General features: G+C 37.1%; 1 non-coding gene across 1 annotated transcript; it reads left to right on the top strand.

Annotated features, from left to right (window-relative positions):
- Window positions 1-122,912: 122,912 nt before the first annotated feature.
- Window positions 122,913-123,018, top strand: LOC131149976 (small nucleolar RNA R71). Its single transcript, XR_009135364.1, has one exon. It is a non-coding gene; the product is annotated as a small nucleolar RNA R71 (small nucleolar RNA).
- The last annotated feature ends 21,161 nt before the right edge of the window (window positions 123,019-144,179 follow it).

The raw sequence follows: 144,179 nt of genomic DNA, 5'->3' as shown, positions 1-144,179 counted from the left end.
TTGGAATTAGGAATTTAATTTCAAGGTCCGAGTGAGAGTCGCAGGTATTTTTCGGAGTCCCTGTTGGCGTAGTTCAAGAAACCAGGTAAGGGGAAAAATATATATTAAATCATAATTTTTATGAATTTAATGGAAAAATAAATTGTGTTATATGTACGTGTATATGTTTCGATATAGGTAAAATGCCAACTGTTTAAATTATATTTTTTCCAAGTTTAGGGTTGTTTATTAGATATGTATATGCGAAAATGAACTGATGAAAGTGGGAAATATTTTGAGGATAATTAAGTAAGAAATGAAAGGTATTTTTAGTATACAAACATTAAATGTTGGTTGGCTTATTTTACAGGCAATGTATGAATTTTACTGTTAAATTGTGTGGCATGAGATTCTGTGCAAATATATGTTAAATGTATGAGATGCAGGCTAAGTAAGTAAAGCAATGAAAATAAAATATGATATGGATAATGTTGCCTGTGTATGTTAAATGCAACTATGTAAATGTAAGACAGCTAAAAGAGAGCTATGTTAGCAGATCTAGTACACTTCTGTGTAGACTAACTGATGACAGCTAAAAGGAGCTATGTTAGCAGATTTAGCACGTTTCTACGTAGATTAACTGATGATGGCTAAAGACCAGCTGTAGTACGAAGTAATGAAATGAAATGTTATGCAATGAAATGACTGATGAAATGACAATGTAATGAAATGACAAAGGCAAATGATGTAAATGGGAAAAAGTCACTTAAAGTGAAACGAAATGCAAAGTTAAGTTATGAACAGGAATGAATGTGCATGAATGTATAATGACATAACAGAATAATGTATTATGATATTAGAAGTACGTATGTACGTAGAACATGTTACGATTGGGTGAGGCATACCTTTCGCCTGAGGGCTTGCTGAGTGAGGCGAGTGCACTAGTAGCTACAGATGTGGCAGTAGCCACATAACGTACTAGGGGAGAGGGAACCTACTTGTATAGGCAGAGAATTCCCTATCCTTAGGGCCTTTTCCGATAAACTATTGTTGAATGCGTGAGTACGAGATTAATTTATCACTTGAGGGCTTACTGAGTAAGGTGAGTGCCCTGGTATGCTTAAATTGTGACCTTCGGGTTGCCAAATGTATCAGAGCAGAGGGTTGCTACTTGTATGGGCGGGTAATCACCCCTATCCTCGGGAAATCTCGTAGGTTAAACATTTGCATGTGTTTGATTAGGATCAAAGAATGATTTTGGAAATTATGTTAAGGATTTTCAAATGTTAAATATTATGTTATATATAAACTCATGTTGGCCACACACTGCTTTAATATATGGTTTCTTCCCTTACTGAGATGTGTCTCACCCGAATATAAATTTATCTTTTTTTCAGGATTTCATCGAGATCGAGCTTAGAGAGCTCGAGGTTCTATAACATTATTGGGAAATAGTAAAAGAAAATGGTATATTTCTATGTTAATTATGAGATGCAAAAATTTATGTTTTACGTCCTTATATTTTAAGTCTATAGAGAAAAGAAAGTTCGTGAACCTACTGAATTATTTTGGGAGTTATGTAGATTTTTGGAAATGCAGGTGTTGGATGATTTATTATGGTTCATAGTTAGAATTAGTAAACTCTGGTATAATGTTATATGGAGATTATGATCATGTTTTCCGCTGCGTATGTTATGGAATATGATTTATGAGGATATGATCAGGTATAATGCGCCGGACCCGGGTTTAAGGGTTCGGGGCTTTACACAAACCTCTCTTGGTATTTTCTCGTCGACGAGACATGTCATCTCGTCGACGTGGCCTACTACCTCCTTCTCTTCTTGTTTCCATTTTCCACCCTCTTAATCATTATTTAAATACTATTATTCTTCGGGTCATTACATTTTCCCCTCCTTAAAAAATTTCGTCCTCAAAATTTACTATTCCTGTAATTTATCGTCCTTTATTAGGCAAAATGGTCTACTTATTTTATTACTTGCCCTCACTTATGGCGGAGGAATACCGTGGTTACATTTCAAGTCCTGGGAGAATACATATACCGAAAGAAAATTCGCCCAAAACTAAAATACCACTTACTAATTAAAGAATTACATGTACCTACAAAGGAAATATTACATATTTACTCATATTTCTTAATCACATTTGATCTTCTTGGAATAGTTGTGGGTATTTTTGTCTGATTTGCTCCTCGAGTTCCCAAGAAGCCTCTTCTACTGCGTGATTCCTCCATAGAACTTTTACCAGAAGAATCTTTTTATTACGTAGTTCCTGTTCCTTTCAGTCCAAAATCTGCACTGGTACCTTCTTATAGACTAGCGAATCACTGAGCTCTAACTCACCATAGTTGATAATATGAGAAGGATTTGAGATGTATTTCCTCAACATAGATACATGGAATATGTCGTGCATCCTGGATAGTGTAGGTGGAAAAGCTAGCCTGTAGGCCATCTGTTCCACTTTCTTTAAAATCTCAAACGAACCGATGAATCTAGGGCTAAGTTTACCCTTCTTTACAAATCTCATAACTCCTTTCAGTGGAGCTATCTTTAGAAACACATGATCACCAGCGTCGAATTCCAAATTCCTGTGGCAATTATCAGCATAACTTTTTTGTTCGCTCTAAGCTGCATAGATTCTTTCCTTGATAAGACGAACTTTATCGTATGCCTGTTGTACCAACTCTGACCCCACAACTCGCCGCTCACTCATCTCATCCCAATACAAAGGAGATCGACAACTCCTACCTTACAGTGCTTCAAATGGTGCCATGCCAATACTGGACTGATAGCTGTTATTATACGCAAACTCCACCAGTGGCATGAACTGAGTCCAGCTACCCCCAAAATCTAATACACATGCATAGAGCATATCTTCTAGTATCTGTATCGTCCTCTCAGTTTGTCTGTTTGAATGAGGATAGAATGCCACGCCAAACAATAACTGAGACCCCAAAGCCTCCTACAAGCCCTTCCAAAATCGTGACGTGAATCGCGGGTCTCGATCTGACATAATAGATACAGGCACTCCATGAGAACGAACTATCTCTTGAATGTAAACCTCCGCTAAATGGATGAGGGAATAGCTAATCTTGATAAGGAGAAAATGTGCAGTTTTAGTCAACTGATCTACTACCACCCAAATCACATTCTAGCCATTCGATGTCGACGGCAGCTCTGAGACAAAATCTATAGATATATGATCCCACTTCCACTCTGGGATAAATAACGGCTACAACTGACCCGCCGGCCTCTGGTGCTCAGTTTTTACTTGCTGACATATCAAGCATTGGGCTACATACTCAGCAATCTCTCTTTTCATACTACTCCACCAGTAAAACTCTTGCAAATCCCTATACATTTTCGTACTATCAGGATGAACCATATACAAAGATCTGTGAACCTCATCTAAAATATTCTTCCTGATGTCAGCATCAGTAGGAACACATAATCTGGAACGGAATCACAAAGCTCCGTAATCTGAAATGCAGAATTCTTCCCGCTGACAACTTTGCACTCTGTCCATCACCTCTGCTAATTCTGGATCTTCCTTCTGAGTAGCTTTAATTCTTTCCTGCAGAGTAGGCTGTACCACTAGACTGGCGATATATACTTGTGGGTCACTCTCAACCAACTCGATCTGAGTCTCTCCAGATCCATCATGATCGGATGCTGGATCTCCATAATCCTCAATGCTGATTCCCCATATTTCCTACTCAGTGCATCAGCTACCACATTTGCTTTCCCTGGGCTGATAGTACAATCAAAATATTTAATTAAATCTAACCACCTTCTCTGTCTTATATTTAATTTCTTCTGGGTAAAGAAACACTTTAAACTCTTATGGTCGGAGAAAATCTCGCACTGCTCACTGTACAAATAATGCCTCCAAATTTTCAATGCGTGTACCACTGTAGCCAATTCAAGATCGTGGATAGGGTAGTTCTTTTCATATTCTTTCAACTGTCTGGATGCATATGCCACTACACTGTCATGCTGCATCAGTACACAGCCAAGTCCCTTCAAGGATGCATTACTATAGATAGTATAACCCTCACTCCCAGACGGAATGATCAATACAGGCGCTGTGACTACCCTCTACTTCAGTTCCTAAAAACTCTGCTTACAGCTGTCGTCCCATTCAAATCTGGCATTCTTCCTAGTCAGTCATGTCAGAGGCCCTGATAAAGCTGAGAACCCCTCAATGAAATGATGGTAATATCCAGCTAACCCCAAGAAACTCCTGATCTCCTGGACGTTCCTCAGTCTAGCCCAACTCACTACCACCTCAATCTTACTAGATCTACAGAAATTTCGTCTCCTGAAATAACATGCCCCAAAAACACAACTTTCTCGAGCCAAAATTCACATTTACTGAAATTTGCATATAACTTCTTCTCCCTAAGCATCTGCAAGACCTGCCTCAAATGTATCTTGTGCTCCTCGTAGCTCCTCGAATAGACCAGTACATCATCAATAAAAACAACCACAAACTGATCTAAATATGGATGAAAAATCCTATTCATCAAATCCATAAATATCGTAGGAGTATTCATCAGACCAAATGGCATAACAAGAAACTCATAATGCCCATATCTGGTCCTAAAATCTATCTTTGATACATCCTCTGCTCTCACCTTTACCTGATGGTAACCTGATCTGAGGTCAATTTTAGAATATACTCGTGTACCTTGGAGTTGATCAAATAAGTCATCGATACAGGGTAGAGGATACTTGTTCTTGATGGTCACTTTATAATCTCCCTGTAGTCTATGCACATCCTCATAGACCTGTCCTTTTTCTTCACGAATAGTACTAGAGCTCCCCACGGAGATACACTAGGTCGTATGAAGCCCTTATCAAGCAAATCCTGCAACTGATCTTTCAGTTCTGCCAATTCTGTTGGTGCCATTCGGTACGGTGCTTTAGAGATCGGCGCTGTACCTGGAAGTAGATCAATGGGAAAATCTACCTCCCGATCAGGTAGAAAACCTGGTAATTCATCTGGAAACACATTAGCAAACTCCTTTACCACTGGCATACTAGTGAGCTTCACTTCATTCCCTGTTGCTTCCTTTACGAAGGCCACGAACCCCTGACAACCACTCAAGAGTAGTTGCCTCGCCTGAATAGCTGAGATCATCTGAAGTGAAGATTGCACTCGTGACCCTGTAAATTTGAATTCTGGTTTCCCTAGAGGTCTGAATATCACTTCTCTTGCACGACAGTCTATAATAGTAGAATTAGCTGCTAGCCAATCCATGCCGAAAATGATGTCAAACCTGTGCATATCCACCACCACCAAATCAGTTGATAAAATTCTCCCCTGAACATCAACTGGACAACCATGGAGCATCCTACTACATCTCACTGTTGACTCGGTTGGTGTAGCCACTAATAACTCGACATCTAGTGATTGTGTTTCAACCCTACATTATTTAACACACCCCAAAGACACAAACGAGTGTGTGACAACATAATCAAAAAGTGCAATAACTTTAAATGAAAAAATATTAATCGTACTTGTCACCACGTCGCTAGCTGTCTCAGCATCACCCTGCGTGAAAGAAAAAACCCTGGCTAGGGCCATATTCCTATGCTAGCCTCCATGTGGCGCCTGATAGCCTCCATAAGCATGTCTAGGAGCAGGAGCAGGAGCTGCACCAATCTGAGCCTGGAAATCCCGCATCACATGCCCTAGCTTCCCACACTGGTAACAAACACCCCATCCAACACGACACTCCCCCAGGTTTCTTTTCCCGCAAGACAGGCAAGCTGGAAATGACTGTACACCCTGAAAATCATAATTCACGGTCTCTTGCCTCCGGTCTCTATAGTAGCCACATCCAAACCCCTGCTAGGAACCAAAAGGTGTGGACCTCTTCTTCTGTATCTGCTCCTCGGCCTCCATCTGATCACCAATTTCTGCTATAGTGGCTCGGTCAACCAGCTCGGCGAAGTCCTGCAACTTTAGTATCGATACCTACTTGTATATTTCTCTCCTCAGGCCTCTTTCAAACTATCGTACCTTCTTCACCTCATCTGAAATGATGTACAGGGCAAAGCGAGATAGCTCAATGAACCTCGCCGCGTACTGCTGCACTGATAGCCGTCCCTACTTCAGATTCAGGAACTCCTCAATCTTGGCCTCCCTGGACGAGGCAGGAAAATACCTGTCGAAGAATATTTCTTTAAACTGCTCCCACCTAATCTCTACATGTACAGTCCTCTGCTACTTTAATAATCTCACCGCCGACCACCATCTCTCGTGTAAAAACCCCAAAAAAAAAAAAAAAAAATTTAATTAACTAATTAATTAATCGGATTTAAAGGAAAAAGAAAAAAAATTAATTTAAATTAATTTTTTTATTAATAAAATATATTATTATTATTATTATTAATTAAACTTATTATTATTATTATTATTATTATTATCACATTACCTGAAGCTTGAAGCTTCAGGTAAGTTCTCAGAACTGTGCAGGCCCCCCTCCCCCCCCTCCCAACATCATCATCTTCTTCTTTCTTTTCTTTTCTTTTCTTTATCCTTTTTCTCTGCAACTTTTGTAATCTCCCTCTCTCCTTACGTTCTCTCTCCCTCTCTCCTCGATTACATGATGGATTTTCGCTTGATTGAAAATCCGAAGATACTACTGGACTCCATTCACTGTTGCTGTCATTTCTACCGAAGCGAATCAGTGGTAGGAGCGGCGTAAGCATATTCCATCGGGTAAGCCATTTTCTCCTTTTTCTTTAATTTCTTGCAAACTATAAGCCCAATTGATGAACAGACACCACCACAAGAATCTAGGGGTGATTCTCTACAAGTCTAGTGGGACGGAATTCTCATGGGGGTGTTGGGCCAAAATCCCAAATTTGGGGTGCGGCGGTTATCAAGGGGCTTATTTTAATTAATTAGCATTAATTTAAAAATGCTAAAATATTAAGTATTTAGGACTGAAGTATGATTTCTAGAATTTAGGGCCCGGGTGAGCGCCGCGGGTGTAATTTTGGGACCCACAGGCAAAATTTGGAAAAATTAAGTGGGGATGTTAAATAATAGTTTAAATATTAATTTGAGGTATATGGAGCCTAGGTAAGGCTAGATGAATATTATTTTGGAGAAATAGATTAATTAATGTGAGGAAAATATAAATTGCAGGAGTTAAATTTCGGGCGCCAAGGGCGTGAAATTTTGGGTCCTAACGAATTTCTCAATAGTCAGGTAAGGGAATAAACTAAAGCAGTAATTTTCCATACAAATTGTTATTGATTATGAGAAAATTTATTTTCAGAAAAGTATATGTTATATTGTGTATTACGAAGGAAATGTGCGATTGGGAAAATACTGCTATGATGATTAAAATGTATATGTATGTATGAGATGTAAGGAATTCACGATTTTAGAATATGAAGTATGACTTTTAACAGCATATGTGTGGCATGAATATTATTTTATGTGAAATGTATTATGATGTGAAAGATTTTATGAACAAATCATGATTTCAGGTATTATGAAAATATGAGTTATGTTGTGATGGTTTTGACGATTATATGATAAATGATGTATTTTCAGAATATATATACCTGAAACAATTTTGGCGCGAGGCCATATATTTATGTTATCGGCACGAGGCCGTATTTATGTTATTGGCGCGAGACCATGTATTTATGTTATCGGCACGAGGCCGTATTTATGTTATCGGCAGGAGGCCGTATTTATGTTATTGGCACGAGGCCACGTATTTATGTTTTCTGCACGAGGCTGTAATTACCATATTTTCAGCACGAGGCTGTAATGATGTTATATGTATGATCATGTATTATATGTTATCACTACTAGGATGTTAGTTTAGTTTAGTTCAGGGGCTCGGTACCGTAGCTATATGTATAGATCAGATATCTACGTTAGATTAGTGCTAACCATCCCACGAGGGGATGGGGGATGGATAGTTCATGTGGCTTTCAGTAGAGTGTGGACGTCCACCTGGCAGTCTGGACCAGGGTGTGGTGGGCTCATCGTACTTACAAACATATTTGATTCGGCAGTGGTCGGCTAGCCATTGTCGGGTCCCGCCTTCAGGCTGCACAACCCGTCATGGGGGGTAATACATGACACCAGCTAGCTATTCATCGTGAGTTTATTTTCAGTACTACAGTTATAACAGATGATTTTATGTATGTTATGATTTATTATCAGATGTGAAAATATATGTTTACCCAGTACGATATGATGATGTTTATAGAATTATGAAATGTACTGTATACGTATAAATGCATTAAATATTCATATTGCCACACAGCTGTATTTAGTTTATTTTCCCTTACTGAGAAGTGTCTCACCACCGAACATTAAATGATTTCAGGAAATCCAGTGAAATCGGCGGGCTAGAGCCACCATTGAGTGATTGGAGCTTCCTTACTAGAAGGGTAAGCATTGAACTAGGATCGGGAGTTTTTGTTATTTAATCCTGGTGTTATTTTGACTTTTGGAGGTTGTATATCATAACGGTATTTTGATGTTATAGAAAGCTCTAGTATTATGATTTATGATTGGATGTTTGAGATTTTATGTTTACTGCTGCTAGGTTTTCCGCTGTGTTTGACAGGTGTCCCCGCTATCCATGGGTTCGGGTTGACCATTTTATTTATTATGTGATATTTTATGTTAACAAATTGAGGGACGTTACATCTCGGCCTTTCTAGTCAGTTTATATGTGGCAAATAGTACCCTCTGCTCCTCCGAACACTGCAGTACTGCAAACATTTTCTCTATCTCCTGCACCCAGTTTTCAGCAACTGTTGAATGAAAGTCGGAGGAATCATCTTAATAAATTTCTCGATCGAGCTACCATAGCCTACAGACAGACCACCCTGCTCCCTCGAACTTCTGGCAATCTCAGCCATGACTTGCTGTGCTACGCTGCATAAGACTGCATCAGAATCACCACTCGCAGCGCCTGAGGGTCCAACACCCTCATTCCCACTAGCATGGGCACTACTACCACCAGGGTCCATCTTGAAAAACAATAAACTTAACTTAAAACCCCCTTCACTATACATATCATCCAACTCATATAATATATTCTCCTAATTAATTCGTCACTCTTGATCTTAATTCAAGGTTCAATCCTGCAACCTAGATACCTAACCCGACAATAGTTTACCATGACTTTCCTAAAATCGTCACCCCAGGAAAATCACACAAACCACCACGGAAGTCCTACAACTAGACTACAAAACCAGACCTCAAATCCCCTTATCCTATATTCTGGTATTATTACTGCTGCACTCTAGAGTCTACAGAACCTAGTATCCTAGGCTTTGATACCAACTTGTAGCGTCCTGCTTAACTTATCACATAATAAACATAAATAATAATAACATCAACCCGAACCCATGGGTAGCGGGGATGGCCTGACATAAACAACAGAAACCTAAGAAGAAGTAAAAATAATTTACATCCATCAAATCATTAATTACATAATACTAGAGTCTACTACATTCCCAAAATACAGTATTTGAATACAATCTCCAAAACATCAAAATAGACCTAGGATCTTACAACAAAAATCTCCTGATCCTAGATCAAAGCTTACCCTTCTAGCAGGGAAGCTCAACTCACTTAACGGTGGCCACGACCCGCCGATCTCTCAGGGTCTCATAAAAAATTAATTAAGTTTGGGGGTGAGACACATCTCAGTAAGGGAAAATAAACTAAATGTAGCTATATGGCAACATGAATACATAATGCAATTATACATATACAATACATTTCATATATCTGTAAACATTCGTCATAACATACTGAATCATCATATACTTTCATATTTTTCTAGTAATTCATATCATTCATAAATTGTCTGTTATATCTAATAATACTGAGAACATACCCATGATGAATAGCTAGCTGATGTCATGTATTACCCCACATGACGGGTTATGCAGCTCGAAGGCGGGACTTGACAATGGCTGGCCGACCACTCTTGAGTCAAAAAATGTCTGTAAGTACGATGGGCCCGCCACACCCTCGTCCGAATTGCTAGGTAGACGTCTACACTCTACACTGAAAGCCACATCGACTATCCATCTCCCTCCCCCTCATGGGGTTGTTAATACGAATCTGATCATAGATGTCTGATCTATGAGTTGTGGTACCGTGCTCTTGAACTGAACTAAACTAACATCCGGGTTCAGATAACATATAATACATGATAATATAGCATCTTTCATAATTTCATAAATATGGCTTCATTTCCTAAATACGGCCTCGCGTCAAATATTTCATAAATACGATCTCGAGCTGAACATTTCATAAATACTTCCTCATGCTGAACATTTCATAAATATGGCCTTGCTCTGAACATTTCATAACTACGGCCTCATGCCGAAATCATACGTAAGACACGACCTTGTGCCAAATATCTCATACATATCATTTTGAAAATAAATCAATTATCATGTATTTTCAAAACTATAATGTACTGCATTATTTCATAATTCTTGAAAACATGCTTTACTCATAAAATCTTCCATATCATAATAATTTTTATGAAAAATAACATTCATGCCACACAAAGCTGGGTGAATCATACATTTCGTTCTAAAATCATAATTCCCGTACAACAACAGTATTTTCCCAAATATGCATTTACTCCAATAAATGTAGCGTCTTGCTTAACTTATCACATAATAAACATAAATAATAATAACATCAACCTGAACCTGTGGGTAGCAGGGATGGCCTGACATAAACAACGGAAACCTAAGTAGCAGTAAAAATAATTTACATCTATCAAACCATTAATTACATAATACCAGAGTCTACTACATTCCCAAAATATAGTATTTGAATACAATCTTCAAAACATCAAAATAGATCTAGGATCTTACAACAAAATTCTTCTGATCCTAGATCAAAGCTTACTCTTCTAGCAGGGAAGCTCAACTCACTCAACGGCGGCCACGACCCGCCAGTTTCTCAGGGTCTCATGAAAAATTAATTAAGTTTGGGGGTGAGACACAACTCTGTAAGGGAAAATAAAGTAAATGCAACAGTGTGGCAACATGAATATATAATGCAGTTATACATATACAATACATTTCATAAATTTGTAAACATTCTTCATAACATACTGAATCATCATATACTTTCATATTTTTCTAGTAACTCATATCATTCATAAATTGTTTGTTATATCTGATAATACTGAAAACATACCGAGGATGAATAGCTAGCTGATGTCATGTATTACCCCCCATGACGGGTTGTGCAGCTCGAAGGAGGGACCTGACAATGGTTGGCTGACCACTACCGAGTCAAAAAATATCTGTAAGTACGATGGGCCCGTCACACCCTAGTCCGAATTGTCAGGTGGATGTCTACACTCTACACTGAAAGCCACATCGACTATCCATCTCCCACCTCCTCGTGGGGTGGTTAGCACTAATCTGATCATAGATATCTGATCTATAAGCTACGGTACCGTGCTCTTGAACTGAACTAAACTAAAATCCGAGTTCTAATAACATATAATACATGATAATATAGCATCTTTCATAATTTCATAAATACGGCCTTGCGTCGAAATCATTTCATAAATACGACCTCGCGATGAACATTTCATAAATACGGCCTCACGCCAAACATTTCATAAATACGACCTAGCACCAAACATTTCATAAATACGACCTCACGCTGAATATTTCATAAATACGGCCTCGTGCGGAAATCATATGTAAAACACGACCTTGCGCTAAATATCTTATACATATCATTTTGAAAATAAATCAATTATCATGTATTTTCAAAATTATAATGTACTGCATTATTTCATAATTTCTGCAAACATACTTTACTCGTAAAATCTTCCATATTATAATACTTTTTATGGAAAATAACATTCATGCCACACAAAGCTGGGTAAATCATACATTTCGTTTGAAAATCATAATTCCCATAAAACAGCAGTATTTTCCCAAATATGCATTTACTCCATAATATTCAAATATTGTACATATTTTTGAGAAAATCAATTTGCTTATAAATAATAGTAATTTGTGTGAAAAATAACTGTTTTAGTTTATTCCCTTACCTGACTACTGAGAAAGCTTCTAAAATATCTTGGTTTAACACCCATAGGGTTTCCTGATCAAAGCCCTCAAAACGACAACCCCCAGAACTAAACATTCGTATTTCTTCATAAATAATCTTTTTTATAACTACGGAAAGACCAAATTTGGCATAAAAAGCCTTACCTCAACTTAGGGACGAATTTCAACTCAGCTCCACTGATGATTTGCTCCAGCAGATATGGAGAGAACTTCTCCAGGAGCGTCGTAGTGACTTCAGATCGTCGAACATGCAAAAACCTGGGCCGAAATCGAAGAGAGAAGGAGAGGGAGTTGAAGGGAGGAGAGATAGGGAGTTTCTGCGCTGAATTTCATAAAAAATCTAAGTTTTTCACTATTTATAGGATTGGATTCGTCAACAAGCCACGTCATCTCGTCGATGAGTCCTTTAATAATTTCATTGACGAAACCCACTCCTTATCGACGAAATTTAGACTGCCCAAAACCTTTCTCGATATTTCCTCATCGACGAGGCATGTCACCTCGTCGACGAGCCCAATTACAATTTCATCGACGAACACGAAGCATTCGTTGACGTAGCCTACTACCTCCTTCTCTTCTTATTTCCATTTTCCACCCTCTTAATCATTATTTAAATACTATTATTCTTCGGGTCATTACACAACCAATTCTAACCCAAGTAACCCTAAAACCTCAATCTAAAGCTTAAAAATCAACCCACCTAGAACCCTAACCTAACTTAAGCTTGGTCCATAGCTAAATCTAAGATGTGCCCTTGACTTAACCCCAAACCTAACCTTAACCCTAGTCAATTCCAACTTGGTTCCCTTATTTGGCACATGAGAAAACATCAAAAAAATCAAAGAAATAGTAGAAAAGGAAGAGTAAAGATAAGAGATGGTTCACCTTTAGAATTCAATTTGAGCTCAGGATCTAGGGTAATTTGGTAGAGGGCTCAAAGCTCACTGCCTTGTTTTGAATCGAGACTTGCAAAAAAGGGAAACCAGGGAGGGGTTAATAAGAGAGAGAAAGAAATATTGAAAGGCAGAGTGAGTTTGAGAGAATTTTAGAGAGTGAAATTAGAAGAAGAATGAAGGTTAAAGAGATCCCCAAAAAGAGAGAAGAATGATATTGAGAAAGATCTAAAGAGACGTCAAGAGTGAGATTGAGATAAGAAAGAGATAGATAAGAGAGAGTGAATATTACCTTGTGGACCACAAGAGGTGACAGAGGCCACTAGAAGCCATGGCTGCCATGGTAGGCTTCGATGAGTGAGTGAGAAAGCGAAGAGGGTGTGAGTGAAAAAGAGATTAAAGAGCTTGAGAGAGTTCAAGAATAAGAAAGAAAAGAAGGAAAAGAAAGGAATAATATATATATATATATAAGTTAATTATAAAAAAAATAAAAAAATTTGTAGTGGGTCACATGTCACCCATCAGGTGGAGACACATGGCACGTCTTGGTCTGCGCATTCTGGGTGACGCCACCTAGTGATGTCGTGCGATCCATGCCATCTCTTTTGCGTTTTTTGTGGATGGCGCAATGATCCCCTTTATTTTTTCTATGCCAGTGGCATGGTACCACATGGTGGATGGCATTATTATGATGTCACTGCTATATGTCACTTCCATGTTTTCCTATTAAAAAAAGCTCCGTCCAATCAAACATCGACACATGTCACCATAATTGGGTGACACGTGGCAATCCAAGATAGTTTCCTACTTCTCTTCTCCTCTAAACCGGGTCAACCAGTTTGACCCTATTTGTCTCCTTGAGCTGCTGCCTTTTTAAATTAAAAACAATTTTGAAATTCATTTTATTTCTTTTTTATTTAAAAAAATAGGAAAAAAAATAAAAAAATAACCAAAAAATCAGAAAAATAAAGAAAAATTCTTGGAGTTTTTTTGACTCAAGGGGCAAAAAAAAAATTTAAAATCACAAAAATAATTTTGAGAAAATTCCTTGAAAATATAAAAAAAATTGTAAAAAAATCTTTAAAAATAGGGGAAAATTCTGGACAATTCTAGAACCATTTTTGGTCATATTTCAATGACATGTCTGCTGACATGGCAGGTGGGGCCCAATGCTAACGTGAAAGGTGGGGACCATTTTTGACGTGGCAGTGGAGTCTAGTTGCTGATGTCATAGATGACTGGGTCCCGGCTACTGACGTGGCGCTGATTGTGTGCCATGTGTCTGATGATGTGGCTCTGACACAACGTTGATGCGACTGCTAACGCGGTTTGCTGACGTGGACATACTGGCGTCACAATAACGTTGGTTCTACAATAGGTGCGTGAAAGCATGTGGGGGCGTGTCTCGTGGGGCATGAAGGCGTTGCACACTTCTCAGAGCGTATGTGGGCATGTATAAACATGTGAGGACCTCCGTTTGAGTTCAGGTTACACCGTTGGCTTCGTCTTATTGAGAGCAACACGATGCTGGGCTTAACACTTAGTTTTGAGATACAGGGCAGAGGCTCCAATCTGGCGATTTTGCTCCGATATGGCTCTGACACCAATTGTAAGGGATCTAGCTAGGAACAATAATCACACACAAGAAAAATAAATATGCAAAATAAGAACACCAGATTTACGTGATTCGGTGATAGATTTGGTGCAACCCCAGGAAGGGGGTGAATTGGGTATTTAAAATTTAACGCCTAGGTTAACTGGTTTTGTCAACAGAACAATCCAACCTAGGGTCAATCTACACAATCAATAAATAAACATACACATGCAATAAAGGTCAAGTGCAGAAATGTAAAGAACAAGCATGATATGTTATAGGGGTTCGGCCAATGTACCTACGTCCCCGCCTTGGCCACACCAACACAAGGATTACCACTATAATGCTCACTTAAACGGATGGAGTGGCACCTAATACAACCAAGTCAATTCAAGGGGCTGACCTCAACGGACATGCCTTAATAAGATGATGCACCTAGCTTTCCTAACCGGGTCTAATTCAATCCTGGACTATTCCAAAGGGCTAGTCTCTCTCTTCAGGCCCGTGCCTGGAATACAACCAATGTGTATAAAATGTATACACGAAAATTCGCTTCTAGACAAGCAGATGTGTGCACCGATGCATCTTAATCAATAATGCAAGTATGAATGATATGTAAATATGTTCAGTACTCTAAGGTGTGCTAAATACTCAACCACGTATAGGTTTTCAGTTCAGATCTAAAGTGTATATTCACGCAATATTTGAAACACACTATGTGATAATACAATATCAGATTAGGGTTTCAAAATATGCTAAGTATGTTCAAACAAACAACTCAATTAATGTATTCTAATATTCAAGGCACAATGGAGTTGTTTGAAGTACTAGCTTTTTGAAAAGGATTTTGAACACAAAATCTAGGTTTAGGTAACTTGCAACAACAATGCAAGACCCACAACCCTTAAAGTCTTTCCACACTAGATTTATCAAATGAAATTGGTGGAAGAACTTTAATGCTAAACTCTATCAGAAAATCGATCAAACAATAATGTAAATGAGAGTTCTAGAAATTGTGAATAAGCATATTAGCCTTAGAAAATACTCACAATGCTTTGGAGAAATCAAGAATGAAGAGTATGTGAGTGTTTGGAAGTAGTATTTGGCTAATATAGGGTTTTGAAAGTTGAGAGAATTTTTTTCCTAATCAAGTTTGCTAATCCTTGCTAATTAAGACAAATGAATGAGTATATATAGGCAAGGAGGAATTTTTTACCATTGGGGACATAGTGGGTATAATTAAAGTTGTTTAAAAGACCATTAAGAATATTAACCCTTTTTACCCCATTTTAAAATTTGGTAAAATGTATTTTAACCCGCAAGGTTTGGGTGCTCGTCTAGAGGTTCGGGTGCCCAAACAGACATAGTAAAAAATTCATCTTTTAGAGGTTCGGGTGTCTAAAGGGTCGGTCAGCTGAAGCAAAGTCGGTAGCAATTTGTTCAATAGTTCGGGTGCCCGGCTCGCAGTTCGGTTAACTGAACTAGGCAATTCAGTCGCCTGATTCCTCTTTTGAACGTAAACGGTCGGTCGCCCAAGTATTTGAAAAGTGCTCTGACAAGCTTTCGGGTGCCCGAGGAAGATACGTTCAAGAATAGGTTTGGGTGCCCGAAGACCAAGTCAACATGTTGACTTGTTCGGTCGCCCGAGCCGCTTTACACGACATAGGTTCAGTCACCCGAACCCTCTCATCTTTTCCCATTAAGTTCATTTTAGCCTTATATTCATTCCTCTGATTATGATAAGTGATGTAGGGGACACTTGTTCTTAGTGTAGGTACCTAAGGTCCAACTATGGTCGTTTTGAGCATACCTACCTACGATGCATGATGCAAATTATAACAAGCCATACAAGTGCATAGTTCATAATAAATTACTTCCTAAAATGAAGAAATAGACAAATGAATACAAAATACAACAGATAGATCTTCATTCTTTGACATGAACACTGCACGCCATCATAATATGTCTTTTAGTCTTGAAGCGCGGACAAGGTGAACCTGTATGCAATTCTCAATACAACCATTAGTACCAAGAGTATTTGTCATAATCAAAATTGCGTGTGACCTATAAGGTCAACAATCTCCCCATTTTTTATGATGACAAATACTTTATGCAAAAGTGAGTTTAGCCAAGAAAGGCCCCCCCTGACTTTATGCATAAAGATAATGAAAGTAACGAGTAATAAAAGATTAAGCAAAATTAAGCACAATTTTACCCCACTTTTGCCTCTTCTCCCCTTTTTAGCAACAACAAAAAGGGTTAAGCAATATGTCACGAAGGCAAAGTACGTCATTTTGATATGGAAGGTATATTGGGGGAAGAAAAAATTCGGCAGCATGCCGTTTGAAAATAGAGCATTCCCAATCATAACCCGCTACGTAAGTGACCTGTTTGGAGTTTCTATGCACAATATGTATCAAATTTCATTTAAGTAATCCAAATAGAATGTGCATTAAGGAAGTAAAAGTAGCATTCAGCATATTGATAATCTTAATGTTCTATACTCTCCCAATGGATGATTATGCAAGGATGAAAATTAAATTTTCATTTGACTTTCACTCATCCTTTAAAAAAATATTTTCACGTTAATTTTATCGTATTCATCTTTTGTTTTCCAAAACAAGCATGTATTTCCACAAGGCATAGTATAATGAAAGCATGTCATCGCGATACCAAGTGTTATATTTACGTGATAGTGAGGCTACCATTTATTAACATACCAATTGATAAGAATGCTAATTTTTGTAAAGGCATGTTGTTTTGAAATGAGCATGATATCTAATAAAGATTTTGTCAAAACATGCACATTGATATCACCTAGTTAATGTATTTGCCAAATGATGTATAGAATGAAAGAACAATACATTTCTATTTCTTAGGGCCTAATGATATTAATGTCAAGTGACCCCCTCTAAGAGTATGCATTTTCTTTATAAATCAACTTAAGTGAAATTCAAATGTTATTTTAGAAACACAGCTCAAGTTTTAAGAGGTTTAGCATTTGGAAAATGATATAGAGTTGTGTGCAATAATTAAAGAAAAATCCGACAACATTTAGTTTGAAAATATGATCAATCCATAAGAACTTGCCAATATCTAAGCACTTCAAATATATATACGCACAACTAGCTCCAAATAATTTAAAATTTCAAAGAAAATGAGCTAAGCGTAAATATTTAGACTTTAAGATTAAACTGCATTTGCATACAAAGTATTCAAAGATTGTTTCAACTGTTTGAGCAAATGTCTACAGAAAATTTGGCAGCATGTCGACTGTAAACAGGACATTTCCCAAAATCAACCTGCACAAAAATGATTCTCAAATAAGCAGTATCTCAAGAGTTTTAAGGCATTCGAGAACATATAATCTACCAGCAGGCAATTCTCATCAACTGCATTCGCCATGTAGGAGGCCTTCTACACTAAGCATGCATTTCAACAGAATAGTCATCCAAGCACAAATACATGCAAATCAAAGTATTGCAGAGATATATATATATATAAAATCATAAACAAAAGCACAATAACTATATCATACTATCTGTGTGTGTGTGTGTGGTGAGTGTGATCGTCAAAAGAAAAGTATAAAAGCTTTTTTAAAGTTACAGCCAAATAAGAGTGTATCTGAATAAAATAAAAGGTGAATCAAATAAAGATTTGAAGTATGATGCAATGGATCCTCACGAAGCACGCCTAGGTCTCCCCGTCGTCATGATCATTATCCTCCTCCTTACCGCTCAACTCCATCTGGTCATCCTCCCTAATTTCCTCATCATTCAACTTTCTCAAATTCTCACCGAGGATGTGAAAGTTAGCCCGCACCTCGGATTGGAACTCGGTGAACTTGCTGTAAAGGGAGTCAAGTCTGTCACTAGAGAAAGATTTCTGTTTAGTCATGGAGACTTAGAACTCTTGAAACGAGGCAGAGAGATCGGTAATGGCTACAATAATCTCGGTGTTGTACGACACATGGGGTAGCTCTTGTGGGATCTCCTGAGCTCCTGGGTCTCTCTCATATGTAGTGGGCTGATTACGCGTCAAAACTGCGTAATTGAGCACTTTGATCCGGTCTTTACGGCTTATATTTTTAATTAAGTGTCTAAATTTATCCAATATTTTAATAAAGTACCAAAATTATCATTCTTGAGTTTTATTGTGTAATTTATGAATTTTTGGTAATATTTTATCGGAGGAAAATTCCCGGGAGCCAAAACCGACACATGTTTGTATTTCATGCATAACTTTTTCGTCTGAGCTCCAATCGAGACGATTCAAATTTTAAGAGAAAGAAAAAAGGATTATATACAACTTTTTTGTTTTGAGTTTTGGGAGAAACGAGCTCTAGAAGGGTCAAATTTGGAATTGAACAGAGAATGAAAAAAATGAAAAAGAAAAAAAAGAAAGAATATATATTAAATGGGCTTTGATATGACTCGGTCATGCAGCCAGGTCGGGTGAACCAGACGGGTCAGGCAATTGGATCTTAGGGCTTTACCCTTCTCCCCTTTTTATTCTCCTTTTGTTTCCCTTTCTCTTCCTTGTTGGGCGCTGCCCCAGCCGAGGCCTTCTTCTCCTTCTTCTCCTATTTTCTTCTCTTCTTCTTCTTCTTCTTCTTCTTCTCTTCTCTTTACTTTGATTTATTCTCGTCTTCTCACTCTCTCTCTGTTTCTATTTGTTTTCTTTTTCTTTCCCTAAGCTTTGAAGACCCGAGACACAATCCTCCCTTCTCTTTCAGTCCTCTGCTTCTTCCTTCAGTCTTGCATTCCAGCCAGCCCTCTGCAATCCGAGCATACCAATACCAGCAGAGAATCGAGAGTCCACACAGCACAATAGCAGAGCAGCAACCTTCTGCACCCGAGAACTCCCAGAACAGAGCAAAGCACAATAGCAGTTCCCGAGCACTCCAACCAGCAGCTCTGCAACTCCATTCTCGACAACAATTTCAGCCAAGAACCACAACCCTTCCAGCAGACCCGAGAAGCCACCAATACAGAGCCATGTGCCACCAAATACCAGCTCTTCTGCAGCACATACTAGCCTCTGCACAGCTCCACCCGAGGAGAACTTCCCTAGCACAGCCACTCCGAGTCCACAGTAGTTGCCAGCCCCCATGGCTCTCTCTCTCTCTCTCTCTCTCTCTCTCTCTTCCTTCCTTTTCTCTTTATTTACTCTTGTTTTTAATTAGTTATTGTTAAATTTTAGTAAAATTTCTATTCATGTTTTGAAGTTTTTAATCCTTGGATGACTAGTATTAAATTCTATTTACTTTCTTTCTCTTCTCAATTGATATTAGCATTAGATTTATTTTTATTTTTTTATTTGCAAAGTTACCATCTTTAATTAGCGTGTGTCCAAATGTTTCTTTGAGTAGATTAGGGTTTCCATTGTTTGCTCCTTAGTTCCATGCATGTTAGTTTTAGGGTTTCACTTTGCTTGTTATTTTAATTAGTTTGAATGAACCTCCACAATCTTGAAAATCCCTGAATTTGAACCGAGTTCAGTACCGTTTTGTTTTTGATTGGACGAACATAAAATCTGAGACTAAACGCATTCCCTGAGGAGATGATCTAGCCTTTGGGCTTAATATTACACGACAGAATTCCTATACTTGGGATAGCTCTTGAGTCGCTCATTTTTCGAGTGAGTCAAGTTTTTGGCGCCATTGCCGGGGAATGTCAGTCTTAGTCTCAAATTTGTGTTTTTCCCATCATTTTTATTAGTTTTATAAAAAAATAAAAAAAAAAACACAAAACAAAAACAAAAAAAAATTGAGTTTTGCAAAATGGCTGTACCTGCACCGCGCACGATAATGGACTTTTTCTAGCTTGAATATGCCAGATTCTTCCACTGTTTTGCCTTATGACGAGTTTAATTTCATGATGTAGCACGGGAAGACGTCTTTGCTACCCAAGTTTTACGGGACGGAATCTGAATGCTCATATCAGCACCTAGTAGAGTTTGAGTTAACCTGCAACATGTTTTTCTCTCATGCTAGAACTGATGAATCTATTAGGCTGAATTTATTTCTTGCTACTTTGTAAGATAGGGCACTGATCTAGTTTCATTCCTTGAGACCTCACTCTATCACTAATTGGGTTGATATGGAGCGTGAATTCCTGCATGCATTTTGTCCCTCACAGAAAACTCAATTTTTGCAGGAACAAATTCTTAATTTTGTGCAGCGGGATGACGAGACATTTCGGGATTGCTGGGAACGATTCAAGGATCTGCTAAGTACTTGCCCACATCATGGGTTTGACTCATGGAGGTTGGTTGATTGTTTTTATACTGCTCTTACCCTTGATTGCAAAAACTTTGTCCATACCATGTCTATTGAAGAGCCCGTCTGCGAGGATCCAGATCAGGTATTATCATTCTTTGATTACTTAGCTGACAATGTCTCATAGTGCAATACACGATACAATCAGGCACCCATGATTGCACACCCTATCTACACAATCGGTGGTGGAGATGTATACGAGCCACCAAACTGCCCAAACAACCCTCCGCCTCAATATCAGCCACAACAGATCCCTCTGAGCTGTACGCCGTTAGACCTTTTTGAGGATAGCATAACACAGATGACGAACATGCTCCAGCAGTTCATGCAAACTCAAGTCGATCATAATAATGAATTGCAGGATACCATTAATGCGATAAGCACGAAGTTGGACATCTTTGAAAACAAAGAATTGCTTGTGGAACCTTAGCTTAGTCCTTAAGAATACCAACAGCCACACCACCAAATATATGATGTTTCTCTTGAGATAGCAAAGACCGCCACTACTTTGAGAAACGAGAAAGAAGTCCCCCAACCCGAGATGCTCATCGCCCAGCAACCAGTTGTCCTAGAACTGGAAGTTACGGCTGAAATAGATGAATTCAAAGAAAAATAAGAGGAATGGGCCCAAAAGCAGAGCAGTTAGTTGATGAGAAGACTGATACTCATACGGAGTACCAACTTGTGGTATCTCACTCTCAAAGCCTAGAAACCGTGGAACCGTCATTCTCTCCCGAATCAAATGTTAAAGTGCTCAATGTGGAGGCAGACTCTTGCATTGGTGAGATGATTTGTACACCCGATAAAGAGGGTGACCAGTCTAGTGAGCATATAATTTTCAAAAAACCAGGTAAAACCTTTAATGTTAATGCTTTTGAAGAATTGCGGGTAATTATTTCGATCACTTTCTCTCAACCGTTAGTTCGTAAAGAAGCAAATTTCCTAGACACGATGTTAAATAAAGACCTTTTCCTGTCAACACATGAGGGTCGATCTACACACATATTGTTTGGTATTTTAACACGTATTGATTTATTCGAGGCTAATTTTCGTGCAGGTATGAAGACTGATCGAATGTGGCAGCTCAAATTTGGATAACCGTCGGTGCAATTTATAGACTTGCAGCCACCAGACGAAATTCCTCCTGAGCCTCCGCTAGACAATTGTGATGTTTTTTTTTCCCCTTATTTTCCTTTTATTTTATCTTATTTTATTTTTAGTTAGTTTTCAAGTCCATTTTCTCGTAGCTCGATTTTTTTTTCCATTCTTTCGCTACTCAGGTACGCCTTACCTTTCCCGTGCACAATCTTTTCTATTTCCCCTATGCTTTCACATTGAGGACAATGTTCCACTTTAGTTAGGAGGGAAGAGCATTCGCATGTGACACTGTGCACGTACACGTACACGTATTGAGTTTTATATAGGTTTTATATTATAAAAAAAAATAAAAATAAAAAAATCAAAAAGAAAGAGAGAAAGAAAGAGGAGCACTGAAGGATTACATTGCATTATGCCATGCTTAACACTGACTCATACCTTCCACATACTTGCGTATAACTTAAGAATGACACACTTGAGTCAATCATGCGTAGTTTCTCTTTATATGACTTTATGACTCTATGAAGAATTGATTGGTAGTACATTCGTGTTAATTTGGCTATATAATTTCTTGTATTTACACGGCATCTCACGAGGTTGAATAAACACATTCACGTGATTCATTGCACTTAGGGTTTCCTGTGAGCACTAAAAGAACACCCGTGACGACTATGACACCTTGTGAGATATCCTTGAGCTATTTATCGTCCTTTTGAGCATTAATATCAAATCAGAGTTCACAGAACTCAATTCTCTTTTTCTGGATGATCCCTTGTACACTAGAATTTTTTTTTTTATTTGCTAGCCTAGAGGTGACACCTAGTGGGGAGATAGAAACCTAGGTCGTGTAGCCTACTCAAAATGTGAAGGCTGAGCCACCCCTAGAGATAGACTTAATTGATGGACCCCTATTCGAGCTCAATTCCCATTGATGGTATGAAGATTACAAAAGAAGTGTTATGATTGTCCTAATTGATCAAGAAAAGATAGAGAATGAATAATGAGCAAAAAAAAAAAAAAGAACAAGAAATAAGCATGCACATGAAATGAAATGTCAATGTTGGCCCAAATACACGACACATGTTTTCCACATATGAAGATGCTTCAACCGGTTAATGCCTCAGATATATTCACGATAAGTTTGTGAATAAGTTGATCTAGGGTGGTCTCGGTTGGATGTGGTGAGTAGGTGAGAAGATGTTAGGGTGAAGGACCCGGCACTTCATAGATAGGCTAGATCCTTTCCAGACTAGTCCACTCCATATATTTAGCGTTTGTTCCTTTTAATATGTGGGATGTTTGATTGCGACACTCCTCCTCACATATGACGAGTGAGCCCATCTTCTTTGAGTGTTTTTGAGGGTATACCAGTTAGGCCGAGTCAAAACGATCGTTCTGTAGGTGTCCACTGGTATCCCAAGTGTACTGAGTCACACACATCACACACACCTCGAGAGTTTACCTGTTTGTACTCGAACTTATATGACTGCATTAACTCTGAATGTTCCACTGATTAACTTCATGTGAGTATACTGCTCTTAAATGACATATAAACGACGAAACTTGTATGCGTGACGTGCTTTGGAGTTGTGTGTACTGAATATGAACAAGCTTGTGCGACATTCAGTTATGTTATTGTATGTGAAACGATATGGTGGTGTTGCATGTGCATTAATTTCATGTTCACTGGAGTTCGTAGTTTAGGCACTACCCTGAAATTCATTCATGTCATTTGCTAGAGAATAGCAAGATGTTAGTTGGGGGGGTGTGATTACGCGTCAAAACTGCGTAATTGGGCACTTTGATCCGATCTCTATGGCTTATATTTTTAATTAAGTGTCTAAATTTGTCCAATATTTTAATAAAGTGCCAAAATTATCATTATTGAGTTTTATTGTGCAATTTATGAATTTTTGGTAATATTTTATAGCAGGAAAATTCCCGAGAACCAAAACTGACACATGTTCGTATTTCATGCATAAATTTTCCGTCTAAACTCCGATCGAGATGATTCAAATTTCTGGAGAAATAGAAAAGGATTATCTACAACTTTTGTGTTTTAAGTTTTGGGAGAAATGAGCTATAGAAGGCACAAATTTGGTAGTAAATAGAGAACGGAAAAAAAAGAAAAAGAAAAAAAGAAAGAATGTATATTAAATGGGCTTTGATTTGACCCGGCCATGCAGCCGGGTCAGGTCAACCAGACGGGTCAGGTGATTGGATCTTAGGGCTTTACCCTTCTCCCCTTTTTATTCTCCTTTTTTTTCCCTTTCTTTTCCCTGTTGGGCGCTGCCCCAGCCGAGGCCTTCTTCTCCTTCTTCTCCTATTTTCTTCTCTTCTTCCTCTTCCTCTTCCTCTTCCTCTTCCTCCTCTTCTTCTTCTTCTTCTTCTTCTTCTCTTCTCTTTACTTTGATTTATTCTCATCTTCTCACTCTCTCTCTGTTTCTATTTGTTTTCTTTTTCTTTCCCTAAGCTCTGCAGACCCGAGACTCAATCCTCCCTTCTCTTTCAATCCTCTGCTTCTTCCTTCAGTTTTGCATTCCAACTAGCCCTCTATAATCTGAGCATACCAATACCAGTAGAGAACCGACAGTCCACACAGCACAATAGCAAAGCAGCAACCTTCTGCACCCGAGAACTCCCAGAACAGAGCAGAGCACAGCAGCAGTTCCCGAGCACTCCAACCAGCAGCTCTGCAACTCCATTCTCGGCAACAATTCCAGCCGAGAACCACAGCCCTTCCAGTAGACCCGAGAAGCAACCAATACACAGCCATGTGCCACCAGATACGAACTCTTTTGCAGCACGTACCAGCCTCTGCATAGCTCCACCCAAGGAGAACTTCCGTAGCACAGCCACTCTAAGTCCACAGTAGCTGATAGCCCTTATGGCTCTCTCTCTCTCTCTCTCTCTCTCTCTCTCTCTCTCTCTCTCTCTCTCTCTCTCTCTCTTCCTTCCTTTTCTCTTTATTTACTCTTGTTTTTAATTAGTTATTATTAAATTTTAGTAAAATTTCTATTTATGTTTTGAAGTTTTGAATCCTTGGATGATTAGTATTAAATTCTATTTACTTTCTTTCTCTTCTCAATTGATATTAGCATTAGATTTATTTTTATTTTTTTATTTGCAAAGTTACCATCTTTAATTAGCACGTGTCCCAATGTTTCTTTGAGTAGATTAGGGTTTCCATTGTTTGCTCCTTAGTTCCATACATGTTAGTTTTAGGGTATCACTTTACTTGTTATTTTAATTAGTTTGAATGAACCTCCATAATCTTGAAAATCCTTAAATATGAACCGAGTTCAGTACCATTTTTTTTTTCGATTGGACGAATGTAAAATCTAAGATTAAACGCATTCTCTGAGGAGACGATCTAGCCTTTGGGCTTAATATTACTCGACAAAACTCCTATACTTGGGATAGCTCTCGAGCTGCTCATTTTTCGAGTGAGTCATGGGCAACCACATGTTGCCGGTGAGCTCGTAACCCATCAACTTTAGAGTGGTGGAGTTTAAGATGTCGGAGGGCCTGAATTTCTTGATGGTGGCATGTGGTGACCTATTGATCATTTCCTTAACAAATATCCTAGTCAAGATGCCACCGTAAAGTAGAATGATCCTCTTTCCAACGATTTTTATGAACATCCACTGTAGGATCAATCTAGGAAGGTCTAACTTTTTTCTAGTGAAGAGAAACCACTTCACAAAGCAATCCAAATAGGATACATGGTCCCTCGATCCTAACTTAGGCAAGATGTTATAAGAAATTAGGTGGTGTACCACCTTTGCCTCTAGAGTCAAGGATCTGTAGCTAGGAGTATGGATCAAATCAACTACTGGATTCGTCATAACTAAATTGACGAAGGTACTTATCGTGAAGTCCTGCTCGCCTATCCAGGTGGAGGAAGAATTGGGGTAGATAAAGTCACCACGCTGGATCTCAAAATTCTCTGCCAGGTGGGCATTGTCAAAATGGAGATCCATCTCGAGCACTCTGGAGTAGTAGCCCTGACCATCTTGTACAAGATTGGCATAGAAGAGCCGGATGAGTAGTAGGTACATCCCCTTGGGCTAAAAGGCGATGAACTCATACCATCCTTGATATCGAAACATGTCTAGAACATTGTTGAAATGGGTTTGCATGAATTCGATATCAAGGATTTTTTCCTAGAATGGGGTATTTGAGGCGAAAGATTCTCTCATACTTGATTCATCGATCGGGTGTGGGAAACCACTGTTCCAGTGGAACACCTGCGGAGACACATTTCTGATCTCTAGCAATGGAAACAAATCTCAAGGAAAACTAGGCTAGATGTGGGAAAAACTAAGAAAGATCTCAAAAGTTGTGGGAAGAAATGAATAGATTTTCGTGAAGAACCATATATATCAGTGCGGTTCGGGCGCTTCAACAAAAGTTTGGTCGCCTGAACAACTTAAAATACGAGCACCCGCTGAGTCTATTCGGTAACCCGAACACTGGTTCGGTCGGCTGAATATTAGGCGCCATTTTGTGAAATCGAGGGTTGGGTGCCTGAATTGAGAATGAACTGAATGGATTTGTTGCCCGAAATCCGCGTTTGGTAGCTCGAATATAAGTTCGGTGACCCGAAGAGGTTTGGCAGCCTGAACTTTTTTGAACATGAAAGTTCAGCCGCCCGAATAGTGGTCAATGGCCTGGTCAAAATACAAGTTCGGTCGGCCGAAGTGCAATTGCACTGTTTGGTCCGGTCGCCCAAGCTTGGTCAACTTGTTTTGTTTTGACCAATTTTTCAAAGTTAGAGTCCCTATGGTTTATCTACAAGACTTAAGGCATTTGAAAAGGGCTTCAGGATGAGTTCGGGATTATTTGTTGTTTCCTAGACCTAAGACTTGTGCAGTGAACAAAGTGTGCTTAACTTAAGATATTCATGATTAAGCTTGAGTTAGGCAGTATGAAATTTAAATACAAGGCAAACAAAACATGTCCATTTGGAAGTGGATTTTTATTTAATTAGCCAATGAATTTATATTTTAACCAATGAATATATGCATTTAGTTCAGATTGGTTATGTACTTGAATTCACAGATTGGCTTAATTCTTCAAAATGATTAGTATGTAAGATTTTGAATAGTGAGTATACTAAGATTTTACATTTTCAGCCCCAAGCCACTTCCTAACCCCTTAGAGAATGTTACCCCCTATAGCTAATCCTAACTCCTAAGGAAGAATTGTGTGATCAAGTAATTCCCGTTTGAGCAAATTCTTTCTTCAATTTCAAGGGGTTTTCTTTCTTAGCAACCCATATCATTTTTCTTCCTTTTATTTTTGATGGGTTAAGAGATGGTGATTCCTTAATTTGCCATACTTGTTTGGGTTTCACACCTTTTCTTTTAAATGGGCAGTCAAACTTTGTGTGCCCTTTCTTTTTACATAAGATGCATGTGGTGTGAGTGCATGGACTAGATGAGGTACTAGCATAATATTTTGATTCTTTTACGAAGTACCAAATGTATAGGTTCTTTCTTTTCTAATTTTCAATTCTATTATAATCTATACCTTCTTTATCTAAGGTCATCTTTTATGCACCTAGCAATTTATCAAATTTTTCCTTGCCTTTAGTGAACGTGAAGATGATCTTAGATTGGTCTTCTATTTTCTTCTTTAGATCTTGAATTTTTGAGTTTTCCAAATCTTTGCAAGCATTTTGAAGTTTCAAAATTTCTTTAGACATATTGCTTGCTTTACTTTTAAGATCTGCAATCAAGTGGGTCTTTTCATCATCATTAGAAGCTTTTGATTTTAAGACAGTAAATTCCTTTTCTAATGATTTATTCTTGCTTTCTAGTCTTTTAATTTTCAAATTATCTTCGCTTTCAACAAGAACTTTTGATTCACATTCTTTCTCACATGCCTCACACTTGTTTTTCAAAGTAGTATATCTTTTATTGGATTTAACAAGTGACTTAGGAATTCTAATATATTCAATTTGTAGTTCTTCATAAGTAGACATGCACTCACTATCACTACTATTATATGATTCATAATCAGATACAACATTCAAATCAGCACATGAATCATGTTCATATTCATCTACTAAGACAGAAGGAACTGAGATAACCTCATCATTGGTTAAAGCTACATAACATTGGTTACCTTCCTTGAGATCAATGGAGCCTGAGTCGCATGGAGAAATGACATCCTTTTGCTTGGACGCACCATATCTCCACTCAAGTTCGTCCCAAATCTACTTAACACTACTACAAGCCATAACCTCACATAAAACATTAGAGTCTAAAGCATGCATTAAGGTTTTCATGGCATCAAAATTAACCTGTACTAAGTTCTTATCATGATCATTCATTTCACACTCAGATTTAGGAACACTAGTACAGCCAATGAATTTAACAGACACATTATCACCCCGATCAATGACATTCCAAAATTTCCAATTTAAAGCTTTAACATATACAATCATTCTAAATTTCCATATAACAAAATCATTACCACAAAATACAGGTGGGTGTGTGACCAATCTTCCCTCACATAAAGGGGATGCATTAAAACGAGCCATCATGATCTTTTAACTAAACGACATCTAAGTTTAGGTTACGAGGCTCTGATACCAATTGATAGATTTGGTGCAATCCCAAGAGGGGGTGAATTGGGTATTTAATATTTAACGCCTAGGTTAACTGGTTTTGTCAACAGAACAATCCAACCTAAGGTCAGTCTACACAATCAACAAATAAACATACACGTGCAATAAAGGTAAAGTGCAGAAATGTAAAGAATAAGCACGATATGCTATTAGGGTTCGGCCAACTATGCCTACGTCCCCGCCTTGGCCACACCAGCACAAGGATTACCACTATAATGCTCACTTAAACGGGTGGAGCGGCACCTAATACAACCTGGTCAATTCAAGGGGCCGACCTCAACTGACACGCCTTAACAAGATAGCACACCTAACTTTCCTAGCCAGGTCTAAGCCAATCCAGGACTATTCCATAAGGCTAGTCTCCCTCTTCAGGCCCGTGCTTTGAATACAATCAATGTGTATAAAATGTGTACATGGAAATTCGCTTCTAGACAAGTAGATGTGTGCACCAATACAGCTTAATCAATAATGCAAGCACGAATGATATGTAAATATGCTCAGTGCTCTAAGGTGTGCTAAACACTCAACAACGTATCGGTTTTCAGTTCAGATCTAGAGTGTATATACACGCAATATTTGAAACACACTATGTGAATAATACAATATCAGATTGCGGTTTCAAAAAATGCTAAGTAAGTTCAAACAAACAAGCTCAATTAATGCATTCTAATATTCAAGGCACAATGGAGTTGTTTGAAGTATTAGCTTTTTGAAAAGGGTTTTGCAAACAAAATCTAGGTTTAGGTAACTTGCAACAACAATGCAAGACCCACAACCCTCAAAGTCTTTCCACACTAGATTTATCAAATGAAATCGGTGGAAGAACTTTAATGCTAAACTCTCTCAGAAAATCAATCAAACAATAATGTAAATGAGAGTTATAAAAATTGTGATTAAGCAGACTAGCCTTAGAAAATACTCACAATACTTTGGAGATGTCAAGAATGAAGAGTATGTGAGTGTTTGAAAGTAGTATTTGGCTAATATAGGGTTTTGAAAGTTGAGAGAATTTTTTCCCTAATCAAGTTTGCTAATCCTTGCTAATTAAGACAAATGAATGAGTATATATATAGGGAAGGAGGAATTTTTGATAGTTGGGGACATAGTGGGTATAATTAAATTTGTTTAAAAGACCATTAAAAATATTAACCCTTTTTACCCTATTTATAAATTCAGTAAAAAATATTTTAACCCGCGAGCTTCGGGTGCCCGGCCAGAGGTTTGGGTACCCGAACAGACACAGTCAAAAATTCATCTTTTAGAGATTCGGGTGCCTGAAGGGTGAGTCGGTCGGCTGAAGCAAAGTCAGTAGCAATTTGTTCGATAGTTCGGGTGCTCGGCTTATAGTTCAGTTGACCGAACTAGGCAATTCGGTGCTCGACCCCTTTTTTGAACGTAAACGGTCGGTTGCTCGAGTTGTTGAAAAGTTCTCTGACAAGCTTTCGAGTGCCTGAGGAAGATACGTTCAAAAGCAGGTTCAGGTGCCCGAAGACAAAGTCAAAGTGTTGATTTGTTCGATCGCCCGAGCCGCTTTACACGGCATAGGTTTGGTCGCCCAAACCCTCTCATCTTTTGCCATTAAGTTCATTTTAGCCTTATTTTGATTCCTTTGATTATGATAAGTGATGTAGGGGGCTTGTGTTCTTAGTGTAGGTACCTAAGGTCCAATTATGGTCGTTTTGAGCATACCTACCTACCATGCATGATGCAAATTATTAGAAGCCATACATGTGTATAGTTCATAATAAATTACATCTCAAAATGAAGAAATAGACAAATAAATACAAAATACAACACCATAGATCTTCATTCTTTGACATGAACACCGCACGCCATCATGATATGTCTTTTAGTCCTGAAGCGCGGACAAGGTGAACCTACATGCAATTCTTAGTACAACCATTAGTACCAAGAGTATTTATCATAATCAAAACTGGGTGTAACCTATAAGGTCAATAATCGGTCTAATCTGACCTAAGTCCATGAAGAACACCAAATTTACTATAATCTGGGAGAAAAACAAGAGAAGGAGACACCACTCAACTCAACTCTTTCACACCTTTCTCTCTCTCACCTTCAGCACTTAACTCTCACACTCTCTCACTCTCACGCTCACGCTAACAACAATTCACGTAGACACTTCTCATTATATAGATACATGAGATGGATAGTAAAGGAAAGGATTTATTAGGTTTAAATGGGATGGATTAAATGGACCGGCATTCTCATTCTAGCGTATCAAAGCTGGCTCCTCCACAGGTCATTCTCATCTGCAGTTCATCCTCATCAAGGCTTATCAAGTCTCATCGTTTAATTCTCTGGGCGTTTCCATTTATGCTTAACAATATGTGTATTATTTTGAAAACATTAAGATATTGTTTGATAAAAAATCAAGCAAATTTTGAAACGATAGTGATTGAGATAGGGAGAAAGTAAATTGAATTAAGTGGACTTATTATGCTTTCCTTGTTAGAGGTGCAGGGTTAGTAAACCTTTTCCAAAAGGGGTATCCCTTGAAATAAGGAGTGGGAAAGAGTCATAGAAATATAGAAACTATAGAAGGAGGGAGGAAATAAGGAGGTGAAAAATACTTGAATTAGAAAAGATGAGAAGATATAGAAGGAATATATTAAAGGGAGAGGAAAGTAAGGTTGTGTGTGTGTGTGTGTGTGTGTGTGTGAGAGAGAGAGAGAGAGAGAGAGAGAGAGAGAGAGATAAAAGGCACTAGGGCTTGTTTTAGCACTAGACTATTCTATTGACATGTTGAATTTTAGGTCAAGTACAACTAGAAATAAAAACATACTTTGTAACAACCCAAAAATTACACAATTTTTTTTTCATATATAAATTACTATGATACCTCTGTAACACCTGCTATAACATCTTAGGCCCTAAATGGGCACTGAGGTATCCCTGTACATAAATTGACACACCTATGCAGCGGAAAATGTAAATTCATATACCCATATTTACAATACCAAAATTCAGTATTTTCAAATTATACATATATATTTACACATCACCCCAATATCATCTACTCAAAAATACAATCCCCTACATACACTTACTGTAACGTCCTGCTAATAAAATAAAATATTTTTCCCTAGTTTTAAATCCAATCATTAACCAAAACAACGGAAGGCTAATCATATAAAATAAATCCATACATAATACAATACCAGAGTGTCAAATCATCCCACAATATACAAACATCACTGTTCTCTCGAAACTACCCTTACTGATACCAAGGGTTTACAAAACATGCCACCCAAAAATAATACTCACTCTCAAAAAGGGCAGTACAACAACCTCTCTACTTGCGAGCCTACTCTGCTCGCCTAACTAGTTCACTTGCAAAACAATTCAACACTAGGATGAGCCAACGCTCAGTAAGACGAAACATGCTATTGCTAGTGTGTGGCCACTGAGCTATAGTTTGGTAGAAATAATCTGATTCAAGAATAGTTTGAATAATTAAATCAGAAAATGCTGATATTATATTGACCTTATTAGTCACACTCGATTTTGATTTTGACAAATAATTTTTGTATCTAATGGGTGTTTGAGGTTTTGTGCAGGAACTAGGATTGTTAAGATCAAGATGGGCACAAAGCAAGTAAAGTTCGAAGACCGATTATCAATCTTAATGGTAATATAACTCATTTGTGAAGATTGGTCTATAATAGTAAGTAGGGCTTTGTTTTGTAACAAGCTCACACACATCACATGGATGATTTATTCCGTAAGCTCAAACAAATCGTAAATGAGAAATGACCTTAGAAAGACCTTAAGGTTTTTCCCTCGATCGACTGAAGGTCAACCGACACCGGACTTTTTTGGTGTCTATATTTTGGACATAAATGATCCTAGGACACACACATTTGCACATATGTTTGTTAGACACTTGAATAGAGTGATTGGTTGTTAAAATAGGACCGAAATGCACACTTGGTGCACTTTCGGTTGACCGGCGAACACAGTTCATTTTGGCCTGGTCGACCGAACCGGACCTGGGTCAACAGTTGACCAAGATCCTGGTCGACCGAACCAGGTAGTTCAAAAAGCCCCGATCGACCGAAACCTCTTTGGGTCAACATTTGACCAAGGTCTTGGTTGACCAAACCGTTGAAGTTCAAAACTCCTAGTCGACTGAAACCTCCTGGGGTCAAATATTTGACTATCTGGTCGACCGAGGGTCCTCTGGAAAAATCCCAACGGTCTGGTCAACCGAACCAGCCGATTGACTGAACCTCAAAGATTTGAAAAATCATCTTCTCTTGGTCGACCGACCATTTAGTTCAAAGTCCTCCTGGTCGGCCGAACCATATGAGACCTGGTCGACCGAAACATTTCTGGTTGACCGAACCTCTCAGGTTGCCCTGATTTTTACCGTAGTTAAATTATTTTTAAACAGGGTTAAAATATTTGAAATATCATTAAACTTTTCTAATAATACCCAATAGGTCCCTAACGGTTATATTTTCTCTCATGTCTATATATATGAGATCATTTGTGAAAATTATCATGGATTAACTACTTTGATTAGGGGAGAATTCTCTGAAAACCCAAAAGCCTATACTACTCATTTTTTAGCCTCATTCACTCATGTTTACCTTCTATTAGTGCCTACATCATTTGTAAGTGGATTAAGTGTTTGTTTCCATAGGTTTGCTCTCCTTGTCTTGGTTGGTTAATACGATTTTATTGAGAGCAAAACCTAAGTACTCTTAGGGGACTTTGTTAATAAGTCTCTCCTAAGAAGGCTTTCATTTGATCTTCTGAGGTTGTATATTCATTACAATATCTTGAGAAGATCGTATAGTATTTTAGTTGTAAAATTCTTTCATAATTACTTTCAAATATTTACTGTGCTTTATACTGAAAAATACATTTGAAGAGATATTTGTTTGTGTGATAGTGATCTTTGTTGCAATATTCACTCACTCATATATTATTTGCTGAAAACAAAGATTGCACATCTTTTGCAAACCAAGCATATACATCATTTGATACTTACATGCTTGAGACACCTTGCTGAATGAAATACTTGCAACTTGACATCTTTGTGTGAACTTATTGGCTGAATATATTGTGAAACAAAGATTTCTTGTTTGACACTCTCACGTACGCATTACACTGATAGAAAATATCCTTGAGAGTTGAACTATCTAGACCACACTGAGCTTACATATTGAATCATATTGTGGTGTATGTTATTACGCGTATTTGGGTACATATCTGCTTTACACGAAAGTACAATCATTGTAACATTTGATTGTAATACACATTTGTTGTATTTCCAGGAACGGGCCTGAAGAGGGAGACTAGCCTTGGAATAGTCCCGGATTGGCTTAGACCCGGTTAGGAAAGCTAGGTGCGCCATCTTATTAAGGCGTGTAGGTTGAGGTCAGCCCCGCTAATTGACCTTGTTAAGGTTGAAGTCAGCCCTATGCTAATTGACCTGATTGTAATCGGTGCCGCTCCACCCTTAAGTGAGCTATTAGTGGAATCCTCAAGCTTGCGAGCTAGAGGCGGGGACGTAGGCACAGTTGGCTGAACCCCGATAACATATCGTGTGCCTTGTTTATATTTCTGCATTTTATATTTACCGCACATGTATGTTATGGTGTGAATGATGTGTTTGATTTAATTTCCATATCATTGTTATCTACGCATTCAAAAATTGCACAAACAAACCCTAGGTCATGTATATATCGCCATTGGATAGATTTACCTAGGAGAAAAAGTTTAAATTTCCAATTCACCCCCCCTTTTGGGAATACAAAAATTCATACATATTACATAACGTATAATAAAACCATTAACTACACAACTTAAAATGTCAATCTGTATGAAATTACTTTTCATATTAATACTACTATTCCTGAAAGTCTGATAGTACTCATAATATCTGACAAATTTCCCTAGATGGCTGTATGTCATGATTTAACCCCTCATGACAATGTTGTGCGGCCCGAAGGCGGGACCTATCCTGACTGGCCGACTAGGGTAAGTCAACTGAACTTCAACAGTCTAATCGGCCCTCTCAATCCATATCTGATAGATAGCTTGTCCCGACGTGGGCATAATCGACCTCATACCACTTACTATCTGAGTAAAGTGGTTGCACTCTAAACTGAACATCTGTAGCTACGGTACCATGCTCTACTGTCTAATTTATTAGGGTCTAATACTATATAAGTAACTGATATCTGTAATATACTGTTTATACTGTGGTTTCTAAAATAACCATAACTTCATAGAATTTATTTGAAATTCTATATAAACTGACTGAAAATCTTATTTCTGTATAACTGATTAGCTGTCCAAATATCTGTATATCGGGACATTATGGTATTGATAAACATGTTATTATGAAATTACTAAAAATGCATATTTTTGAGTATACTATACACCGAAAAAATCGTCATTCTATAAACATGCAAATATCATGGTATTTATGTTAATAACTATAAACATGGTATTCACAAATTCTATAAATATAGTACTGTTATGTTATTAACTCAAGCCACACAAATAAATATTAATATTATGAGGTTTTTTGGAAACTGTAAATATATATATATATATATATAAAATCTGAATAATAATTTGATAAAAACATATAGTTCGTACTGAAATCATAAAAGGGTTTCCTAGAATAACATATTTCCTTTACTTGACTACTGAAAAGCCCCTATTGAATATTTATCCTACACCCACAGGGTTTCATACTCAACTCCCTGAAAATAACATTCACCAGAACAAAATATCATTATTTCTCTATCTACTTCATTTCCGAAAATTGCTGGAAAGCCTAATTTCGAATAAAAGACCTTACCTTGACCTGGGAAGAAATTCGACTTGATCCCACCAACCATCCACCCTAACCGACTTGAAGAGAACTGTGCTAGGAGCATTGTGGTGGCCTCAGATCATCGATCCGACGACCAACAGGGATGAAATCGAAGAGAGATGGTAGAAGAATTGTAGGAGAGAGAGAGAGAGAGAGAGAGAGAGAGAGAGAGAGAGAGAGAGAGAGAGAGAGAGAGAGAGAGAGGAAGATTTTCGTTGAAGTTCTACGATTAAACCTAGTTCAGAGCTATTTATACTGCAGCCTTCGTCGACGAGCCACGTCATCTCGTCGACAAGGTCCAGAAGGAGGTTCGTCAACGAATACCATCTCCTCGTCAACAAAATTCAAAATTCAAAAAATGGCCGCTATGTATTTTCCCGTCGACAAAATGCTACCTCGTTGATGAGGTCTTTATGTACCCTCGTCGACGAATCCCCTATGTTCGTCGTCGAGGCCCTAGGAAAATTCTTAGATTATTACATTCCAAAATGCAATGTCGTCGATGAAAGCTTCCCTTTCTCTCCCTCTTTATTATTTAAATATCATTATTCTTTGGGTCATTACATTCTTCCCTCCTTGTAAAATTTCGTCCTCGAAATTTATTATTCATATGGTTCCTCCTTCTTAGAAGGCAAAACGGTCTACTTATTTTATTTCCTGCCCTCACTTATGGCGGAGGAATACCGTGGTTACATGGGTAGTTTTGGGAGATTACAATTATGAAAGATAATTCCCCCAAAACCAAAATACTACCTATACTGTACATTACATTACAATTCCACTGTTAAAAAAAATAAAATTACTACTACCCTAATCTATACATCCCTACTATGTTCACTAAATAAGTGGGGATATTTTTGTATGATTTCATCTTCAAGAGCCCATGAAGCTTCCTCTATCGCGTGATTCATCCATAAGACTTTCACTATTGGTATTCTTTTGCTACGCAATACCTGCTCTTCTCTCTTTAGGATCTACAATGGAGCTTCTTCATATGCTAGATCACTACTGAGTTCCAATTTTGCATAGCTAATGATATGGGAAGGATTTGAGACGTATTTCCTTAACATAGAGACATGAAATACGTTGTGAATCCTGAATAAAGATAGTGGTACAGCTAACCGATAAGCCACTGACCCAATCCTCTCAAGTATCTCAAAGGGGCCAATGAACCTAGGGCTTAACTTACCCTTCTTCCCAAATCTCATGATCCCCTTCAATGGTGCTATTTTTAGAAATACATGATCACCCACTTTAAATTCTAGTTCCTGGCAGCGAGTATCCACGTCGCTTTTTTGCCAACTTTGTGCTGCATTAATTATATCTCGAATGAGTCAAACTTTATCGCACGCCTGCTGAACCATCTCTAGACCCAAAACTCGCCTCTCGCCGACTTTATCCCAGAAAAGAGGAGATCGGCATCTTCTACCATATAACGCCTCGTATGGTGTCATGCTGATGCTAGCCTGATAACTGTTATTATAAGCAAATTCAACTAGCGGCAAAAATTGAGTCCAGCTACCCCCAAAATCCTGTACATGCGCTCGCAACATATCCTCAAGTATCTGAATTGTTTTCTCTGTCTGAGGATAAAAAACGGTGTTGAATGCTAGCTGAGTCCCCAATGCCTCCTGCAAGCTCCTCCAGAATCGCGATGTAAAACGTGGATCACGGTCCGAGACTATGGATACCGGCACTCCATAGGGTCAAACAATCTCCTGAATGTAAATCTCTGCTAATTTTCTAATAGGGTAGCTAATTTTAATAGGCAGAAAATAAGCTATCTTCGTTAGCCTATCAACAATCACCTAAATGGAATTCTGACCATATGGCACCGATGGTAACTTAGTAACGAAATTCATGGATACGTGATCTTACTTCCATTCGGGAATGAAAAGTGGCTGCAACTGACCAGCCAGCCTCTGGTGCTCAGTTTTAACCTGCTGGCATGTCAAACACTGCTACACAAATTCTGCTATTTCCCTCTTTATGCCACTCCACCAGAAATATTCCCGCAGATCCCTATACATTTTCGTACTGCCAGATGAACAATGTATAGAGATCCGTGTGCCTCTTCTAGAATCATTCTCTTAATGTTATCATCCATAGGCACGCAAAATCTGGTGAGAAATCTGAGAGCTCCATCATAAAAAAAATGCTAAATTCCTCTCCCTGACCATCCTAAACTCTAGCTAGCACCTCCACTAATTCAGGATTCTTTCTCTGAGCAGCTTTAATTCTTTCATACAATGCATGCTGTACAACCAGACCGGTAATAAACGCCTGAGGATCATCTTCAACTAACTCCAGACCAAGCCTTTCCAAGTCCATTTGAATCGGGTGCAGAATTGCTACTGCTAACTGTGCTGTATCCTCTGATTTATGGCTCAAAGCATCAGTCACCACATTTGCTTTACCTGGGTGGTAACTGATGGTACAATCGTAATCCTTGATGAGTTCTAACCACCTTCTCTAGCGCATATTCAACTCTTTCTGTGTGAAGTAATACTTTAGACTTTTGTGATTAGAAAATATCTCACACCTCTCACCATATAAGTAATGTCTCCAAATCTTCAATGCATGTACAATCGTAGCCAATTCCAGATCGTGAGTAGGGTAGTTCTTTTCATATTCTTTCAACTGTCTAAACACATACGCTACCACCCTACCATGCTACATTAGTACACAACTGAGCCCTTTCAAAGATGCGTCACTGTAAAAAACATAACCATCACCTCCAGATGGAATCGTCAAGACTGGTGCAGTGACGAACCACTGCTTTAATTCCTGGAAACTCTGCTCGCATTCTTCATCCCACACAAATCTGGCATTTTTCCTAGTCAAATGCGTGAGAGGTCCTGACAAGGCTTAAAATCCCTCCACAAATCGATGGTAATAACCTGCCAGTCCCAAGAAACTCTTGACTTCTTGCACATTCCTCGGCCTGACCCAATTCACCACCACGTCAATCTTGTTGGGATATACTGAAATATCATCTCTTGAGATCACATGGCCCAAAAATGCAACCTTCTAAAACCAGAACTCACACTTACTAAAATTGCCGTAAAGTTTTTCTTCTCTAAGTGTTTGCAGTACTTGCCTCAAATGCACCTCATGATCCTCAAAATTTTTTGAGTACACTAGTATATCATCAATAACAACCACTACAAATTGATCTAGATACTAGTGAAAAACTCTATTCATTAAGTCCATGAACACAATTGGGCATTTATCAGACCAAAAGGCATAACAAGAAATTCATAGTGTCCATACCTAGTCCTGAAGGCTGTTTTAGCAACATCCTTTGCTTTTACTCTCACTTGATGATACCCTGATCTGAGGTTGATCTCGGAATATACCCGTGTACCCTGGAGCTAATCAAAAAAATTATCTATATAGGGTAAAGGATATTTATTCTTGATAGTAACCTTGTTGATTTCTCTATAATCAATACACATCCTCAAAGAGCCATCTTTCTTCTTTACAAACAACACCGGAGCTCCCTGTGGCGATACACTGGGTTGTATAAACACCTTGTTCAACAAGTCCTGCAACTGTTCGTTTAATTCTCCCAATTCATCTGAGGCCATATGGTAGGGAACCTTAGAGATAGGTGCTATCCCTGGAGGTAAATCTATAGGAAAATCCACCTCGCACACAGGAGGTAATCCAGGTAACTCTTCTGGAAAGACATCCAAGAATTCTCATACTACTGGGGTACTGACAAACTTCGATTCATTTTTTGACACTTCCTTTACAAATGCCACAAACCTTTGACCTCCATTCAGGAGTAATCTGCTTGCCTGCATGGCTGACACCAACTGTGGTGGAGCACGTACCCGTGAACCAACAAATTTGAATTCCTTCTGACCAAAGGGTCTGGAATTTTCTTCCTTCTGAGAACAATCAATACTGGCATGATTAGCAGCCAAGCACTCCATACCCAGTATTACGTCAAACCCATAGATATCAATTACAATCAAATCAGCTGGTAACACTCTCCCCTGAATTTCTATTGAATGACTTCTAAGTACCCTTTGACATCTCATCACTGGCCCTGATGGTGTAGCTACTGACAATGCTATATCTAATGACTGAGTTTCACTTCCAGATAATTTAACGTAAGATGTAGAGACAAAGGAATGAGTGGCACTTGAGTCAAATAGAAAAATAACTGGATATGATAAAACAGTAAATGTACCTGTCACCACATCTATGGTAGCCTCAACATCACTCGACGTCAGAGTGTAAACTCGCAACTGGGGCTACATTCCTCTGCTGGCCTCTATGAGGCGCCTGATATCCTCCCCGATAGGGTCTGGAAGCTGGAACTTGGTCCTGCGGCCCTTGGCATGCACGTGCCATATGGCCGGGTCTCCTATAACGATAACATACACCTCTCCCTGCCAGAAACTCCCCCGAATGATGTCTTCTGTATGTCTGACACACTATAAAGGTCTGCATACCCTGGTATTCCCAAGGTTCTGCCATCTGCCTTTGATCTCCTCTATCACGGCATCCCCTCTATGAACCCCTACTAGAACCAGCCTAAAAACCCTGAGGCACAAGCCTTTTCTTTTAACTGTGAGCTGCTAAACCTCTCTGAATACCACTCTTAATGATCGCAACTCTGTCTACAACCTCCGTAAATTCCTGAGCTCTGAAGCCAATCACATGCTCAAACAAGTTCTGCCTCAATCCCTCCTCAAACTTTCTGGCCTTTTTCTATTCATTTGGTGCTAGATGTGGAGTAAAACGTGACAACTCAATAAAACGAGCTGTGTACTGGGAAATGGTCATCTGCCCCTGTACCAGATGCATAAACTCTGCTACCTTCGCACTCTAAACGACAAAAGGAAAATATCGCTCGAAGAACAGCTCCTTGAATTGGTCCCATGTCATTGGTAGTATCGGCCTCTGCTCCTCTATCAGTCACACTGACCTCCACCAGCGCTTTACCTCCCCTATTAGTTTAAATGCCGCAAATACCACTTTCTGTTCATCTATACAAGGAAGCACAACCAACGTCTCTTCAATATCCTGAACCCAATTTTTAGCTACAATTGGATTATCTCCTCCAGCAAAAGATGGGGGCTTCATCCGCGTAAACTACTCTATCGGACAGCCACGCTACCCATAGCTCCTGGCCATCTCAACCATCACCTGCTAGGTGACGCTACGCAGAACAACATCAGTATCGACACCTCCCATACTGGAAGGTCCTACTCCATCCTTCCTAGCCTTCGTACCACTACTTTCTGGATCCATCCTGAAAAACAAGAACACACTTAAGAACCTTATCTTCTGCACTGACCCTATCTATTTATGTTTATAATTAACTACTCCCCCCATTCTTAACTCAAAATCTAGTTCTGCCACCTAGACACATGAACCGACGATAGTTTACTACGATTTTCCTTGAAATCGCCACCCCAGGAAAAACACAGAAACCACCACAAAAAATCTTGTACCTAGACCATAGAACAAACTTCAAATCACTTCCTACACTCTGGTATTGCTTCCTCTGTATTCTAAAGTCTACATAACCTAGCAACCTAGGCTCTAATACCAAATTGCAACGTCCTGCTAATAAAATAAATCTTTTTCCCTAGTTTTAAATCCAATCATTAACCTAAACAGCGGAAGGCTAATCATATAAAATAAATCCACACATAATACAATACCAGAGTGTCAAATCATCCGACAATATACAAACATTACCGTTCTCTCAAAACTACCCTTATTGATACCAAGGGTTTACAAAACATGCCACCCAAAAATAATACTCACTCTCAAAAAGGGCAGTACAACAACCCCTCTACCTGCGAGCCTGCTCCACTCGCCTAACTGGTTCACTTGAAAAACAATTCAACACTTGGATGAGCCAACGCTCAGTAAGACGAAACATGAAATTACTAGTATGTGGCCACTGAGCTATAGTTTGGTGGAAATAATCTGATTCAAGAATAGTATGATTAATTAAATCTGAAAATGTTGATATTACATAACGTATAATAATACCATTAACTACATAACTTAACATGCCAATCTATATGAAATTACTTTTCATATTAATACTACTATTCCTGAAAGTCTGATAGTACTTATAATATCTGAGAAATTTCCCTGGATGGCTGTACGTCATGATTTAACCCCTCATGGCAGGGTTGTGCAGCCCGAAAGCAAGACCTATCCTAGCTGGCCGACCAGGGTAAGTCAACTGAACTCTGATAGTTTGATCGGTCCCCTCAATCCATATCTGATGGAGAGCCTGGCCCGACGTGGGCACGATCTATAGCGTCCCCCTTTCGAGCGTTGTCACTTAACCTTGTGGGCCTTGCGCCCGTGGCAACAACGGGTACCTATGAGAGCACTCATTGAGATTGAGGCATTACGTATCGCCGTCCCTCAATTCAGCAAGCCCCCTGGTGAAGAGTCTTATTTCGCCACAATCATTCATAAGCGAGAGTTCTCAGGGATCGGGGTAACTAGCCCTTTCCTCTGATACCAAACTGTAACGACCTGCTTAATAAACTGGGTTTTTTTTTTTTTTTTTTTTTTATACTATGATAATCTACATGCTCTGATACCATACTGGGGTAAACCCAATCATTAACCTAAGTAGCGAGAAGCCGAAATCAAATAAACATAACCATATGTAAATGTATATACAATACTAGAGTACTAACATGTTTCCCAAAATATACACATATATTTGTTCCTGAAAATACCCTCAACTATGCTGGGATATACAAAAATCCTCCACAATACTCACTTCACTGACAGGGCACTACTGAAGCCCCTCTATCTGCGAGTCTAGTCTACTCGCCTACCTAGATCACCTAAAAAATGATTCAACACTGAGATGAGCCAACACTCAGTAAGACGAAATATGCTATTACTAGTGTGTGGCAAATGAGCTACACAATTATGAAAATCTGTTTTCATATAATCATATCTAACTGAATATGTAAATACAGTACAAGTGATAAAATCCACCACCTTTTCCATGTTGTTTAACATAACAATATTATAGGTTACTATTTAAAATACTTCTAGTGTACATAAGTATGTTCCCTGTTTTTGTAAATTTGTATATATGTAATAGCAACTAAAAACTTTCCCTGTGGATAACTGTGTGTCATGATTTAACCCCTTATGACAAGGTTGTGCAGCCCGGATCTACACTGGCTGGTCGATCAGGGTAAATCACTATACTCCATTGTTCTGATCTGCCCACCTCAACGCATATCTGATGGGGAGCCTGTCCACGTCAAGGGCCTAGGTGATCAACCTTCTACCACGTATTATCTAAATAGGTGGTTGCACTCATAACATAAATATCTGTAGCAACGGTACCGTGCTCTGTAACTGCATAGTCCAACAGAGTCTGATATTGTATAATATATCTCTATATACCACTATCTAATTTACCATGATTCTAAAATAACTGTAATAACCATGATGCAGCATAAACTGTAACTATAATTCATACGTCATAATACTGAGGACTGTATAATCATAACACTGATAACTGCATAATCATAGTATTGGAATTCGTATAATCATGGTACTAAAATTCATATAATCATGGTACTGAAATTCGTATAATCATGGTACTAGAATTCGTATAATCATGGTACTAGAATTCGTATAATCATGGTACTAAAATTTATAAAATCATGGTACTAGAATTCGTAAAACATATCTCCGTACTATATTCATATTCTCAAGTCACACCATACTTTAATACATAATTTTCATTATTTAATAAACTGTATAATATTTCAGAAATTTCCTAGCATAGCATATTTCCCTTACCTGACTACTGAAAAGCCCCTATGGTTTACTAGCCTAACACCCGCAGAGCCTCCTACATAACACCCTGAAAACAACATTTTTCAAAACAGAATATTAGTATTTCTTTGCCTACATCATTTCCTATAACTTTCATAAGACCAAAAATAGACTAAAATGCCTTACCCTAAATTTGGGATGAAATCCAACTTTATTTCACCAACGATCCGCCTCAGCAGACTTGCAGAGAACTTTGCCAGGAGCGTCGTGGTGGCTTCAGATCGTCAATCCAGCGGCCGGCAGGGCCAAAATCAAAGAGAGAAGGGAGAGAGTCCATAGGAGAGAGAGAGGAGAGAGAAAGAAGCCTGAAAATGTGATAAAAATACGATTTTTCACTACTTATAGGGCCAGATTCTTTGACGAGACACGTCACCTCGTCAATGAGTCGTTCAGTAAATTTGTTAACGAACCTCATCCTTTGTTGACGAAATTCATAGTAGCCCAAATTCGTTGCTCGGTATTTTCTTGTTGAAGAAACGGGACCTCATCGATGAGATCCTGAAGACATCCGTTGACGAAATCCTACATTCGTCGACAAAGCCTACTGTTTCTTGCTGTTTCTTTTTCCATTTCTCTCCCTCATTATCATTTAAATGCTATTATTCTCCGGGTCACCACACGATCGACCTCATACCACTTACTGTTTGAGTAAAGTTGTTGCACTCTGAACTGAATATCTGTAGCTACGGTACTGTGCTTTGCTTTCTGATCCATTAGGGTCTGATACTATACAGGTAACTGATATTTGTAATATACTATTTTTACTGTGGTTTCAAAAATAACCATAACCACATAGAATTTATCTGAAATTCTAAATAAACTAATTGAAAATCTTATTTTTGTATAACTAAACTGCTGTCTGAATATCTGTATATCATGGCATTATGTACTGATAAACATGTTATTCTGAAATTACTGAAAATGCATATTTCTGAGTATTATACACTGAAAAACTCATCATTCTATAAACATGCAAATATCATGGTATTTATATTAATAACTATAAACATGGTATTCATAAATTTTATAAATATAGTACTGTTATGTTATCAACTCAGGCCATACAAAAAAATATTAATATTATCAGGTTTTTTGGAAACTGTAAATATATATATATATATATATATATATATATATATAATTTGATAAAAACATACAGTTCGTACTGAAATCGTTAAAGGGTTTCCTAGCATAGCATATTTCTTTAACTTGACTACCAGAAAACTCCTACTGAATATCTATCCTACACCCGCAAGGTTTCCACTCAACTCCCTGAAAACAACATTCACCAGAACAAAACATCATTATTTCTCTGTCTATTTCATTTCTTACAACTGTTGGAAAGCCTAATTTCAAATAAAAGATCTTACCCTGAACCTGAGAAGAAATTCGACTTGATCCCACCAATGATCCACCCTAGCAGACTTGAAGAGAATTGTGCCAGGAGCATCGTGGTGGCCTCAGATCATCGATCTGGCGACTAACAGGGCCGAAATAGAAGAGAAATGGAAGAAGAGAGAGAGAGAGAGAGAGAGAGAGAGAGAGAGAGAGAGAGAGAGAGAGAGAGAGAGGAAGATTTTCGTTGAAGTTTTGTGATTAAACTCAATTTAGAGCTATTTATATTGCAGCCTTCGTCGACGAGCCACGTCATCTCGTCAACGAGGTCCAAAAGGAGGTTCGTTGACAAATGCCATCTCCTTGTCGACGAAATTAAGAATTCAAAAAATGGTGGTTCATTATTTTCTCGCCGACGAAATGCTACCTCGTCAACGAGGTCCTCATGTACCCTCGTCAACGAATACTCTGTATTTGTCGATAAGGCCCTACAAAATTTTTTTGGTTATTACATTCCAAAATGCAACATCATCGACGAACGTGAAACGTTTGTCGACTAAGTCGGTTGCCTCCTTCTGTTACTGTTTCCATTTCTATCCCTCTTTATTATTTAAATATCATTATTTTTTGGATCGTTACACTTACCTTATAAATAGGACAGTACAAAAGATCTCTCTATCTATGAGCCTGATTTACTCATCTAATTGGATCACCTGAAAAATGTTAAATCACTGGGATGAGACAACGTTTAGTAAAAGGAGATATGTTATTATTAGTATGTGGCAATTGAGCTACAAAAATACTATACTGATAAATATCTGAAACTGGAACAACTGGTAAAACATCATGTAGTTCACATCTATCATAGTTTAAAATATATCTGTAATATGTGAGTTTTTTACTTATTCGTACTTCTAGTATCATAATATATCCACTGCAATTCTGTAATTCTGTATACGTAAAAATAACTATGTTCATATCCTGGAAAACTACACGTCATGATTTAACCCCTCATGACAGGGTTGTGCGGCCCATAAGCGCAACTTAGTATTGGTTGGCCCACCAGATAAGTCAATTGTACTCTACCAATCCTCAGCCCAGTCAATCTGCAACCACTCCTAGGCACGGTAGTTGGTAACTACCTCGTCAAACTGGCCACCTCAACCCAGTCTTATGGGGAGTCTGCAGTCCCTCCAAGCATGGTTAACGGAAATCATCCACACGCTATCTAAGATGTGTGGTTGCACTTTGATTTATACTAGTAATGGTATTGTACTCTGCTAACTGAACATAACTTGATTCATTAGTGTCTGATACTGTATATACTATTTCTATAGATATCCTATTGTTTTCATCATGATTCCAAAATAACCGTAACACTGTAAATCTGATATGAAAATACTATAATATCTGAACTGAAATAACTATAATACTTGAGCTGTAATTAATACTATAATATCTGAACTGAAATAATTGTAATACTTGAGTTGTAATTAATACTATAATATCTGAATTGAAATAATTGTAATACTGAACTATAATTTCTAACTGAATAAACTGAATTATTTGAGTGTTATGGTTTTGAAATTCTGGAAATCATGGTATTTTGTTAATACTATAAAATATATCTGTCTGTATATATATATATATATACTGCAAGTCATACTTCTGTAAAATCTATTAAAGCATACTCCGATACATATTTACTTTAAATCATAACATTTTGAAAACTATTTATCTTTTGTACTATACTAATATTTACTCATGCCACACAATAACCAAATAATACTAGTGCTCTAAAATCTATATAATTTATACTCTATAAACAATTTCTATAATTTACTAATAAAATTCTTGAATTTATTAGCATAGCCTATTTCCTTTACCTAACTAACTGGGAGGCTTGCCTCCAATTCCACTCTCACGCCCTCAATGTACTATCCTCAAAATCCTGAAATAATACATATATACCAATTCCTCAGTAAATCACTGAATTCCCCAGAAGATCATCTCACTCATATTTCCTGAACCTGCATATCCGTAATTTTTTAAACTATAATTTACCTAAGCTCTTGGAAAATATCTGCTAGGGTCCTCAACCCATGCTTGCAGGGTCCCAAAAATACCTTAACCCTAAAAACATAACATCCTAATTTTACTCCACAATACACCAGTGTACTCTCATATAATACAAAATTTGGACTCAAATAAGCCTGCTAATACTGAAAATACCTAAATAATCCACTTACCATGACTTTGGGATGGTGTCCAAGTTGCCCTAATTGACAATTTGTTCCGGCAGACTTGTAGAGAATCTCTCAATGATCAACGTGGTAACTTCTGATCGTCGAAACGGGGTGAGAATCGTAGAGAGAAGGAGAGAGAATCGAGTTAGAGAGAGAAAGAAAAGAGGGAAAATGAATTTCTCTCACTGAAGCCCGAATTCCATGACACCTGATCAACGAGATCAAGAAGGAGGTTCATCGACGAACACATGACTCTTGACGACGAAATTTAGGTTTTGAAATCAGCGCCTCGGTAAATTCTTGTTGATGAGACACGCGTTTACGTTGACAAGCTCAAGAAGATTGTTCATTAACGAAACCCTACTGAGTCCCCCTTAAAATTTCCTTTTCTTCCTCCTTTCTTTATTATTTAATTTCTATAATTAGCCGGGTTACTACATACTTATACTCTCCAAGTCAAACTTGGGGTTACAAGAATTCCTTTGATAATAGCCCTTTAATCATAGAGGCTATAAAATTTCATTTTATAACATAAATTATTATTATCAAAAGTTGAAATTTGCATCTTATTGTAGTAATACTAATAATATTAGACAATTTATAAAGAGTTTGGTTATTCTTACCTAAGAAAATATTATTTACTATTTGTAATATATACAATATGTACTACGTGCAACGCACGTGCCCATAAAAAGTATTAGGAATATTTACAAAATTAAAAAGAATGGATATGGTTAATTTGTATTCAATTATTCATTTTTTGTTTGGTTTTATACAAACAATGTTATTATATATTTTTCATACACCATATTCTTAAATGTAATATTATATAATATATGTTATTTAATATGTAGTCCTTTTGTGCCATTTTTATATTATTTTTTTATTTTATTCTTGTACATGTATTGCACATACTTTGTAGTCAAAGAAAATTGAACTCCTAAAATTTTTTAAAATATTTTTACTTTAATTTATAAACATAATTATGATATATATAATATTAGTTTATATGAAATAAACTTTATATTATAAATTAATTAAATATAACTTAAGATTACCCCTTATAAGTGTGCACAAAATATGACATATTACTATATTACTAATTAGGATGTGCGCACGCGTGTGTGTATATTTTTATGCCTTGTGGCTTCTAACCCTCCAAGTGAAATCTTCTCCTAAACACCTCTTTTAAATATGGGATACAATTCAACTAATTGCATGCTAGAATTTTAGTAAAACATCTCATTATTATTACTTCTTGGAAGCAACTTACAAAAATAGTGAGCATTATTAAATAAAATTAAAATTAAAACAATAATTGTTTCTCTTTCTTTTGTTTAGGATTAAAACTTTTCTTTGTTCTCTACGGGCAAAGGTTATTACTTTTATGTTGTAGGTTTATGGTCAAATCTTAGAAAAAATAGAAAGGGGTATATGTTTCAATTGACCAAACAAAAAAAAAAAAAAACAAGAATTGAAACAACCTCCCATCATCTAATGAGGCACTGCCATGAACTTAGAATTGAAAGAAAAGAAAAGAAAAAGATAGAAACTTGAAATATTTAAACTAACAAAGCCTAATATTTTTGTCATATTATTGCTATTAGTAGGGTAGTATTTTTTTTATTAATAATTTCTTCCCTAAATGACAAGACATTTGCCAAAAAATTAATTATTTGTTACCATCCCACATTTAATGTGTACTAGAGAATCTTGAGCTTTTTATAAGACAGATTCATGAGGTTAGTGACCCAAAGTGGATGATGCCTTATTGGAATTGGGTCTAAAACCATTACGTTTAGTATCAAGGTCATCCCGAGAGTACTATTATATGAGACCCTTCCTAAGCTGCACAAGAGCACTCTGACAAGGACCTTAAAGATTAGATCGGAGAGAATTACATCGTCCCATATTGGATATATACTAGGAAAATTATGGGCTTATAAGCATGGTTTCGATTACAACTATGTGAAGTGGCTTTTATACTGCAAACTCATGAGATTAATAGAATAAAATATACAATATCTCATCAAAGTTGGGTCCAAGACTATTTTTCCTAAATGATAATATAACCATTAAACAAATTGACAACTTTAGTTTCATTTTGGTGTAGAGCTAGTTTTATGTTATTTAAATGGAAAAAGAAAAAGAAAAAGGATAGGTCCTTCTATGATAGGCATCTACCATGGATACATATGATAAATGGTGTTTTAGGTCATTAAATTCAAAATCTAACTTGAAAGGGGGGCTTTAGGAAGTAAACTCAAAATTCTCTTAGTTATATTTTAGGGTTTGAGTTTTGCAGGTTAGACTTTTCTTTTGAGATATATCTTGATATTTAATTAAGTGAAGGATAGAAGGGTGGACATACTATCCCGATGAATTAGTCGAGTGTCCAAATGAACTTTGGCAGTATTAAAAAAAAAAAAAAGTCTCCGCCAACTACATAATGAGGCTCTCCCCGACGCATCTAATTAGCCAGAGATAAATATTTCCACTAATCTATACAAGTACAACAGTTTGCTTTAATATACAACAAAAGTGGGATTTCAATATTAGCCATTCCATGCATGAAGAGTGAGGATCTTCAGTTAAGAAACCAAAAAGATTTCTTGCATTAAAACAGTCCATTATGTTATATATAGCACATAGAGAGAGAGAGAGAGAGAGAGAGAGAGAGAGAGAGAGAGGAAATGAAAGTTGAAACATATTACAATATAGCTAGCTAGCTGCAATGCCCTTCAAATTTCTTGTAGTACAAACTGCATGGACCTCATAGATTTGATCTTTGTTATTTTTCAAGAATTGAAAATTAATAAGCATCCCCCCAGAAAGTGTTGAACAAAAAAGTGCAGAAGACACTGAAAAACCCAATAATGTATCCAAGACATATGCTCAAATATAACCAAAATCTATCATCTCCATCCTCCTTACCATATTGAATGCCCTTGTGTTCATTGGTGACATCAGGAACTTGACAGGGGTTAGGAAGTGGTGGCCCACACAACTCTGGATTACCCTCATATGCTGAAGTCCCAAAGCTTTGAAGTTGAGCACCTGCTGGTATCAGTCCTTGAAGATTATTGTATGAAACATTAAAGTGAGACAAGAAATTGAGGTTGGCCAGTGATTGTGGGATTTTTCCAGAAAGATGGTTTCCGGATAAGTACAATATTTCCAAGTTTCGAAGATTGGATATTTGATCTGGGATTTTTCCATAGAGGCTGTTCTGTGCAAGATCCAAAAGACCCAAAACTTTTAGTTGCCCAATCTCAGCTGGGATTCTCCCACTAATTCTATTTTTATGTAAAATTATTGCTCTTGGGAGATTGGAGAGTTTGTTGTATTGTCTACTGCGGGTATTGTTTGCAGTGGCACTATCGTTGTTTGCAATAAAGAATATTGGAATTTCTAGACTCGTACGATCTACTCGAGTTACATTAGATGTTAATGCTGGCAAGCTGCAAAGTTCCTTAGGAAATTCTCCAGTAAGGAAATTGTGGGACAAATCCAACAAGAAAAGGTTGGGCAAATTCCCTAACCATCCAGGAATGGAGCCCGTTAGTTGATTCATAGAGAGATATAAGCCTCTACCTTCTTCAGTTTCCCTATCCACTTGGGTATTTGACCGACAAGTAGGCAATCCGTTAGGCTTAGAAATCTGAGATTTTCAAAACAATTAGTACACGAGTCTACTGCGTCATCGCCGTCCGGTATTGATTCACCCAGGAAATTCTTCGTGAGGAGGAGGACACTGAGATTCTTGCAACCCATAAGGATTCTTATCGCCCCGGAGGGTTGCTGAACCTATTATCAGAAAGTGAAAGGAATGAGATAGATTGTAGAGTAAGCATATCTGGTGAAATTTGTCCTTCTATTTTGTTGCGAGCTAGTTTGATTGCATCCAAGGACTTGCAAGAGTAAAGGGTAATGGGAAATTGACCAAACAACTTATTTTCGCCGAGGTCGATTAAGGTAAGTTGCCGAAGTCGGGAGAAATTTAGGGCGGAAATATCTCCTCCAAATGAGTTGAACCCTAAGTTCAATTCTCTAAGATGTGTGCAATTCATCAAGGAAGTGGGTATTCTGCCACTCAACTCGTTTATTTGGCGCGAAGTTTTCCAATTTTGTGAGCTTTCCTATGTCCGGAGGGAGGTTGCCACTCAATTCATTGGAGGAGAGATCAAGGGTGGTGAGGTTAATGATGTTGTTATCAATTGGTCCTGAGAGACTATTTGAAGCTAAGTTGATTTCTTGTAGGGTCTTTACTTGATAAATATCACCCGGAATTGGCCCGGAGAGGGAGTTGAAACCAGCTCGAAAGATCTCCAATTCTGAACATTCCCCGAGCCCATGAGGAATCTCTCCGACGAAATTATTGAGGGAGAAATCCAAAATCCTAATGAGGCTGGAAATAGCACAAGCAGAGGATGGAATAGTGCCGGTGAAACTATTGTTGCTGACATTAAGATTTACCAAGTTCCATGCTTGTTGGAGAAATGAAGATGGGATTGAAGCATGAAATCGGTTGCTGGATAAGTCCAGTGTCCGGAGAGAAATGGGCAAGGTGTTTGACAATTCTCCATGCAGACTATTGAAGCTAAGGTCCAGGACTTGAAGTTGAGGGAAAGCAGAAAAGAATCCGTTTGGGAGAGGTCCAGTGAGGGAATTGTGTGAGAGATTAAGGTGAGAGAGATGGGTGAGATTTGTTAAAGAGGGAGAGACAGTACCGGTGAGGCCTCTGGATGGCAGCCATAGATGGGTGACTCTACCATTTGGATCGCAAGCAATGCCTTCCCAGAGACAGTAGTCAATGGTATTGGATATTGACCAGTTTAAGGGAGTCGCTGGAGGAGGAGAGAAGTTGAGGAAGATGGAGAATAGAGAGTGACGATCGAGTTGGCTATTTGCAAAGCATGCGAAGATGGAGATGAAGCAGGAGTATAGGATCAAGAGGCAGTGATGAGAATTGTTAAGCATGATTACCTTGATGTTTGCATGTATGGTCTTTCCCAAGGTTATCTTGTTTAAATGCTTTTGGGGAAAGAAAAGAGGGGAGGGGGGGGGGGGGGGGGGGGGGGGGGGGGGGGGGTGGGTGGTTGTTTTGCTGTGTGTGAAAGAGAGAGATACGGAGAGGGCGAGAGAAAGATGTATTAAATACATAAATTAATAATTAATTGGACCCACCTAAATCATCATTGACAAAATCTAGCATTTATTCAAAATTTAGCCAGTTTTAATTAATAATTATCTCTTTAACGCAAAAATATCTATAAGGTCATTTAAAATTCAAAAGTCTAATTAATAAATTGTTCAAAATGTGACATGAATTTTTTGGTGGTTTGACCAGATAAATTTTAATCCAAAATTAGTCGATTTTGGAAGAAAAGCTTGTACATGGTAATTTCTGTGTGAGTAATTAAAATGGACACAAAATTAGTTTAAAATCATAAAAATTGGGCTATTACCCTTTCATTTTCCACATCCATAAATTATGTCCTTTCGTTTTCAACCACCATAAATTATGTACTATCCTTATTGTCTCATAAAAGGGCTCTCTCTGTCACGCCCCGAACTCGCAGATGAACTCCAAGTGTGAATTTAGTAACCTAACTTGTCTTTGTATCATTTAAAACATACATAATACTACACTGAATGAGGGACCGATCCTGTGGGATACACGTACCTTATACACATTCACATACACAAACATACACATCAAGTTCGCAGCAAAACGGTTCTTTCTAATACATAAAACGTATCATACTAGAGTCTATACATAACTACAGTCTACGCTCCAAAACACCTTACATACCCCGGGTGTCTACAAAACCCAACACTAACAACCCGGTTACAAAATTTGTACTTACACAAGTACTATACGTGGATAACCGACAACCATGCTCCTGAACGCTAGGATGCTAGTTTTAGCTACTCGAAGGACTCGAAAAATATTTGTATATTCGGGGTGAGACACCTCTTTGTAAGGAAGAAAACAGGTTATATCAGTATATGACATACAAGTGTTATTTCGACATAAAACATAACATAATACAGTTCCAGTATTTTTACAATCCAGTTCTAGTACATACGATACCAAACATACGGTCAGTGTCGTCACACTTAAGCACCCAATGCCCTGCAATAACTAAAGCCTCACAGCAATATCGTTGCTAATACGGTGTCCACTCACACCCATCGGTGACCAACCGGAACAAACATGTGATATTTCACACCCTCAAATATAGAGTCAGACACTCTCGCCCACAGTATTTAGTTGAGACATGGCGTTTGCCCACGGTAATTAGTCGATACGTGGAAAATTTCACAAAACCTGGAACAATTTTGGAACTTATGTTCCTATACCTCTCAGCTTATGGTAATTAGCCGTCATAGCTTTTTTACAAACTTGGAACATTTAAAATACAATAGTTCATTCCACACTTATTTGGTATACAACAAATCATATCGTTTTCATTTCGAGAATACAATTTACTACAAATATAGGTACGGTCATCTCAATATCACAATTTTATACAACATACGATATTCTAACAAAAATAGAGATGATACCCGAAACCCCCAAATTCTCCCAAAACAGTAACCCAAAAATCCTGTATTTTCACCTAATAGATTTTCCCAAATAAGTAGTCAAATCATACATACAATCATAAACTACATATTTATCAATTTTGATTTAAAAAATAACTGATATAAATAGAATCCCCTTACCTTAAACCGAAAACCAAAAAATGAACTCTACGGCTCAAAAACTACGAACCGAGGTACCAAAACCTAAACATAAAAAATCTATATTTCACTATAATTCTTACTACTTATTACCTTTGGTGCAATCCCAAGAGGGTGGACGAATTGCTATTTAAAAAATTATGGCCTAGGTTAATCGGTTTAACAACAGTATTAAACAACCTAGGGTCAGTCTATGCAATCAATAAATAAACATACACGTGCAGTAAAGTAAAGTGCAGAAAAAGTAAATGATACATGCAATATGTTATCGAGGTTCGGCCCAAGTACCTACGTCCCCGCCTTAACTAACAAGCACAATGATTACCACTATAGGCTCACTTAACAGGTGGAGCAGCATCTAAACAATTAGGTCAATTAGCACAGGGCTGACCTCAACCTTTACAACCAGCTCAATTAACATAGGGCTGACCTTAACCAACACAATCTTTCCGGGCTGGATTACAGCCCCCTCAAGCCACACCTGGAAATACAACAGTAATTTCTCAATCATATGGTACAGTGATTATTTTTTCATGTAAAGCAGATATGTACCCAATACGTACAGTATAATTAATACATTACCAAAAGATAGGATTTGATAAGTTCAGTATAGTTTAAGTGTCTACTCTCAAATATCTATGCAAATACTATAATCAGTGCGTGAGAGTGTAAATGATATGATTTTTGTGTCAAATAATGATTTCAATCACAATGCACAAACAAAGATCACAAGCACACTTCAAATATTTCAACAAATAATTTTTCTCAATATAAACCACAAGAGATATTCAAATTTAATTTATAAAACGATTGATTTTTGTGTTCAATAAGATAAAATCAATCAAAAGATATTTCAACAAAGATCTTTTTGAGTATGCACAAATATCTCAAAAAAATATTTCTCAAAGTAAATCACACGAAATATTTGAAAATAGTTTGTAAAAATTTATTTCAAAAACAAAAAGCAATACAAACTCTTGAGTATTGCAACGATAATGTAAAACTCACAAGCTCTACGAAGTTTTCCTACAGAAGACTTATTAATGAAGTCTCCTAGAAAAAACTCAAGCTTAGTCTCGTATATAAAAAAAGATATCAAACAACTAGAACTAACGAGAGTGTAAGCTAAACTAGAAACTCACAATGACACTTTTACTTGGTAAGGTTTGCAATAAGGATGAGTAAGAATGAAGAAATGAAGTTTAAATGTGAGACATAGAGCTTTTAAGAATCAGATGATATTTACTAATTGTTTTGCTAATCTCATGCTAATTTTTTCAAGTGAAGGGGTATATATAGAATTCCCCAAAAATATAACCATTAGGGACACATTGGGAATTATTATAATTATTTAAAAACATTTTAGCATAATTAACCCCTTTTAAAAAAGTTAATCGCGGTAAAAAATATGGGACAACCCAAGAGCACCAGTCGATCGAGACGAGTTTGGTTGACCGAGTTGCTTAAAGTTCGGTCGATCGGACATTGAATGAACTATAAGTTCGGTCGACCGAACTTGTAAGTCCAAGGGCGATTTTTCATTTAGCGTGGTTCGGTCGACCGGGAACCATTTGAACTAGATAGTTCAATCGACCAGACCATTGAGTTCCACACGTGGGAACTCGGTCGACCAGGTAGTTGGTTTACATTTTGGGTTTGATCGATCAGGTGGTCAAAAAGTTGACTCCTAGGGAGTTCGGTCGACTGGGTGTAAATGAACTAGGCAAGTTCGATCGAATGGGTTATGGTCAATCTATTGACTTGGCACCGGTTTGGTCAACCAGGAGGATTTTGTACTAACAAGTACGGTCGACCAAACATGTAATTTTCATACATTTCGATTCTTTTCAATTTGTGCAAACATCCTAATCAAATGACCAAACATATATATGAATGAGTTAGTGTCCTAGGGAGTACCCTAAGGTTAGTCTATGGTCATGAGCTTACCCATCCTACCATGCAAGTAAGGCATTAATTATTACAGACCATTTTCCTATCTTACTATTACAAACTCAAAATGATAAATATATAAATTACAATACAACATTAAATACTTTTCAGGGTCTTCAGGTCTTTCAACTTTTAGTCCTTGTGCCATTTGATTTTGACTTGCCAACTGCATACCTGCACATATCCTCAAGCACCCATAAAATACAACATGTATTTGTCATTATTAAAACCGGACGTGACCTATAAGGTCAACACTACTACATATATACTGAAACAAAAACGAAATCGGACCCTTACCTCGATTTTGGGTCAAAACCCAAAAATCCTAGAAACAAAATTTCAATCTACTATCCTCGAAGAGATTCTCCTCCTAATCCATGTAGCAATGTAGGATCGTTAATTTTGGCAACAAACGACCTGAAATCCTAGAGAGAGAAAGAGAGAGAGAGAGAGAGAGAGAGTGTGTGTGTGTGTGTGTGTGTTCGAGTTCTAGAGAGAGAGAGTGGATTTAGATTTCTTAACCATGAAGCAATGGAAAATTCAACTTATAGACCTCTGACTCGGCCAGACTTGTCGACTAGACGACGTCCTCGTCAACAGGCCGCAGAAGAAAGTTCATTGATGCCAAGGTGGCCTCGTTGAAGAGCCTGAGATTTTAGAATTTTCCAAAATCTCTTGGTATCTCCTCATTGACAAGTCACTAAACCTCATCGGCGAGTTGCACAAAAGACTTCGTCGACGAGAAAAGAAGCCTCGTCAACAAGCCCTGCTGAGTTTTACCCTTTTAAATTTTTTCTTCTCTTTTCTTATTTATTTAATACACCTATCTCGGGTCGGGTTCTTACAACCTCCCCTTTCTTACGAAAATTTCATCCTCGAAATTTGTAATCTCTTATTTACCAGCTCAACAACATACCCAAATGCATACCTGACTCTAAAAAGAGTCGGCAGCCACCAACATAGCAGCCCCATCCCAAATTCATATATACCCTCACTTATGGAGGGAGAATATCGTGGTTACACACATACCATCTCGGGAGCTCAAAATATTACATAACTCTCCCAAAGACTAATGACACAATGTTACTACAGTAGTAGAATATTACATACATACATACCCACACCGATCCTGCTACCAAGCTACTACTCAAAACAACTATGAATATTTTCGTCGTATTTCTGTCTCTAACTCCCAAGAAGCTTCCTCAACCGCATGATTCTACCACAGTACCTCCACTAATGGTATCTTCTTGGTACGCAGCTTCTGAACTTTACGGTCCAGAATTTGAATGGGTATCTCTTCATACGCCAAGGCATCCCCAATCTCTAAGGATTCGTAACTAATCACATGCGACGGATTCGGAACGTACCTTCTTAACATGGATACGTGGAACTCATCTGGATCCTCAAGAGCGCTAGGGGTAGTGCGATCCTGTAGGCCACCGGACCCACTCGTTCCAATACCTCAAATGGTCTGATATATCTCGGGCTCAGCTTGCCCTTCTTCCAGAATCTCATCACCCCTTTCATCGGAGCGATTCTCACCCCTACCTCGAATTCCAACTCAAGGGGGCGAACATTCGCGTAACTCTTCTACTGACTCTGAGCTGATTTAATCCTATCCTTGATAAATCTGACCTTCTCAAAAGCCTGCCATACGAGTTCGGGCCCAATACTTGCCGTTCACCAACCTCATCCCAATACATAGGAGACCGACACCTCCAATCATACAATGCCTCGAACGGTGCCATCTCGATATTAGCCTAGAAGTTATTGTTATAGGCAAATTCCACTAACGGTAGAAACTAAATCAAAGTACCATTGAAATCTAACATGCAAGCCTGTAACATATCCTCCAAGATCTGTATCGCCCTCTCTAACTGTCCATCAGTCTGGGGGTGGAATTTTGTACTAAAATTAAGCTTTGTCCCCAGTGCTTCCTACAAGCTCTTCTAGAATTGAGAAGTAAACCTTGGGTCTCGATTTGAAACAATGGATACCGGCACCCCGTGCATTCTAACTATCTCCTGCACGTACAAATCCACTAGCCTACTTAATGGGTAGTTAACCTTCATCAGAATAAAATGAGCAGATTTAGTCAACTGGTCCATGATTACCCAGATTGCGTTCTACTCGTGAAACGCTGGTGGCAATCCGATAAAAAAGTCCATGGAGATGTGCTTCCATTTCCACTCTGATATTCAGCTTTCACCTACTAACACATCAGACATTGCTCAACGAATCGAGTTATCTCCCTTTTCATGCCACTCCACCATAAAGATTCGCTCAAATCCCGATACATCTTCGTACTACCCTGATGTACTGTATACAAAGAATGATGTGCCTTTTCCATAATCATCCTCCTTATCCCCTCGTCATTTGGAACACACAGTCTGGTCCCAAACCTCAGCACACATCCCTTAGAGATGTTAAAATTTGTAGCTAACCCTTGCTACACTTTCTTCATAGTCTCAACAAACTCTATATCACTAGCATGTGTGGCTTTAATCCTCTCAAATAAGGTCGGTTGGATCACTAAGCCAGTAATGAAAGCTTGGTGATTACCATCCACCAACTCCACGCCAAGACTCTCCAAATCTCGTTTGATATGATATTGACCTACTGCTGCAGATATTGACACGTGCTCTAACTTCTGGCTCAACGCATCAACTACCACATTAGCCTTCTCCGGGTGATGACTAATAGTGTAATCTTAGTCCTTGATCAGTTCCAGCCATCTCCTCTGCCTCATGTTCAACACCTTATGCGTGAAAAAGTATTTGAGGCTCTTGTGGTCCGTGAAGATCTCACACTGTTCACCATACAAGTAGTGTCTCCAGATCTTCTACTGCCGCCAACTCCAGATCATGTGTAAGGTAATTCTTCTCATACTCCTTGAGTTTTCAAGAAGCATTAGCAATTAATTTCCCTTATTGCATCAGCACACATCCCAACCCCTTCAACAATGCGTCACTGTAAATCACAAAACCATCGTCCCCAGATGGGATGGTTAACACCAAAGTAGTGACCAGTCGGTGTTTCAACTCTTGGAAACTTTGCTTGCACTCGTCGATCCAATAAAATCTCACACCTTTCCTCATCAATCGTGTTAGAGGGCTAGATAACGTAGAGAATCCTTCCACAAACTGCCGGTAATACTCAGCCAGTCCTAGGAAACTCCTAACATCCTACACACTCTTCAGTTTCACCCAGTCAACCATTGCTTCTATTTTACCATGATCAACTGAGATACCATCGTTCGACACAACATGACCTAGAAACACGACCTGATAACTCACATTTCTTTACCTTAGCATATAACTTCTTTTCTCATAGTACCTGAAGTACCAATCCCAGATGGTTTTCGTGCTCTTTCGAACTCTTAGAATATACCAAAATATCATCGGTGAATACCACTACAAACTGATCCAGGTATTCATGGAAAACCCTGTTCATTGGGTCCATAAATACCACCGGGGCGTTAGTCAGCCCAAAAGGCATGACCAAAAATTCATAGTGACCGTATTTGGTTAAAAAAGAAGTCATCGCAACATCCTTGGTTCTAACTTTTACCTGATGATACCCTGACTATAAATCGATCTTTGAAAAGACCAATGTTCCCTGCAGCTGGTCAAATAGATCATCTATATGAGGGAATGGGTATTGATTCTTCACTATTACCTTATTGATCTCGCAGTAATCAATGCACATTCTCATTGACCCGTATTTATTCTTTACGAACAACACTGGAGCTCCTCAAGGTGAAACACTAGGTCTAATAAAGCCCTTGTCTAGTAGTTCCTGCAACTGCTCCTTCAACTCCTTAAGTTCTAATGGAGCCATCTAGTATGAAGCTTTAGAAATCAGCGCATTGCTTGGCAGCAACTCGATAGCGAATTCCACCTCACGATCGAGAGGTAAATCGAGTAAGTCTTCTAAGAATACATTCGAAAATTTGTTAACCACTCAGATATCTTCAAGTTTCAACTCATCTTGTGGTGGTTCCTTCACACAAGTTAGGTACCCCAAACAACCGTCCAAGAGTTATAATAACCCCAAAAATGGCTATACAAGATTAGTGGAATGATTTAAAAAAAATTACAAATATTAAAAATTTAAATTTAAATTAAATTAAATTAAAAATAAATAAATAATTTTATTTTTATTTTTATTAATTAAATAAATTATTATTATTATTAATTAATAATACCTTCCTAAAGGATCTGAATCGTTTAGGAAGGTCTGAAGAAGAAGCTGCACAAAGAAAGAGCCCCCCCCCCCCATAGTCTCTCTCTCACTCCTCGCTCTCTCTCCCTCTCCTCATTTTCTTGATGGATACTCGCCCGATCGAAAATCAGAAGATACCATTGGACTCCATTTTCTGTAGCTGTCATTTTTATCGGAGCGGATTGGTGGTAGGAGCAAAGCAGGCGCATCTCCTGGGGTAAGCTAAATTCCCCATTTTACCTCAATTTCTTGTAATATTTAAGCCCAATTGACGATCGGACACTATCACAAGAATCTAGGGATAATTCTCTACAAGTCTAACGGAGCGGATTTCTCGTGGAATCGTTGTAAGCATAACCCCAAATTTGGGATAAGGGGGTTATTAAGTGGCTAATTGTAATTTAATTAATGTTGATTTAGAAATGCTAGAATATTGAGCATTTGAGGTTGAAGTAGGATTTTTGAAATTTAGGGTCCGGGTGAGTGCCGCGGGTGTAATTTCGAGACCCCGCGGACATAGTTTAGAAAATCAAGTGAGGGTGTTAAATATTAGTTTAAATGTTAACATAAGGTATATGGAGCCTAGGGAAGAATATATGAGTATTTTTTTTGGGAAATGAGTTAATTAATCTATGGAAAATGTGAATTGCAAGATTTGAGTTTCGGTCGCCAAGGGCGTAGGATTTCGGTTTTAATGAGACTCTCAGTAAGCCATATAAGGGGAATAAATTATAATAGTATTTTTAGAGTTACTGCTTGAATTGATATGTGAAAATGAGCATATGATATTTTGTCTGCAAATTATTATGATATAAATATCAGATAAATTGTGTGGCATTTAAGTAATATTAAATTGTGATATTTTGGGAATGTGAAATATGATTATAGAATTATTGTCTAAGATAAATGGGGAAATATGAGAATATGACTTGTATTATTGAAAAGTGTGGAAATTCACAAAATGGGTTATATATACTATTATGAGATTGAAATGTGTATATTGAGATGGGGAATTCTGAAATTGTGAATATTGGAAATGTAAAAATTGTTTTAAGAATTCTGTAAGGTAAATATTGAAATGTGAAAATGAGAAAATATGAATATTGTAATGTAAATGCTGCTATATGAATAGTTAAAACATGAATATTGAAATGGGTATACTGAAATGTAAATATGGTATTGTGAATATTGAGTTGAAATGTAATTATAGAATTGGGTATACTGACTGTGAATATTGGGAAAACGTAAACGTTGTCAATTACAACTGCTACAAAGGGATCATTGAAATATGACTGATGAAATGCCAATACCGCATAATGATTGCGGGTATGTGGTAGTGAACCCTGATGGATGGTTGTGGGAACTTTAATGATGGGTTGTGATATTGAGCACGATATCGTTGCTAGTGGTATAGTGCAACCAAACAGACTCTTAGAGCGTGTGGTTTGATAGTCGATTGAGCTGTTTTGTAGAGTTGTTGTGCCCCCTGAGTCCGAATTAGGGCTATAGGCCGGCTAGTCATACTACAGACGCGAGATATGTGATATGATATTTTGATCTAATTGGGTCGGCCAACCGCGGTTAGATCCAGCCTTCAAGCCACACAACCTTGACTATAGGGGGAACCATGGTGTAGAAAGAAAGATCTTCAGGGTAACCATGAGTTACAGACGCAATGTTGGTACTAGATACCAAGGATACTCATAAGTCGGATAGTAAAATGGAAATGAAAAGTGAAAGAATGATAAAATGGGCTAAAATGAGAAATGAAATAAATAGAAGAAAATGAGAAATAGAAAATGATAAAATTGAGAAATGAATCTTTGTGAGTTAATAATATAAATAATTGAGGCGAAGTGAAACTCTCCGCCTAAGGGCTTACTGAGTAAGGTGAGTGCCCTGATAGGTATCAGATGTGGCCATAATGGGCGCATAACATGTTAAGGCAGAAGGATGCTACTTGTATGGGCGGGTAATCTTCCATATTCTCAGGAACTTTATGGGTAAATATGTGTTGGAAATAATTGAATTTGAGAAATGATTTTAAAGCTTATAAAATTTTATATTGTATATCTATATAATTATGAGAATATGTTTATTAGTGTATTTTTCTCAGATGAAATGTTGATTTGAAAAGTAAAGTGTGTTATAACTGAACTCATATGGCCACACACTGTAAATAATTTATTCCTTCTTATTGAGATGTGTCTCACCTAAATTATCTAAATTTTTCAGGGAGCTAAGATAGGCCAGACGATAGAGCTCCGAGACCCTAGGGAGCTGAGATCTTGACACACAAGGTAAGTTTTTGGACTAGAGGAGGTGTAATTCCCCTAGAGTTGAGTTGTTTTTGAATATAGGATGGTAATGTATATATATATATAGATGTATGTTGATACTCTGGGTTTTGTATTCTAGTTGTTAAGTATGTACTATCTTCTGCTATTAGGTTGTATAAATAAAATGACTATTTACCTGGTACCCAATGCGGGTCGGGTCATATGAATGGTAATAGGGTTGTTGATGTGGCCAATTTGTGAATATTTATTTATTATTTTTTATAAAAATAAATTTGTACGAAAATCAGGGCGTCATAGTCTGGTATTAGAGCTTAGATTGCTAGGTTATGTAGACTTTAGTAGACAGCAGAATACAATACCATAGTATAGGAGTGGATTTCGAGGGAAATAGGAGATGGGTAGATTGGAATGTGAGTTAGTGGTTGTTAGAGGATGAGGTGAGAATTTAGGATTCTTTTTTGTGGCCTAGAGACAGGAGTACCGAGGTTGTTTCTATATTTTTCTTGGGGTGACGATTTCAGGAAAACCATAGATACTATCGCTAGGTCTTGTTTTTGAGTGGTAGGACTGAATCCTAAATGGAGATTAAGGATGTTAAGATAAATGGTCCTAGAAGAGTAATTTATGAATTATAGCAATGTATTGGTTGTGTAATAGTAATTGTGTGCTGAGATTAGTTGGTCTCTTTACAGGATGGATCTGAGGAACAGTAACACGAATGCAGGAGGTGATGGAGTAGGACCTTCCAGTATGGGTTGTGGAGACCCTGAAGTAGTATTGTGTAGCATCACCCAGCAAGTGAAGGCTGAGATGGCCAGGGGCTCAGGGGGTGGAGTTGCACGATCGAGCAGTTCAAGCATATGCGACCCCCGTCTTTTTTTGGAGGAGCGGACCCACTAGTAGCAGAGAACTAGGTTCAAAACATAGAAAACATACTGGAAGTTGTCTCATGTACAGACAAGAAGAGGGTGTTATTTGCCATAATTAAATTGACAGGGGAAGCAAAGTGCTGGTGGAGGTCAGTGAGATTACTAGAGGAGCAGATGCCTGACCCTATAGCAATGACATGGAGTCACTTCAGGGAAATTTTCTTTGAGCGGTACTTTCCCGCTACGGTTAGGAGTGCAGAGGCATCATAGTTTCTATATCTGACATATAGGCCTTTGACGATGCAACAGTATGTAACGAGATTCATTGAGTTGTCTCGATTCACCTCGTATCTTGTGCCAGATAAGGAGAGGAAGGTAAGGAAGTTTGAGGAGGGCATGAGGCAGAACTTGTATGAACAAGTGGTAGGTTTTCGAGCTCATACCTTCTCAGAGATAGTATATAGGGTTGTAGTGATTGAGAGCGGCCTACAGAGAAGCACAGCAGCATAGAGCCGGAGGAAGAGACCCGTGCCTTTTGATTTTTAGGCAAGTTCTAGTCGAGAGCCATGGAGGAGATATGATAGAAGAGGGGGACGACAACAGGGAGGAGGAGATCGAGTAGTACAGGGCAGACAGATGCCCCCTCCTTGTCCCAGATGTTTCAGGAGGCACCTACGCGAGTGGCAAGTGAGGGAGGTTGGCTCTTATCAGTGCCACTAGCCTGGAAATATCACGAGAAACTGTCAGGAACCACCAACGGTAGCGGCTGCTCCTCGACTATATAGAGAAGGCTCTCAGGCACCTTGAGGTGGACAATAGAGGAATACTACTCCGGCGCAAGTTTATGCACTAACGCCGGGAGATGCTAAGGTGGCAGGAGATGTGGTGACAGGTACTGTTTCAATATTGTCATTTAAAGATACTGTCTTGTTTGATTCTGGGGTGACTCATTCTTTTATCGCCTGAGAATATGTGAAGTTGTGTGGGTTTGAACCTCAGCAGTTAGATATTATTCAGTCTGTTGCTACGCCGACTAGGGCTGAAGAGATATGCAGAAAGGTACTCAAGGAATGTCCAGTGGGTATTTAGGAGAGGTCTTTGTCAGCTAATCTGGTGGTTTTAGATATGCATGGGTTTGAGGTAATCTTGGGAATGGATTGGCTAGCTGCCCACTATGCTAGCATTGATTGCCATCAGAAAGAGATATTGCTCAGATCTCCAGAGGGATAGGAGTACAGGTTCGTGGGATCACGTGTGCGTACCCCACCTCAGTTACTACCTGCTATTCAGGCACGTAGGTTGCTATTAGAAGGCTATTAGGGATATTTAGCCTATGTGAAGGTAGTATTAGAAGGGGAGTTGAGGGTGGAGGATATCCCAGTAAATAGGGATTTTCGTGATGTATTCCATGAGGATTGTGGGACTACCTCCTGATCGTGAGGTAGAGTTCATTATTGATCTAGTTTCGAGGACACTGCAGATTTCAAAGGCACCGTATAGAATGGCACCGACAGAGCTGAAAGAATTGAAAGAATAGTTGTAGGAACTATTAGATAAAGGGTTTATTCGGCCCAGTGTGTCACCCTGGGGAGCACCGGTTTTATTTGTGAGGAGAAGGATGGGTCGATGAGGTTATGCATTGACTACAGGGAAATAAATAAAGTAACTATCAAGAATAAATACCGCTCCCACGTATCGATGATTTGTTTGATTAATTACAAGGGACACAGATCTTTTCGAAGATAAACTTATGCTCCGTGTACCATAAAGTGAAAGTCAGGGCGGAAGATGTTCTGAAGATGACATTTAGAACACGGTATGGCCATTATGAATTTTTGGTCATGTCATTTGGGTTGACGAATGCTCTTGCAGTGTTTTATGGATTTGATGAACAAGGTCTTTCACCAGTACTTGTACCGGTTTGTGGTAGTATTTATTGATGATATATTGGTGTATTTGAAGAGCCTAGTGGAGCATGAGGAACATCTGAGGATAGTGCTTCAGGTGCTAAGAGAAAAGAAGTTGTACGTGAATCTCAAGAAGTGTGAGTTCTGGTTGGAACAGATTACCTTCCTTGGACACGTTATATCCAGGGGTGGTATTTCTATTGATTTGAGTAAGATTGAGGTAGTAGTAGACTAGGTATGACCAAAGAATGTGCATGAGATCAGGAGTTTCTTGGGATTGGTTGGGTACTACTGTAGGTTTGTTAAGGGCTTTTCTAAACTGTTAGGCCCATTGATCAAATTGACGAAGAAGGGAGTGAAGTTTGAGTGGTCTGATGAATGTGAATATAGCAGAGCTTCTAGGAATTGAAACAGTGACTCATCACTACGCCTATGTTAACGATTCCTTCAGGATAAGAGGGGTTCATAATTTATAGTGATGCGTCATATAAATGGCTCAGATGCGTGTTGATGCAGCAAGGGAGAGTGATAACCTATGCCTCACGACAGATGAATGAATATAAGAAAAACTACCCTACCCATGATCTAGAATTGGCACCAGTGGTTTACACACTGAAGATTTGGAGGCACTATCTATATGGGGGTAGGTGTGAGATATTTACTGACCACAAAAGTTTAAAATATTTCTTCACACAGAAGGAATTAAATATAAGGTAGAGGAGATGGATGAAGCTAATAAAGGATTACGAGTGCACTATCAGCTACCACGCGGGAAAGGCTAATTTGGTCGCTAATGCTTTGAGCTGAAAATCAGTGGATTCATCTATGTCTGTAGTGGAAATTCAGCATCCGATCTAGATGGATCTAAAGAGGCTCGGTGTGGAGCTAGCAGAAGGCGATCACCAGGCATTTATTGTTGACTTGGTTTTGCAACCAACTCCACAAGAGAGAATTAAAGTAGCTGAGAGGAATGATGCAGAACTAGTAGAGCTTATGGGGAAGGTACATGATGGTTAGGAAACAGAGTTCAGCATCTTAGATGATGGAGCCTTGAGGTTCCGTACCAGGTTATGCATTCCTACCGACCTTGAGATCAAGAAGGTTATTCTGGAGGAAGCATATGGGTCCCTTTATACTGTACATCCAGGTAGTACTAAAATGTACCGGGATTTTTAAGAGTCCTTATGGTGGAGCAACATGAAGAGGGAGATAGCACAGTTTGTGGATCAATGTTTGATGTGCCAGCAAGTGAAAGATGATCATCAAAGGCCGGCGGGATCATTTCCGCCACTCCACATTCCTGAGTGGAAGTGAGAGCATATAGTGACGGATTTCATGACAGGATTACAGCCGGCATTGCATAAACAGGACGCTATTTGGGTAGTGGTGGATCAATTGGCAAATACTACCTACTTTTTGCCGTTTATAGTTAGCTACTCCATGGAAAGATTGACTGAGTTATATATCCAATAGATAGTTAGGCTCCATGGCGTTCCAATGTCCATAGTTTTAAACAAAGACCCACGGTTCATATCTCATTTTTGGAAGAGTCAGCAAAGGGTCATGGGTTCTCAGTTGTTGTTCATCACAACTTTTCATCCTCAAATAGATAGGCAGTCAAAGAGAACGATACAGATTCTAGAGGATATGCTACGAGCATGTGTGCTGGACTTTGGAGGTCGTTGGATGCAATATTTGCCACTGGTTGAGTTTGCTTATAACAATAACTACCAAGCCAGCATTGGAATGGCACCGTATGAGGCGTTGTATGGCATAAGGCGTCAATCCCCGTTATACTGGGATGAGATTGGGGAGAGATAGATTTTGGGGTTAGAGCTGATACAATAGACTCAAGATAAAGTCAGACTCATCAGAGACAGGATCCGAACAGCCCAGAGCAGGAAGAAGAGTTATGCAGATACTCGTCGGCGAGAATTGGAGTTTGACACAGGAAATCACGTATTCTTGAATGTGGCACGGATGAAGGGAATTATAAGGTTTTGGATGAAGGGTAAGCTGAGCCTTAAGTATATTGGACGATTCGAGATTCTTGAAAGAGTGGGTCCAGTTGCCTATCGGTTAGCATTACTACAGGTCCTGTCTAGGATCCATGACGTATTCCACGTTTTTTATGCTGAGGAAATATGTCCCAGACCCCTCCCATGTGATCAGTTATGAAGCACTGGAGTTGGGTGATACTTTAACTTATGAGAAAGTGCTAGTGCAGATTCTTGACTGGAAGGAACAAGAGCTACGCACGAAGAAGATTCCAGTGGTGAAAGTTTTATGGCACAATTATGCCGTTGAGGAGACTTCTTGGGAACTGGAGGATCAAATGCACCAGAGATACCCACACTTATTTAGTGGAGTTTAGAATTGAGCCAGTCAGAATAAAAGGAATAATATTGTGTAATTTTATTTGTATAGTGCAACATAAGATAGATAGAGTTTTTAGTTTTGGACTGTGTATGGCTTTGAGAGAATTTTGAATAGTTGTAATCCCCCAGAACCCTCTTTGTAACCATGACGTTCCTCCGCCATAAGTGAGGGTAATTAATAAAATTGGAAGTGTTTTCTTTAAGGATATGAAGTAGATGAATAACAAATTTCGAGAATGAAATTCTTATAAGGAGGGGAGAATGTAATAACCCAAAAAATGGTTATACAAGATTAGTGGGGTGATTTAAAAAAAAAAAAATTAAAAAAATTAAAAATTAAAAATTAAAAATTAAAAATTAAAAATTAAATTAAAAAATAAAAATAAAAAACTAATTAATTTTATTTTTATTTTTATTAATAAAATAAATTATTATTATTATTATTATTATTATTATTATTATTATTATTATTATTATTATTATTATTATATACCTTCCTGAAGGATTTGAATCCTTTAGGAAGGCCTGAAGAAGAAGCTGCGCAGAGAGAGAACCCCCCCCCCCCACAGTCTCTCTCTCACTCCTCATTCTCTCTCCCTCTCTCCTCATTTTTTTTTGACGGATACTCGTCCGATCGAAAATCAGAAGATACCGCTAGACTCCGTTTTTCGTCGCCGTCATTTCTACCGGAGTGGATTGGTTGTAGGAGCGGCATAGGCGTATCTCCTGGGGTAAGCTAAATTTTACCTTTTGCCTCAATTTCTTGTAAATTTTAAGTCTAATTGATGATCGAACACCACCACGAAAATCTAAGGATAATTCTTTGCAAGTCTAGCGGAGCAAATTTCTCGTGGGGTTGTCGTAGGCATAACCCCAAATTTGGGATAAGGGAGTTATTAAGGGGCTAATTGTTATTTAATTAATGTTGATTTAGAAATTCTAGAATATTGAGCATTTGAGGTTGAAGTAGGATTTTTGAAATTTAGGGTCCGGGTGAGTGCCGCGGGTGTAATTTCGAGACCCCGCGGACATAGTTTAGAAAATCAAGTGAGGGTGTTAAATATTAGTTTAAATGTTAACATAAGGTATATGGAGCCTAGGGAAGAATATATGGGTATTATTTTGGGAAAATTAATTAATTAATCTGGGGGAAATGCGAATTGCAGGATTTGAGTTTGGGGCGCCGAGGGCGCAGGATCTGAGTTTTAACGAGACTCACAGCAAGTAAGGTAAGAGGAATAAATTATAGCAGTTTTTTTAGAGTTACTATTTGAATTGACATGTGAAAATGAGCATATGTTATTTTCGCTGGAAATTATTATGATATAATTATCAGATAAATTGTGCGGCATTTGAGTAATATTAAATTGTGATATTTTGGGAATGCGAAATATGATTATAGAATTATTGTTTATGATAAATGGGGAAATATGCGAATATGACTTGTATTATTGAAAAGTGTGGAAATTCACGAAATGGGTTATATATACTATTATGAGATTGAAATGTGTATATTGAGATGGGGAATTCTGAAATTGTGAATATTGGAAATGTGAAAATTGTATTGAGAATTCTGTAAAGTAAATACTGAAATGTGAAAATGGGAAAATATGAATATTGTCATGTAAATGTTGCAATATGAATAGTTGAAACATGAATATTGAAATGGGTATACTGAAATGTAAATATGGCATTATGAATATTGAGTTGAAATGTAATTATTGAATTGGGTATACTGACTATGAATATTGGGAAAACGTGAACGTTGTCAATTGCAACTGCTGCAAAGGGATTAATGAAATATGATTGATGAAATGCTAATACCGCATAATGATTGCAGGTATGTGGTAGTGAACCTTGATGGATGGTTGTGGAAACCCTAATGATGGGTTGTGATATTGAGCATGATACCGTTGCTAGTGGTGTAGTGCAACCACACAGACTCTTGGAGCGTGTGGCGTGACACTCGACTGAGCTGTTTTGTAGAGTTGTTGTGCCCCCTGAGTCCGGATCAGAGCTATAGGCCGGCCAGTCGTACTATAGACGCGAGATATGTGATATGATATTTTGATCTAATCGGGTCGGCCAACCGCGGTTAGATCTAACCTTCAGGACACACAGCCTTGACCATGGGGGCAAGCATGACGTGGAAAGAGAGATCCTCAGGGTAGCCATGAGTTACAGACGCGATGTTGGTACTAGATACCAAGGACACTCATGAGCCAGATAGTAAAATGGAAACGGAAAGTGAAAGAATTATAAAATGGGCTAAAATGAGAAATGAAAGAAATAACGAAAAATGAGAAATAGAGATTGATAAAATTGAGAAATGGATCTGTGTGAGTTAATAATATAAATAATTGAGACGAAGTGAAACTTTTCGTCTGAGGACTTATGGAGTAAGGTGAGCGTCCTGATAGGTATCAGATGTGGTCATACCTAACCACATAACGTGTTAGGGCAGAGGGAAGCTACCTGTATGGGTGGGTAGTCTTCCCTATTCTTAAGAACTTCGTGGGTAAATATGATTTGGAAATAATTGAATTTGGGAAATGGTTTTAAAGCTTAAAAAGCTTGTGTTTTATATCTATATGATTATGAGAATATGTTTGTCAGTGTATTTTTCTCAGATGAAATGTTGATTTGAAAAGTAAAGTGTGTTATAACTGAACTCATATGGCCACACACTGTAAATAATTTATTCCTTCTTACTGAGATGTGTCTCACCCAAATTATTTAAATTTTTCAAGGAACTGAGATAGGCTAGGTGATAGAGCTCTGAGACCTTAGGGAGCTGAGACCCTGACACACAGGGTGAGTTTTTAGATTAGGGCAGATGTAATTCCCCTAAAATTGAGTTGTTTTTTAATATCGGATGGTAATGTGTGTGTATATATATAGATGTATGTTGATGCTTTGGGTTTTGTATTCTAGTTGTTAAGTATGTACTATCTTCTGCTGTTAGGTTGTATAAATAAAATGACTATTTACCTAGTACCCAATGTGGGACGGGTTATATGAATGGTAATAGGGTTGTTGACGTGGCCAATTTGTGAATATTTATTTATTATTATTTATAAAAATAAATTTGTACAAAAAATCGGGGCGTCACAAGAGTAACCTTCTCACCTGAATAGCCAATAGGACTTGAGACGTTGAACGCACACACGATCCCACAAACTCATATTCCTACTCGCTAGGAGGTTTGAACACTATTACCTTCCTACGACAATCAATCACTGCATGACTAAAGAATAACCAATCCATCCCCAGTATGACGTCAAATCCACATATGTCGTACACTACTAGGTTCCTCGGTAACAGCCTTCCCTGAATAACCACTAGGCAGTTTCCTAACATCTTACTATAGTTTGTTACACTCCCAGTCGATGTAGCCACAGACAACCACTCATCCATCACTTGGGTTTCAACCCCACACAGTTTCAAAAAACTTGCAGACATAAAAGAATGGGTTGCTCTCGAATCAAATAAAACAACAACTCTATTTGAAAGTAATAGCATGGTACCTTTCACCACATTTCCAACATATTCTGCATCTGCTCGAGTAAGAGAGTACACCCTCACCAGAGCCGTGTTTTCCTGATAGTTTCCCCGAGGCATCTGATTACTTCCATGGTTCTGGATCTGTGCAGGCATATCACTCCTCTGTGCTTAGCAGTTTTGGGATAAGTGACCCGGTTTGCCATAGTTATTGCAGCTACCCCAGAATGGCTGACATTCACCATCGTGCCAATAACGACACCTGGTGCATTACGTCGAAGATGGATCCCCTTGAGGACCCTGCCATTCGATATTCTGGTGATAACCCAAACCATAATTCTTCTTCTTCTTCCACTGTCCCTATCAAGAACCAGTATGAGAACTAGAAGATACTGACCTTTTCTTTTATTCTTATACCACCTCATCCCTCTGGAGGTCAGCCTCAACTATAGTGGCTTTATCCACCAAAATAGAAAACTCACGGATCTGTAGCATTCCCACAAGCCTACATATGTCCTTCCTTAGACCCTTCTCAAACCTCCAAGTCTTCTTATACTGGTTCGAGATCAAACACTGCGCGAAATGAGATAGCTCAATATATTTATTAGCATATCTCTACACCGTCAGAGTTCCCTAAGTCAGGCCCGAGAACTCATTAGATTTTGCATCACAAGTGGAAGCCGGGAAGTATCTCTTGAAAAATATCTCCTTGAAACGGCTCCAAGTCATACCACATGGACCAGCTCTCTACTTCTCAAGTAGACTTACAACAGTTCCCCATCTATCAGCTTCTCCCACTAGCTAGAAAGTTGAATAGAGAACTTTTTGCTGGTCAGTGCAGTGCAGAACTTCTAATATCTTCTCGGTCTTCTGTACCCAATTCTCTATTATTATCAGATCGGGTCCTCCCGTAAATGTCGGAGGGTGCATGCGGGTGAAACTCTCTATGGTACAACTCGTAGCAGTAGGAGAATGCTCACTTCTCTTAATACTCTGCCCGATTTAATGTATGACCTGCCTCGTCAAACACCGAGGCACCGAAGGAGACTCATCACTAGCAATCCCATTGAAGCCACTTTCCAAATTGTTAACCTTAGGCTCCATTCTGAAAACAGAATAGGAATCGGTTATAATTCCTATATCTTACATAGTTAACACAATCATTGAAAGCTAATCATGTTAACTACAACTCTCACGGGTCCAAGCCTGTCCTACCACATTGACACGAAACCATCAATGGTTTTCCATGGTTTTACTGAAATTGTCATTCCAGGAAAAACACAGAACTCCATCAATTAGTCCTCATCTAGCAACAAGACAACCATCGACTTACTCTACCTATTTACTACATTTCTTTACTCTGGTATGTACATATATTCATGCCTAACCAAGTCTACCAGACTTAAAAACCTAGTTAGCTCTGATACCAAGCTGTCACGTCCCGAACCCGCAGATGGGCCCTAAGTGTGAATTTAGTAACCTAACCTATATCTGTATCATTTAAAACATACATGATATTACACTGAATAAGGGACCGACCCCGTGGGGTACACGTACCCTATACACATTCACATACAGAAACATATACATCAAATACACAGCGAAAAGGTTCTTTCTAATACATACAATGTATCATACTAGAGTCTATACAAAACTAGAGTCTACGCTCCAAATTTCCATACATACCCCGGGTGTTTACAAAACCCAACACTGACAACCCGATTACAAAATATGTACTTACACAAGTACTATATGTAGCTAACCGACAACCACACGCTCGAATGCTAGGACGCTAGTTTCAGCTACTCAAAGGATCTGAAAAACATTTGTATCTTCGGGATGAGACACCTCTCAGTAAGGAAGAAAACATGTTATATCAATGTGTGGCATGCAAGTGTTATTTCGACATAAAACATAACATAATAAAGTTCCAATATTTTCACAATCCAGTTCTAGTACATACGATACCAAACATACAGTCAGTGTCGTCACACTAAAGCATCTGATACCTTGCAATAACCGAAGCCCCACAACGATATCGTTGCTAATACGATATCCACTCACATCCATTGGTGACCAGCTGGAACAAACAGGTGATATTTCACATCCTCGGATTTAGAGCCGGACACTCTTGTCCACGATATTTAGTCGAGACATGGCGTTTGCCCATGGTAATTAGCCGAGATATGGCAAATTTCACAAAACATGGAACAATTTTTTAACTCATGTTCCTATACCTTTCAGCCTACGTTAATTAGCCATCACATCTATTTTACAAACCTGAAACATTTTACATACAACATTTCATTCCACACTTATTTGGTATACAACAAATCATATCGTTTTCATTTCGAGAATACAATTTAATACAAATATAGGTACAATCATTTCAATATCACAGTTTAATACAACATACGATTTTCCAAAAAAAATAGAGATGATACCTGAAACCCCCAAATTCTCCCAAAAACAATAACCCTAAAATCCCATATTTCACCTGATAGATTTTCCCAAATAAGTAGCCAAATCATATATACAATTGTAAACTACATATTTACTGATTCCGATTTCAAAAATAACTGATATAAACAGAATACCCTTACCTTAACTCGAAAACCAAAACCTAAACATCAAAGAACTATACTTCACTATAAATCTTACTACTACATATATACCGAAACAAAAACAAAATCAGACCCTTACCTCAATTTTGGGTCAAACCCCGAAAATTCTCTAAACGAACTTTCGATCTACTATCCTCGAAGAGATTCTCCTCCTGACCCACGTAGCAACGTCAGATCGTTGATTATGGCAACAGATGACCCAAAATCCTAAAGAGAGAATGTGTGTTCAAGTTCTAAAGAGAGAGGATTTAGATTTCTTAACCATAAAGCAATGGAAAATTCAACTTATAGATCTTTGACTCAGCCATACTCGTCGACAAGACGATGTCCTCGTCGACAGGCCGAAGAAGGAAGTTCGTTGACGCCAAAGTAGCCTCGTCGACGAGCCTGAGATTTTAGAATTTCTCCAAATCTCTCGGTATCTCCTCATCGACGAGTTATTGAACCTTGTCAGCGAGCTACACAAGAGACATCGTTGACGAGAAAAGAAGCCTCGTCGATGAACCCTGCTAATTTTTACCCTTTTAAAATTTTCCTTCTATTTTCTTATTTATTTAATACACCTATCTTAGGTCGGGTTCTTAGACTCTCTTCCTATCGTTTTTACATACACACATAAGGCTTGGAGTATGCATACAAATAGAAAGGATGAGAGAAGATAAGAGATATAAAGAAAAGAAATATTTTGTGCAAGGCCGATTTCAAATCATCTTATAATTCCTCCCAAAATAGTGAAATTTTTTATCTTATCCGCTTGTGAAGTAGACATAGCCAAACCACAAAAAATTTATGTCTCGTCTTTATTTATTTTTCTACATCTTTTACAACACATTATCAGCACAAGACTCTAACTATTTGAGATATTTCTTTAAATCCTATTTAATTTATTTCTTGTAAATTTTTCTCCACAAGAGTATAATATTCTTTAGATGAAAATATGTCTTTTAAAGTTTAAAGAGTATCAATCTCCAGAAGAGATGGCAAGATAGACCTCCTGAAGAGGCTATGTATTTAGTCTCCAGAGGATATGGTAAATATTTACCTACTGAAGAGGGTATAATTTTAACCTCCCGAAAATATGTTAAAATCGACTTCCTTAAGAGGTGAGACGTCTATCATCCAATGAGGTAGTACATTTAACCTTTGGAAGTAGTGGTAAATTGTTACACATTTTCATATTGAAATTGAAATCATACTCCTCAAGAGTACAAATTGAGGGAAAAATAATATTCCCGAAGAAACATATTTAAGTACCCCCAGAAGGGTGGAAGTAATATTATATCTATCATTATCTCAGTTTTATTTTAGTTTTACATTTTGTTTTTCCAAATTACTTTATTATTGTTAATTTATTCAGATATTGAACTTTGGCAAAGTTGAATTTGTTTTGTGATGACTCAAAAATATATATATACGATTAAAGCATAATAATAATAATAATAATAATAATAATAATAATAATAATAATAATAATAATAATAATAAAATAAAAATGGTCATTAAGTTAATATTAATACAGAAGTGCTTTTCTGTAGAATCCTTAATTCCATGTTTGATGCTTAAGAAAGACCTTATCTTAGCGAGTGTTCAGAGACCATTGTGGTTCAGTTGCTCCCTGGAGGTCAACTTGGTCAAAATAGAATTTCATAGGATAAACATGATAAACATTGTTTGTAGACATAAGTAAGTACATGTGCATAAAATAATGTTTTGACTGACATAATTTGTAAGAATAATAATAATAATAATAACATAAGTATCCTATACGGAGCCCACATGAGTCTCGAAGCCTTGTGGGGTCTACATGAATCCCAAAGCTATATAGGGTTCATAAAATTATGCGAAAACTATTGGAATTATGTAGAACCCACTTAGGTCTTGAAGTTTTGTGGGGTCCACATGAGTTTTTGAAATTCAAACTTAATTATTTTTCATAAAAAAATACTAAAACATAACTTAATAATAATAATAATAATAATAATAATAATAATAATAATAATAATAATGATTTCCAAAAATAAAATTTATTTATTTATTTATTAAGTAAATTAATTAAAAATTTATCAAATGGGTGTGTGAGCAAGGACTCTTATTTCTCTCACATGATTGTCATCCTCATCCTATACCTAACCCATACCTAACTTATCAATACCCATTCCTTAATTTTTTAAAAAAATATAATTTCATCTCTCTCCCTACACTTTTATAAATTCAATTTTCTTCTCCAAAATTTTCCTATAAATAGGAAGCTCTCAATATTTATTTTTCACAAAAAAATTTCCAAAGGAAGAGAAGGATTAGTGAGTGAAAGAATTAGTGGAAGGAGAAATTTTATTGTAATTAAAATTTTCACTCACCCGCTCTTTCCGATCTTATTTTTTAAAAATATTCTTTGTGATCGTAGCACAAGATTAAGTAAGAGGTAAGTAAAATTGTATCCGAGTTTATTTGTAAGTAAATTTGATTATGTTAGACTCTTATTAAAATTCATACCCGAGTTTATTTGTAAGTAAATTTGATTATATTATATTTTTATTTAAAATTTATACCTGAATTTATTTGTAAGTAAATTTCAATTATGTTAGTTAGTTTCATATAATTCTCCTCAGTTTATTTTTACGCGTGTTTAATTATACCAGTTTTATTTTTAATATACTTACGTTTATTTTTGAATAAAGAAATGTTCTAAACCCCTTGGATATTTTACAACATTAATTTTTATTTAAAAAAATATTTCTAACATGAAAATTGTGTGGCATGAGCTTATTTTTACGTTGCATATTTTACGAAAATATGAGTAAAAATGACATAAGTTGATTTTTACGTTACGTATTTTACGAAAATATGAGTAAAAATGATATTTTCATGATATTATTGTAATTTTATAAATTTTATAATAAGACGCGTAGATACCCTATTTTTGCCCAAGGCCCAATATATTATTTTTATTTTTATTTTTATTTTTATTTATTTATTTATTTTACTATTACTGTCGTATATATTATTAGTGTTAATACTTTATTATTATTACTATTATGATTTTTATTGTTATTATTATCCATTATCACTACTATTATTATTATTATTATTATTATTATCATTATTATTATTATAATTATTATTATTATTATTTTCATATATTATTGTAATTACTTTATTATTATTTTTATTAATTTTCTATTATTACAATTATTATTATTATTATTTTCATATATTTTTATTTTTACTTTGTTATTATTATTACTACTATTGTTTTATTATTATTATTATTATTATTATTATTATTATTATTATTATTATTATTATTTATTTTCCTATATTCATATAAGTAATTTGTTATTATTACTATTATTTTATTATTTATTTTCCTATCACTATTATTTATTTATTTTTTATTATTATTATTATTATTATTATTATTATTATTATTATATCCTTATTACCATGACAGTAATTATACTCATATATATTGTTTCCAAAAGAAAAAATATAATAAAAATACAATAAACCAAAAAGGAAAAGAGAGAGTTAGGTTTCTAAATTTTTTTTATATAATGACCCTTTTGGCTTCTCTCCAAACGGAGCCGGAGGAGCGCGCACAGACCTACAGAAAAAAGGGCCTCTCTTTCTCTCCATCAGCCGTCACCCATCTCCATTCTCCTCTCTGTCTCTCAGTCCACGCCATAGCCGCAGCAACCTAGCTCCGGCCAGCACCAAGACTCCACCTTACTCTGCTGCTCTTCGTGAGCCACCATCCACCACGAGCAACCCCACTCTGCTGCAACTCCGGTCTCCCTCTCCACTGCAACTCTGGTCTCCCTCTCCACTGCAACTCCGACCAACTCGAGAAGGTTCAGCCACACCTGAGAAGCCCAGCTCTGCGGCCAGCCATGGCTGAGACCTCCAGCCACAGCCGATACCTCCAACTCCAGCCACTGCCAGCCGCAGTACAGCAACCCAGCTTCTTCCTCTTGCGACCTCCAGCACTCCCCACGGCCACCAACAGCTACTCCGGCCATACCAGAACCTGCTTCAACACCAGACCATAACAACGTCTTCCCCCCACGTTCACAGCCCACAAGTAAAGTCCTTCTCTTTCTATCACCACACACGTGCACACAGATCCCTTTTTATTACTATTTGTATTATTATTATTATTTTTTTTTCATTTTATTGTTTTGATTTATTCTGATGTTTGGGTTTTCATTGTATATGCAGGTAAGTCTAATATTGATGTTGAGGTTGTGTTTATTATATCAAACTGCAGGGTTTTTATAGTTATTATATTTATTTTAATATTTAATAGTCAGGGTAAGTTTTTTTTTTTTTTTGTTGCATTTATTATATAGGTTAATTGTTTTACTAGTATTGTTGTGGAATTTTTATGGCGAGAATTTGTTTTGATATTTAAAGTTTACTCTTTTGTATTCATTGAATTATTATTGTATAATCCTTAATGTTATAATGTGCGATCATGTGTCTAGTATTCATGTTGTAGGTTTTATTATTGTTACAACTATTTTTGATGTTCAATAGTCAAATTTAAGGTCGTTTTTGCTATTATTGCATATTTAATATTTATATATTTAGAATGGTTGTTATTATAACTTATTTTCTTAAAGGGGGTTATTGTCTAATATTTGTGTATTTAGGTATGTTATATGTAATGTTCACATTAGGGTTATATCCAATATTAGAGTTTAGGGTTCTTGTAATTCATATTTAGTGTCTATATTAAGAATATGGTTATAGTTTAATATTGTGTCATTTTTAGTATTACATTCTATGTTACGTATTATTATTATGGTTATATTTATTATTTAGTAGATATTTGTTAATATTCTAATTTTTATGGTATTACTTTTTAGTATCTTTAGTATCTTAATGTATATATATGGTATATAGTATTTTATTACCTATTATGATATTCACAATATTGTAGTAGATATGTATTCTTATAATTATTGTGTGTATTATGGTAGTTTAATATTTTAGCTTATTATCCCATTAACCTATATTGAAACCTCCCAAACTAGTATTTTTAAAACTTAGAAAAACCCTAGAAAATTTTCAAAATTTGGAAGTGTATTTTGTAAATTATTTTCGATTTTATCCCTATGATTTTAATGCGGGGGTATGAGCCTTCGGGCTTCACGTACCTTAAGTTCTGAGGGAATATATGTATATATATATTTATTTATTTATTTATTTTTCATAGGTATTTATAAATTCACAAAAAGGAGTAATTTAAAGACTTATTAGATTAACTTAGGGATAATTTCAAATTAATTAGGTAACGTTCGTAAGAACGGACGCGTAGGGGGTGCTCGTACCTTCCCCTTGCGTAACCAAACTCCTGAGCCTAACTCTGGTAATGTAGACCTATTTTACCCCTAACGGGGTAGTCATCACGTGTTCTAACCACACTAAAGGTTAGTGGCGACTCCGACGTTCCATGTTTTTCCATGAAAATATTAAAATGATTTTAATTTTGCCGCCCGGGGCACATCGCGCTCCCGGGACGTCGCGACAGCTTGGCGACTCCGCTGGGGACTTAGAGAGTCGAGCGATTAATTAATTGAAAATTATCCCAAGTTTAAATTTAATAAATCTTTTAATTACTCCTTATTTTGTAAATATTGTAATTCGTAAATAACTTTGATTAATTGTAAATATTTTGCTTCCATAGTTTACAAATAACCTTAATTAATTAAAAATATTTTGTTTCCTAATTTTGTGAATATTAATTGTAGATATTTTGTTTCCAAATATTCTGAATAAAGCATATTAATTGTAAGATATTTTGAATAAGTGTATTAATTATAGATATTTTGTATACTAATCGTAAATATTTTGTTTCCATATTCTTTTTAAGTAAGCATATTAACTGACAATATTTTGTTTCCAAATTTTTTTGAATAAATATATTAATTGCATATATTGTATTTCCTTATCTCTTGAATAAATATATTAATTGTAGATATCTTGTTTTCATATTGTTTATAGCATGTGAATAAATGTGGAGATAGCGGGATTAGGTTAAATTTAAATTCACACACTCTCACGCTCTATACCCGAGCTTTACCTGCTAAGATTAGATTGGGGTGTAATAGCGTTTGTCCCTTTGTAGCTTAAGCTTGATGGGACCTGCGAACCACCCCGTTCAATGCGAGTTTTGTCCGGACCCCTATGGGGGAGGATGAAATTTCAAATTTGGGACCTTTTTGTCAATAGGGATTAGAGCCTACCCACACGCACTTGTCCATAGTTTTCCCTTAACTAGGATAGAGCCATGAAAAACCTTGTATATACATACCTACCCTGGGTCGGGACAGGATCCACATCCTTCTCCATGTATAATATGTTGTATATATGTAAGCGACTTTGAATTATATCATGCATTTGACATCCATTTTAAACATACATACTACTTAGCCAGTATTTTGAAAAAGCCCAATAATGAGACTATGACCCATCCTTTCAAAGAATGAAGAACTTGACCTAAGCATTTTTAAAATATGGGTCGGCCCAACCCTTTTCAAATAATTCCGGCCCGATTCTTCAAAAACAAACCAAGGCCCGACCTTTTCCTAAGTAAAAATTTGGCCCAAGCCTGATTTTCAAAAAGGATCAAACCCCGATTTCCAAAAACGGGCTTCAGCCCTATTACCCCAAGATCCGAGCCAATATTTTATAAGCAATCCAAGCCCAAGTCCTTTTAAAACTAGGGCTTGATCCCATCATGAAATATATTAGAGCCCATATTTTAATATACTTGAGGCCCAAGTGCACACTAAAGTCCACAAGCCCGTATTGAACAAATCCAATGGGTTGACTAACCTGGGTCAACCCCAACCTCAGATCATAATTTGACCCTTCATAGAATCTAAGGCATATGGACCATTATCAAGGAAATGAATGATTGAGGGAAGAATTGAATTGAAATTGTGGCCCATCAATGATTGTCTTAATGTTGAAATCTCTCATTAGTGGGACTTTTCCTAGAATGCTGACAAAGTAGTTAGTTAGGTTACATTGCATCCATGCATTCATGCATAATTTCACACATAATCATGCGCAATAGGTCACATGCATGGTCATATCTTTATTTGTATGTGTAATTGCACTAGTTACATCCATGCACAAACATTCATTGCATCCATGCTTTCATGCATAATTTCACACATAATCATCCACGATAGGTCACATGCATGTTCATATCTCTATTTGTATGAGTAATTGCACTAGTTATATCCATGCACAAACATTTATTGCATCCCATGGTCACGCATTAAATACTCACACATTTATGCTTTACATAATCATGCATTCAGTTCTAAAAAGGAAGTTTTGGTCCACAGCTCTCTCAAGGAAAGAAGTCATTTGAGTAGCAAAAAGCAATAATTGAGACCACTACACATCAGTACAATACCCAAAGAAAGGCAAGAGAAATGAGCGAACAGTTAGAAAATAGGGTTCTGGGCATAGAATAAGGACAAGAAGAATTGATTGAAAAAATGAGCAAAATTATGGAATTGTTGATAAACAAAGGAAAAGCGGTACAGAATGATCTTGAGACAGATACGAACCCTATTCACCCTCCAGGGTTCACCCTAAATCATGGACAAACATCAGCTCCACCACCGGGCGTCATGGGGGATCCAATGCCAAATATACCTCCGTTCATCCCAACTGTGCCAGCACAGGGGTTTCCAGTGGCAGAGACTTCCCACTTAGCAACTCCTGATATGGGGATAAATAGATTTGAGTCTGAGCGTCGTTGTGACGTATTGGAGGAGCGTTTGAAAGCAATTGAAGGGTATAATACATTTGACTCCGTTGATCCTAATGACCTTTGCTTGGTGCCAAAGGTCACTCTGCCGCCAAAATTCAAGATGCCGGATTTTGAAAAATTTGATGGAACCCACTGTCCTCGAACCCATTTGCACGTTTATTGCCCGAAAATGGCTGCACACACCGATGATGAGAGGTTGATGATGCATTGCTTTCAAGATAGTTTGACTGGAGCAGCTATCAGATGGTACATTCAACAGGATCGAGCTCGAATCCGTACTTGGAAAGATCTGGCAAATTCCTTCATAGCTCAGTACGTGATAGAAATGGCACCTGATCGCATGACCCTACAAAGCATGCAAATGAAACCTAACGAAACATTCAGAGAATATGCATATAGATGGAGGGACATGTTCATCCAAGTGAGCCTTTCAGTGGAAGATAGGGAGGCTATCTCCCTATTCGTGAATACATTGAAAGATCCCTACTTCGGACATCTCCTAGGAGCAACCCCACATGACTTTATGGATATTGTTTCTACTGGAGAGAGAATTGAAACGACCATCAAAGTCGGAAGAACCAAAAGTGGTGATGCAGAAACTGACCCGAGTAAGAGGAAGAAAGATGAGGAAGCACAGATGATTCAGGGGCATCATTACCAAGAGGGTAAAACCCGGTGGACAAATAAAAATTTTGCTTACAAGCCCACAGTCCATCAGATAGTGCATTCAGGTGCGCAACCCCAAGTAGTTTCCTTCGGACCTAAGCCTGTTTCAAGGTAGCTGAATGTTCAGGACACGGGAGGGAGCCCCCTAATGGAAAGAAAGAGAAAAGAAGTTCAACCTATTCAAATGACTTATGCAGAATTGTTCCCGCAATTGGTGGAAATCCAAATGGTTGCACCAATACTAGGATTGTTGCTACAATCCCCTTTCCCAAGGTGGTACGACCCAAATGCTCGATGCGAGTATCATTCTGGGGCAATAGGTCATTCAATCGAGAAATGTTGGCATTTCAAGCATAAAGTACAAACCTTAAGAGATTTGGGTCTATTGGCAATTGATGTGGAGGAGCCTGTTGTGCAACATTAAAAGAATATTTTGAAGTTCAGATCAGTCAGAGAAGTACAACAAGTTTTGAACCAGAGATATTCCGCATATAGTCTGAATAAATGGGTTTACTTTTTGACCATGGAAATAGAGAAATACAAGTGGCAAGCTTTTGATTGTTCGCCCCCTTCAGGGATGCTTTTATTTTCTTTTGTTTTTTTCTTTCTTTTGTTGCAATTTATTAAAGGTTTTGTCTCCGAAATTTCCTTTTCTATCAAAGAAATGAAATTATGCATTTTCGTATATCACTTGCATCGAGAGTTCAATGTCCAAAATTTTGTTTACTCGTGTTTCTTGCTAAGATAAGGAAAATAAAATACCAGTATTCATGAACCAAAAGCAAGTGTTAGTTATGAAAAATTCAAGCTACAAGACGAAAATAAAGGAAGATGAAATAATGTTCGTCACTCGATGAGTTCAAATACTGCGAAGAAGTTCTGAAAGCCTCAGTAAAATATATGTTGGTTCCATGAATCTTGTGTCAATCCGCTAATCAAGTTTTGATCGAATGATAGATGGCCATCTTTGGCCGACCAGTTATCCCTAAAAAGAACCAAATATTGATTTACCAATTGTTAACCAAGTTGAGCCTGAATGTTAAACTAGTCTTTTCTTAAAAGCCAGTTCACCAAAAAGTTAACCTGGGTTGGGTCTCCTAGCGTTTGACAAGTCATATAAGACAACAATGGGCTATCGAAATTATGGCAGGCCCTTTTTTTGCTACCCAAAAGAAATTCAAAGAAGAAATCTCTTGCAAGCCCTTTTGAGCCTGAAAAATTCATTTATTGATTAACCCGTCAAAGGATCACACCCCACACTGGGGCAATTTAAAAAAAAATTAGTCCCAAATGGAATTCAAATGAAAATGAAGTTAAGATTCCTTCATAAAAGGAAAAGCAAAAGTTGCGATAAAAGAGAAGGAAGAAGAAAGAAAAATAAGGGACATACTACACATGTGATCTTTGACCAAATTACCCTTGATAAACTTGACGATTTTGAGCCTTATTTAACTCTTTTCTTCTTTAACCCAAACCCTAGCCTGCATTACAGTCCAAATGAAAGTCCTGACCAGATTGGTATACATTGTTTTATCAAATGATTTGTCAGACGCAATATTGTGTCTGAACTACGTAATGACCTGATCCTGAAAGGGTACGTAGGCAACTTGTCCAAATGACAAGTTCGGTCAATATCTTGCAAGTGCCTCAATTCAAACTTGGAGCATAAAACATCATTATGGGATGGGATTTTTGAGCCTTAGTTTTCCTTTTATTCTAAAAACCTGTATCTCTCAGCCTACGTTTCGTCTCGAGTCTTAAAGACCATCTTGAGATCAAAACATTGGTCGGACTTGGCTGAACTAAGGGCAACCATTAAACAAGAGGTTCTCAATGGTTTCACGGCAGAACAAGGTAGAAGAATAGTCCCCCAATGAAACTGGGGCAATTGGTGAAAGAAGAAAATCAGTTATTCAATTCGAAAAGTTAGCACCATCATCATTAGGGCTCTCGAATACTGGTATGAATTTTTTCCATTGAAATAGCAGGTGAACTCAGTAAAACATCTATTTTGTGCATATGACCTTTTGATTTGGCAAGTTGATGTCCTAAATGCATGATCATTCATCATTCATTCCTCCATCCAAAAAAAAAAAAAATTCCATTCTTTAAAAGCTCCAAAAGGAGGACGGATGGTCAAAAGGGCTTAATTACTGACACATTCGCCAAAAGAGGATCCTTGTGAAAGACAGGTAAAATGGTCAAGAATAGTTACAGATGCACTTAATTTGATGCAAACTCCGTGTTGAGTTCTAGTGACGCTGATTTGGGGTGCCTTCGTGTCAAAGTCAAGTTTGAAGCCAATATCAGTAACAAACGATGGTAACTGGGGCAGATTTTGGGTTGAGTTTTGTTTGGACTAATTTTGATGCCGTCATATCAGAGTGCATGATGAAAACATAGCCAAGATCAGTGGATGCGGATCGAAACTAGGCAAATTTTGAGTTCATTGGAGCAAATTCAAGAGCTTTCAAGACAGAATCAAAGTCAAAAGCAGGGTCATGACCAGTGGCATGTAAACACTGAGGCAGATTTTGAGCGCCTTTTGGAATTTGAAACATGGCCAGAATCAGCGGCAACTTGGAATTTGAAGGCACACTCGAGATCAGAGATTGGGTTGTTGATTACAAGCACGTTGGAAGGAGAAAAGATTCATGTATTACCATACATCCCATGCATTGCATAATAAAGGAAATACGAAGGGCATCTCTTGCAACATGCATACATCTTTGCATTCATGCATTATTATGCACACATAACAACATATCACTGCATTTTTGCATCTTAGGTAGCAACATGCATACATATAGCAATAGAGCACCATTCACTCATACTTGCTTGGTTGAATAAACTTCTCAATAATTCTTTTGCATCATTGACTGAGCCATTCTTATCTAGACATATTTTGAAACTGGGGCAGTTGGCCCCCATGCACAGATTGACATACTTTGAAACTATGGCAGTTGACCCCAGGAAGCAATTGATGCATTGATTGTTGAGTCTCAAAGAGGGTGATCTATGGATAGCCAAAGAAGCTCGGGTTTTTGTTCCCGATCGATAATCCCCGATAGAATAATTCTGAACCCTACACTTGAGGACATTTTCCAGAAGAATCTTATGGTCTCGCACCCGATTGATCACCCTCACTAGACTAACCATTTTCCAAAATACTGATCGTCCAAAAGATCTCAGGACTTGGCACCTAATTGATCATCCTTAGTGAAGAATTTTTCAGGACTTAAAACCCATATAAGCTTATTCTTCAAAGAGTCTCGGGATCTTGCACTCGATTAATCATCCTCAGTGGAGCAAATTTTTAGGACTTAGAACCTTATGCTTGAGGACACTTTCCAGAATTTCCTTGGTCCTAATTGAGCCATCTACATTGAAATTAAGGCATCGGTCCTCATATCCAAAAATGGTGTTGTTCATGATCACACCGAGGTGTTGGATCACCTCAAAGCTTTCTTGATTATCTCGTTCATGTGAGTAGTTTCATCCAAATTGTTTTGATCATCTTATCCACTCTTATTGACCCATTGCGGTCCACTCTTATTGACTCATTGCGATCCATTCTTATTGACCCATTGCGGTCCTACTCTTATTGACCCATTGCGGTCCACTTTTATTGACCCATCGCGGTCCACTCTTATTGACCCATTGCGGTCCACTCTTATTGACCCATCGCGGTCCACTCTTATTGACCCTTCGCGGTCCCACCTTATTGATCCATCGCGGTCCCATTCGTATTGACCTTTCACGGTCCCACTCTTATTGACCCATCACGGTCCATTCTTATTGACCCATCACGGTCTCACTTTTATTGACCCATTGCGGTCCACTTTTATTGACCCATCGCTGTCCATTCTTATTGACCCATCACGGTCCACTCTTATTGGCCCTTCATGGTCCCTCTTATTGACCCATTGCGGTCCATTCTTATTGACCCATCGCGGTCCCATTCTCATTGACTCTTTGCGGTCCACTCTTATTGACCCATCGCGGTCTACTCTTATTGACCCATTGCGGTCCACTCTTATTGACCCTTCGCGGTCCCACCTTATTAATCCATCGTGGTCCCATTCGTATTGACCTTTCACGGTCCCACTCTTATCGACCCATCGCGGTCCCATTCGTATTGACCTATCACGGTCCCATTCTTATTGACCCATCGCAGTCCCATCTTATTGACCCATCGCGGTCCCACCTTATTGACCCATCGCGGTCCACTTTTATTGACCCTTTGTGGTCCCACCTTATTGACCCATCACGGTCCCATTCTTATTGACCCATCGCGGTCCCATCTTATTGACCCATCACGGCCCAACCTTATTGTCCTATCGCAGTCCCACCTTATTGACCCATCGCGGTCCCATCTTATTGACCCATCACAGTCCCACCTTATTGACCCATCGCAGTCCCATTCTTATTGACCCATCGCGGTCTCACCTTATTAACCCTTTGCGGTCCCACTCTTATTGACCATTCGCGGTCCCACTTTTATTGACCCATCACGGTCCACTTTTATTGACCCTTTGCGGTCCTCTTTTATTGACCCTTTGCGATCCACTCCTATTAACCCTTTTGCGGTCTCACTCATTTTGATCCTTCGCTGGACATTTTTGGGAAGTCACACTTTGATCTCTTTTGATGCATTGGCCTGGTCCAAAATCAGCGTCTTTTGTCTTTGCAGGTTTGTTGCTACAAATAACGTAGGAGAGTTCCTACTTTTACTTTGAAACAACAAAGCCTACAAAGAGGGGCAGCTGTAGACACCTTATTTTTGCCCAAGGCCCAATATAATATTTTTATTTTTATTTTTATTTTTATTTTTATTTATTTATTTATTTTACTATTATTGTCGTATATATTATTAGTCTTAATACTTTATTATTATTACTATTATGATTTTTATTGTTATTATTATCTATTATCACTACTATATTTTTCACTATTATTATTATTATTATTATTATTATTATTATTGTTATTATTATTATTATTATTATTATTATTATTATATTATTGTAATTACTTTATTATTATTTTTATTAATTTTCTATTATTACAATTATTATTATTATTATTTTCATATATTTTTATTATTACTTTGTTATTATTATTACTACTATTATTTTATTATTATTATTATTATTATTATTATTATTATTATTTATTTTCCTATATTGATATAAGTAATTTGTTATTATTACTATTATTTTATTATTTATTTTCCTATCACTATTATTTATTTATTTATTTATTATTATTATTATTATATCCTTATTACCATGATAGTAATTATACTCATATATATTGTTTCCAAAAGAAAAAATATAATAAAAATACAATAAACCAAAAAGGAAAAGAGAGAGTTAGGGTTTCTAAATTTTTTTTATATAATGACCCTTTTGGCTTCTCTCCAAACGGAGCCGGAGGAGCACGCACAGACCTACAGAAAAAGGGCCTCTCTTTCTCTCCATCAGCCGTCACCCATCTCCATTCTCCTTTCTGTCTCTCAGTCCATGCCATAGCCGCAGCAACCCAGCTCCGGCCAGCACCAAGACTCCACCTTACTCTGCTGCTCTTCGTGAGCCACCATCCACCACGAGCAACCCCACTCTGCTGCAACTCCGGTCTCCCTCTCCATTGCAACTCCGGTCTCCCTCTCCACTGCAACTCCGACCAACCCGAGAAGGTTCAGCCACACCTGAGAAGCCCAGCTCTGCAGCCAGCCATGGCCGAGACCTCCAGCCACAGCCGATACCTCCAGCTCCAGCCACTGCTAGCCGCAATACAGCAACCCAGCTTCTTCCTCTTGCGACCTCCAGCACTCCCCACGGCCACCAACAGCTACTCCGGCCATACCAGAACCTGCTTCAACACCAGACCATAACAACGTCTTCCCCCCACGTTCACAGCCCACAGGTAAAGTCCTTCTCTTTCTATCACCACACACGTGCACACAGATTCCTTTTTATTACTATTTGTATTATTATTATTATTATTATTATTTCATTGTATTGTTTTGATTTATTCTGATGTTTGGGTTTTCATTGTATATGCAGGTAAGTCTAATATTGATGTTGAGGTTGTGTTTATTATATCAAACTGCAGGGTTTTTATAGTTATTATATTTATTTTAATATTTAATAGTCAGGGTAAGTTTTTTTTTTTTTTGTTGCATTTATTATATAGGTTAATTGTTTTACTAGTATTGTTGTGGAATTTTTATGGCGAGAATTTGTTTTGATATTTAAAGTTTACTCTTTTGTATTCATTGAATTATTATTGTATAATCCTTAATGTTATAATGTGCTATCATGTGTCTAGTATTCATGTTGTAGGTTTTATTATTGTTACAACTATTTTTGATGTTCAATAGTCAAATTTAAGGTCGTTTTTGCTATTATTGCATATTTAATATTTATATATTTAGAATGGTTGTTATTATAACTTATTTTCTTAAAGGGGGTTATTGTCTAATATTTGTGTATTTAGGTATGTTATATGTAATGTTCACATTAGGGTTATATCCAATATTAGAGTTTAGGGTTCTTGTAATTCATATTTAGTGTCTATATTAAGAATATGGTTATAGTTTAATATTGTGTCATTTTTAGTATTACATTCTATGTTACGTATTATTATTATGGTTATATTTATTATTTAGTAGATATTTGTTAATATTCTAATTTTTATGGTATTACTTTTTAGTATCTTTAGTATCTTAATGTATATATATGGTATATAGTATTTTATTACCTATTATGATATTCACAATATTGTAGTAGATATGTATTCTTATAATTATTGTGTGTATTATGGTAGTTTAATATTTTAGCTTATTATCCCATTAACCTATATTGAAACCTCCCAAACTAGTATTTTTAATACTTAGAAAAACCCTAGAAAATTTTCAAAATTTGGAAGTGTATTTTGTAAATTATTTTCGATTTTATCCCTATGATTTTAATGCGGGGGTATGAGCCTTCGGGCTTCACGTACCTTAAGCTCTGAGGGAATATATGTATATATTTATTTATTTATTTTTCATAGGTATTTATAAATTCACAAAAAGGAGTAATTTAAAGACTTATTAGATTAACTTAGGGATAATTTCAAATTAATTAGGTAACGTTCGTAAGAACGGGCGCGTAGGGGGTGCTCGTACCTTCCCCTCGCGTAACCGAACTCCCGAACCTAACTTTGGTAATGTAGACCTATTTTACCCCTAACGGGGTAGTCATCACGTGTTCTAACCACACTAAAGGTTAGTGGCGACTCCGACGTTCCATGTTTTTCCATGAAAATATTAAAATAATTTTAATTTTGCCGCCCGGGGCACATCGCGCTCCCGGGAAGTCGCGACAAGACGTTTTCAAAACCACTAATGATATAGACGATACAGAAAATTACGAATGTTCGGTACCGCAACTTAAAGTTTAAACGGATTAGAGTACACTCACGCTATTTGCAGAATGATTTTATATAATAATGGATTTCTCCTGAGTGCACACCTGGGTCGGACCAGGGTTTAATAGAGAAAATCTCACTTAATGATGATGTACGTTGATTTAGTTTGGCCGGCCAGCCAGTTAAATTCAGTCTTCAGATCACACGACCCAGACATGAATGTAAACATGATTTACGATTAACAAGCCTAAGGGTGGTTTTTACAATACATGTATATACATATTTAATTACGTATACAGAACTATCGATGAATTGAAGGAAAAATATATATTAATGTAAACGGGGGCATTTTTGTGCATACATGATGACTTAATAAGGAATATATATATATACATGATTAAGTATTATAGTTATAGTTTTAAAAGTTAAAAGTTTAGTTTAACAGTTATAGTTTTAAATTTACATTTATTTTAAAAGTAGTTTTGAAGTTATAGTATTAAATATTATTTTATGAAATTAAAATATTATGAAATCTCATTTTGGCTACATTCTAATAATAATCTTATTTACTTACTGAGAGTCGTCTCACCTCAATAATTATTTTACATTTCAAATCATTTTGAAAAGTGTACTAGAAATCTGGGGTAACAAGTGCATGAGCGGGAATAAAAAAAGTAGAGTAGAATAAAAATTTATTATAATACAATTTAAAATATGTTTGTGTATTTTAGAATTTTAGAAATTTGCATTTTAATAATTGAGATATATGTTTGTAATAAAGCTAATTAGTACTCTTGTAATAAAAATAATTTAGATTTATTTGCGTCCGCTAAAATATTTATATGTAAACTCATTCGAGTTCAGGTCCTTACATGTTTCCCTTGATATCAAAAGCAAAAATTATTTATCATGAATTATTGATGTTGATATTCATCTAAATGCAATGAACTTGGGAGGGGTGTGTGTGTGAAAGAGAGAGATAGAGAATGCGAGAGAAAGAAGTATTTAATTCATAAATTAATAGTTAATTGGACCCTCCTAAATCATCATTGACTAGTAATTAAATGGAAACTCCCGAATCTAGCATTTATTCAAAATTTAGCTAGTTTTAATTAATTAATAATCAACTCTTTAACGCAAAAATATCTATAAGGTCATTTAAAATTCAAAAATCTAATTAATAAATAGTTCAAAATGTGACATGATTTTTTGGTAGTTTCACCAAACAAATTTTAAACCAAAATTAGTCAATCTTGGAAGAAAAACTTGTATATGGTAAATGCATGCTTTTTCTATGTGAGTAATTAAAATGGATACATAATTAGTTATATATATTGTTATTAAAATCAAAAAAATTAATGGTTATCACCTCTCCCTTTTCCCCCTCCATAAATTATGTCCTTTCGTTTTTCACAATCATAAATTATGTACTATCCTTATTGCCCTATAAAAGGGTTATCTCTTCTTCTCATTTTTACATACACACATAAAGCTTGGAGTGTGCATATGAATAGAAAGGATGAGAGAAGAGGAGAGATAGAAAGAAAAGAGATATTTTGTGTAAGGCTGGTTTCAAATCATCTTGTAATTTTTCCTAAGACAGTGAAATTTTTTATCCCATCCGCCTATGGAGTAGACATAACCTAACCATATAAATTTTTTGTCTCATCTCTATTTATTTTTCTGCATCTTTTATAGCATACTATTAGTATGAGACTCTAACTATCTGAGATATTTCTTTAAATCCTATTTAATTTGTTTCTTGTAAGTTTTACTCCACAAGAATAAAATATTCTCTAGAAGAGAATATATCTTTTAAAGTTTAAAGAGTACCAACCTCTAGAAGAGATGATAAGATAGACCTTCTCAAGAAACTATATATCTAGTCTCTAGAAGAGATGATAAATATTTACCTCTTGAAAAGAGTATATTTTTAACCTACTAAAGAGATGTTAAAATCGACCTCCTGAAGAGGTGAGACGCTTATCCTTCAGATGAGGCGTTACATTTAACCTCCGGAAGCGGTGGTAAATTATTACCCATTTTCATATTGTAATTGAAATATGAAGAATACAAATTAAGGGGGAAATAATGTTTCTAAAGAAACATATTTAAGTATCCCCAAAATGGTGAAAGTAATATTATATCTATTATTATCTCAGTTTTATTCCAGTTTTAAATTTTATTTTTCTAAATTGTCTTATTATTATCAATTTATTCAAATGTCGAACCTAAGCAAAATTGAATTTGTTCGTTTTGATATCAAAGGCAACAATTATTTATCATAGATTCTTGATGTTGATATCCATCTAAATGCAATGAACCTAAGAAATACTATTTTAGATTAAAATACTACATTCCTGTAGGATCGCACAAAAGTTACGATCTTTTTCCGCCATTATTTAGATGAAAAATTAAAGACTGAATACCTCACTATCAAAGACTCACTTATCTTATGAAAAAAATTTAAAGGATAGATTTGACCATCAAAAGACTGATTTTACCAAGTGCTCGACATGACTAAAGTTGTAAGATTTTAAAATAGTTAGTAAATATAACTCAACTCTACATAATATTGGCTCGAAACTAAAATTATGTGGTGAAAATATTACCAATAAAAAAAATGCTTGAAAAGACATTTACTACTTTCCATCCTACTAATGTGCTCCTGTAGTAGTAATATAGGGAGAGGAAATTTACTAAATTTTCTGAACTTATATTATGTCTCTTGTTGCTTAGCAAAATAATGAGTTTTTGATGAAAAATTACCAAACTCGTCCAGTTGGTTCAACCTCATTCCCTAAAGTAAACATAAATACATTTCTTGGTCGAGGACAAGGCGACAGGTATGGTCGTAGGGCATGGGCATGACCATAGTCGAAATAATCACTGGCATCGACATAAGACTGCAATCCCCTAGAAGAGGGATGACCCCTAAAAGAGGGATGGCCCCCAAAAGCAGGATAATGATCAGGATCAAAGACCCAAACATCATAAAAATAAATGCTAAAAATGTGGAGGAAGAGGTCATTGGTTGCGTACCTATTGTACGCCCAGACACTTGGTAGATCTTTACCAGCCTCTATAAAAGAAAAGGAAAAGAGTAATGAAGTTGAAATAAATTTTGCTGATAATGTTGTTCTAATAGACCTTGATGCTAGACCATCCATCTCTTTTTATCTTGATATTGCTAATTCTCTTTCAAATCAAGATGAAAATAATGATTTAATAGTTTAAGATATAAAGTAAGCAATATTGTATTTGGATTTCAATAAATAAATTATTGTATTTATTGTTGCTATGATCAATTATAATAATGAGTTCTTAAAATATGTATTGTAGCTTGAATTGTACTAAAGCTTTGATCAATTTTGAGATGTCTATGGAAAAAAATTGTTTAGTTGTTAGTGCTACAACACACACAATTCTTCGAGAGAGGAAATACTTCCATTACTTGAATATATCTTCAACAAATGTTAATGCAATATCTAGTTCTGCAAATTTGATTGAAGGCTCTGGAAGAACTAATATAAAGTTACTCAATGGTATTTTATTACAAATTGACGAAACTTTATATTCCAGCTGATTGAGAAGAAATTTGTTAAGCTTTAAAAATTTAAGACTCAATGGATATCACATTGAAACTAAAAATAAAGACAGTAAAGAATTCCTTTATATTACTAATTCTATTGTTTTTGGGAAGAAACAAACTTAAAAAAACTATCAACTTTATCTTCTGGATTATATTATACAAAGATTTAAGTAGTTGAATCGTAAAATATCTTGCATAAGAAGTGCAATGACCTAAAGTTATTTAAATTTTGACATGATCGTCTTGGACATCCTAGAGATGTAATGATGCGAAGAATCATTGAGAATTCACGTGGTCATCCACTACTAAAGAACTAGAAGAATATTTTATACTGCTTGCTTTCAAGGGAAATTAATTGTCAAACCATCTATGTGAAAGATAAGTCTCGAATCTCCTAGTTTCTTACAAATAATTCATGATTATATATGCAGACCAATACATCCACCATCTGGACCATTTAGATATTTCATGATCTTAATTGATACATCTATTAGATGGTCACATGTTTGTCTACTTTCTACTCATAATATTGCATCTTCTAGACATCTTTCTCAACTGATTAGATTACAAGCTAATTTTATCGATTATCCAATTAAATCAATTTGATTGGATAATGTTGGTGAATTTATATCCCAAACTTTTGATAACTATTACATGTCACTTGGAATAAATGTTGAATATCCTGTTGTTCATACCTACACACAACACTGCAAAAAAACTGACGGATTCAATTTCGTCACTAAAAGTGGGTATTAGTGACGGTTTCGAAATGGTCACTAATAGTTTCGTCACTAAAAATGGAAAAATATTGCAGGAAAATATTTTTCGTGCAGAAATTATCCCTGGGGCACTTCTAGTGATGTAATTAAAAGAAATTACTTACTTTTTATTTAAATTAAGTGAAAAAGAAAAAGAATGTAACCATTTATTCACGTGGTTTTCAAGAAAGAATTTAGATTATAGTTGTACCTTGAAGAATTGATAATGCATGCATTTGAATATCTTGTAATTTTTTTCCTCAAAAAATCAGGTAATGCATGCGAAAACTCAAGCACTATCATTAGATTGATTAAATAAATTAATAATATAACATATTTAAAAAATTATATATACCTTAGCTAACTAGAAATAACCCATAAATACATTATGAATAATAAATAACCCATAACTATAATTCTTTCTTTGATTTCTATATTTTTTATTTTTCTACATGTTAAAATTTTCTTGGATTTATCTAGCAACCAGGTTAGTGCTACAATCCCATCTTCGTTTCTTCAACAAGCATGGAACTTGGTAAATCCTAACGTCAGCAACCACAGTTTCACCGATATTATTCCATCTCCTATTTGTGCCGATTCCAGCCTCATGGATCTCTCTAGCAACTATTTTTTTCAGGACCAATCGATAACAACATCATTAACCTCACTACCCTTCAGCTCTACCTCAATGAATTGAGCTCCACCCCCACACCCCCCCCCCTTCCCCCTCCTCCTCTCTGGAGCAAAATTGAAAAAACTGGTGCTTCACATGAACAAATTTAGTGGCCCAATGCCCACTTCCTTGATGAATTGCTCTCGACTTCAGAAACTTACCCTACTTGACCTCGGCGAAAATAAGTTGTTCGGTCAATTTCTCATTACCCTTTACTCTTGCGAGTCCCTAAAGGCAATCAAACTAGCTCGCAATAGAATAGAAGGACAGAACAGATTTCACCGCACATTCTCATTCTATGATCTCTTTCATTTATTTTCCATTCTAATAACTAGTTAACCAACCATAAGAGTGCTCATGGGTTGCAAGCATCTCGGTATTCTCACCCTCACGAAGAATTTCATGGGCTAGTTAATACTGAATGAAGATGTCGACATTGTAGACTTGTGCACTAATTGTTTTAAAAATCTCATATTTTTAAGTCTATGGAGTTGCCTACTTGTCGGTCAAGTACCCAGGTGGCTGGGTAAGTTGAAGAAGCTTGAGGTTTTACTTCTCTCTATGAATCAACTAAGTGGCTCCATTCCTAGATGGTTAGGGAATTTGCGCAACCTTTTCTTGTTGGACTTGTTTGAGAATCTCCTTGCTGAAGAAATTCATAGGGAACTTCGCAAATAGTCAGCATTAACATCAGATGCAATTAAAGAAGATTATACAAATCTTGAATTGCCAATATTCTTTGTTCAAGCCAACAATAGTACTATTGCAAGAAACACCCATGGTAGACAATACAACAAACTCTCCCATCTCCCACGAGCAAATTTTTTAACAATAACAATTGCATTAGTGGGAGAATTCGGCTAAGATTGTAAAATTGAAATTTCTAGGATTATTGTATCTTGAATAGAACAACCGCTATGACAAAATCTCGAATCAAATATCCAACCTTCAAAACTTGGAAGTACTGAACCTATCTAAAAATCATCTTTATGGAAAAATCCCACAATCACTGACCAACCTTAATTTCTTGTCTCAATTTAGTGCCTCATACAACAGTCTTCAAGGAACGACACTAGTAGGCACTCAGTTAATAGTTTCAAGGATTTAAGGCTTTTGCATATGACGGTAATCCAAAGTTGTGTGGGCCACCACTACCAAATTCTTGTTAAGTTCCTGATGTCGTTAATGATGAACACAAGGATGTTCAAGATGATGATAAGGAGGATGGAGATGAAAGCCCTTAGTTTTATTTTAACATAGGGCTTGAATACATTGTGGCGTTTTTCGTTGTTTTGGCACATTTTTGTTCCATACATTCTAGAGAGATGCTTATTAATTTTTGATTGTCATAAAATATTAGGGATCAAATTAATGCGATCTTTGTAGTTTGAATTGGGAGAATTGGCAAGAGGGCTTCATAGGAAGCTATCTAAACTACAATAAATTTTTGTTCTCCCCCCCCCCTCTCTCTCTCTCTCTCTCTCTCTCTCTCTCTCTCTCTCTCTCTCTCTCTCTCTGTAAGTGTGTGCACATGCGTGATTTCAACTCATATGTGCAATATATTTACAGACTGTTGCGGGGTAAAAAAATAGTTGGGATGCTCCTTCGACTTTCGTTGACCTGAAAGAAGAAAAGAACAAAGGCTTGGAGGACCCGGGGTGTACTCCGGGGGATCACTCTGATGCCTAAGTAAGAGGAAAGCTTTTAGGAAGGCTAAATGCAACAATAGAATAGTGTTATGTCACTTACCTTTGCCTGTACTCCCAATCCCTTCTTATAGGGGCTTGAGTTGACCACTGGTTGGCTCAGATTTATTGTGTGGGGGCGCGAATCGCTCTCCGGCCATAAGTGCGCGCTCCTATTACTCGGCTTTTAAGGGCGTCGGCGTGAATCTCTCCTCCTCTTCATTAGGTCGGAGCTAATCACTCGTCAGAAAGTCAGAGCTGCAGAAAGTATGGGACAGGCGTTGACCTGCCCTTATTAGCGTGATTTGTTATGGGCATATCAGTTGTCCCCCCCTTAGTTTCAAATTTCTGGATAGAATTTTGAATGATTATTTGTGTTTGCATCTTTCCATTTAGAAGTTTTAACACTTCCTCATGTTCTCCTCTTTTACTCCTTCCTCCTCTTTTTTTTTTTTGGGAAGAATAATTGAACAGCTTGTGCCGATTGTTTGCGCTGAGCTACTTTGTCCGAACTGTTTGGGTCGAGCTCCTTTGTCCGAGCTTTTTCAAGAAGGACTCATGCTGAGCTGAGTTTGCCTGAGCTGTTTTGTGCAGAGCTATTTTGTCCGAGCTGTTCGGGCCAAACTCTTTGAAGCAGGACTCGTGCCGAGCTGTTTCTGCCGAGCTGTTCGGGCCAAGCTCTTTTGTCCAAGCTCTTTGAAGCAGGACTCGTGCCGAGCTGTTTCTACCGAGCTGTTCGGGCCGAGCTCTTTTGTCCGAGCTCTTTGAAGTAGGACTCGTGCCGAACTGTTTCTGCCGAGCTGTTCGGGCCGAGCCCTTTGAAGTAGGACTCGTGCCGAGCTGTTTCTGTCGAGCTGTTCGGGCCGAGCTCCTTTGTCCGAGCTCTTTGAAGCAGGACTCGTGCCGAGCTATTTCTGCCGAGCTGTTCGGGCCGAGCTCTTTTGTCCGAGCTCTTTGAAGCAGGACTCGTGCCGAACTGTTTCTGCCGAGCTGTTCGGGCCGAGCTCCTTCGTCCGAGCTCTTTGAAGTAGGACTCGTGCCGAGCTTTTTGAAGAGAGACTCGCTCCGAGCTCTTCATGCCGAGCTCTTAAAGAGTGACTCGTGCCGCGCCGTCTGAGAACGACTCGTGCCGAGCTCTTCTCGCCGAGCTCCTCGAAGAGAGACTCAGGCTGAGCTCTTCATGCCGAGCTCTTCGAAGTGAGACTCGGGCGAGCTCTTCATGCCGAGCTCTTCGAAGAGTGACTCGGGCCGAGGTGTTTCTTCTGAGCTTTTTGAATAATAAGGCTAAGCTAACCAACCTACTCGGCTGTGTGGCACTACAAATAATGCTCGTTTCTTGGGCTTTCCGCGTGATGAGTCGTGCTCATTTATTGGGTTGTTCTGGCCTTACGAGTTGTGCTTGTCAGTTCGGGCCATCCTCCTGATGAGTCGTGCTCATCTGTTGGTTGGTCTGGCCTCACGAGTCGTGCTCGTCATTTTAGGCCGTCTGCGTGATGAGTCGTGCTCATCTGTTGGGTTGCTCTGGCCTCACAAGTCGTGCTCGTCAGTTCGGGCCATCCTCCTGATGAGTCGTGCTCATCTGTTGGTTGGTCTGGCCTCACGAGTCGTGCTCGTCATCTTAGGCCGTCCACGTGATGAGTCGTGCTCATCTGTTGGGTTGCTCTGGCATCACGAGTCATGCTCGTCATTTTGGGCCTTCCACCCAATGAGTCGTGCTCATCTGTTAGGTCGTCATTCGCGTCTATCTCACTTTCTCGAGGCATCGTTGTACGCTTCTGTCCTACGAGAGATACAAAAAAGCAGGTTTTAAAAGCGTTCTACCTCGGAAAGTGGGTTGGAGGAAAGCATTATTGATGGCCATCCGTCTAACGTTGTGTCCGAGGCAACTTGGTGTTTCCGAGGTGGCGTTTGTCCTCGGGAAGCCTCGTCTGTGCACTTGTCAGAGATTTTCTGTGCCCTTTGCCTCCCTCGAGACGCAATCCTTCTCGTAAATGAAAATTCTTGAGATTCCTACCAAAGGGATTCGTGCCCTCATCTCTATATAAAGGCCAGTGGACTCCTTCATTCCACACTCGTCTTCATTCCAAGAGAACTGCTTCCTTCTCTACTCTCCTCCGTTCCACAAGTCCCTTATTTGGCGCTAGGTATGCTTTCCCTTTCTATAGCATTTTTGTCTTGTTGATCTTCATGTTCTTCATTGTTCTTGCGCTAGTTTTGTATGTTTGATCTTGTCTTGTAAGATTGCCTAGTTGTTTGTGTGAAATTTCACTGTCTTGATCTGTCTTGGCCTCCTTTCTTCTTGATCTTTGCTGTTGCTTGATCGTTTGACCCTTAGGTTTAAGTAGTGTTTCCTTCAGGCTTGTTTTTTCCTATGGAGACCTCCTCACAGCCATTAAGAGTACCTACAACAGTTCGGAGCGCTCGTTGTGAGCTCACCTCTTCCGACCTGCAAAATGTTCGTTATTTTTTTGCCATACCATCCAATGTCACTGTTAGGTTACCCACTGCTTCCGAATCAGCACTTGACCAAAAATCCGAGGAGCTCTGCCTGTATACCGATTATCTAGATTTGGGTCTTAGGCTCCCTTTTTCCTCCTTTGTTTCTAATGTATTGCGTTTTTATCACATAGCACCATCTCAACTTGTTCCGAACTCTTATCTTTCGCTCACCTGTTTTGCTATGCTTCTGCTCCGCTTGGGCCATCAGCCTACCGTCCCCCTCTTCAGAAGTTGTTTCCAAATGAGATCTCACTCTGCAGAGAAAGAGTTGTATTATTTCAACTCTCTACCAGGTTATAAGCTCTTCTCACTAGGCAGTTCTTCCATCCATAACTGGAAGACCCGTTACTTCTTTGCGTCGAGAGAGCTGGATTACACAAGCTCCTTTGTCTGGTCTTCTCCTTTTGATGGTAATGTGGTTATCTTTTTCTACCCTCTTTTGCTGGGCTTACACGTAGGTGATCCATCTAACTCATCTTTTCTCCTTTCACCCCTTTTTCCTTTGTAGTTCGGGTGCTCGTTAAAGTATTGCCTTCTCCAAGAGGGTATCCCCACCTCTACTGGGATGACTGCTTCTGCGCCGAAGACAAGCATGAATGGGGTTTCCCCTGTTGTTACTCTCTTGGTGGTGTGGTACGCCCACATAAGGGAAGGGAGTTCCTCTATCCATCTACCTTGCATGGATTCGAGTCGCGTCCTCAGTCCGTGCAGAATCGTCCGATTCATGTTCTCTACTTGTCCATTGCTCTGGGGGTGCGCCATCGACGCGAAGAGAAGCTTAATAGATAGATCCGAACATAACTTTTTGAAGCGGTCGTTGTCGAACTGCTTCCCGTGGTCTGTAACTATCACTGAGGGAATGCCGTAGCGGCAAACCAATGAGGTCCACACAAAGCGTGTAATATTCCGCTCTGTCATGGTGGCTAGGGGTTCGGCCTCTACCCACTTAGTGAAATTATCTATTGCTACCAACAAGAATTTTTTCTGGCCAGTCGTCTGTGGAAGAGGTCCGAGGATATCTATCCCCCATTGAGCAAAAGGGCAGGGACTGGTTAGAGGGGAGAGTAGACTAGAGGGTGCGTGTGGTACCACTGCGCACCTTTGACATCTGTCACATTTTCTGACGAGTTCAACCACGTCCTTCTTCAGTGTGGGCCAGTAAAATCCCTGTCGCATAGCTTTGTGAGCTAGAGCCCTACTGGCAAGGTGGTTTCCGCATACTCCTTCATGGATTTCCCGTAGTATGTATTCCCCTTCTTCTTTGCTTAAACATCGAAGGTAGGGCAATGTCAAGGATCGCCTGTAGAGCTCCCGGCCCATCAACGTATATCTTGCCGCTTTCCTCCTCACCTTTTGAGCCTCCTTATTATCTCCTGGTAAGGATCCGTCCTTTAGGTACAGGAATAAGGACTCTCTCCAATCGTCCTTGCTGAATTCGGACGCCACTGAGTTAATTCTGTCCTCCTCGTAGGAGGGTTTCCCTATGCGTTCAAGATAGATAGTGTCTTTCCATTCCGAACCGGTTGCCGAGGCTAACTTCGCTAGTGCGTCCGCCTTTTTATTCTCTGCTCTCGGTACGTGTTCTATGTCGAAGTGGACAAATGCCTCTATGTACCCTCTTGCCTTGGAGAGATATTTCTTCATTCTTGGATCCCTAGCTTCGAATTCTCCTTTGAGTTGCTCTACCACCAGCTGGGAATCACTCAGTACTTTGATCTGTGCTACCCCTAATGCTTCTGCCAGGCGCAGGCCGGCTAAAAGGGCTTCGTACTCCACCTCGTTGTTGGTTGCTGTGAACTCCAGTTTTAGGGCGAAGAGAGTTTCATTGCCCTCTAGGTCAGAAAAGATGAATCCGGCTCCCCCTCCAGCAGCATTAGAGGACCCATCCACATGCAATGTCCACTCCTCCGACTTGGTGGATGACTCAGGGAGCCTTTCTACTGTAAAATCCGCGAGTACCTGAGCCTTGACCGCGAGCCTCGGTTGATACTGTATGTCGAATTCACTTAATTCTATCGACCACCTCGTCATTCTTCCCGAACTCTCCGGTCGCTGTAGAATTTGTCTCATGGGTAGGTTTGTTAACACGACAACCCTATGGGCTTAAAAATAGGGTCTTAATTTACACGCTGCACAGATGATGGAGAAGACGGCTTTTTCCACCGTACAATAGTTCTTCTCGGTGCTACTTAACACCTTACTTGTGTAATATATAGGCTGATGCTTCCTACCCTCTTCCCGGACCAAAACCGAGCTGACGGCATTATCCGTGGAAGCTATATATAGATAGAGGTCTTCCCCATTCTTTGCTTTTGTCAAGAGAGGAGGGGATCCGAGGTATTGCTTAAGCTACTCGAAGGCTACATCCTGATCTTCCCCCCATTCGAATCCTCCCTTCTTCCGCAGTGCTCTAAAGAAAGGTAAGCCTTTGTCCCCTAAGTAAGAGATAAATCTGCTGAGGGAGGCTATCCTTCCGGTCAGAACTTGTATCTCCTTTTTAGTCCTTGGAGCTTCCATCTCCAGCAGCGCTCGTATTTTATCCGAATTTGCTTCTATACCTCTGTGAGTCACCATAAAGCCCAGGAATTTACCTGCAGAAATGCCGAACACGCACTTCGAGGGATTCAACCTCATGTGGTACCGGCGGAGGAGCTCGAACGTTTCCCTCAAATCTTTACAATGTTGCCCTGCTTCCATGCTCTTCACCAACATATCATCCACGTAAGCTTCCATTGTTTTTCCGAGCTGTTCTTTAAAAATCTTGTTCACTAGCCTCTGATATGTGGGCCCCGCATTTTTTAAGCCGAAGGGCATCACCCGGTAACAATATAAACCTCTTTCGGTGACGAAAGAAGTTTTTTCCTCATCAGCTGGACTCATAGGGATTTGGTTGTACCCCGAGTAAGCGTCCATGAAGTTGAGGAGCTCGTGTCCCGAGGTCGAATCCACTAGCTGATCGATTCGAGGGAGAGGAAAGTTGTCCTTTGGGCACGCTTTATTCAAGTCCGTGAAGTCTATGCAGGTGCTCCATTTTCCATTGGGCTTCCTGACCAAGACCACATTGCTCAGCCACTCGGGGTAGTCCACTTCTCGGATGAAGTTGGCTTGCAACAGTTTCGTCACCTCTTCGACAATTATTTTGATCCGTTCCATCGCGAAGCTCCTTTTTTTCTGTTTTACAGGTTGGTGGTTGGGGTTGACTTGCAACCTATGCTCTATCACAGCAAGGTCGATGCCGGGCATGTCTGCTGCCGACCATGCGAACAAATTAGAGAATTCGTCCAAGAGTTCAGTCAACTCCACTTTCAAAGTGTCGGGCAAGTGATTCCCGATCTGTATACTTCTCTCCTGGTGGCCTTGCAGTGGTATGTGGTTGATATCTTCGTGTAATGTACTGATCTGGGGATACTCTCCTCTGACCTCCAGGTCTTCCACCGCTAGAGCTTCTTTGGCCTCCATCTTCCCTTTCAAGGCCATTACATAGCAACTCCGGGCAACGGCCTGATCTCCTTTGGCATATCCTATACCTTGTGGTGTAGAGAACTTAACTTTGAGGTGGTATGTTGATGTTACTACTCGAACTGCGTTAAGGAAAGGACAACCCAAGATGACATTGTACACCGAAGGTCGGTCAACCACCAGGAACTCTGTCAACGTTGTTACCTGCTGCGGGGTCGTCCCTATTGTCACTGGTAACGTGATGGTTCCCAAGGGGTGAACAGTGTCTCCCCCAAATCCTACCAAGGGGGTCGAGACTGTCTTCAATCGTTCCTTGCTGATCTTCATCCTTACCAAGACCGACCAGAACATGATGTTGGCCGAGCTCCCGTTGTCTATCAGTATACGTCTAACCATGTAATTGGCTACGAGTAGGGAGAGCACTAGTACGTCATCATGCGGTTGCTACACTCCCTCTTCATCTCCGCTGTCAAAGGTTATGGCGTCACCTTTCTTATTTCGTTTGCTACTGGTTTCCCCTTTTTCCATCGTCAGCACCTGTTTAGCATATCTTTTGCTTGCACTCCCACTATCTCCTCCACAGGCGGATCCTCCGAAGATCACCGCAATTTCCCTAATAGCTTGCTCTTCCTTCTCTTTTGTGCCATGCCTCCTCTGCTCGAGTGGTTCCCTTTGTGGATTTTCTTTCTTGACAAATCTTGACAGATGTCCCCTTCTTATTAGGACTTCGATTTCTTTCTTCAGCTGAATGCATTCTTCTGTGTCGTGGCCGTGATCCCTATGGAATGCGCAGAACTTGGACATGTTCCGCTTATGTAGAGGCGTTCGCATAGGTTCAGGCCATGACACGTAGTCCTTCTTTTTGATCTGCATCAGCAACTCTGAGCTCGGTACATTTAGAGGTGTGTAGGTGGAGAACTTGTTGTGCTGTCCTCTACTCTTTTGACCTGTTTGCAGCGCACTAGTTTCGTGCCTTTTTATAGGTCTATACATGTCTCTAGATTCTCTGCCATTGTTTCTCCTTTTCCGCTCTAGACGATTTCCTCTCGTGTCCATCATCTCCTCCAGGTTTATGTATTTCTCTACTTAAATCATTAACTCCCCCATGTCCACTGGCGGTTTTTTCCCAAGGGAGTATAAGAAACTTCCAGGTTGGAGAGCCGTTGTCAGGGCGGCCAAGGCTACCCCCATATCCAAGTTGCGGATTTCTAGGGTCGCTGTGTTGAAACGGTGCATGAAGTTCTTTAAAGTCTCCCGGCTCCCTTGCACTATACTCATTAGATGGCCTGCTGTTTTGGCGACTCTCCGACTACTAAGCAAGTGGCCGATGAACATTTGCTCCATCCCTTGGAAGGAACCAACAGATCCTGGTCGAAGAGTTCGATACCAGTCTCTGGCGGTACCCTTAAGGGTGGTAGCAAACGCTCGGCACATGATGGCGTCAGGAGCCCCTTGCAGCTGCATTAACATTTTGAAATTTTCCAGGTGATCAATGGGGTCAGACAAACCTTCGTATCTCTCAAAGGTGGGCATCTTGAATCTGCTGGGCAATGGAGCTTCCATGATCTCTTTGCTGAACGGAGACTCCGCGCACTTTAGGGATGTTTCCCCATAGTAGGGCCTGGTTCTGCCCTCTTTCATCATCTTCTCTATGTAATCTATCTTCTTTATTCTTTCCTCGAGCTCGGTGGATCTTTGTTGGTTGACATCCACGCTATTTGCATCTTCTACCTTCTTACTGGGGTGAGTTTTCTCTTCTTTCTCCCTTAGTTCATCAGCTTGTTTGTCCGCGCTGGGTTTCTTTTGCGGTTGGGGAAGGACGTGCCATTCTTGACTCTTCTGTTGTAAAAGTTGGTTGAGCATGTCCTTCATTTCCTTCTAGAAGGCGAGGAACTCCTCCCTACTGACACCAGATGAGTCGGAGGTCCATTGGATGGATTGGGATGGTTCTTTGTTATCAGGGAAGGAGGTGAAATTGCGTGAGGTTGGCATTGCTTGAATGTTTGAAAGTCAAGAGCAAGATAATATCGCCTCCTAAAAGTAACTTCCTACAGACGACGCCAACTGTTGCGGGGTAAAAAAATAGTTGGGATGCTCCTTCGACTTTCGTTGACCTGAAAGAAGAAAAGAACAAAGGCTTGGAGGACCCGGGGTGTACTCCGGGGGATCACTCCGATGCCTAAGTAAGAGGAAGGCTTTTAGGAAGGCTAAATGCAACAATAGAATAGTGTTATGTCACTTACCTTTGCCTGTACTCCCAATCCCTTCTTATAGGGGCTTGAGTTGATTGCTGGTTGGCTCAGATTTATTGCGTGGGGGCGCGAATCGCTCTCCGGCCATAAGTGCGCGCGCCTATTACTCGGCTTTTAAGGGCGTCAGCGTGAATCTCTCCTCCTCTTCATTAGGTCGAAGCTAATCACTCGTCAGAAAGTCAGAGCTGCAGAAAGTATGGGACAGGCGTTGACCTGCCCTTATTAGCGTGATTTGTTATGGGCATATCAGACTATTTTATTGCAAAAAATCTTTTTCATTTCTTAATTGAGAGACCATCTCTCTTCACACTAAGTGTGAATGGCTAATACTTAAATCCCACTTCTATAATATATTGAAGCAAATTGCAATCAATTGCATTCATGTTTGTACTTCGTATCCTAAGTAGATACGTGGTGATAATACTCATTCAGTCGCCTAATTGCTAACTGTTAGATTTTGAATTTAGTGATTTGGTTCATCATTTATCATACACTCAAAGAGCATAAAAAAGGCTAAATAAAGTTTAAACTCTCAAATTATTATTTTTTATGGCTGCATTGTCATTTAGGAAAGAAATTAATAATAAAAAAATGCTATCCTACTAGTAATATTATAATATGGGAACAATGATACGCTTTGTCAATTTAAAATTTTCAAGTTCCAACTCACGGGGCGTTGATTACATAGTAAGAGGTCGTGCCAATGCTTTTTTGGTCAATTGAAACTTTATATTCTTGAACTTTAAATGAAATAAGCTATAACCACAGTAATATCCAGAGGATACAGAAAAAAAAAAACAAAAAAAACAAAAAAAAACAAAACAAAAGGGTTTGAAATTTTTAATCCTAAACAAAAGAAAGAGGAACAACTACTATTTCAGTTCTAATTTTAATTAATAATAATACTTGTGGGGAACAATTTCACTTGGAGAGGCGAGGAGCCAAAGGGCCTAAAGCCTCCATAAATACACACGCATACATTAATTGGTAAATATGTAATGCGCATCACGCGCAATTGTAAGGGCATAATCTTAGGTTATACTTTAGCAATTTATAGAATATTTTAAAGTTTATTTTTAAAAAAATAATGTTATATTCTCATAATTATTTTCATAAATTAAAGCGAAAATATTTAAAATTTTATGTCAAAATATAATTTCCTTTACAAAATATGTGCAATCAAAGAACAATAGAAAAATTAGTATTAATAGAAATGACAACTAAATAACATGTGTTACGTAATATTTTATTTAAGAATACTGTGTATGATAAATATTAAATTATATTATTCATACATTATCATACAATAATATAATAAATATAAATTATCCATCTTCACTCTTTTTAATTAATTTTCTAAACATCCTCAAATGTGTGTGTGTCTCTATTTATATACTTATAAATTAATATATATATATATATATATATATATATATATATATATATATATATAGATCTAATTTCTTCCATTGATCTGATCAAAATTTTTGTGTGTGTGTGTGTGTATAATACTTATAAAGGGCTTTTGGTTCTTAATGAAAACCCCTTGGGTGGAATGGCTGGTATCTAAGTGCTAATTTATTTTCATATTGACGCAATAGTGATTACTTGCTTGTTTGCACTTTTTAAGTTTTTCCTTGTATGTATATACATATAATGGTGGAGAAAATCCAGCAATATCCCTTAACTTCTAAGAAAATGACAATTCACCCCTTATATTTTTAAAAGTTATCAAAAAACCACCTAAGTTTAAATTTTATTGACATTATTAAACTATTAGTCAACTGTTATGTATATATGAAAAAACTTAGCTATGATAAAATGATATTTTAAATTTTAATAAATTAAATTTAAAAAATTGATCAACATAATCTCTTGAAAACTAACTAAACGATTCAAAAATCTAATTAATACTCAAATTAACTGATCTATTCAGTCCAATCACTTTAGATCAATCAATTGATATCAACATAACAAAAAAAATTATTATTATTTTAAATTTTTTTAAAATATATATATAAATAAAAATTACTAATAAATCATTAAAAATACCTAGTAATTATAAAACTACAAAATATATTTTAGATGTAATTTTTACAAAAAATTAATGACTAAATACATCACAAAATAAATAAAACATAGTTCAATATTTTTAAATTCAAGTAACTTATCAAACATAGTATTAAAAAAAAAAAAGATAAACGAAAATTTTCAGATTGTAATAAACATAGTATTAAAAGTCTTGTCAATTTTATGTCTCTACTCCCATTGTAGAAAAGGTAACCCATCCATTTGCGGAACTTTTCAGGCTCATGATCGATATATTCCTTTGCGTGGCTCCGACTCCTAGATCTCCTTCTGTTATGCTAGACATTTCCTTCCCCATGATTGGGGAGAGGATCATTCTGGACTTTGTGCTGCTTGTCGTCAAAGTATAACCAACCTGTATTCCTCAATGTTTGTGCCTTATGTTTGAACACTTAGCAGCGGTCAACGGTATGTCCCGGGGCATTGGCATGATATGCGCACCGGGCATCTAGGTCGTACCAATATGGGAAAGGGGGTATGATAGGAGTCCCTGAAATGGTTGAAACCATGTTTTGTTTCGTCAATTGAGAGAATATGTCTAAATATGTCATTGGAATGAGGTCTATTTTCCTAATATTCCTCTAGACGACCCTTTCTTGTGTTCGGTGAATCAGCTAGGTGGGCATAGGCCCAGAAGGAACCATTTGAGGCCTCACGCCTGCATATGCTACCTGATTAATGGTGGGTCCGAAAAAAAAAATTTTCTTAGGCCACTGATTTTTGCCTCCTTGATGATAACGCTCCTGAAACGTCTGAGCTTCCTTATCTTTCTTCCTTCCCGTCCATTTCTTGCTTGATCCTAAATCTGAATCCACGCTTTTGGCTTTGCTTGTCTTGGTGGTTGCCTCAATCCTCTCTCCAGTGGCCACGACATCCATGAAATCACGAGGAGTTGCTCTTAGGAGGTGCCCACAGTAGGGTTCTTTTAATGTATTCATGAATAAGGAGATAGCCTCCTTATCCTCCATTGATGAAGAAAAATGCTAGATTTGAATGAGACAACAGTTGTGAGCAGAGTTTTCAGGAATTGAAGTAGAGATTAGTCACAGTGCCTGTATTGATCATCCTGTTTTGGGGTGAGGGGTATACCATTTATAGTGATGCGTCCTTAAAGAGACTTGACTGTGTGTTGATGCAGCATGGTAGGGTAGTGGCATATGCATCCAGACAATTGAAAGAATATGAGAAGAACTACCCTACCCATGATCTTGATTTGGATGCAGTGATACATACATTGAAAATTTGGAGGCATTACCTATATGGCGAGCAGTGCGAGATTTTCCCCGACCATAAGAGCTTAAAGTATTTCTTCACTTAGAAGGAATTGAATATGAGGTAGAGAAGGTGGTTAGAGTTGATTAAGGATTTTGATTGTACTATCAGTTACCACCCGGGGAAAGCAAACGTGGTAGCTGATGCACTGAGCAGGAAGTCTGGGGTATCAGCGTTGGCAGCTATGGAGATCCAACATCCGATCATGATGAATCTAGAGAGACTTGGCATTGAATTGATAAAGAGTAATACTCCAGTATGTATCGCCAGCCTAGTGGTAAAGCATACTCTGTAGGAAAGAATTAAAGCCGCCAAGAAAGAAGATCCAGAATTGGTAGAGGTAATGGATAGAGTGCATAGTGGTCAGGGAGAGGAATTCTGCATTTTAGATGACGGAGCTTTATGATTCCGTTCCAGACTGTGTGTTCCTGCTGATGCTGACATTAGGAGGACTATTTTAGAGGAGGCCCATAGATCTTTGTACACGGTTCAGCCCGGCAGTACGAAAATGTACAGGGATCTGCGAGAATTTTATTGGTGGAGTGATATGAAGAGAGAGATTGCCGAGTATGTAGCCCATTGTTTGACATGCCAACAGGTAAAAGCTAAGCATCAAAGGCCAACGGGTCAGTTGCAACAGCTATTTATCCCAGAATGGAAGTGGGATCATATAACCATGGATTTCGTTTTAGGGCTGCCATCGACATCGCATGGCTAGAATGAGATTTGGGTGATAGTAGATCGGTTGACTAAGTCCGCCTATTTTTTCCCTATCAAAATCAGCTATTCCCTTAGTCGTTTAGCGGAGATTTACATTCAAGAAATAGTTCATTCACATGGGGTACCTGTATCTATTGTGTAAGATCGAGACCCGCAATTCACGTCACGATTTTAAAGGAGCTTGTAGGAGGCTCTGGGGTCTCAGTTATCATTTAGCACGACATTCCATCCTCAGTCAGACGGACAAACTGAGAAGACCATACAAATACTAGAAGATATGCTCCGAGCATGTGTTTTAGATTGTGGGGGTAGCTAGACTCAGTTCATTCCACTGGTGGAGTTCGCTTATAAAAACAGTTACCAGTCTAGTATTGGCATGGCACCGTTTGAGGCTTTGTACAATAGGAGATGTCGATCTCCTTTGTATTGGGACGAGATGGGTGAGTGGCGAGTTGTGGGTCCAGGGATGGTGCAGCAGGCATACGACAAGGTTTGGCTTATCAGGGAAAGAATCAGTGCAACTCAGAGCCGATAGAAGAGTTATACCAATAATCGCTGTAGGAACTTGGAATTCAGGCTGGTGATCATGTGTTTCTGAAGATAGCTCCATTGAAAGGAGTTATGAGGTTTGGTAGGAAGGGTAAACTTAGCCCTAAGTTTATCGCTTCGTTTGACATTTTAGAGAAAGTAGGACTGGTGGCCTACAGGCTAGCTTTGCCACCCACACTATCTAGGATACACGACGTATTCCATGTATCTATGTTGAAGAAATACATCCCAGACCCTTCTCCTATTATTAGTTATGGTGAGTTAGAGCTCAGTGATTCGCTAATCTATGAGGAGGTACCAGTGCAGATTCTGGACAGAAGAGCATAGGAACTACGTAATAAGAAAACTTCTCTAGTAAAAGTTCTATGGAGGAATCATGCAGTAGAAGAGACTTCTTGGGAACTCGAGAAACAGATCAGATAGAAATATCTGATACTATTCCAAGGAGTTTAAATGTAATTAGAAATGTGAGAAAATATGTAATGTTTCTTGTGCAAGTACATGTAATGTTATACGTAGTATGAGATATTTAGTTTTGGAAGAATTTTCTTTTAGTTTATATAATCTCCCAGAACTTGAGTTGTAACCACAGTATTCCTCCACCGCAAGTGAGGGTAAGTAATAAAATAAGTAGACCATTTTACTTAAGGGATGATAAACTATGTGAATAGTAAATTTCGAGGACAAAATTTTATAAGGAGGGGAGAATGTGACAACCCGAATAAAAATGGAATTTAAATAATAAAGAGGAAGGGAAATGGAAAACAGTAACACAAAGAGGGGGGGTTGACTTCGTTGACGAGGGTATAAGAAAATTCATCGACGAAGGTAGGATTCGTCGATGAGAAAATACCGAGAGAGGTTTTTGAGTAGTCTAAATTTCGTCGACGAGGAATATATTTCATTGAAGAAATTATTGAAGGACTCATCGACGAGATGACTTGGCTCATCGACGAATCTAGTCCTATAAATACTAAAAATCCAGATTTTAACTTCACACTTAAGCAACACTCGCCCTCTCTCTCTCTCTCTCTCTCTCTCTCTCTCTCTCTCTCTCTCTCTCTCTCTCTCTCTCTCTCTCTCACTTCGATTTTGGGCCAAATTTACACTGGATCGACAATCCGAAGTCACCACGATGCTTCTGGGGAAGTTCTCTCCAAATCTGTCGGAGCGGATCGTTGGTGAAAGCACATTGGAAATCATCCCTAAGTTGAGGTAAGACTTTTTAAGCCAAATTTGATATTACGACAGTTATAGGAAATGATGTACACGTGACAATACTGAAGTTTAATACTAGGAGTTTTCAGTTTCAAGGTATTGATTAGGAAATCCTACGGGGGTTAGATTAGGATATTTTGGGAGCTTTCTCAGTAGTCAGGTAAGGGAATAAACTAAAGCAGTCATTTTCATGTACATTATTATTATTTATGAGAAAAGTTATTTTCTAAAAAGCATGTATTATAGTTATAAATTATGAAGGAAATATACGTTTGAGAAAAATATTGCTAATATATTGAAATGTATATATATGTATGAGATGCCAGAAAGTATGATTTTAAAATGCAATGTATGGTTTTATACAGCAAATGTGTGGTATGAATATTATTTTACGTGGAAAAATGTTATGATATAATAATGATATGAATGCAGTATGATTTGAGAATTTATGGAAATATACAGTACACTATGATGCTGATAAATGCATGATAAAATGATTATTTTCAAAATGACGTATTTATGTATGATATGCTCGGCACGAGGCCGTAATTATGATATGTTCGGAACGAGGCCGTAATTATGAAATTATGAAAGATACTATATTATATGTTATCAGAACCCAGATGTTAGTTTAGTTCAGTTTCAGGAGCTCGGTACCGTAGCTATATAGATTAGATGTTTATGATCAGATTAGTGCTAACCACCCCACAAGGGGGTGGGAGATGGATAGTCGATGTGGCTTTCAGTAGAGTGTGGACATCCACCTGGCAGTCCAGACTAGGGTGCGGCGGGCCCATCGTACTTACAGACATTTTTGACTCGGCAGTGGTAGGCCAGCCATTATCGGGTCTCGCCTTTGGCCTGCACAACCCGTCATGGGGAGTACTATATGACATCAGCTAGCTATTTATCCTGGGTGTGTTTTTAGTATTATCAGATATAACAAAAAATTTATGAATGATATGAGTTACAAGAAAAAATATGAAAGTATATGATGATTCAATATGTTATGACGTATGTTCATAGATATATGAAATGTATTGTATATGTATAATTGCATTATATATATATATATATATATATATTCATGTTGACGTACAGCTCTATTTAGTTTATTTTCCCTTATTGAGAAGTGTCTCACCCCCAAACTTAATTAATTTTTCAGGAGACCCTGAGAGACTAGCGGGTCGTGGCTGCCGTTGAATGAGTTGAGCTTCCCTGCTAGTAGGGTAAGCAGTGAACTAGGATCAGAGGATTTTTGATGTATGATCCTAGTGTTATTTTGACTTTTTGGAGATTGTAAACATATACAGTATATTGATGATGTAGTAAACTCTGGTATTATGTTTTATAGTTGGATGATTGAGATTTTATACGTACTACTGCTTAGGTTTCTGCTGTGAATGACAGGTGTCCCTGTTACCCATGGTTTGGGTTGACCATTTCCATTTATTATGTTACATTATATATTAAGAAATTTGAGGACGTTACATACCATCTGATGGCCGACCCAGTCAAATTGCTCTGAAAGCAGTGCATCATCAGTTTTTTGTCGTTTGAGTATGATGTCATCGTTTGACAGTACAAATGTAAATGGGTTCGAGGGCATCGGGTTTCATTGAACTTCTCTAAGTTCGGGATCTTGAATTTTGGTGGTAGGACCACCTTCGGAACAAAGCAGAGGTCCTCCGGATCAACATAACCGAATGCATTAGTCCCCTCAATGGCTCTCAACTACTCCTCAAGCACATCACAATGACGCTCAGTTGTGATTCTGCTTGCCCCCACATCTGTCAACATTATCGGGAGTATTCCAACTTTTGGAAACCCTAGGAATGGTGCAGCTAGAATGAATGTGGCCATATTTGGTGATGGACATTCTATGACAACTGGAGGCAACTTGGACATCTACCCATGAACCGGGTTGAACCCCAGAGGATTGGTGGGATATGAATTTTCCTCTTCATTTGTTAATTATGCCGTTTTTCCTTTATTTAATAACAAATCTAGGATCTTATTCATTTTTTTCATTTAACTCCTCTTACCCTTGTTCAAGGCCTATAATTTTGCTTTCCACCTATTCAGCCATAGTTCCTCTTTTCTTTTGGTGTTGTAAGGGTGGGTAGAGGTGGGCTCAATGTTGGAATTCAGGATTTTAATTTGGATTAATTCTACAGGAAGTTGGAATGTGATTACCAGCCTATTGGAGAAGAACATGCATGCATGGTTATGTGTGAAATTAGGCATGAGATGCAATGAATGCCATAATCATTTGACCAGAGTTCCGAAAAAAAACCTTATCCATTAATGACCTTGGGAATGATCCATTTCCTCCTTGGCAAGGTACTTTTTGACTTTTTCACAAATGAATTGGGCATTTTCAAAAAATTGGCCAAGTGTCATGGATGCCTAAGTGGATGCAGAATGTACAACACAAAAATTTTCAACACATATACAACAGATGTGGATTACAACATGTGGAGAAGGATGTGGCTCCTATCCCGACCCCGAGGTAAGTTTATATACACACAGGATTCTCCGAGGCTCTACCCTAGGCAAGGGATTTTGCGGGTAGTTATGTGTGGGCAGGCTCTAATCCCTATCAACAAAAGGTCCTTATATTGAACTTCAATCCTCCCCTATATGGGTCTGGAAAAAAGTCTGCATTGAGCGGAGTGATTTTTGGATCCCATCAAGCTCTACCACAAAGGGACTAACGCTATTACACTCATATCTAATCCTAGTAGGGAAAGCCCGGGTATAGGGCATGCGAGAGTGTGTGAAATCATCTTTTTTGCCTAAACCCTCTACTCCACATTTATCCACATGTTTATCAAAAATATTCACAAGCAATATCATGCTTATTCAATCAATAAAGGAAACAAAGTATTTACAGTTGATCACATGCTTAATCAATAAACAACAAAGTATTCACAATTGATTGCATACTTATTCATGGTATTCACAATTACAACAAAGTATTCTAGATATTCACAAAGTATTTGTGCAACGAAATATTCAAATGTATAAAAAAAAAAAAAAACGGAGTAATCAAAAGACTTATTAAATTTGATTTCTGGGATAATTATCAATTAATTACTAGCTCAACTCTTAAAAGTCCCCAGTGGAGTCGTCAAACTGTCGCGACATTCTCGGATGCAAACTTGGGACGAGAGATGGTTTTAAAAAGATGTTTTCATGGAAAACATAGTGTGATGAAGTCGCCACTAACCTTTTAGTGCGGTTATAACATTTGATTACTATCCAATTAAGGGTGGAATCAGTCTGCGTTGTCAAAGTCGAACTCAAGAGTTTGGTTATACGAGGGGAAGGTATTAGCAACCCCTACACGCTCGTTCTTTCAAACGGTACCTAATTAATTGAAAATCATCCTATAAATTAAACTTAATAAACCTTCAAAAATTACTCCTTTTCAAAGTTTGTGAAGAAATGTAAGAAATAAAAATATTATATAAGTATTCCCTCAGAATCAGGGCATACCGTACTTTGAAGAGCTCATGTCTCCCTTTGAAATCATTGTGATTGGAAAATAGAGAAAATATAGTACAAAATACACTCCTGGTATTTTGAAATTTCATAAGTTTTTTTAAGTAGGAAAATACCATTCTAGAGGTATGATACTTTAGTAGAGTGCTGAAAATGATTCCTCAACCTCAAAATATTTTTCTTGGATTTTTCTCTAATTTTCTCTGAAATTGATGATTTTCCCCTATTTTTATTTAAATAAAAAAATACAATCAAGAAAAAATAATAATAACTAAGTCAAAAATGTTTGTAGAATTTTCTCCTGAATTTTTCAATTTTTTTTGTGATTTTCCTAAGCTCAACAATGATTTTTAATCTAAAAAATATTTTTTGTGAAATTTTGCATTTTTTATTATTATTTTGTGACGTTTAACATAAGAATTATTTTAAGAAGAAAATGGCAATGAGAACTAGCTTTGAAATATTTTTATAATTTTTCCAAATTTCCTTGATTTTTTTGTAATTTTTCTAAATTTATTGTGAATTATTAAGAGTTTTAAAATAAGGTAACAAGGCTTAACCAGTTTGAGACCGGTTCAGAGGACCCAAATCGGTTTGGTGAAGAACCTGTTCAAAAAGGGGTTAACCTATTTAAGGTCTGGTCAAGACCATGCGCCACGTGTCTCGCAATAATAGGCAGATCTTTGTTTTGATGCTGACAAAAGCACAAGTTATTTATGTGTGCATTTAGCATGTGAATAGATCCATATTTAAGATCACACATAAGGGATAGAAAAATGGAAGTCAAGTTGAATCTTAACGCACATACTCCTGGCTTATTTCTTAAGGAAAATAAGGAGCAAGAGTAGATTTGTATTGTAAATGCATTTTAGTTTAGTTATTGGGTTGTAATAATGCATTTCCTACATGATGTGTTTGTTAAGCTCAAGAACATGACCTTAGACTTACTTTAGGTCCCCAAATTAAAAAGACATCAATTACATAAATAGGGATACTCTTTTGAGGTAAAAAATAAGGCACGGCTTGACTTTTCAAGGTGCTCGGTCGACTGACCTCATGACGTTATATATGCCTCGGTCAAACAACCAGACTTAAGGCCTGAAAGTCAAATGTTTGACTTGGCCTTGGTTGACCGACCATAAATAAACCTACCTTCCTCGGTCGACCGAACATTAAACCTAGTACTTTTCACTACACACGGTCGATCGACCGAATGAGCTAAAAACAGCTCGGTTGACCGAACCATCTAAGGTTCAAAAAATTGCCCATGGCTTAACCAACCAACAATATGATCAGTAGCCCAAACCTCAAATGTTTTTGAATGTTTGTGAGGGCTCAACCGACCGACCAAATACTCGGCCAACCGAACTTGTCAAGATGGTCAATTGATCCTTTGATTCAGTCGATCGAACCTTTCTATTTGTCCGAATATTTAATATCTTAACTTAATTAACTCGTCATTAAACTTTTTCAGAAATACTGGCTGTGTCCCCAACGGTTCTATTTTTGGAAGTGCCTATATATACTCCTTCTTATATACATTTGATTATATTTTTAGAAAGAGTGTATTTCCTGACCTTCTTCACTTGCATATTGTTTGCACTTTGAAGCTAGATTGATTGTGCATTTTCGTGAGCTAATCTCATAGTACTCAAAAAGCTTAAACTCTCCTATACTAGCATTTGAGTGTGTATTAATTTTTGAGAGTAAGTTATAGTTTTGCCATTGTATTTTTATTCATAAATATTGTTTGGGGAAACTCTACATTTCAACTTGCATCCTTATTGCAAGTTTAAAAAGCTTGCTTTGTGCCTTTGATTAAAATATTTTTACAAGCTTAAACTCTAATATCCATTGTGCTTGATACTTGGAAATATATTGTTAAGATATTTGTTTAGGGTTGTAGAGGATCTTTGATTATTCATATTGCAAATATACTATATTGAATCAAAGGTCTCACTTACTCACACTTATACGTATAGATACACATACTACTATGAGTTGATATATTATGTTAAGAATCACATTAAGCTTAATTTCCCATCATCTGTGAGTGCATTGTGCAGGATTGTAGTACATATTTGCTTAGTTGAGAAACATTTGAATTGTACACAAATTTTATATTCATTGTTGTATTCCAAGCATGGATTGAAGGGTGTTGATCTAATCCGAAAGGATCAGGTTGTAAAGGTTGAACTCATCCCTAGTAATTTGACCTGGTGTTGTAAACAGTATTGCTCCACCCGATAAGTGAGCATTAGTGGAATCCTCATAGCTAGCGTGGCTCGAGGCGGGAACGTAGGCATAGTTGGCCGAGCCTCGATATCATATCTTGTATCCTGATTTCTCTTTCCTTACACTATTTAATTTCTGCACTTATATGCTTTTTATTGATTATTGTGAATACTTGGGAAATACTGAGATTGCTTTAATTGTTTAAATTTATGCTTAGTTTAATTTATTGTGAGAATTGGAATTTGTTTAGAAAGAGCCTAGGTTGTGAAATATTGTTGTTTATATAAATTGAACTAGGAAAGTTTAAATTTCCAATTCACTCCACTCTTGGGAATACACCAATTCCATCAATTAGTATTAGAGCCTCATTGCATAGACTTAAAAGTTTGTTTGTAAAAAGATTGCAATGGCTCGGGTTGGTGTATCCCCATCTTGTAAGGGAAGGTTATCTACAAACCCTCTTATCTTTTAGGGTGAAAATTTCACAGAATGGAAATTCAGAATGACTATTTTTATTAAAGCATTAAATTGGAGGATTTGGACAGTAATTGCTTAAGGAAATGTTATTCCTATGAAAATTGTTGATAATGTAGAAATTCCTAAATTTGAAAAAGAGCTAATTGAGAATGATATGGATTTAATGCAAATAAATTTCGATGCCATGAACACTTTATTGCATGCTTTAGATTCTAACATCCTTCATGAAGTCATGGCATGTCAAAATGCTAAAGAAGTATGGGAGGAACTCAAAAAGAGGTATGGAGAATCTAAGAAAGAAAAGGCTATCACTCCAAGTGAATCAAGCTTAATGGATCATGGAGGAGATAATCAGTGCTTTATAACTTTAATCGACGAAGAGGTAAATTCATCTCCTTCTATCTTATTAAATGATTTATGCAATGCTTCATGCGATAAATCTTGTGATACATCTGATACTAAATTATGTGATAGTTTTGGTAGTGAAAGCATGCCTACTTATGAGGAACTCAAACAAGAGTACATTAAAACTCATAAGTCTCTTGTTAAAGCACTTAAACGCTATACTATTTTGAAAAGCAAGAATGAGGCATCATTAAAATAACTTGAATCAAAACATCTTGTTGAAAAGGAAAATGATTTGAAAATAAAAAATTTAGTAGAGAAGAATGAAAAATTGGAAAATGAGCTGAATGTCTTAAGATCCCAAATCTCTAGTGATAATAAAAAAGATCTTCTTATTTTAGAACTTGAGTGTAAAGCAAACACAATGTCTAAAGAATTCATAAAACTACAAGGTGTTTGCAAGGATTTAAAAGATCTAAAAATTCAAGACCTGGAAAGAAAAATTGAGAACCAAGCTAAGATCATCCATACATTCACTAGGGGCAAAGAAAATTTTGACAAACTATTAGGTTCAAAAAAATGACCTTACACAAAGAAGGTATAGGGTTTAATGGAATTGAAAATAGGAAGAGAACGAACCTATACATGGGATACTTTGTAAGAGAATCTAAACATTATGCTAGTACCTCCTCTAGTCTGTATACTCACACCACATGCACCTTGTGCAAAAAGAAGAGGCACATAAAATTTGATTGCTTGTTCAAAAGGAAAGATGTGAAACCCAAATGAGTCTAGGGAGTCAAAGAACCACCTAGTCCTAAGCCATCAAGACACAAAGATAGAAAAATGGTATGGGTTGTCAAGAAAGTAAACTCCTTAGGACTTAAGGATGAATTGATTCCACTTGGAATTACATAAATGCTTTCCTTAAGTTTTAGGCTTTGGGGGAGTGATGTCCATTGGCCTATGAAGTGGTCTGTCCCTAAAATGTCAAATCTTAGTGTATTCATTCCACCTTAGGTATACTAAGATCATTTGAGAATCAAGCCAGTCTGCAAATCCAAGTATATAACCAATCTGAACTTAAGGCATATACTTATTGGTTGAAATTTGAAATTATTGGCTACTTGAATAAAAATCCGCTTCCAAATGGACATGGCATGTTTGCCTTGTATTTAATTTTAAATGCTTAACTCATACTTAAATATGAAAATCTAATGTTAAGCATACTCTGTCCATTGCATAAGACTGAGCTTTAGGAAATAAAAAATACATTAAGCATCATCTTATCCTGAACTCATCTTGGGGCCTTAAAAGCCTAATACATTTTTAGTCATCTCTCTAGGCTTAAGTACTCTTGATCATAAGTCTTTATTCATCAAGTGCTTATTAATAGACATCCTTCTCGTAATCAAAATTAGGGTCATTGACTAAGGAATTCAAGCCTTACTGTTCAATCAAAATAATTCCTTGTGCTTTAAATATAAAATTCTCTGGTTTTGATTCATGCTAATGCCTTCCTTTTCCATAGGAAAACTTTACCACTCCACGATCATATATGGTAGAGTTTCATCCTTTTAGTGGGTCGTATCCTTGCTCTACTTGTTGATCATATATGAAGGATACTTTCCATTCTCCAAAGAGCATTGTTCATAATATTCATATTCTCCTATATGCTCTTTGCCCAAACTTGGACATGATTACTAGCATGAAAATATTTTGAAAAATGTTCAACGTCTTATAGATACTCTTTTGAACTTTATAACGTTCTATCTTTCAAAAGTATTAATCCAAAATTCTTTTCATTAGCTCTCAAACTTTAAGTCAAATCAATTGGAGCTTTTAATTGGTATCAAATGGCTGATATTATTGTCTAGGTTTCAATCTAGATGATGGAACAAAATACATAGAAACCTATGCATGAACAGTAAAACTCCAAAGCCATTCTTAACTTATGTCTTTCACGAATTAAGATTCATAAGAATAGAGGCAAAGTAGGCTTATAATCCTGGAAAAATATTGAGGGACTTTTTGGTCCAATAAGCTTATGTTTACAACACCAAGTTTAAATCACTGAAAAATCTTAGGGTACCTGGCTTAAGAATTTGAAAAAATTGGAAAAGGCGTGAAATGGATTAGGGCATAATTCAAGGGGAGCATATCTCTTTCATGGCTATAAATTTAATGCTCTCATCATTCTGCTTTTACCCATATTTCTTTTTGAGAATTGCACTGAACTCATAATTATCTATTGTTATTTATTGTTCATATTATCTTGATGGATAGTTTACTTTTTATGAACTGTTGATTGAACTACTGAAATACATGCTTGTGTTGAATGCCTCCTGCATAGCGGAAGCAATGAGAAGACTGCATGCTGGTAGATAATTTAGGTTGTTGCATGATTTATATGAATATTTTGTTGAAAACGACCAGCTATCAGGTACATGTTTTATGGAAAATGTTCTATTTACAGACGCCATGCTGCTAAAATTTTGGTAGAAATTTCCTAAATTAAAACCATGTACTAAGGATGATTATGATAAAATAAATGTTCTAATATTTTGAAAGGATGAGTGAAAACTAATTGAATATTAAATTTCATCCTAACATAATCATCAGGTATTTAGAGAGCTAAACATCTTTCCTATAGAAAAAACTTAAATGACTTATATGCATCACTTTTGTTTATTGAAATATTGAGGCTTTTAAGAAAACCCTGAACATCATATCCAGCTCTTAAAGGTCTATAAATAAATATGGGTTGTTCTTGGCTGTGAACACAAAATCATGCCTTAACATCACTTTTCTTATGCATGTGTGAATTATAGGGATAATTATACTAGTTGCAATTTTTGAAATAAATTTATCAATATCCAATATAGTTATGATAAAATATTTACGAATATGTGCTTATACTCTTGACATACTTAGTGAAATAAATCTTGATGAGTATAAGTGGTTTATTTCATTTCATCTAAGCACTTATTCAATCAATAGGGGAGCATCTAAAATGAAATATCCATCTTGCTATGCTCACCAACCTTTTAGCTTAGATGTGCCTTTGAATTCATTGTGGCTTGTGCTAAAATTTATTATTTTTATTGAAAATCTTAATTTGAAATATGTTGATTTGCCACATTCAGTTATTGTGCCATATGATCATGCACTTGGATTGTTTAATGTTTTGGGTTCATATGGTAGTTTTGGTTTTCTGGTTATACTATGAATGTGCTTAAATGATCAACTAGAAAATTGTTGCTGGCTTGCTTTAAATTAAAGTTTCTTTTTCAGCAAGCTACCCCCTAGTACTTTTTGCAAACATCAAAGGGGGATATATATTCATATACATAAACATACATATAAATATTTATAACTTTATTTAGCAAGAAAATGATTTTACATAAGATATATATTGTCTCTTATTTATGAACTTAAATGCTATATCTTTGTTGTTTTAATATATGCCCAAATGCTATATGAAAAAGAGGACAAATTTTTCTACACCTAAATGTTAAAGAGGGGAAATGTTTTTCATAGGGGGAGTTCTCCCTTACTAAGCTTATTTTAAATGACTAATTTTTACTTAACCTTTTTTGCTGATGCCAAAAAAGGGAGAAGTTTTCTGAGAAAAATGAAAAATAAGGGGCAAATATTTTTATAAAAGGGGTTAAAAATTTATGAGCTGCATGCATCATGTATTTGAGCTTTATTGCTAAAATTAAATGCATGATTACTTATAATGTCTTCTCTCTTAATATGCCTGAGCTATATTGATTATTTTTAAGTTATGCATATTCTTAGAGGGAGTGTAAAGATCTGAAAAATTAAAATGATTTAAATAATTAGAAAAAAAATAAAAAAAATAATGTTATTAATTAATTAATTAATTAAACATTATTAAATTAATTAATTAAATAAACAAATAAAAAGGAGTAGTACGAAAATTAATTAATTATATATCATCAAATTGAATTAATTAAATAAGATAATGAAGTAATAGTTATGTGGTATAAAGTTCAAATTCGGATTTCAACGACCATTTTTGCATGCAAACCCTCCTCTATTTCACTTCATCCCTCGCCCCTTCTCCCTTCGATTCCGGCCTCGTTCCTTACCGGTTTGACGATCGGAAGTCACCACATCACTTCTGAGAAGATTCTCTACACATCTACTAGAGTGATTTGTTGGTTAGGCTAACTTGGGAACTATCCCAAAATTTGGGTAAGTTAGTTAATTTTAGTTTTATTAAGGTATTTGGTATTTCTGGGTTGAGGAAGGTATTAGATGGGTTTATACTGAAGTTTTATTGGGAAAATATCAATTCTAGGGTGTTGAGTTGGGGAACACACAGGTGTGATTTTGAGTGTTTTGGTTGGCTTCCTAGAAAGCTAGGTAAGGGGATAAACTAAGTCAAGTTTCTTATGAAAATGTAATTACTATTTTATAGCATTTAATTTTAGGTAAATATGTATATTGTAAAATTATGTTGGAAATAATGTTGTTGATCAGAAATATGATTTTCATGTATAATATCAGAAATATGATTTTAAAACAGATTTTATGTTCTGAATATTAACCCTTTTGTGTGGCATGAGTAACATTTACCATGAAAATTATGATGATGAAATATTATGTTTAAAAAATAAGCATGTTATTATTGCTTTCAGGAAAATATTAAAATGATACAGGGATTTTCAAATTAAGGATTTTATATGATATGACGGCGTAAGGGTCGAGGATTTTATATGATATGTCGGCGTAAGGGTCATGGTTTTATATGATATGCTATGCCGGTGTAGGGGCCATGAATTTTATATGATATGTTGTGCAAGGTTTTATGAAAATATTAACATGATAGATATTATTATGAAATAACCATATATCATTATTTAGAAATATACTATAAGTTATCAGAACCTGGTTGACTTGGCTTAGGCTTTCACGAAACATGGTACCATAGCTATATGATCACGATCATGTATATGTTAGTGCTACCACTTGTTGTAAGGGGCAGTGGGAGAACGACAGTCGATGTTGTTTTATGGTAGTGCAGGCATCCCTCTAGTGTCCGGACCAGGAGGGGCAGACCCATCGTACTTACAGATTTATGTTGATCTAGCATGGTCGGCCAACCATTGCTAGGTCCCGCCTTCGGGCTGCACAACCCAGCCATGTGAGGTTAAGACATGACACCAGCTAACTATCCATCTAGGGTGTTATCTCATGTACAGTTATATGAGATGATTTTTATGTATATAAATTCAGTATGTTATACCATGTTATGATAAATTATGTTTTTCTAGATATGATACAGAAAATTTTATCAAATATAATTTATGTACTGTTATACGTATAACATGAAAACACTCATGTTTCCACACACTAATATTTATTTCCCTTAGTGAGAGGTGTCTCACCCGAGCTATATAAACATTTTAGGAGCCCTAGATAAAAGAGCAGATAAAACTTTGCAGTGTTAGAGTTCGACTGTTCTACCCTGTCTAAAGGGTAAGTCATTTTGCTAGGGTCTAGTATATTTTGGGTGGTGACCGTAGGGCACTTTTTGGATCTTTTGGGGTGTGTGTATGTATATGAAAGTTGTGGTAAAACTATGGTATTGTGTTGGATGAATGATTTGATATGTATATGATTTTACGTTTCCTGCTGCTAGGTATCAGAGCTATATTTCAGGTATATCCCTGATACCCATGGGTCTAGGTTGATTATGTTTTATCATAATTATTATGTTTTAAAAAAAATTATGGTAAAATAGGCAGGTCGTTAAACAGAGCTTATGGCCTCTAGGAGAAGTTGGGAGGTTGTTGCCACCCGGGGTTGTAGGTATTCGAATAAAAGTCATTGGACGACTTATCAAACCAATTGTGGGTGACTTTCACTTCCTCTTGCACAAGCTCAGGTTGAGAGTGCCATGGGGGCAATTATAACATGTATGGAAAGGGTTAGAGCAAATTGCACAAACATCTGCACACGCTATTGTTTGCAGTCCTAAGGACAAGCATTGATCTAATTTTTTGGATATGATGCAAAGTAGAGGCTATGTCCTGACTTGTGGCCAACTCATAAAATTTCTTAGGTTTATAGGTTGATGGATTGGGTAGTCTACAAGTGGCAGCCATGTGCTGCTAAGAATTTTCCGCCAAATTTTAAAAGAGAATCCAAGCCTCGTTCTCGTGCTTTGTGAGGAAAGGACCTCCGCACGATGCATCAACCATGGATATATCTCTCTCAACTAACCCTTTGTAAAAATTTTGAACTAATTACCACTCAGGGATCTGATGATGTGGACATTTACAAAGAAGGTCCCTAAAAAGCTCCCAGGTCTCAAAGAAAAGCTCCCCATCTGTTTGTGTGAAACTTGTTATTGCCCTTCATAGCTGGTCATTCTTCCCAATTGGGAACTACTTTTTCAAGAATTCATGCTGCATAGTGGCTCAATTGGTCACCGAATTCGGCTCTAAGGACGTCAACCATTATTTGGCCTTATCCTTTAAAGAGAATGGAAAAATTCTAAGACGAAGGGCGTCGTCACTAAAATTAGGTACGCGGATAGTGGAGCAAATCTCCAAGAACTCATATAGATGCTGATAAGATTTTCAGTGGAGTTCCCATGAAAGTTGGGCAGCATCGAGATGATTGAAGGCTTAATCTTGAATTGCGTCGCCTGAACATCTGGGAACCAGATGCAGGATGGTGATGTATATGCATTAGGTACAAAGTAGTCCCTAAGTGGCCGAAGTGGTTGCTCTCCTACCACAAGTAGGTAGGGAGCTTGGGGTTCCGGGATTTATTCAATGGGAATCAATGGTTTATTTTTGGCCATGGCTTTTAGTTCAGATAACTCAGACTTCTCTGGATTAGAGATAGGCTTCCTAAAGGACCTATAGGATTTTTCATTTTTAGGATCTATGGGAATTATCTCAAGTTCCAAAGAATGCAAACCAAACATACACACTTTTAAGCACAAAGATTCAAACTTCAGAAATAGTAAACAAAAATAAAAATAAAAATAATAAATTATGTGAAAATAAAAGGAGAGCAAATCAAAAGAACAAGGCAACAAATACCTAAATTAGAAGTTGGTTTAGAACCATAGCCAAGTCCCCGACAACGGTGCCAAAATTTAGTAGGCTCACCAAGGCTTGGATCCTTAACTACCAAATATAAAATTTATACTACCTAACTATCCCAAGTTCAGTAGAAAGTGGGGAAGTTGGGTGTCAATCCATGTGATGACCCAAAAATATATACATGATTAAAGCACAATAATAATAATAATAATAATAAAATAATAAAAATAGTCATTGGATTAATATCAATACAGAAATGTTTTTCTGTAGGATCCTTGATTCCATGTTTGATGCCTAAGAAAGACCTTATCTAAGCGAGTGCTCAAAGACCATTGCAGCTCAGTCGCTCCTTGGAGGTCGACCTGATCAAAATGGAATTTCATAGGATAAACAAGATAGACACTGTTTGTATACGAAATAAGTATATATACATAAAATAGTATTTTGACAGACATAATTTGTAGAAATACATAATAAGATGATAATAATATAGGTATCATATGTGGGGCCCACAAGACTATGTGGGGTCCACATGAGTCCCGGAGCCACAAGACACTGTTTATATACATAAATAAGTACATAAAATAATGTTTTGACTGATATAATTTGTAGAAATATATGATAAAATAATAATAATATAGGTATCCTATGCGGGGCCCACAAGACTATGTGGGGCCCATATAAGTCCCGAAGTCATATGGAGGTTTACACGAGTCTCAAAGTTATGTAGAATGCATAAAATTGTATAAGAGTTATTCGAGTTACGTAGGATCCATTCGGGTCTCGAAGTTGTGTGGGGCCCACAAGACCATGTGGGGCCCACATGAGTTTTCAAAATTTAAATTTAATTCTTGTTCAAAAATAAATAATAAAATAAATAAATACTAAAAAATAGTTTAAAAGTAATGATAATATTGATTAAGAAAAATAATAAAATAATAAAATAATTAATTAACTAATTGATTAATTAATTAGGTAAGTAGTTAATTAAAAATTTATTTAATGGGAATGGTAGCAAGCACTCCCACATGGCCTCCATCCCCATCCCATACTCAACCCATACCTTGCCCATTCTTTAATTTTTTTAAAAAAATTATAATTTCACCCATCTCCCCACACTTTTATAAATTTCATTTCTTCCCCAAAATTTTCCTATAAATAGGGAGCTCTCAACCTTCATTTTTCACAATAATTTTTCAAGGAAGAGAAAGATTAGTGAGTGAAAGAATTTGTGATGGAGAGAGAATTTTTAAATAAGTTCTCACTCACCCACTCTTTCCGATCTCATTTCTTAAAGATAGTTATTGTGTTCGTAGCACACGGTAAAAGAAGAAGGTAAGTAAATTTTGATTATGTTAGTTTTTTTTTATTTAAAATCCATACCCGAGTTTATTTTATAAGTAAATTTCAATTATGTTAATTAGTTGCACAAAACTTCCTTAGTTTATTTTTACGCGTATTTAATTATACCAGTTCTATCTTTAATATACTTGCATCTATTTTTGAGTCAAGAAATGTTCTAATCCCCTCGGATAAATTTTCAGCATTTCTTTCTATTCAAAAATAAAATTATATATATTTTTAACACAAAAATTGTGTGGCATGAGTTTATTTTTACGTTATATTTTTTATGAAAATATGAGTAAAGATAAGATTTTCACGATATTATTTTAAATTGCATAAATTACAATAAGATGATTTTAAAACCCCTTATGGCAACGAAAGTTCAAAGTTACAGATGCTCGGTACCGCAGCTTAAAGTTTAAAGGGATCAGAGTGCACCCACACTGTTTACAGAGTGGTTATTTATGTTAGTAGATTTCTCTTGAGTGCACACCTGGTTCCGGACCATGACTTAATAAGGAAAATCTCACTTAAAGTTTACGTACGTTGATTTAGTTTGGTCGGCCAACCAGCTAAGTTCAGTCTTCGGACCGCACAACCCAGTCATGGGGGTAAACATGACTTACGGCAAACAGGCCTAAGGGTGATTTTTATAATATATGTTTATACATAGTTAATTACGTGTACAAAGTTACTGATGATTTGAAGGAAAAGTATAAGTTTACATGAAAATAATCATTTTAGTGTTTAAATGACGATCTAAAGAAAACGTATAAGGAAAAGTATATGTATAATATTTATACAGTTTTAAAGTTAAAAGTTTAATTTAACAGTTATAGTATATAATTATAAAATTTTACTGTTGTAATTGATGACAAAAGTTTTATGTAGAAATTTTTAAATTTATATTTATTCTAAAAGAAATTTTGAAGTTATAGTAATAAATATTGTTTTACGAAATTTTTAAAAAGCTCATTTTGGCCACACACTAATAATAATCTTATTTACTTACTGAGTGTCGTCTTACTCCAATCATATTTTTATTTCAGATAACTTGAAGAGCATGTTGGAAATCAGGCTTAGCAAGCATGCGGGTGGGGATTAGAAAAATAAAGATTAGTTCGAAATATTAGTATGATTTCAGATATTTATGTTTGTGTAATTTTCTTCTTTTGAAATAAGTGATTATAATATGGACAATTAGCACTCTGGTTTAATAAAAATTGAGTTTATTTTGCTCCCGCTGTAAATTAGTAATAAAAAGTTAATATCCCAGGCCCCTCGAGGTCGGGGTGTTACAATCCGTGGAGACTTAAAGCGCAGTTCTAAGACCTCTTCTAAATTAGTTTACTAAAGCCTTGTATAAAAGAGAAGTAAAAATGTGGTATTTTTCAGTGAGTGAAATCTAATCAACTACTGGAAAGCATATAAATGAAAGAAAGTAAATCCAACACTACTGGAAAGCAAGTAAAAACTACGTTACCCTACTCCTACAAAGTAGTACTGATGGCTAAATCAGACGTTGGATGTCATGCCTTTGACTACACTCCTTCAAGCTTCAATAGAAGTACCAACCCAAGAATTTTAGACCAAAGTGGGAGAGGGACGTACGAGGGCACAGGGCAACAAGGGTGCACCAACCGTCCGGAGCACAGTCAAGAATCAAAGTATACCCTGTATCAACAAACACAAACACGTCCAAGGAATCCTTGGCCAACTATTTCCCTCCGACGGAGACGTAGTAGTGCTTATCCTTATTTGCAACCTTTCATCACACACACAGCAATAAATCAAAATCAAGTAAAGAATGCAGTAAAGTGAAAGCAAGTAAAAGAGAAAGCATCTAAAAAGATCATCCCTTTGCATTCATCACATTTGTCACTAACTCTAGGAAGTATAAAAGTAGATTGTGTAATATACATGGAAGCACAAGAACACCGCTAGTTGTCATAGGTCGTCGGGCACTTCATGCACAAACAGAAACAGGTTTTGAAATCTACTCTACTCCTAATCTAAAGTTGCTCTCAATGACATCTTAAGTTTGTCCTAACCTAAGAGAGACCAAAGAGCAACCTAGAGCTCATGTTCGTAGTGAATACTTATAGACTCTAAGGTTTACAAGGTTTTTTTACAAGTTAGGAAAGTTTGCAGCAAATCTCGCACAGAAGATCGTCCCTGTTGACCAAGTCACCCATATGCGATTGTTGTGCGGCCCTAATTGAAACTTGTGGGAAATCGAGAATTCAAATCTTCAATGTCTTTGACCGCGCCGTGCCTCAAGGTCTTGCTAGTCAAGTTGATGGTCGAAACTTACATGACCTCAATCTTCAAAAAATCTCAGGAACTCGACATAGTCGCCCTTTAAGGTCTCCTGATCGAACACTTTGTCGAAACTCTTGGTAATTTTGCTCTCAGTTCTAGCTCAGTAGCTCAACATGGTCGCCCTAGAGAGTCACTTGGTCAAGGACTTGGTCGCACCTTGCTGCAGTTTGATCTCAGTCTAAACCTTGGAGTCTGTGAATAAAGACTTAGTTGTCCCTTATGCTGTTAGTCGCACCACATGGTTGAGCATCGTCTTTTTGTCCCTTGATGATATAAACCTTTAGGAAATTGGTTGGGCATCTAAATTAATCTTTGAGTCCTCCAAATCCTCCTTGGCTTCTCGTAATACCTAACTCCATGGTTTTATCCTTCTTTTCTTGAAAAGACAGACAAACCTTGCATAACTCTAAACAATAATAACTCTAGGTAAATACATAGTAAAATGAAAATAAACAAAAATAAATGAGGGTCTAAAATCATATATTTTAGGGACTTATCAAGAAATCTGCTGACTGACATTGGTGGAAAGAGAGGATTGTGGGATGGAAGGAAATACGTATAATCCATCACGGGTTGGCCCGGTGAGGAGGGTTTGCTTCATCTGCGAATCATTGACAAAAAGTGAGAGGAGTGAAATTCAAAGAAACAGTTATTATTAGTGCATAAACGAAGAACAGAAATGAGGTTTTTGGTAATCGATGGAACATGAAGAAGATTTTTGAGAATAAAGAGAGAGGAAGAGGTAAGAAGAGGCGAATTAGCAAAGTTTTGAATTGGGAATCTAGAGCCATTGCCAACCTTGATGGTGTCATCACCACTATACTACTCGGAAGATAGTTTCAGGTTCAACAAATCATGGGTGATATGGTGAGTGGCAGCAGAGTCAGGGTACCACACATTGTCTAAAGATGAACTGGGCGCAATGAAATTTGCCGAGAAATTGCGAGGAGAATCATGTTGATAGGCATGATTGAATCTTTTTTTGCACTAGAGTGCCATATGCTTGAACTTGTTACAAATCTGGCAAGTTGGCCAAGAGAATGAAGACTACTGGGGTGAGTTGTGAGAAGCATTACAATCACCAAGATTTTGAGAAGCACTAGAAAAAATCAAGGTATTAGTGAAGGATCAAATCCATCTTTAGTGACGAATTTATAAGTATTAGTGACGATTTTAAAATGGTTGTTATATCTACCATTACTACTAACTATTCGACGATTAATACCCTACTATTAGTAACAAATTCGAATCATTCACTAATAATTAAAAAATTAAAAAAATATTTAATACTAATTTTTTTTAGTCATCAATTCCTGTAAAAATCTGTAATTACATTTTCGCATACATAACCTAAAACCATAATTACTACAAAATTCATAAATTATTCAAAATTTCAAATTCAAATACAAATTCAATTAAAAGAAAGAAATAACATATGTTTAAATAGCAAAAAAAAATTCAAAATATTTAAAATTCAAATACAAGTACTAATAAAAATTACAAAGAAATAATCGAAAATTGCATCTGACGACTATAGTGCATGCATGCATGGCATTGTGTTGATGTTATGATAGCTGCGAACCTTACAAGTTAAGAATCATAAAAAAATAAATAAATAAATAAATAAATAATTAGTATACAAATGGGGAACTAGCGCTCAATATAATCAAGGAAAAAAAATATTGAGAGTGCACCATACAATAATTTTCAATCCTGAACGAATAACCGAAATGAATGTGAATGGCATACATACAAATATATAAATAGTTGCATGCATCAGACCATGCACGTAAACACTTTTAACTCATTCTCAAAACAGAATATCTTTGGTATTGGACAAATGATAATACTTATCCATAGTTAAAAGCAAATGATTTGTCATGTATGTTAATAGATGCAAATTTTTAACTTTCACTTATCCTTTCAAAAATATTTTAACATTTATTTTATCATAATTATCTTTGTACATGATTTTTTTTTATAGAAAAAATTAATGAAATTTTGGCAGCATGACGTCTGTAAATTGGACATTTTCCCATAAAATCTGTATCGGATAGGTTCAAATAAGCCATTTATAATTCAGTTCAAGGCACACGAGAGCCTATATCTACTACCAGCATGCAATACACATCAACTGAATCAGTCATACAGGAGCTAGACTAGCATGCAATCATATAGCAATCAACAAATCACAATAAATAATCTATCCTTTAAAGAATATAAATAGCAAAGAACAGTGGATAGTATTGAGTGCAGTGTAGTATTGTTATTCATCTAGGCATATAGACATGAATGTTATGAGATGATGAGAGCATTTAATTTAAAGAATTATGAAGATGATGCTCCCTCTGAGTTATGGATATATTCAACTTATGTCTTTTTCTAATTTTCAAATCCTTAGCCAAGTGTTTTTAAGATTGTCGATGATTTAGGCCCGGCAATGAATGCTTTAGGCTTACCGGACCAAAAATATAAAAAAGAATGCTTCTTTAAATAAACTAAGCCTACATTGCCTCCTTTCTATGATTCCTAATTTTTACTCATCCTTTCAAAAATATTTTAACATTCATTTAATCATAATTATCATTGTACGTAATTTTTATTTGGGAAAATTTTAACGAAAATTTGACAACATACTGTCTGTAAAATGGACATTTTCTCATAAAACCTGTACCTGATAGGTTCAAATAAGCCATTTATAATTCAGTTCAAGACTCAAGAGAACCTATATCCACTACCAGCATGCAATACATATCAACTGCATCTGCCATGCAGGAGGCATTCTAAACTAGCATGCAATCAGGTAGCAATCAACAAATCACAATATATAATCTATCCATTAAAGAATATAAAACAATATGCATAAACACACTCTTAATTCTAGGCAATTTATTCATCTAAAGTGACAATCACATAACATTCAAATAACATACATTTACACTTTTTTTTCCAAATATAGCAGTATTATCCCATCTAAGTGCACATTTTATATCAAACAAGTGCCAAATTCTAGCTTTCCTAACCACCGCTTAATGCATAAATGCCAACAAGTGCCAAATAACAGCTTAGCCAACCATTACTGTAATAACTCGAAAAAAAATTTTTTTTTAATAATTAATTAATTAATTGGTTAAACACTATTAAATTAATGTATTAAATAAACAAATAAATATAAATAGTATGAAAAAAGTAATTATTAATTAATTAATGAATTAATTAAATGTTATTAAATTAAATAAATAAATAGTAAAAAAATGGAATAAAGATACATATATATATATATATATATATAAGTTAAAGTATAAGTTTAATGTATAAAAAATATATATAAGTTAAGTAAGTTAAAAAAAAAAAAAAAACGAGAAGAAAAGGATAAGGAAGCACCTGTGACCTGCGTCTCTCACTTCTCTCTGAACTTTCTCCTTCTCTCGTCCATCACTCTCTCCATCTACGCCTCTCTCTCCCCTCATTTCTCGACGAATATTCGACCGATCGAGAAACAGAAGGTGCTGTTGGGTTCCTAGTTCCACCACCGACATTTCTACTGAAGCAAATTTATTGTGGGAGCGGCATAGGCACCATTCCTAGAGAAAGGTATATTTTCCCTAATTTCTCAATTTTTGGTTAAATCTACTGTTGAATCGATGATCAGACACCACCATGGGGTCCAAGTCCTGATCGTTGTCATTTTGACGTAGGTAATTTTCCAATTGGGGCTTTCTAGGCCCTACTCCAAAGCGAGAGTGGGATTTGAAAATTTTGGTAATTTGGCTATATTTAAGGATATATTTATTTATTTAGAATTTATGGGTTGAGGAAATATTAAAATTATATTTTATTCAAGAATAATTACATGGAACTAGAAATTTTAATTTCAAGGTCCGGGTGAGTGCCGTAAGCATCTTTTTGGGGTCCCTGTTGGCGTAGTTCAAGAAATTAGGTAAGGGGAAAAATATATATTAAACCAGAATTTTGATGAATTTAATGAAAAATGAATTGTGTTATATTTACATGTATATGTCTCAGTACGGGTTTAAAATGCCAACCATTTAAATTATGTTTTTCCGAATTTAGGACTGTTTATTGGATATGTATATGCGAAAATGAACTCATGAAAGTGAAAAATTATTTTCAAGGTAATTATGTAAGAAATGAAAGGTATTTTTAGTATATAAAAATTAAATGTTGGTTGGCTTATTTTACAGGCAGTGTATGAATTTTATTGTTAAATTGTGTGGCATGAGTAAATAAGAATGCTGTGTGGAAATATATGTTAAATGTATGAAATACAGGTTAAGTAAGTAATGCATTGTGAATAAAACATGATATGGACAATGTTGCCTATGTATGTTAAATGCAACCATGTAAAGGTACAACAGTTAAAAACCGGGTTAGCAGATTCTAGCGTATTTCTATGTAGACTAACTGTAGTAGATTCTAGCGCATTTTTATGTGGACTAACTGATGACGGCTAAAGAACGGCTGTAGTACAAAGGAATGAAATGAAAATGTTATGAAATGAAATGACAATGCAATGAAATGAAATGTGAAATGTGAATGATACAAATGGGAAAGAGTCACTTAAGATGAAACGCAAGGAAATGTTAAGTTATGAACATGAAAGAATGTGAATGATTGAATAATGATGGAAAAAATGGTGTATTATGATATTAGAAGTATCTATGTATGTAAAACATGTTACAATTGGGTGAGGCATACTCTTTGCCTGAGGGCTTGCTGAGTAAGGCGAGTGCACTAGTAGTTTCAGATATGGCAATAGCTGCATAACGCACTAGGGTAGAGGGAACCTACTTGTAGGCGGGTAGAATTCCCTATCCTTAGGGCCTTTGCCGATAAACTATTGTTGAATGCGTGAGTACAAGATCAATTTAACGCTTGAGGGCTTACTGAGTAAGGTGAGTGCCCTAGTATGCTTAAATTGTGACCTTCGGGTTACTAAATGTATTAGAGTAGAGAGATGCTACTTATATGGGCGGGTAATCACCCCTATCCTTGGGTAATCTCATGGGTAAACCTTTGCATGTGATTATTAAGTTCATAAAATGACTTTCAGTGTTATGTTAATGATTTGCAAATATTATAAAATGATATGTATAATCTCATGATGGCCACACACTGAGTTTAATATATTATTTCTTCCCTTACTGGGATGTGTCTCACCGAATATGAATTCATCTTTTTCAGGATTTCTTCGAGATCGAGCTTAGAGAGCTCAAGGTTTTTATAACATTATTGGTAGATATAAGAAAAAGGGTATAAACATTTTAATGATGTTTTTGGAGAATGTAAATATTTAAGTTTTATGTCTTTATGTTTTAAGGCTATTGAGTAAGGAATGATTGTGAAAATACTAAATTGTTTTGGGAGTTATGTAAATTTATGGAAATGCAGGTGATGGATAATTTATTATGGTTAGTGGTTAGAATTAGTAAACTCTGGTATTATGTTATATAGAGATTATGATTATATTTTCCGCTGCATATATTTTGGATTATGGATTATGGATTATCAGGGATTTTATCAAGTATAACGCGTTGGACCCGGGTTTAAAAAGGGTCGGGGTGTAACAATTACTTAATGCAGAAATACCCTACGGAGATTTAGGGCCTTTCACCCAAGGGAGACACAATCCCTACTTGTTTAAATTTCACAATTTCACAGCCATGACAACTAGTGTTATCTATTTCACACTGTAACAATTTGACATATGCATACACAAGGTTTGACATAGTAAGTAAAGCTATCATCCTTACAAGATGAATATATATTATATGAAAATTTCCCAACTAAACAAGATATACAACTATGATAACAATAAAAAAAAAAAAAAAACATAATGCATTATGCAACCATATCAAGTAATTAGAGATAACAAGCTTAAATCTTCCTAATTAGTATTCAACCTTAATCAAGTTTCTACCATTGTTTCCTTTAGATACCCAAAATCCCTAGGTGAGCAAATGAAAATTAAGAACACCTACTTGATTTTTCAGCTTCTTCGAACTAAGTTTAAGTGTCTTTCTAGATTTCTTGTATTTTCTCTTGATTGTCAACAGAATTTTCCTGATTTTCTACAGAGTTATCTCTCTCTCTCTCTCTCTAGAACTAGGTTTTTCAGCAAGAGGTTGTGGTATTCTTTTCTATATTCAGGTTGCTCTGTAGGATTGGAAAGGTCAAGACAACAACTGGACACGTGGCAAGACCGTAGCAGTTGGTGGCAATAGGGGTCTTGCAATGTTAACATTTGTGCACTAGGTGTCTACAAAGGTTGTGGTATTCTTTTCTTTATTCAGGCTGCTCTGTAGGACTGGAAAGGTCACTAATGCTCACCTTTGGCATGCTTTGAGAAATCAAATGGCACTTCTTGTCCATGTCAAGCTCACCACATGGTTGTATCTTTAGCACATCATTTGCTCAGAATAAAAAAGGAAAATCAAAGAAGATTTTTTTTTTGTCCTTCTCTCTTAGAAATGAGAGCATGTCACATGCAAAAAGAAAAGAATAGTGATGCTCTACATAAGACAACTAAAATTCACTAGAATTCACGTATGCACACATCCACACACATGTGATGAATGCAAAAGCTATAAAATAAAAATAAAAAATTAGAGTAGGTTTCATTTACAATGCATACATTTGCAACATTTTTTAATCATAAGTGTGCATATATCTACAAATTATTGCACTACAGTAGGTTTCATGTGCAATGGATAAATTTGAAGTTTTTTATTTTTTTTATTTTTTTATTATTTTTATTTATTTTATTTTTTATTTTATTTTGAAGATAAGCATTATTCACTAAGCATGGGAAGATGCATATTTTGAAGCAATTAAAGACAAAAAATGAAAGCAATATTTGTACAAAACACCCAAGCTGATGGTGGTTCTCAGATTATCTGTTCTTTCAAGGTTATATGGTATCAATACTACATTATTTGGAAATGAGTAAAATCCTAGAAAGCACTTCTAATGAAATCACAATTTGATGCATTGCAACTCAATTAGTGTCTTTGGGCAAGTATTAATAATTTTCTTTTTAGTGCATTTAAATACCAAAGATAAAGAACATGCATCATTGATGATCCAATGTTTCATGCATATTACATGCATTCATGGAAATCCTAGGTTCCTATAAATATACATTTTTAGTCCCACAAATACTATAGCCATTAAAAAGAAAATTATGAGCCTGCATAATTTTTGCAAATCAATTAACATATAAAGGATCCTTAAAATATATGTACCTCTTTTTTGCTCATCAGTGCACTATACAGCTTTATTTCTAGACCCCACTACTCTTCTCTAAACCTAAATTCTTCTCTTATCCTGAATTAATTGAGCAAAGAAAAAACAAGATTCATAATTCTTTGCAGACATTATTACTTAATTTTCCCTTCCTTTCATAAGAAAAGCGTGTGTGTGTGTGTGTGTGTGTGTATGTGTGTGTGTGTGTGTGTGTGTGTGTGTGAGAGAGAGAGAGAGAGAGAGAGAGAGAGAGAGAGAGAGAGAGAGATTGGACCTCTCAAAATAGAGTCTGTGATGCTCAAGTAGAAGAATAAGAGGCCTGAATGGATATGTTCTGAATGTTCCCAGTAAATTATTATTCCAGCGTTGGTTTGCTTCCTACATCTCATGATTGGCCATTTAAGAATTTATTAACCAGTTGCACAATTTGGTTGTGACTACATCCAAAGTTCTTAGCATTACCACTTCAGATCTACTTTCCAACATCAGATCTACTTTCCAACAAAGCAACTTCATTAGCTGGTATCTGCACCATTTTCTCATTCAAACTATCCAGCTGTATCACAACACAATCAGGCTACTGAGAAAGAGGAATCAATGGAAACAGAAGCTCAACATTTGGTGTTTTTAAAGTTTTTTCCAATGCCTAGGAGATATCCACTAGTTAAAGCTTGGGATTCCCACATTGGTAGTATCAAGGTCAAGCTCTGGAAGGGGTGGGAAGAAGTATGGGATGGGCTAACTCCCATTGTGTAGCCCAAGTCCAGTGGGGGGCCTCCCATCGACCAAGTTTTGTCCAATGCCTAATACATATTTGAGAGGGATATGGCTCACTTTTATAGAATAATCAATTATCCATTACACAAAATTTTCTCACTCAATTAGATATAGCCCTTGTTCTTTTTCCATTTCTCTAGGAAGACATGAAATGGGATGCTTAGGTTGGGCCAAGGTCATTTCTTCGCACAAATGTTCCATGTTCGCATTTGAAAGCACAAATGGATGCTTAGACAGTACTAACATCAAGAATTGCAGTGTCACTGCTTTTGAAGCTACAATGCCACTTCAAAAAGGTGACTAAAATTTTTTCAATGATTTTCCTTGTAGCCTAAATAATATTCTCACCTACATTATTACCTAATATATATAACTTTCAATAAATGAAAGTATAGGTAGGTATCTGAATATTGATTGTGGTCTACTTACATCCATTTCATGAAACATGAAATAAGATCTGCACTGTTAGGATATATGCAATCATCACATCACCTCATGAAATCATTAGATACATAAAAAGTTATGCAACAAGGCATGCATGTAGATTCATCACACATATTGTAACGACCTGCTATTTAAATAGGGTAAATATATATATATATATATATATATATATATATATATATATATATACTATAACATTTGAAATGCTCTGATACCAAATTGGATTAAACTCAATCATCAACCTAAGTAGTAAGAAGCAGAAATCAAATAAACATAATCATATGTAGTTATATACAATACCAGAGTGCTAAAGTGTTTCCCAAAATATACATATATGTCTGTTTTCCAGAATACCCGCAACTGGTTAGGGTTATACAAAAATACTCACACTACTATTAGGGCAACACCAAAACCCCTCTATCTGCGAGCTTGATCTACTCGCTTACCTGGATCACCTAAAAAATGTTAAAATAATTAGGATAAGCTAACGCTCAATAAGACGAAATATGTTATTGCTAGTGTGTGATAAATGAGTTACAATACTGTGAAAATATATTACTATAGAGTCATGTATCACTGAATCTATAAAGTACAATACCAGTAATATAATCTTCATCTTTTACATGTTGCTTAACATTTCTGTGTTTTAGGTTTCTACTCAAAATACTGCATATATATTTTCTGTTTCTGTAAACTTGTATAAACATAGTAATAACTGTAAACTTCCCTGTGAATAACTGTGTATCATGATTTAACCCCTCATGACAGGGTTATGCGGCTCGTAGGTGGGATTTACCCTGACTGGCCAACCAGGAATAAATCACTATACTCCATAGTCTTATTAGCCCTCCTCAACCTATATCTAATGGAGAACCTGTCAACTCGTGGGCTTTATGCCATCGACCTTTATACCACGTATTATCTGAATAGGTGATTGCACTCTATAAACTGTATGTAGCTACGGTACCGTGCTCTGTAAATTGTATGGTCCAACAGGGTCTGATACTATATAATATATCTTTATATACAACTATCTGTTTTACCATGATTCTGTAATAACTGTATAAACCATAACGCTGTAATAAATTGTATGTATATTAACTGTATTTCTGAAAAGAGCTGTAAAATTGTATGTCATGGTAGTGTAAACTGTTTCTGTATTAACTGTATGATCATGATATTTTATAAATACTATAAAACATAGCCATTGTATGTATATTCTGTAAAACATAACACAGGAAAATACTGCAAAACATATTTCTGTACTATGTCTATATTCTCAAGCCACACAGTAATTTTAAAACATATTAATCATACTTGATAAACTATATAAATCTCTACTGTGAATAATACTCTGGTAGAACATTTATAATTTTATATTGAAATCATACTCAAATAACCTAACATGGCATATTTTCCTTACCTGTTTCCTGCTAAAAATTCCCTACTATAACGGGTCTGACACCCGCAGGGTTCTCCACTCAACACTCTAAAAACCATAAATCTCAGAACAAAATATTACTATTTGTATGTCTATTACATTTCTTACAACTTCTGGAAATTCAAAATCCTGAATAAAAGACTTTACCTTGGATTTGGGATGAATCCCAACTTCGTTCCACCGATAATCCGCTCCTGTAGACTTGAAGAGAACTCCGCCAAGAGTGTCGTGGTGACCTCAGATTGTCGATCCGGCGACTGACAGAACCGAAATTGAAGAGAGATAGAAGAGGGGCCGTATGAGAGAGAGAGAGAGAAGAGAGAGAGCGGCGCTATATTTCTAAATTAATCCAAAGTTTTGCACTATTTATACTGTCGGATTCATCGACGAGCCACATCACCTCGTCGATGAGTCCTATAGAAAGTTTGTTGACGAACTTGCACCTTCATTGGTATCTTCTCGATGACGATACGGGACCTCGTCGACGAGATCCTGAAGAACCCTTATCGATGAAACCCCTGTGTTCGTCGACGAGGCATGAGGAAATTTCTTGAAATTTTTACCTCCAAAATGCAATGTCATCAACGAACGCGTCAGTCGACTGCCTCCTTCTGTTATTGATTCCATTTCCCTCTCTCTTTATTATTTAAATACCATTATTACTTAAGTTGTTACACATATACCCAGTGTTGGAAGTGAAAAAAAAAAAATTGATGTAAAAGAAGCAATGATTGATATGGGGCATCCTAACTGCAAGCTTCCTGTTGAGGAATGCAATGAATGCTGCAATTAATAAGGCTCATCATTAAAATAATCTGGTGCAATTTAATGTGCTGACGAATAGACAATATATTTGCTACACAATTGGCAACACTAAAAATGTATCAGCAAAAGATGTACCATGCAATGCTATAAGAAACAAAGTCCACTTTTCTAGATCTTACATAAAAAAAGAACAGGCTATTCGATTCCACATAACATCTACACACACTTGCAAATACCAATGATTTAAAATTAGTAAAAGGCCATTTCCCAGTGGTTTCCCACCGAGTTGAGCTGTTGAAGGGTGTTCTAGCACAATCATAAACTTCTTGGCTCATTGCACAAAAAGGTCTCTCTTAAGACTAACTGCATGCATGCACTTTCTAGAGTGAGGCTGTAAAAATGCCCAGACTATGGTCTACGGGTTAGCTACTGAACATTAATTATTGGGGCAGGGGGTGGGGATTGTGGAATTCTAGTAGGTTGACCTCTAAATAAATCTTACCCAAATTCAAATTGGTGGCATGAATAACTAAGCAAGAAAAGTTCCAAACTTGACAATATGGAAGCAGTTGATGACTAAATAGTAACACAACTTCAGAAACTTGTGGCTGGCTAAATAATCCCCAAGAAACCTTCAACTTAGCAAAATACTAGCATTATATACAAAAATGAATTATATGACCAGTTCAGTTTTTATTTTGATATAAAAATATGTAATGCTTCATTACTTAAACTTGAACCAGATATCTTTCATGCATTTTCACATCATTCAACCCAACAGCATGGTAAATCTAAGTTCTTAAAAATTCAATATTAAAGCAGGAACATATGCTTACAAAATCTTCAAGGGTAGAATTCGCTCGCTGCATTGCATCCAACCCAACCATAGCTATGTCTTCAAAATCAGTTTGCAGTGGGTCATAGTCAATCTTAATCTCATGATTGGGAATTGCATGTTTTCTAATTAAATGCTGCTGATAACTTGTCAGAAAGTAAAAGTTTCATGCATAAGTTTAAAACATTATGCTAATCCATTCCATCATGAAGGAGATGAAAACGACTTAACCAGGGCATTAGAAATTTCTTTCAACTACACTAGTTAATATTCCAAGTTGAAGGAATATAACAAACAATGAAAATTTTAATTTAAATGGTAAATATTATTTTGCATCAAATTAAATGGAAAACATTATAAGTTTTTTTCTCCTGAAGAAGCTTCTTTTAAAATAAAGAAATAAAGAAAAGGCATACGATTACTCTATCAAGATTTCTTCTCATATTCCAAAAGTTGGTACCAGAACCATATGAATGGTAGGTAAATTTGAATTAGCTGCAGTAAACAGCATAAAATTTTGCAGCTAAATGTCATAGTTGCATAATGTTAAGACATTTTCATTTCATTTTATCTTTTTTTTTTTCAATTTTAATTCAAAATAAAGAAAAATTATGCTTCAAAGATGCATGAATTCTTTAGAAAAAATCTTTTGTCTTTCCCCAGACAGGAAAAAATATCTTAAACTATGAAAGTAATAGAGGAATTAACTTTAGTAAATCAATCAAATGAAAGTCGCAATGGTACATTATGAAATGAACAAAAAGAATGCATCATTTTCCAAATACATATTAGGAATACATGAGAAGGTTCAAAGCAATACAAGCTGTCGTGACGTCCCGCGAGCGCGTGTTGCCCCGGGCGGCGAAATTAAAATCTTTTTTATTTTTAAGGAAAATCATGGAAAAGGTCGGAGTCGCCACTAACCTTTAGTGCGGTTAGAACACATGATTACTACCCCGTTAGGGGTAGAATCGGTCTATGTTATCAGAGTTAGGCTCGGGAGTTCGGTTACGCTAGGGGAAGGTACGAGCACCCCCTACGCGCCCGTTCTTACGAACGGTACCTAATTAATTTGAAATTATCCCTAAGTTAATCTAATAAGTCTTTAAATCACTCTTTTTTTATGAATTTATAATTACATATGAAAAATAAATAAATAAATATATTCCCTTAGAGCTTAAGGTACGTGAAGCCCGAAGGCTCATACCCCCGCATTAAAATTATAGGGATTAAAAATAAAAAATACTCTATAAAATACGCTCCCAAATTTTAGAAATTTTATGGGTTTTCCTAAGTATGAAAATACTAGTTTGGGAGGTTTTGGATAATAGATATAATAATTTAAACATAATAAATAAATAAATGAATAAAATAATAATAAGCTAGAGCATTAGGATACCATAATATGTACTAATCAATATAATAGAAGCTAAAATATCTAACATACCAATAATAGTAGAATATAAACATATAATATAGACTAAGATAATAAGCATATCATAATATCAAAATATTACATGTGCGTTATAAACAAAAATACTTAAACATACCATAATAAACATAAACACGATGATAACAATAATAAATATCCACAAATAATATAATACGTAATAAATTACTATAATACTATATATACTAAACATACCATATAATAGCATGATACAAAACACCAAAAATGTTATATTACCTAAAACATTAAACTTACCATGATAATTAACATACTAAAAGTGTTATAATAATAATAAATATATAGTATTACTCAAGATGCTATATTAAAAGTTACCTAAAATGCTAAATTATATGCATGATGTTACTTATAGATCCTAGGTTATTAAATACCTAATATGACTAACATTCTAGAATGCACATACAACTATAGTTTTAAAATGCCACTACAACTAATCTACCAAAACTCCTAACATGATATACAACACGACCAAAATTCTAAAATACTAATAATCTACTATAAAGTTAACCTACAATATATGCATGAATAAAATAAAAAAAAAAAAATAATCTTACACATAAGAACCACAACAAGATAAAAAAAATCTGAAACCGAAGAATACATACAACTTAAATATTACGCACTAAAAAAAATGACAACATAAATTATTACATTTAAATATTACAATTGAAGTCTTACCTTGGCAATAAAAAGAAAAATCCTACAATAATGAAGATAAACAAATTAGTATTCATAAATATGGACATCCTGAATAAATACACAAATAAAAAATATATATATGATGAAATATACCCTAATATTAAAAATGCCCCATACAATAACAATGAATATTTAATAATGGTTGAAATAATAATAATAATAATAATAATAATAATACAACAAAATTAACTGTCCTAAATTAATATACAAACTACATAATACTAATACTAATATAACTAACATAATAATAATGCTAATATTAATAAACCAACCATATAATAATGTTACTAATAATGATGTATAAATCATACAATACTAATAGTAACAATACACCTATAATGTGATGACAATATTAGAAATATTATACAAATCATATAATAATATTATTAATGGTTATATACAAATAATATAACAACACTATTAATAATGATATTCACATGACAATGATACTATAACCAATAATGTATACATAATATTTTTAATCAATAATGTACAACTAATAATACTGATATGGTATATACATATATATATGCCTGCAAAAGTAAAAAAAATCCTTCAGTATCTCAGAATATAATACACAAGTATGTACAATAAAGTAAAATAAAAAACATATGTATGCTGTGTGTGCGTGTTCTGTGTGTGTGTGTGTTCACAAGGTGTGTACGTGATGCATGCATGGGGGTTGCTGTGGGTAAAGCTGGGAACTCACCAAGGGGGGTTGCCTGGAGGCTGCTCGTGTTGCTAGTGGAGACGAACGGTGGTGACAGTGCTGGAGTGGGGGCAGTGTGTGTCTGAGCAGCAGGGGAAGCCGAGATAGGAACGTGGACTGACAGAGATCGAAACAGGACCGAGGACAAAGACCGGCGCACGGTCGCCGGGAACTGTGACGGCGGGTATCGCCAGAGTGTTGCAGCGACCTGGAAGCTGCGGCTGGGCCGTGGAGGTCCTGATGAACGAGCAGTGGTCGGATGGAATTGAGTGTTCAGGGTCTCGCCTAAGTTTGTGCAAGAACAGAAGGCTGGCAACCTATCTGGATGGGAGGACCTTCACGGCGGCAGGAGTGGTGCGCGGAATCCTGGTGGTTGGCCGGAGATGATGGTTGGGTGCGGTGGTGGTTGCTAGAAGTAAGGTGGAGTTGCAGAGGTCGCCGGCTTGTAGCAACCGGAGGTTGCTGTGTTGTAGGAAGGCGATCGGGTGATGAAGCAGAGGGGTAGTGTCGTGGCAGAGTTGCAGAGGAAAGCCTCGGGTGTTGCTGGTGGTCGCTGCTGCTGGCGGCGTGAAGAGGGGAGGCCGGGTGATTGGTGCAGGGATTGCCAGACTGTTCCTGCTACTCTTGGTCGGAGATGAAGAGTGATGACAGCTGCAGGTGACTGTGGTCGTGGGGGGAGCAAGCCGGAGTTGGGCGACTAAGAAGGAGACTAAGAGGCTGGTGTTTGGGAGAGTAAGAGATGGAGAGATTTGAGAGAGGGCTGTGTGTTTAGATGAGAGTGAAAGAATGGAGGCCGGGGAGGCTGCTCGGTGGCTGGATTTTTTCTTTTTTCGTTTGGCTCTCCGGCCATGTCCCCTGTGTGTGCGCTTGGCCTCCCCTCTTCACCCAAGCGCACACACAGGGGACATGGCCGGAGAGCCAAACGAAAAAAGAAAAAATCCAGCCACCGAGCAGCCTCCCCGGCCTCCAGTCTTTCACTCTCATCTAAACACACAGCCCTCTCTCAAATCTCTCCATCTCTTACTCTCCCAAACACCAGCCTCTTAGTCTCCTTCTTAGTCGCCCAACTCCGGCTTGCTCCCCCCACGGCCACAGTCACCTGCAGCTGTCATCACTCTTCATCTCCGACCAAGAGTAGCAGGAACAGTCTGGCAATCCCTGCACCAATCACCCGGCCTCCCCTCTTCACGCCGCCAGCAGCAGCGACCACCAGCAACACCCGAGGCTTTCCTCTGCAACTCTGCCACGACACTACCCCTCTGCTTCATCACCCGATCGCCTTCCTACAACACAGCAACCTCCGGTTGCTACAAGCCGGCGACCTCTGCAACTCCACCTTACTTCTAGCAACCACCACCGCACCCAACCATCATCTCCGGCCAACCACCAGGATTCCGCGCACCACTCCTGCCGCCGTGAAGGTCCTCCCATCCAGATAGGTTGCCAGCCTTCTGTTCTTGCACAAACTTAGGCGAGACCCTGAACACTCAATTCCATCCGACCACTGCTCGTTCATCAGGACCTCCACGGCCCAGCCGCAGCTTCCAGGTCGCTGCAACACTCTGGCGATACCCGCCGTCACAGTTCCCGGCGACCGTGCGCCGGTCTTTGTCCCCGGTCCTGTTTCGATCTCTGTCAGTCCACGTTCCTATCTCGGCTTCCCCTGCTGCTCAGACACACACTGCCCCCACTCCAGCACTGTCACCACCGTTCGTCTCCACTAGCAACACGAGCAGCCTCCAGGCAACCCCCCTTGGTGAGTTCCCAGCTTTACCCACAGCAACCCCCATGCATGCATCACGTACACACCTTGTGAACACACACACACAGAACACGCACACACAGCATACATATGTTTTTTATTTTACTTTATTGTACATACTTGTGTATTATATTCTGAGATACTGAAGGATTTTTTTACTTTTGCAGGCATATATATATATATATATGTATATACCATATCAGTATTATTAGTTGTACATTATTGATTAAAAATATTATGTATACATTATTGGTTATAGTATCATTGTCATGTGAATATCATTATTAATAGTGTTGTTATATTATTTGTATATAACCATTAATAATATTATTATATGATTTGTATAATATTTCTAATATTGTCATCACATTATAGGTGTATTGTTACTATTAGTATTGTATGATTTATACATCATTATTAGTAACATTATTATATGGTTGGTTTATTAATATTAGCATTATTATTATGTTAGTTATATTAGTATTAGTATTATGTAGTTTGTATATTAATTTAGGACAGTTAATTTTGTTGTATTATTATTATTATTATTATTATTATTTCAACCATTATTAAATATTCATTGTTATTGTATGGGGCATTTTTAATATTAGGGTATATTTCATCATATATATATTTTT

This window comes from Malania oleifera, chromosome 2, assembly GCF_029873635.1.
Source record: "Malania oleifera isolate guangnan ecotype guangnan chromosome 2, ASM2987363v1, whole genome shotgun sequence".
NCBI classification, from domain to species: Eukaryota; Viridiplantae; Streptophyta; class Magnoliopsida; order Santalales; family Ximeniaceae; genus Malania; species Malania oleifera.
Note: the sequence above shows the minus strand (reverse complement) of the source record. Positions and strands in the feature narration are given on the sequence as shown.